This window comes from Clarias gariepinus, chromosome 24 (assembly GCF_024256425.1).
Source record: "Clarias gariepinus isolate MV-2021 ecotype Netherlands chromosome 24, CGAR_prim_01v2, whole genome shotgun sequence".
NCBI classification, from domain to species: domain Eukaryota; kingdom Metazoa; phylum Chordata; class Actinopteri; order Siluriformes; family Clariidae; genus Clarias; species Clarias gariepinus.
The window spans coordinates 5814219-5958397 of NC_071123.1; the positions used below are offsets into that span (position 1 = coordinate 5814219).

Consider the following 144179-nt stretch of genomic DNA (forward strand, 5'->3'; position numbering starts at 1 on the left):
TTGTACAGATAAAGGTCACTATGTACCCATAGAAATCTGGAGAGAAGTGTGAAGCACCTTGTTTAAAAGAGTTATGGGCAGTTAGTCACATGAAAAAACATGCACAGAGATACACTTACCAGGATCTTCCTTGTCAAGCCTGTAAAGATCAATCAGTCATATTAGACAAATATTGGCTTCTCTATTCTTTGAGAAAACCACTATCTCCACATGGCTCCGACAGCCTGTCATGCAACCAAACTATGAATGACTTCACTGATTCTTTTCATTTGGCCAAAATGGTGAGAAAAAAAAAAGGCATTTTCAGAAGGAGACAAATGTTTGACATATTGTTGCTGTTGAAGTGGCACAACGCAAATGCATCAAGGCATGTGGCAGCAGATTCGAAGCAGAATGCCAGCAGCAGTGTCTGAGGCCTCCACTAAAGACGTTTGCATTCTGAGATATGTCCAAACTGGCGACGTCCAAACAGATGAGCGCTAAACTGTAATCCGCTGAGTGCAACTAATGCCAAACAATTCATCTTAAGCTTTAAACAAGGTCTTTTTTCCTTGATAATTTAAATCCACTCTGAAAAAAAAAAAAAAAAAAAGACTTGGTGGTATTGATGAGGAATGTTGGAAAATACATAAAATTAAACAGTCACCATATGCTGGAAATAACAACAGATCAAGGGAACTCTATTGGGCATGGCAGGCTTCCTGCAGCATGCGAGGACCTTGGCAATGTTCCTGCATTCTTTAAAAAAAAAAAATACAGACATGCATATCATTAATTAGGAGCGCAGTTGTAAATGCGAAAGGATACAGAAACTCATCCTCTATAAAAGTTATGGAGCGCTTGTAAGGCTATCTCAGAATAATGGTGGAACAATATTAGCAAATTTCTCATAACTATAAAATTTATGACATCTTTGGTGGAGAAAGTTTAGATGGAGAGTGAATGGGGTGGCTTTGCTTTGTGTTTTATACCTCACGCAGCTACAGGTGTAGTTTGTTAAACATTCATTTTACCGTAGAGGTTTTATCTTTAAAATTCAACCCTATAAAGGGGCTGGAAGTAAAAATTTCTTTTGATGATTGTGATGAAAAAGAAGCTCCTTAAGAATATTTATATTTGTTTAAAAAAAGGCATATTTCCAGAACTTAAGCTTGTTTTGCTTGAAATAATGAATAGCTATTGATGGATTCAAAAAACATAACATTGTTCTTTGAAACATAAAAACTGTTAGCATCGCGAAAATGCTTTAGTATGAGAACAATAAAACACTTCAGTGTTGGGAGACTAATCAGCATAATTATGTTTTATTGCATATGCAGCTAGAGATGTAGGTTACAATTAATTATCATCAATTTTACTGTGACTTTATTGTTTGGCGGAAGGTTTGTAAAGATCTGAAAGTAGGAAATTATTTTAGTGATTGTGATAAAATAAGTTCTTTTAGAATTTTAAAGGCAGCAGAGTGGCATAGTGGTTTGGGCTGTGACATCTCACCTCCAGGGTCGAGGGTTTGATTTCTGCCTTGTGTCTGTGTGCATGGAGTTTGCATGTTCTCCCTGTGCTTGGTGGGTTTCCTCTGGGATGATGTTGTGTCAGTTGATGATCCAAATGTTATTGGTGTGTGTGTGTGTGTGTGTGCCCTGTGATGGATTGGCACCATGTCCAGGGTGTACCCTGCCTTGTGCCCAAAGTCTCCCGGGATAGGCTCCAGGCACCCCCATATGACCCTGTACACAAGATAAGTGATATAGAAGATGAATTAATGAAATAATAATTTAGAACTTTCAATGGATTGAAATATAACATTGGTCTATAAAGGACACCTATCATGCAAGTTCACTTTTCCAAATCAGTGTAAACACAAAAAAAATGGAAAGGAAAATACATTCCTTTTGTTTGGTATTCCTTTAGTTTGTCCTTTTTTCACTTCTGTATTGGCCAGGTTTTAAACAAGCAAATAAAAATTTCCCCTATTGTGACCTCATACAAGAGACAAGAGCCCACCCGCCAGCTCAATGCTCAAGCTCCGCCCAGCTATACACAACTTCGCCTAGCCCTGTTGCTCCTTTTGCGCGCTATAGTAAATAAGGCTAGGCTAGCAGGTAACATCTCTACGCCCTGCATCCTGATTGGCTATGAAAATGCACTTCCTCAAAGGGGTGTTTACTTATTTTGCAGTTAATATAAAGCTACAGTTAGTGTGTTTTGAAAAATGAGTGAAAGACAAGGAAATCAAGCATGCCAGAATGTATGATCTGCCTCTAATTTACCTCTAAGGCTTGAAGCAAATGTTTTTAAAAGGAGTATACCATGTGACCTTTAAAACATAAAATTTGTTAGCAGTCGCAAGTTGCTGTGTTTAAGAGAAATAAAATACTTAGGTGCTAGGCAACTAATCCGCTTCGATCCACGTCATCATCCTTTTTTTTCCTCATGTATCTATAATCGTAGCTTTCCCAGATCGGTGGGAAATGCCAGAACAGAAAACATTTGCAAAAAGCACTTGCAAAACAGGTTACTTAAAAAAAAAAAATTGGTTAAAATGCAAATTCTCAAAATTCTAATCATCTTGAGCCTTTAGAAAGTATTGTGGCTCCTAACATGCACAGAAACCTACTTAGCTCATCCTGAAATGATTCATGACTTTCATTTTTTTTTTTTGCCTCTATTTCATCATCCACATTTTTCAGTTCTCAATCAGCAGCTGGAAATGACAACACAGGACCTACCAAATGAGAATAGCCGTGATCTTACCACCCCCCACTCCCCACCCCTTTCATTCTCAGTGCGTTTATTTTGGCGAAGGCAACGAGAGTGGGTTTTTTAGCCAGCACCGTGCCATTACGAAGTGCCTGTGAGTGGCTCTCGTGCCGTCCGAAGTGCTATAATTTTCTCATGCTGGATGATGGATGAGCCAGTGTCAGGCTCGGTTCATTATAATGCATGCCATCTATTCTTCTCCCAGACAGCCTCTTCTCCAGGAAATGCCATAGAGAAAAAAGAAAGAGAGGGAAGAGGAGAGAGAGAGAAAGAGAGCAGAATGTGATTATTTTGTGATTGTTCTTATGGACTGTGCTTATGAAAAGTAGATGCATTTTTCTTTCGAGATAACAAGTTTGTGTTATTCACTCCCTGGAGCAGTTTCAGGCCCAGCTGGTCATTTCATACTGGAATTTGCGTGAATGATTTGCAATGGTCTGAAAAAGTCAGCATAGTACAAGAGTTAAAAAAAAAAAAAATGGGGGGGGGGGAATTTGTTGACATCAGAGTAATTATTTTAAGATGATATCGGAGCTGCTGTGTAATTCAAATTTGCGTAACAGCCAATTACATCATATCTCATGCCAGTGCATTTCTACTTTCATAATGAAATCTTGAACAGACCTGATCATTACACAGATGGGTCTTCCCTCTTTCTTGAGCTTCTTTGATAGATTGAGAGTTCAAGTCCCTGGGCTGCCAGAAAGGCTCACCTGAGCCCTTGATTAATCCATTTTAACACTCTATTGCTTACTTAAATGTTTGTATTCTGCTTGTTTTTGACATCCTTGCAATTTACTTTGGATACTTGTTAGAGGAATGTACCAGTTACTGTGATTATGCTGCCTGGTAGCTACTTTGGTTAATATCATGCTAGTAATGTAATGTTGCTGTATTCAGTCCCTAATCATGTTGGGCACTGTTGAATTCTTGATTTTGATTGGCCAGGAGATAATGATCACGTTTCTATTATAGGTGCTCTGACCATAGTTCTGGAAGGGAACATTTATTTAAAATTCAGAAACATTCAGCATTTAATGCTAAGTTTTCCATCAGGGACGAATCATTTTTCCATCAGGGACGAATCAAAACATTCGTTTGAGGGATTTACAGTGTATTTATAACATCATAAACTGTGTTGTATCTTATGAACTCACTCACTCGTCTATACCACTTAATCTTGTATTCAGGGTTGCGGGGGGGCCTGGAGCCTATCCCAGGAGAAATAGGGCACTAGTTGACTAGTTGGGGTACACCCTTGACAGGGTGCCAGTCCATTGCAGCGAACACACACTCATTCACACACTATGGGCCAATTAACCTAACCTACATGTCTTTGGGAGGAAACCCACCAAGCACAGGGAGAACATGCAAGCTTCATGGAGACAGGTATCAAATCTGGCTGGAAATCGAACCCAGACCCTGGAGGTGCAAAGGAACAGTGCTAACCACTACACCACCTTATGAACTTAGTGTCAGCAAGTTGCCATAATAATTCATTAATGGGATGTGGTACTATTGGAAAATGATCAACTACAGTGTTTGCTATATTAAAACGCTGCATCATTGATTATTTTTCTGTAACAGGACGGTTCGTTGTGTTTGTCTCAGTAAAGATGTGTTAAAAAAGGCTATGAGCAAAAAGCATGGCAGGTTCCTGTAACCTTCTTTGTATTTATGCCACACATGTCCACAAAGCTCTGTTTTTGTTTCATCAGATCATTGAAGCTTTTAATGAGCTTTTAATGAGCTTCAGGTGGTTATTTATGTAGTTAGATAAAAGAAAGGTCTTGTGGTCTACTGTGGCACTTTCGAATTGTTTGGCGTGAAGATCTAAACGTAGATGTTGTGTTTTGGCAGTTACAAAATATATTATCAAGCTTGAATGGCGTAAAGAACAATAACTAGCACACTAGACTATTATACTAGCTAGCGAGTGATGGTAATGACAAACCATTTTACATCTATAATCTTCGTCATTCAGTAAGTAATTAAATGAATTAATATTAGCTCCCAAGTATAATTATGTCCAAATATCCATGAATGCTAATGCTGGCTTTAGGATTTATCAGACTCTTGCTTGACTTTTTCTTTCATTTCAAAGATGATTAGGCGACATCAAAGGATTTACACAGCAAGACACCTCGAAAATCAAGCTGCAATGCTGTTAAAGTGAGACCTTTCCAGGCCTCGAGGACATATTGAACAAGGTGAAGAAACTACAGATGAATTCTGCTGTGTTGCTACAGAGACCTGATCGATAAATCCTGGGCTCAGCTCTTGCCAAGTCTGATGCATATCTCTTCCGTTTCCCTCTCTCCCTTCTACTCCTTTCTTTTTCTCCTTGCTATAAGAAACGGCTCAAAGCCAAAAGCCACTTCACTCCGAGAGGTTATCAGATACAGCGGGGGTTTACAATGCCCGCCAAAATAACCATAATTTGGCAAACTGAAAACCGCTTACTGCATCGATCTCTCGGCTGACGTTTAGCATTTTCTTTTCCGATCTGATGTAGCTCGCCTTGTTTTACTTGCACTGGATAATGCAGTAACAGAGCTCCCTATTGTCTATAGAATTATGGCATTGAAATATTCATTTATCGGATTATGATCGCAATTTTTAAAGATAAAGGGAAGTAATTGAAAACGGTTATATCTGTTCATTATTGTCCCACATGGTTGACAACCTACTTTCAAATTTGCTCAAGATAACTGTAATTACTAACACTATCAGTTACAAATTATTGGATCTTCTTAGTGCGCTTCATTACTTTTGAAGGCCAGATATTAGAGTGACTCTGGCATAATTTATTAGTCTTTTAAACTCGCTTTTTTTCTTGCATGTCATTTTTCTTTTTCAGAACGTGTACAACTTAATCCTATTGATATACTGTACTGTTATATAGAATGTACACCATACTGGCCATTATAATAGATTTAATGTTGTTTTTGCTCTTTGTTTGCATTTTAAGCACAATGCCATTAAATGTGATCAAGCCCCATATACAGTATTATTCCACCTGATAAGCTGTAATGTTTATTGGATGGATGGTTTTATCTATGTGCCACCCGGTACACCAGGCAACGGATATACATCCGCCATTACCATGGCAGTTATTTACAGGGTCTGATTGCCAGCTCAGCACCTGGTTATATCTAAGCCCTTTGTATCTAGGGTAGGGGTAGCTCAGTGGTTAAGGTCTATGGTTCAGAAGGCCCTATGTTTAAACCTCACCACTGCAAAAAAAAAAAAAAACACTGCCACTGTTGGGCCCTTGAGCAAGGCCTTAACCCTCAACTGCTCAGATGTATAATGAGATAAAAATGCAAGTCGTTCTAGATAAGGGCGTCTGCCAAATGCCATGAATGAATGAAATGAGCACTTAGGGTTAAAGGACCTTGCTCAAGGGTCCAACAATGGTAAACTGGCGACACCAGGGCTCAAACCTTGGACATCCTCATCTGCCGTCCAACAACTTAACCCTCGAGCCACCCTTGCCCTGTAATGGTAATTATTAGATAATTATTTGTCACAGAGGCAGCACAGTGGTCTAGTGGTTTGCACTGCCGCCTTGCACCTCCAGGGTCTGGGTTTGATTCCCAGCCAGACTCGATTCCTGTCTCTGTGTGCATGGAGTTTGCATGTTCTCCCCATGCTTGGTGGGTTTCCTCCGGGTACTCCGGTTTCCTCCCACATTCCAAAGACATGTAGGTTAGGTTAAATAACAATCCCAATTTGTCTGTAGTGTGTGAATGAGTATTTGTGTGTGCCCTTGGATAGATTGGCACCCTGTCCAGGGTGTACCCCACTTTGTGCCTTAAGTCTCCTGGAATAGGCTCCAGGACCCCTGTGACCCTGAATACAGGATAAAGTGGTATAGATGATAAGTGAGTATTTGTTCGAGATTTATTATTACCCTTCATTAAATACACAAACAGGTATGACCAAATGTGTCACTTTGCCAGTTTATCGTTTCAAGCTGATTCATATTACCAGGTATGCGCATGTGCTCTTTTTGCAGTCTATTAAAAATCCTGATAAATTTCACAGCCCCAAATTTTTTTTCAATTAAATTACGGACTCATCTGACCACAAAATTTCACTCCAGATCCAGTGACTCTTGGTGCTGCCCAGAACAGTTTGCTTTTACAGAAGTGGGATATAGCGACGATCCCAAGCATCAGTTTAACTGCGCAATTCTGAAACTATAATATTGCGGTTCTTCTTTGCCTTCCGCATCAACCTTCTTATTCATGCATCGAATTCCTGGCAAAATTTCAAGTGTTTAAAATATTTTGTAACAAAAAATTTTGTTCTTCATTATCAATAACAGTATTTTAACTCCTTATATATGTTATATGTCAGGTAACTAACTTGAATGTGCAGGTTAATGAGCATCTGCATCTGTTGTGGTCAAAGCTCTTGGGTTTTCCCCAGATGATGGATGATGCATGCAACCATCATGTATTTTTACCCAGGGGGAATCCAGAGAGAGTCAAAGGCAGCAGTAGAGTTACTGAGGACTGAGAGCAATTAGTGCTATTTTTATGTATATTCCCCAACCCATAAAACTCCCAGAACCTGCTTTTGTTTTATATATGTAAAGCTGTGAGGTGGGCCTTCCTGGATCAATTATAGATCTGGGGAATTTGGACTCTATGTCATGTTCCTCAAACTATTCCTGAAGAATTATTTTCAGTGCATGGCAGGAGGCATTATGAGGCTGACTGAAGCTACGGCCCTAAGATACCCTTGCCATGAAGGAGTCTAAAACAATGCTTTGGTAGGCGATATGTATCAAAGGAACTTTCACATGTATGCCAGGACCCAAGGTTTCCCAGCAGAACATTGCACAGAGCATCACACTGCCTCCTCTGATTTGGCTTCTTCCCATAGTGCATCCTGCTGTCAGCCCTTTCCCAGGTAAATGATACACCCGTGTTCCCAGGTATCCAAGTGATGTAAAAAATGTGAGTCATCAGACCAGGTCACCTTCTTCCATTGCTCCGTGCTCCTGGTCTACAGCCCCATACACAGAAATCTGTGACGCAATGTGTGTTCTGACACTTTTCTGTTACAGTCAACATTAACTTTTTCAGCAATTCCTGCTACAATAGCTTCTCTGTGGGATTGGACCAGATGGGCTAGCCCTCCTTCCCAATGTGCATCAATGAGTCTTGATGAAAAACCAGCCTGTCTTTGGCTCACTGCTGGACTACATTTGGTAGCAACAAAGAGCTGCATACCAGGAACTCTTTACAGAACCTGTTGTTTTGGAAATACTCTGTCCCAGTGGTCCAGCCATCATAACCTGGCCCTTGTCAACATTGCTAAGAGCTAAGTTTCTTTATATATAATTGCAGAAATTAACTTTGATAGCAGCTTTTAGCTTGTCTGAAATGTTAAGTGTTCCACATCTTTCTCTTGACAATCTTCCACAGATAATCAGGTCAGCTAAGCTGACTGGGCAATCAAGCACAGTAAAACTATGGTCAGCAAACCAGTTAGTGGTAGCTTTGGCACTGTGGGCAGGTGCTAAATTTTGCTGGGAAAGGAAATTGGCATCTCCATAATTCTTGTCAGCAGGCGGAAGCATAAAGTGCTCTAAAATCTCCTGGGTAGACAGACTTTAGACTTGACACAGTGGACCAACACCAGTAGATGACATGGCACCCCAAATCATCACTTACTCTCAAAACTTCCCGCTGGATTTCAAGCAACTTGGATTCTTCTCCTCTCCACTCTTTCTCCAGGATCTGGGACCTTGATTTACAAATTCCAAATTTCAGTTCTTTTCTCCTTAGCCACTCAAAAGTTGTAGCCCATTTCCTAAAGATGTCTGTGCATGGTGGCTCTTGATACACTGACTCCAGACTCACTAATTCAAGTTCTTCTGTTAGCTTTGCTTGACAATCTTCTTAAGCTTGCATTCATCATCAACACATTTTTTCTCTTGCAGTAAAGGGCCTAAGCAATGACCTTCTGTGGCTTACCCTCCTTGTGGAGGGTGTTGATGACTGTCTTCTGGACATCTGTCAAGTCAGCAGTCTTCCCTATGCATGTACTGATCTAAACTGAATGCTAGATGGTATTTATATTGTATTTAAAATATAGTCATTTACTCAAAATGGACATTTTGAGAAACTGGATTTTATTTTATTTTAATGAGCTGTAGTCTGTAATTATCAAAATTAATGCAAAGAAATGGCTTGAAATATTTTACTTTATGCGTAATGGTTGTATAATATATGAAAGTTTTAACTTTTTAAAAGAAATTTATGAAAAGAATTTTTTTTTCCAATATATATATTTTTTCAGATGCACTGTATATACATAAGGTTCACACCCTTGTGATCCACAGACACCTGCACACCTGTTCATTTATGCAGTTATCCAATCAGCTAATCATGTGGCACCAGAGACTGTTGTGTTAAATTCCCTGGAGATCACCAGCTTGTGAAACACTCAAACCAGGCCATCTGGCATCAACAAACATGCCATGTTTAAAGTCACTGAGATCACATTTTTCTTTTATTGTGAGGTTTGATGTGACCATTAACTCTTGAAGCTTTCAATTTTATGCATTGTGCTGCTGCTACAATATTGGCTTATTGGATAACTGCATAAATGTGCAGATATGCAGCTGTGCTTTTTAAAGTGGGCAGATATACATTGCATTTGCAAGGCAGCGCAGTTGCATACTGTGTAATCACTGCCAACTCACAAGGTGCCACAGCCTCACAAGGTACCCAGTTCATTTATAATACTGTCTGACGTGACTGTGTCTGTGTGACGTTTCGGATGTCCTTCCTTTTCTGATTTGCTTCTGCTGATTCAAAACATGCATATAGGTCCATTTGCTATTCTCAGTTGCTCCTGGGCGTTAATAAAGATGGGGCACCTGTGAGTGTGATCGACAATCATCCCATCCAGGATGTATTCCTGCATTGCACTTACTGGGGTGTTTTATGCATCTAGCATAACTCTGGCAAGGATATAGTGCCAATAAATGAATGAATGAATTAATCGAGTGCTCTAAAATTATTTGCTGAACAGTGACATGGTAGGTATTATTGCCACCTTACGATTTCATCATGAGCTTTGGGAACTATCTGTGTGGAGTTTTATGTATTCTTCCTGTATCTGTGTGGGGTTCCTCAGGGCTCTGTTCAAGAACACACATAGTGAATAATAATACTAATAATAATATTAATAATATCTATCCAGGAACCTCTGTAGTCGAACTAGGGGTCGTGACGACTGTATTTATTCCCATCTTGTACGACCGAGGTAGGACCTCCGGACAAATTGGAGGTCTACGGGCAAATTGGAAACGCCAATTAGCCTAATCTGCATGTCTCTGGACAGCGGAAGGAAAGTGGAGAAGCTGGAGGAAACCCACCAAGCACAGGGAGAACATCCATACACATCCCGATGTGGGAAACAAACCCAAGATCTGGAGGTCAATAGGTAACAATAATTAACCACTAAGCCACCGTGGTGCCATAATAGTAATACAAAAAAATCAAATTTAAGGCCCAGTAACCACTTAGAAACTGGTACAGATGATGACAGATGATCAGGCAGGTGATTCTATACTTGTGATGTTGAATGCTGAGTGGTTCAAACAGAACAAATGAGGTTGCTCTTAAGGTTGTTACATAAACTACCAATTTTTAAATAGTGTCTTTAGGAACTTTGCAACTTGAAACACAAACACTTATTCCCATTTTTTAATTTAATACACATCATTTAATTAGATTTAATATATATATATTTTTAAATGATGGCTGGCTCAAGACTTTTGCCCAGTGCTATATAACCTTAATATACTGCAATAAATCTTTAATAGCATTAAATATTTCAAAATGTTTACTAAAGGAAAAGCTGCCCTTAGGCTAGTAGAAAAAATGAATTGAAATCATCATAAGAACTGTTTTTTCAGCTGTCATGCATTGGTTCATTATCTTATTTAATTTAATTCAATTAATTTCTTTTGTATATGTGTGTATACTATATATATATATATATATATATATATATATATATATATAGAGAGAGAGAGAGAGAGAGAGATTGAGAGAGAGAAAACACATCCAACAGTTGTTATCTATGCCTTTTTTTAAATCTTGAATTTAATTATGGCTGCAATGTGTAGTATTATATTTCCTCTAAAGATGTCAGTAGTCTCACCATCCTTGATGCTATCATGTGACTGCCAGGCATATATTTTTCATTTTGAAGTATGTGTGTGTGTGTAAGTAGTACTACACATTGCAGCCATAATTTAAAGAGGTAAAAAGAAAATTAAAGGCATGGATACTGTCGATGTGTGTATGCATGATGTAAAGAGAGAGAGAAACTTATATTTTTGTATTGCTATACATTATATATTGATATGTACATATAATCATATTATGATAATATTATTAATATAATATACAGCATACTATTTAACTTTTCCACTCTCTCTCTCTCTTTCTCTCTACGTGTGTGTGTGTGTGTGTGGAGAAAAGTATTTTGCCGAACCTGCAATTACATACACTTCAATATGGAGTTGTTCCCTCTTTTGCAGCTATAACAGCTTCCACTCTTCTTGGAAAGCTGCCCACAAGAATTTTCGAGTGTTTCTGAGGGAATTTGTGCCCATTCATTCTGTAGAGCATTTATGAGGTCAGGCACAATGTTTGATGAGTAGGCCTGGCTCGCAATCTCCGTTCCAGTTCATCCCAAAGGTGCTCGATAGAGTTGAGGTCACAGGCTCTGTGTTAAGTCAAGTTCTTCCACACTGAGCTAATTAAACCATGTCTATATTGTCACAGTCATTGTGGAATAGAAAAGGGCCTTCGCTAAACTGTTGCCACAAAGTTGCAAGCATAGCATTGTCCATGATGTCATGGGAATGCTGAAGCATTAATATTGCCCTTCACTGGGGAAAAGGGGCCTGATAGGAATATCTGAATTTAATAATTAACACAAATACTTGTGTAGTTATCGTTCAGCCAATCTCTGTATAAGGTTTGTTCAAGCAGAAGGCTACAGTCCAGGAAAACGGTTAATGGTAAAGAAATAGCTACATTTCTCCTGCAGCAAATCCTATAATCAAATATTTAAGTAGACTGATGTAATCCCTTTAACTAAATCAGAGCACTAAACCTCGAGCCAGGCGCCTCTAGCCCGGCTTTCATCTCATCTCGAGCGCTGCGTCCTACTGTAATAAACAGTACGCAAGGTCAAAATGGGTGCTTGCTGGTGGTGTTTGTGCATTATTTTAATATACACTGTTTAATACGGTAGTTTGTGTGTGCGCGCGCGCTTTGATCACGTGAGCGCTCCACTTGGTTAAATGGGAAAGCGAGTCTCTTTGGCAGGCTGGCGGCCGCCATTACATAGCTATGCGTGAATAGTGCGAGAATATGCCAGCTACTGTATACACACACACACACACACACACACACACTCTCTCTCTCTCTAACACAAACACAGACCACACGCCTGCGCGGGTGCGTGCACGCAGGCACACACACGCATGCACACGCGCAAAGAACCATTTAGCGCATTTGCATACCTTTCATTCGTTACAATGTTACTGTTTTACTCATGCACGCGCAATCAAATGATTCCCTCCCTTCTGTTCTTTTCTTATGCACCAGCCTTGACATGTTATGTTATGTTTTGTCATGTTCCTATACACATATCTATGTTTATTAGCTCTCATTTCATGCTTGGAGCATAAACAGGCTCATCAGTGCTGCTGTAATCATACTGTTTCAAAAAAACAAAAACATGATGTGCAACAAAGCAACTTGAGACAAGAGCAGAAATCTGAGAGAGAGAGAGAGAGAGAGAGAGGACGTTTCGTAATGATCTAAGAGAAAAAGGAAGGAAGATTTTTTTCGTGCTGCTGTTCTGCTCTGTTCCTGTTGGCGCGGACAACTTTTGTTTTTATTTTTTTTGGCGTTTGAGGAAGAAGTGTATATGTTGTTGCTTGATCGTGCATCCTCAAGATGAACATCGTGACTGATCGCAGAGGCTTTTTATTTTTAGCCCTGCAGTGTGGTGCTACAAAGTGAAACAAGTCTAGGATTTGGATTTGGACATTCCTTTCCTTCTCTCTCTCTCTCTCTCTCTCTGTAATGTGTGTGTGGGTTTGTCAGGACCGGAACGGTGTCCATGCTGGAGGAGAAGAAGAAGAAAAAGGCAACGCAATTCTAGGCTATAAATAGCGCATGCAAAAAAAAAAAAAAAAAATCTAGGAAAGGAAAAAAAGCCTCACACAACTGCTGCTGCACGGTTTTTTTTCGTGTCCATGTCTCGCGCGGAATGCCGTGGATCTCGGTAGCTCTCTCTCTCTCTCTCTCGCTCTCTCTCTCTCTCACACACACACACACACACACACACTCGCTCTCTCTCTCGCGCTCTGTTTATTGTTCCTAACCGAGACAGCTCAATAAAACGTGTCACTGGGATTATGGGAAACTTCTGCGACTTGGAGATGGTCAGTCTTTAGACCTTTGGATGGATTTTGTGCTTGGAAAACGAGACACCGTGGTGGATTACACAGCAGCGTGAGATTTCTGGTGTTTTATATAAATATATAGATATATATATTTATTTATTTATATATAAACACACACACATACACACACACACATATATATATATATTATTAATATATATATATATTTTTTTATGATTAAAACAATCAAGCGGGAACAAGAACAAGAAGCAGAAGAGGCAGACGAGAAGGCGATCTAGCATGGACGCGGTTCTTCGCGCGTTCCGGTTCGGTTTGAAAACGCACGGCTACACGCCACACCGCGCGCAACAATGATCCGGTTTCCGAGTGTGAAACGGCCCGGTGTTATTTCCGCACACATCCGGATCGGCGAAACAAAGAATCGATTTGCATGAGCACAGGATTCTCCGTTACACTCTGTGTCTCTTTCACACACACACACACACACACACCTTCAACACGCCTTTTTTTTCTTTCTTTCTAGAAAACCACAGGCTTTATAAACAGCGATCCTGTTGTTGCATCTTCTTCTTCCTTTTTTCTATATTTTTTGGGTGAATACGGAACCGTTCTGGTACCGTGGGCTCGATCCTAATACAGATCGATCGAGGATTTCGACATGCCCTACACTGAGGAAGCCATCGGCGGACCACTATGACTACAGCGGCGAATTGGGTGGCGAACGGGGCAAGCCTCGAAGACTGCCATTCCAACCTTTTCTCTCTGGTACGGGTGACTATTGTCTCATCTTGTGTTACTGTTTTAGTGTTCAATAAACCTGAACAATCCGAGTATGATTAGTGCGCAAGGGTTCGAGGTGGAAGGGAGCACGCTTAGAATAGGGATGTAGCCTTCTTCTAATGTACAAAGGTGAAAGCAGGTTTTCTTTTTTAGCTCGCTGTTATTAGACAATCATTAACAAGGGCCACGCGAGCTCGTAGCCCTTAAACCGAAATTAATAATTTTATAGCTGTTTATGTATCTCTGTTTGTAATCTAGTGCGGTTTAAACCACATACCTACCTGGAGTCGTTTTTTTTTATTTTTTTTAATACTAAATCTTATTCAATATTTTGAAAATACCGTCCTCTGCTTGTCAACATACCAGACATTGTTTCAACACTGAAACATTGTATCAACACCGAAACATTGTATCAATGTTTACAAATAAAAAAGTAACACTTTTTTTTTTTTGCTTTTTGAATAAGAATTCCCAGGCAAATTCCCTCACAGTCTAGAGGTCATGACTTGCTGCACATCCTCCTGTAAGGTGTCAGATTTTTGCATACCCATTCTGTGATGAAAAAAAAATCTATATAATTATTATTCATGCAATAAGGGTGTGTAAAACTGCATCATCACCCTTCATGCATGTAAGTACCTACGATGCACCGATGCTCTCAATGTGTCATGTTGTTATTACAAGAGCTGGTCTGGATTAAAGGGATTTGAAAGAAATCCAAAAGCAGACACCCACCCCACTACCCAAACACACACACACACACACACACTTTGAGTCAGTGTCAAGAGATTTGTTTGATATGGGGTTGGGAATCCGTGAACGCCGAAGTGATCAGGAGCGATCAGGAGTAAAATACAGAAAGGTGGATCTGAGTCACTCGTGTGATCACAAGCTCTTAAGGTCATGGCCCTTTCGAAAGACTGAGATGGCTAAGATGTATGGGATGGCCCAGGTTTATTTTCTTAAGCTTCCTGTGAAGTGAAAATGCTCAGTGCCTGAGGAAACATGAGAGGTTTAGCCAGTGACTGACCTTTTTTTTTTAAAGAGTAGAAGAAAATTCCTTTTACATTTGTGCTGCGATTGAATCTGCCTTGTTTGTGTTACGTGTTAAATGCTAAAAGTAGCCAGATTTCAAATAATCAAGAATGCGTTTCGAAAGAAATTGCCTAACTGTGAGTTCATTTCACATTAACTAAAACACTCCCAGATCTGATACCAGATCAACTATAATATTCACTTGTTGAAAAATACAGTAAGTTTACTACAAGACTCTAAGGTTAAACATTCCTCCCCAAGGTATTAAATAATGTACTACAGAATACATAAAAGGAAAAACAACAACAAAACAAATAAAATCAGTTGTCGAAATGCACATACGAAACCATTCAAAGAAACCTCAGCTGTTAGTTAGAAACAGGACTTCTTAACATAAATCGGAGCACATGGAAAACTCTGACCGTCGATAGGAAAACACGATGGAAAACACAAGTCTTTAAAAAGAGCATTGGTTTTCAGTTTGAAGAATGTTGTCCAGCTCCCGAGCTATTTTTTTTCTGCTGTTAGGAAGAGAAGAAGAAGAAAAAAATCAGAGCGAGGAAAAGAGAGCGAGAGAGCGAGTGAGTGGGAGCTGGGGAATCTGTTTTCGCTTTAGGAAAGTATTATGTGTGATATGTATTTCCTGAGCTCAGGCCCGGGCCCAGTTTAAAAGGGACTGTCTCTCTTTTTCTGTAGCTCTGCCCTGACTCATGTTGTAGTCACCACCGAAAAATGAAGCAAAGGGGAAAAAATACAAGGCTCGAAAAATGTACACATGTGTTCACGGGCTTCTGAAGACGTGCTATACATTAGAGACTCGTTAAAGAAAAGCTTCGCCCCAAAATATATATAACCCCGATATATAACTATTTAAACTATTGTAATGTGTTCAGGGATTTTGCAGCTAAATTGCTGCTGCAATTTTATTATTTCTGTTTGAAATTATTTGTTGTGTTTTACACTTTTGTTAATTGTGTTTACTTGAAAAAAAACATCAACAATTTCAAAAATAAGAGATAAAACCTGTGTTTTTACCGTGTGAACAGAAAAACAAAACAGCAAGGGCTTTTTTTAATGCACTGTTTTTAATTATAATTAATGCAATGCCATATTAATAAGAAATACATCCCTGGAAAAAAAGGAGACATTGGTGCAAATGCTGGGCACAAAATCCCACAATACATTATTGTGCAAACGTCTTAAGCCACCCCTCATTTCTTCATATTTTGCTTCCAAAGAGCCAGAGTTTCTTAATGTAGTTTTCAAGAATAGTTCTCCAGGAGTAAATAACTTTTTTGGCTCCTTATTTTTTTTCATTTAAGTTTATTTATGTCTCATATTTTCAGTCCAGTCCTTGTACCTGACCAGTTTCAAAGGAATGTTTTTTGCAGCTTAAGCCACACCTATAAACTATTCAAGCATTAAAGAAAAAAACATCTAACTTCAGACATGAACCAGTGAAAAACAGGTACAAATGATGGCAGATGATCAGGCTGGTGATTAGTTAACTGGTGATGCTGAATGCTGAGTAGTTAACACAGACAAGAGGGAAAATGAGTTTGCTGCTGAGGTTGTTACATAAACAACAGATTTTTAAATTGTATCTTTAGGCACTTGTTTCAGTAAATCATTACTTCCCACTTTAATTTTATCTACATCATTTAATTAATATGAAAAAATAGGGGTGGCTCAATACTTTTGCACAGTACAGTATATGATGCGGGGTTAGGGTTACAGTAGAGAATTGGCACCTAGCTATGAGTTGACTAGTCTGATGGAATTGGAAGTAGTATTAGCATTTGAAAGCTAATCTGTTTGTTTGGATGTATTATGTACAGAAGATAAGGCGAGAGCTCTGGAAAGACTTAAGTGCTGCTGCACTACTAATTAGTGGTCCTGGCGAAGCGAAGCACTACTATTGTTATCTCACAGGCTTATTTATTAGTGGTGCTTGTGAAGCGAAGCACTACTATTACTATCTTACCGTCTTTTTTTTCGTCTTCTTCGTCTGTACAAAAGTTTGGCGCGTAACTAGTCCCGCACCGTTTGTCGTAGACCCATGAATGAGGTATTAAATCGTGCAGCCTATTCAGGAATGGGGTGCTATGACTTTTCTAAGGGGTGGGTGTCCCATAGACTTAAGGGGTGGGTGTCCCATAGACTTAACATTAAGACCAACAATAGCTATGACATCATAGCAATGACATCATAACTATGTCTATGATGCCAAGGCAAGCATTTCTTCAGAAAATTTACCTCTCTTGTTATTAGTGGTGCTTGCGAAGCGAAGCACTACTATTGTTATCTCACAGGCTTATTATTTTTTTCTTATTCCGTATGAAAGTTTGGCGCTTAACTAGTCCCACACTGTAAGTCGTGGACCCATGAATGAGGTGTCAAATCGTGTGCCTTAATCGGCAATGGGGTGCTGTGACTTTTCTAAGGAGTAGGCGGTTAATTGCCCCGGGGCAATTAATCGCCCCAAAAAGTCCCATAGTGTTAACATTGAGACCAACATCAACTCTGACATCATAGCTATGACCATGATGCCACGGCAAGCACCTCTCACATTTTCTTCATGAAATTTGCCTCTCTAGTTACTACTATTAATATATTAATTCCAAATGGTGCCAATATTAGCAATGTAGCAAACAGTTAGCTAGGGAAAACTCAGAATTTCATTGCAAAGTAAATTTAGAAAAAGACCACACAAGAGCATGTGTTAATTAATATGCCTAATGTACCAGTCATTCCTGGTGGATTTTTTCTTAAAGTTTTCTTTTTTTTAAATAGTTTTGAGAGTTTCCTTCAGTGGTTTGATCTAACAGGGCTGTTCTGAGTGAAATGTTGGTAATGAAGTGTTGTCAAGTGGCGGTATAATGTGATCAGCTAAAAGGCGCTTATTAACCAAACTGTATTCAGACACTGAGCTGTGAGTAGGCTGGAAACAATTCTTTGCCACAGCCAGCAAGACAAAAAAAAAAGGGGACATACAGCTGAAAAAATGTTTTGGAAGGAATTCCCTATTGAGAACTCAAAAAAAAAACTCAGATTTGTGGAGGTTTGGTATTAGCCAACAGTGGGACAGGAAACATGAAGGGTTCATCTGTGTCTCCAGACAGCTAGGGCTTCCCTGGTGTTGGGTTACAGAGGTACAGCAAATGCCACACCATGGATCTTTTCTAATAGCTGCTCAGACTGTTAAAGTTTTATGCTAGAAGGAGGAATATTCCCTGAACAGGTTATTCAAAAAAGAAAATGGAAGATCAAATAAAAAGGGGATAAATCATCAGGTTAGTTGCTTTTATAATGATTAGATAAGATTAGGTACTCTGATTACTATCTTGGATATAAACTTAAATACTGGGTGTCCAGAAATACAATCTGTCTGGATGTACTCTTGTCGTTTTGCGTAGACACGAAACCTCAGAGGTAAGCTGAAAGCCGTATTATTTATAATAATTCTCTGTGGAATAATATTCCTCACTAACTCATACCCCCCCGCAAGCACCCACGCCTCTAACAGATCACTACACTAGAAAGGAATTGATCCATTAACAAGGCTCGCCGCTTCTGCCGGGCAAAGCACGATGATTAAGAGGAAGCTTTTCGGGGGGAACAGAGGAATAAATCCTTCTTTGTAAAATGATGGATCTTGGGGGATCACGAAGAACCCGAGCCTGTCGAGGGGTTGAAGTATGTTTAAAAAGCATCAGTTCCTTCAGGTCCTCGGGTATAGGCGTGTGTATCCGTGTGTGGCTGATATTTAGGAGTCGATCTGAGTGTGAAATATGTAAGCCCTGCAGTGCCAGCTGTGCGTGCTATTCTTAGCCTGCTGGTGCTCCTGTGCGTGGTGCGACACCAGGGGGTAGTAGAAAAAGAATTGGCAGAGAGAATGGCACACACACACATGTACGCACAAACATGCACGCACGCAGCCCAGATAACGGATGGCGATTGTCCTCGGCATCGCCGACAGTCTGCTGCCCTTCAAAGTTGTATTGATGGCTCTGAATCTGAGCATCTCATTGGTTCGCGCTCTTCTCCGACTGCAGTGACTTCATCCACTGGAGTCGCCCTAGCTGGATTGCATCACTCCAAGGCCTCGTCTGCAATCTCCAGAGCCTAATCTGACACGAGGGATGATACCGTTGTGTCAAACTGTAATGAGAACTTTATGCATTGTGTGCTCAGCAGGATAGCAGAGAGTCAGTTGTTCCACAATAGGAAGGTGTTGGTTTGAGGTTATTCTAAATAGTATTAAAAGAATTCCCTAGTTCCTTTTTTTTCTTCATAAACCTGTCTCAACTGAGATATGAGAGTCTAAAGTCATTTTAAATGAATAGGAATATCCCAAATGATGTAATCCCTGAGCTCAGATTACTGTCTGTGTTGAATTTCACGTTTTCCGTGTCCAAATTGCATTCCTCTGGGTTCTCTGGTTTCCTCCTATCTTCCATAGCTATCTTGCTAGATAAACTGGATCACTATAAATTGCCCAAGGTGTAAATGGGTGTGTTAATGTCTGTGTGCATTGCACTGGCGCACCCATCTAAGGCGTGTTCCCACCTTGTGGCCAGAATTCCTGGGACACTCCACGGCTCCACCTGTCTCTTATAAAGTGGTTACTGAAGATGAATGAATTTAACTGTAAACCAGATAAGGTGCAACTACATTTCATACAGCATTCGCACCATGCATGTTTTTCTGTTGAAGTTATTTTAAATTAGAAACACAGATCTAAGGGGATCGCCTAGTTTCACACCCCTGGCTGACGGAAAGCCCCATGAAGACAAGTAACACTGCTATGTTGACATCTATGAATAAAGTTTGCTTTGCCTAATTACACAGTTTAAAGAGCTCCCCAAGGACCTTGACTCATAGACGCCGTGATAAGCGAACTTGATCAGCAATATACCACGATGAACATGGGTGTAATAACCGAGTCATTAGCTCCGTAGGCTTAGCTGCAGGAGGTGCTTTCAGTCACAGTTTTAGCAGATGAACCAAAGGCCACACCCACTTCATAGGCAAATGACAGACTGCAGGTTTGGGAAGAGCCTGGGGCAGGTCCAGACTCGCTCGTTGACTGGTTTGAAATTCCCTCACTGAGTTGCATTTCAGATAAATTTGCTCTCGTGTTACTGGTTTGGTATACTTCTTCAGAATTAATATTTCAGTAAAAAAGTATCAGTTGCTTTTATGTCTATATTCTCAGGGATTGTATGCTTTACATATTCTAAACTGATAAAAATTTAATCAACAAATCGGGGTGAAGTTCTCTATTAGAAGGTCTTTAGTTAAGATTTATGGAAGGAGTCTCAAGTCAAACCATTTCCTACTCAGTAAGAACATAACAATGCTGATATCTGTATCATCAAACCAAGAATGCAGGTCTTGTTAAAGGATCTATATGGCTACTATGGCCCAGTTAGGATGCCATTTATATTTGTGTTTAACTTACCCTTTAGGCATGCGCTCAGTTGTGGTTTATAAACTGTACTCCTGTAATCTTCTGCACCAGCATGATTTCTCTCTCTATCCTTTAAATCAAACCCAGCAAATCCCTGAAACATTCAGCACTTGCCCTGACCAGGGCTTTAGTTGAGTTACTGTTAACCAGCCTGAACTTACAGTCAGATTTAGATTTTAGAGTCATGGAGTCATAGAGTCATAAGATGCTTATGTTTTTCCAAACCGAGTGCACAAATGTGCGCCAGGTGTCAGAAACTATACTCTTGAGGCATGTGAGAAGAACGCTGAGGATCAGGAATTAAGTCTCTTTGTAACTTGCAGTCAATCGAAAAAGAAAAAAAAAGGATCCCTAAACAGGCTGCAATGTTATCTGTCTGCTGTAACCCTGGAGACTGAATCTTGAAAATTGAATAAGTTGCTGAAGTCTTACAGATGTTATATGTTGCCTAGCAACTGTTTTTACTTCCCTCTCTTTCCCCTCCACCCTTCCTCTCTTGTTCTTTCTTTCTCTCTTCTTCCTTTCCATGCCTGTCAGAGTTAATTAAGTTACACAGGAGAGAATCTGGTAAAGGAGGCCCTGCTTTATTTATTTGCCTGGTTAATAATTCAGGCTAAACAGGGATAGTGTTTTAGGGTAGCCAGTCCTTAGAGGAAGCTGCTTTATGGACCTTGACTTGTATCTTTGTGCAAATGTTAGGGATCCAGGCAGCTTTGTTTGTCACAATTTGGCTCATTTCCATGGACAGCCCCTCCCTCTGTGAAAGGTGAATCTCTTGACTGGCAGATCCATCCATTGCTCTGCCCAAGGGACGCCAAACTGCTCTAATTAGGTCGCTTACTCTTACCTTGTAGGGCCACTTTCCTGCTACACCTTGCAGCACTATATTCCCATTACAGAATGCCCTGTAGAGGTGAGAGGCTTAGTGGGTCTGGGCTGACCCACAGCCTTTCTTTGTGCCCCAAATATATGGGTGTGACCGTTATTAATGTGACAATATACACAGATAAGAAAATGTAAAATGGACACAACATTAGCATTCTTCTTCTTCTTCTTCCTATTATTATTATATTATAAATTACTGATGACTAACACAATTCTTATGTAGGAAACGGCATCCCCATATTAATATAACTAATCTATCTTTTATGTTGTTTAATGTGGAATTTTTGAGGAATAAATTGTGATAGAGCTGCATGCAGAAATGGTGTGGCACTAATGAAGCAGTGATGTATGTTAAGGAGCTGTCTGTGCTAACTAGCAAGCTGTGGTAATGTAGGTTCTGTGCTAAGTCATCCAGCTAAAACAATGTAGCTATGGCGCTAACCATAGCTGTGGTGCTGACTGAGCCAGCTAATGGAATGTAACTGTGGTGCTAACTCGAGCTGTGGCATTTAATAGATACTGCAATTTTAGTCAATCTTTTGTCGTTTTTTTAATTTATTTGAAGCGATGGGCTGGTTTTCGATTCAGAATCGATTTCACACTTTTTTCACAATATTCTTTTAGGTAAACTTTTAAATGTTAATGTCTAAAATGCGTGAATTCTTTAAAAAAAGACCACATCTTTCAGAAAAACAAACTGATTCCATCTTTTGCAAATACTTGCAATGTTTTGCAAAATTATCACTTCTGAGCTGTTGTTGCACCAACAACACCTACTGGACTGGGTTATCGCTTCGAATGAGACATGACACTTAAACAATCGACAACACCAGTTATTCTTGTACAAATAGTTCCAAACCAGTAAAAAACATAGGCGCCTGAGACAAATCAGACAGGCTATTAAACTGAATCTCACTGCCCAAAAATCACGTAGAATCAAATGAACAGTCTACCTGATTCACAGCTCTAGCAGTAACCAAGCAAGCTAAGGTTACAGTATGTAGCTGCTGTGCTAACTGACCACGCTGAGGTAATGTAGTTCTTGAGCTAACTCAGCCAGTTGAGGTGATGTAGCTGTGGTGCTAATCAAGCAAACTGAGCCAGTGTAGTTTTAGCACTGTTCGAGTGAGCTAAGGTAATGAGGCTAGTTAGTGAACGTAATGGCATAACTAATGAACTTGCAGTGGTTGTAGTTGTGGCTGTTGTTGTGGTATTTACTGATAGTTCATTGCAAACTATTTCTGTTAATTCCATATGGATACAGAAATAAATATAGGTTTATAGATGTACATCTATCAGATTCCCACTCATGTACGAAACCACGGAAACCAATCTCCAAAATGCCCTCATTTTCTTTTCTTTTTCTTTTTTTTTTTAAGGTAAAGTTGTTAACAGCACATATGTCAAGCCTAGTGAGACAAAAAAAACACTCAAGTCCATGCAAAAACCAGATGTAGTCGATTAGCTTAACCTGAATCCAATGACATAAATAGTTTCTCAGTCCTTTTAAACCAAAGAGAGGCGACTGAAACAGCAGGAAGTCAGTCTTCCTCCTTCTTAAGAAAAGACAGTTAGCTTTTTTCTTGGATCAAGGATGAAATGAGGTTAGTCAGTTCCTCTTCTGCTTTTAGTTTGTTTTGAACAGAAGAGAAAGAGTCAAAACAAGGTGATTCGTTTAAGCTCATAAAAATCCTGTTCTTTACTGTAAGCAATTGTATACACAGAAAACAAAATATGGTTTGGACTTGTGTAGTTTTTACATACTGCTATTATGTCTATTACATATTGCTAGAATTTTACTAAAATAAATTACGCTTATAATGTCTTAATTCCCTTGAATTAGTTTAACAAATTTTCGTTCAATTTACACATTTTACTGTAGTGGAATTTTTATGCTTGATTTAAATATTCTGATGCATTATTATTTTTTTCTGTGATGAAAAAGGATAGGGTTTTATATTTATTAAAAAAAAATGCATGTTTTAAGTTGAACTTATTGTCTATCCACCGTGGTCAGTGTGTATGTGTGTGATTATTCTGGACAAAGATGTTTCTTAAGACCTAGACCTAAAAAACACATTTCTTAAATTTTTAGCAGTGTTATGGGCATGTAAATAAAAGAAATAAAAAGAGGAAAATTTAGAAATAATAATATTTTAAAAAATAAATAAATTATCAATTAATGGTTCAATTGTGTTAATAACCGATTCTTAGGAGATTTTAAATTTACTTCTCATTTATAACATGGGTCTAATGGCAGTTCCTATTAATAACAATTTTAAAATGTTTAATCTTATTAAATATTTATTACAGTATAATAAGGTTAACCAGTTACAGTACTGTGCAAAAGTCTTGAACCAGCCATAATTTCTTTATATTTATTTAAATGATGTAGATTAAACTAAAGAAATTGAGACAAATGTTTTACTTTGACAGGTTTCAAAGTGCCCAAAAAAAAAAATTTTTTTGGTAATTTATAAAACAACCTCAGCAGCAACCTCATCTCCCCTCTCGTTTGTTCCAACCACTCAGCATTCAGCATCACCAGTATACTAATCATCGGCCTGATCATCTGTCATCATCTGCACCTGTTTCTTACTAGTTCATGCCTAAAATTAGATGTTTTTTCTTATGCTTGAATGCTTCATATGTCACTATGTGGCATTAACAAACCAAATACATTCCTTTGAAACTGGTCAGGCGCAGGGTCTGGGCTGAAAATTACAGCCAAAAACTTTTAAAAGTGAGAGCTGGAAAAGTTCTTGAGGAAGCCTGGAGAACTGTTCCTTAACACTATATTAAAAATACAAGATAGTCTGGCTGTTTGGAAGCAGAATATAAAGAAATGAAGGGTGGATCAAGACTTTTGCACAGTGCTGTATCATCTTAGAACATGATAAAATGTTTAAAGCATATTATTCTATTTCTGAATGGATTGGGGTATTTTTGCACCGTTAGACCTCGATCATTCCTCCTCAAAAAACCCAGTCCCACCTTTAAAAGGAGAAATTTCCTAGATTTAAAGCCTCGTTTATAAAATAGCTTGAAGGACTCACAAGCACGTGAGAACAAAAAGCACATTTCACATAAACCTTTATTGACGGTTCAACATCTGCCTTTAGGTTTCCATTACAAGGGACTTTCTGTAAACAGGTTTTCAATTGTTTTTGTTAAGTTTTAGAAAAGATTTAGTGTCAGAATTGTTGTGGTTCATAAGTACACAAAAGCTACAGCTGCTGTAAATAGAGATTGCATTTAAAACACTGGAGTATTACCTGTTTAAACAAAGATGAACATAAATGTCGATGCAGTATTTGCAAATGATTTTGCTATGGAATGTAAAAAAATCGATTGGATAGAAATATAAATTGATTAAATACTGTACATCGCCTACAGTATTTAAATGGAAAGAGTAAAGCTTTGTTTTTAAATTTTTACATGTGCTTTGTTGTATATAAAAGTATAATTCACTGATTTTCTTTGTGACTCTATGACTCACACACACACACAGAAAAAAAATCAGTGATCACTGATCAGCCTTTTAACTTCCACTAGTATTTGATCTTTTCTGACATACTGCCTGGGCGTCATGAATTTGCAAACAGTGACGTGTTTCTCTCCAGTTATCTCACTTGTTTTCACTTGTTTCATGGCAGTACCTCGGGAGCTGCAATCAGAGGGAGGTACTGAAACATAACTACACACTCGTCCTGTATTCCGGCTCCGTGCTGATCTCAAGAACCTGTTATTCCTGCTTTTATATCTTTTAATTTCTTTTCTTCTGTCTACTGTATAATTGGCTGACACCATTGTACGTGTATCACTTCGAAACCACTCCCTCGTACAAGTGTAATTAGCGGCGACACGCAACACCTTGCCGGAGTGCAACGTAATAGCGTGAAGCTGTATAGAAATTTCGCTGGGTGCAATTACAGTACGCATGCAGCGAGTGTAGGCGAATATACTGTAACAAGAGCGTCGTTATAATCTGACTGTAAAATTGCGTTCGGATGGTATTATTCAGTATATCCCCAGCGTGATAAACGGCTTCTCTCAGCGGCGTAGTAGACTTCGTATATCTAATCATAAACTCACTGCTGTGACAGTTTACAGGCTCCCTCTGAAGCCAGCTCTTCGGAGAGCGCTTGTTGGCTTTTTTTTTTTTTTTTTTTATGAATGGGGACTTTTGTGTTTGCTTACCTGGTACGATAACAAAAGGGCCGCTCGACTGTTCAGTCAATGGAGCAGCAAAGCACTAGGTTAGAGAGTGCCAAAGCGTGCAATAGACTCACTGAAATCCCTTAGGTCTGGCACATTGGTGAGGGCATAAAAAAAAAGAAAAAAGAAAAGTAAGTTCTGTAAAAACTGTATTCCATCAATCCATCAAAACATTGCAAGTGTGGTTCAGGAGAGTGCATCAACTTGCATGCATGTGATTGTGTCACATGTCTTGGAGAGTTGTGTAAGACATGCATACTCCTCCAACCTCGTGGGATCGTTTTTACCACTCGTGTTTGTCAAATGTATTGTAGGTCACAAAGAGGAGTAGACTCTGCAGAAACCTAACACTTCCTCCGTTTTCGTCTTTCAGTTTCGGTTTTGGGTGGAGAGATTTGCTGTATCAGTTGTTCTCGTGCACGATGTTTGCAAATCTTGATAAAGTCCCTATCTCTGGTGCATGTTTACTTTTCCCATCAAAATCAGAGTCGTTGTAGAGTAAATTTGCCTAAATGTGACACGCCTGCTCTGGCAAACATTCACTTGTCCTGGGCTTTGTGTACAATTGATCTCAAATCATTAGCCTGTTCAAGTGTTTACTTATATTATTCATAAAGAGCATGGCAGAATTATAATTTTTTTTAAATAGGAAACACTCTCTGTGCTTCGCATTTCTTTTTTCAGCTCGACAACTGACCGCTTGAACTCTTTGCTTATTTGACACATTACACCAGAAGACTACTGTGAATGTTGCCTAGCAGGATTAGCCTCTTTCATCGTGCCCAGTCTTTGGCTCTTGGCCAAGACATTTGCATTTCCACTACGTGATTTTATTTCATTCTGAGGCTGATATTCGTCTCTGTGCTTGGTTTAGGGTCCGCTTTGTACAATTTCCTCCCACCACATAGCGAGCCTTGCCGTCCGCTTTAATAGTACACCAGCATATTTCACGGTTATTCGATCAGCCGTTCATGTGTCAGCGGCAAAATGCATGAAATCATGCAGATACAGCTGGTTGATGTTCACATCAAACACCAGAATGAAGAAAAATGTGACCTCTGTGACTTTAACCGTTGTGTGGTTTTAGGGGTCAAGCTTAAGCTTTTCAGAAACTGTTGCTTTTTTGGGATTTTTACACACATCAGTCTTTAGAGTTTACATATAGTGGAGCGATTTTGTGGGTGGAAATACCTTGTTAATAAAAGGTTTTAGGATAATGCCAAATTGGTTCTGCCAAAAAAGATATAGAAACTCAAAGAATCATTCTTTACAATCATGCTGAGCAGAAAAGCATCTCAGCAACTCATTCACATCAAACATCAAACAATATGGTGAATGGCTTAGAACAGCATAAATTGGAATCATGTTCCTCTCCTGTTCTCAGCCACAAACAGGAATCTGAGATCATCACTATCATGAAGGCTTCACCTGTCTAATGTCCAGACACATGACTTGCTGCATAAATGACCAGGTCTACAGGTATTCCTATTAAAGTGGACAGTGTGTGTATGTTTAGATTTACAGTTCCTGTAATCTACGAACGTTTATTGGATCTGGGATTTTATTACAGTGGACCTGCCTCTCCCCATTGGCCAGAAGGGCTCATTCCTGTCCGATATAGAGGACACATTGACATATCAAAGCATTGCCTAGAGGGGTCTTTAGAATTGCGCTGCTGCTAAGGGAGGGGCCTTAAGCCCCACTGTAGTTTGCCCTTGGGGAAACTGTAGCTGTGGTAGATGTGCACTCCATTAAAAAGCGGTCTTTAGGTGTGTGTTCCTGTACAAAAGAGTGGCCTTTAGCACCGTGTGCTGCTTTGGATTGGGACCTTTAGGGCTGTATTGCGGATAAGAGTGGCCTTTAGGATTGTGCTGCTAGATTAGAAAGGCTGTGCAGTTCTATTCCCAAATGGGCTTTGTTACAGTGTAGTCTTTAGGGCAGCTGGCTGCTGCAAGGAGGGACCTTTGGGGCTGCTTGTGGCTGTAGATGGTGTCATGTTGGGTTTGCACTGCTAGTAAATTCGGAGCTTTTAGTGCTGTGTACCTTTAATAAACAGGTGCATTTAAGACTGTGTATTTCTGTTAAAGATGGACATTTATGGCTTTGTGCTTCATGTAAAGTGGGGCCTTTTGGGCTTTATGCTTTCACTAAAGATGTACCTTCAGGGCTGGACAGCTTCAATAAAATACAGAGTGCTTTTGAGGCTGACTATTAAGGAAAGTACAAATCAGTATAAGGGTTGCCCAACTCTGTTTAGGACGGGCCTTTAGGGCTGTACATCTCTAGTAAATAAGGGGACTTTATACTGTAGATGCACAGGGCTACTACAAAGTGGCCTTTAGGTTTCTTAGCTCAACTTACAAACTGTTGGTTAGGGGTGTTGGCTGCTATAGTAAAGGTCCTTTAGGGCTCCTTGCTGCTATACTGAGGGACCTTTAGAATTGTTTACATCCAGTGAAGAGAGACATTTAGAGCTGTGTAACTTTCGTTAACTACAGAGTGGCATTTCGGGCTCTCTGGCTCTATTACAAAGCCTCTATTGCTCTGACTGCGGTAGAGTGAGACCTTTAAGGTTGTACAGTACAGTTGTAGTAAAGAGGGGACTTTAGGGATGTGCACACATAGGAAGAAGGAGACTTAAAGGCTGTACAGCTTTAAAACAAAGTGGGCTTTAGGGCTCTTAAGCTCCATTATAAAATTGTCTATAGCTTTTGGACAGGGATCTTTACAGTTGCAAAGCTCTAGAAACAAAGGGCAATGAGGGAATTCTAGCAAAGATGGACCTTTAGGGCTGTATAACTTACTACTGTGTGGCCTTGGAGGACTGGCAGCTCTATTACAAATTCCTCTACTGCTCTAGGTGCAGTGAAAAGGAATCTTTAAGGCTGTGCACATTTAATAAAGAGGGGCCCTCAGGGATGTGCACACCTAGGCACTTAGGTTAAAGGGGCCTTAAGGGCTGTATGGCTGCAACTCTAACATAAAGGTCTTTATGCCTATTTGCTGCCTATTAAGGCTGTGCATTAAGGGTCTATTAACAAAGGATGTTTAGGGTTGTACACGTCTCACTAAGAGTGTCCTATAACTTTGTATAACTGTATAACTTTTTTGCTCAGTGGCCTTTAAGGCTCAGTTACAAAGGCTTCTAGGCCTACCGGCTGCTGTGCTAAATTTAAACAGCCTGCTGCCTCATTTTTATATTAACCTTGGAAATGTATGAAAGATAATGTTGAAGCAGCTTGTAGTATGTCATTATTAAGCCTGTTCACTTTATAGCAGTGTTGGCATAATACTGTATAAGGAAACCTTTCAAAGTATCTTCTAACACTGATATATAGAACCAGCCTTATTTTTTAAGAATCGCTGAATATAAGGATGTGGGGGGGAAAAAACGAAATGTTGATGGAAAGCACAAGTTGGGAGTGGGAGTGGGAGAGGCTTTTTTTTTCTCAGCAGAGATAAGCCAGAGACTTCTTTAAAAACAAGCTCTGACAGCCATGTAGAGAAAATAATTAACTTACACGTTACATCACTATTATGGCACAAAGCTAAATGTTCTGTTTTTAAGATTAAAAGTTGAACGAATCGGCGTTTGGATAGATCAAAATGTATTTCGACCAGCAACAGGACAGAAACTCTCACCGTATAGTGAATTATTGTATTTCTGGAACAGTTATTCAAATTTTATGGCAATTGATAAAAGATTTTGAAAACCCTTAAAAAGGCTAATGTGGCCTGAGCTGAATTTGAGTTTGACATCTGGGGAACAACTGGAGTGGAGTAAAAAGCAATTGGTGTCACGAATGGTGCTTTTGAGGGACAGCTATTTACCCAAAAACTATTGTTTTTTTTGTTTTTTTGTTGCCTTTGGACAAGTTATCTCATTCAGACTTGCATTCCTCACTTCTAGTTTTAGCGCATTTCCTGGAAAACAACAACAACAACAACAAAAAAATCTGAGCTCTAACTAGATAACATGCTGTAAGACATTTCTAGTTTGTCAGAGACATAAATAGAAGTAAAGAACTCCAACTGTGAAGATTTGATGGCCAAACTGTTGCACTGTCTACGCCGAAGTGTCACTGGTTGATATGTGATATTAACTATTGTTCGTTTTCAATTCTCATCTGTGTTATCAGTTCTGTATCTTTCCCCGTGGCATTATTCCCAAACTCGGAGCTGTTACTGGGTACTGACACAGCAGTGTTTATATCTTCGATTTACACTCTTGTGTGATTAAAGCTAGGATGTAGATTATGTGTGTGTGCATGTGTATATATAATTGACAGTCTCTCTTTTCTTTTCTCCCTCATTTTCTCTTCATCTTGCACACACACACACACACACACACACACACACACACACACACACACACACACACACACAAACTTACTGAAACTTAGCAGCTGCAAGATGTTACATCTCAGGCCTGGAGTTCTCGCTTACATGTTGGCAGATCCTGATAAGGAGGCTCTCACTTTCAAAAACAGGGCCCACATGTGCCTAGTATATACGCACACACAAATCATATGCGTAAACAAAGATTGTATGACATACACTGTGTGCAACACGTGTGGCCAGGGTGAGAAGATTCAGCAGAAGTGTTTTAAGTCCAAGTGCTGCATTTTCTTTAGTTTCAACAAATCAAGAAACGGGAGTTAAATTTTTTACAAATATTAAAGAAATGAAACGTTGGAACATTCTACACTTTTCATTTGATGTATTTGAAATTCACCTTGATTTAAATGCTTGTGGATTGAGAGTACAATACATTCTACCACTCACTTACACCGATCAGCCTGGCAAGTATATGCCAGGATCATGGGCACTCATTTATGCCTGTAAGGTCCAAATGCAAGCATGTGATGTCCGATCTCACAGAAAAGACAAAGCAGCACACATTGCTGAAAAGTGTCAAATCCTGGTCTCAATAGAAAGCTATCAGAACACCTAGTACATCACAGCTTGGTGCGTATATTTGAGGTCCTGCTGCCAAATTCCCCAGATCTCCCCACGTCCATGGGACGTACTAGACAAACAATTTACGCAAAAAAAAAAAAAAACCCACAAAGATCTGCCGCTAATGTCTCGGTGACGGACACCACATCACACTCCGAGAGGTCATGCCCCGAGGGGTCAGAGCTGCCCCGGTGGCACAAGAGGAATCTATACAATACTAGGTGTAATGGTTTGTATCGTAATAGAGTTACCGCTGATCAGTCCAACCATGTGGAATATACAGTATGAATAAATAAAATAAATAAAGTTCAATGAATTAAAACGAACCAGAAACAGTAACATTTAAATGTAAATTTCTATATTTTTATTGCATTCATTACGGTTTTCAAGGTCTGAATAAAAACATAATGTGATATCCTGAAGTATGCATCTACTAAATAAAAAGAAATCAAATGGCTGTATTTAATAGTGACATTTACAGCAAATTAAGTGTTTATACAGGTCTATTTGGATTTAAATGAACTCTGAACGTGTTAAATCAACACTAGGTTATTTCATTGTCTGTCACCATGTCACCTAGATAGCAAAGTGAGAATGCTAAACCCATTGCTAAAACTCTTTGTAGACAAATGATAAACCTTTATTACGCCTTATCTTTATTTATTTGCAGTGAGTGGATATAACAATTGCTACTGCTGGTTGGGAAATCCATAGCGCGTGCCTTAATCTGTTAGCTGATCGCTTTCTAGCAAATCGAACGGATTCAAAAATGAGTGCGTATCAGTATCGCAGCATTACTTTTATGAAAACATTAGGGTTGTGCTGCCAGCCTTTCCGTGTCTGCAATCACAAATCCACAAGTCCTGCCTCTAAAAAAAACATCTCAGCAAGGACGTTCCACTTCTGCCTTCGCTTCGGTTTTTTTCCGCGAAACACAGCGGTATCTGAGTTTGAACATCGTACGCGCTGCTCCTTTGACTGCTCATCAATAGGCCAAGTGTCAGCCCGTGTTTGACAGGGCCCGGCTGCGGCCTGGGAGTTCCGTACGGCTTTCCATCAAGCCGCGCGATGGAGACGTCAAATAACGAGTGATTCACAATGACAGGATTTCTCTCACTCTGTCCTACCTCGTTTTTCTGTCTCGCTCTTCTCCTCCTCTCACTTTTTTTTTTTTTTTTGGTGTCAGTCTTCTTACTCCTCGCTTTTTAAAATGGCCTGTTCCAGATTTCAAGTCGTTCTAGCTGAGAGTCTCTTTATCCTTCATGCTCCTTTCACTACTTTTGCATGTCAGTCTAAGAGAAACTGTTGTTTCCGCCACATATGCAAACTGTTATAGCGTTTATACGGCAGCAGAAATTTTTCAGGAAACCCAGGAAACGAGGGTCATCGACACACCATTAATAGATATTTGTGCATTATCTCGAGAATCTTTTCCAAGAAGCACTTCATTGTTTCTCTTATCTGCCACTGCAAATTCAGTCTTAAAGAATGTTTAAACAAGCAGAAGTGCGTAAAGGCGTGAAATGGCCAAAAAGCTCTAATTAAAGTGGAGGACTGGTATTAAAAACTCTCTAATAAAAGTAAAAATGTTGTACTGAATATCAGCACTAGGTTTCCAGATGTATACCGAAAGCAATACAACAGCACTCCCTCTTGTATAATATCATGATATAAGTTAATATTATTATGCAGGTTGAAAATATGGGCAAAGTAAATTTATTTTGTTATCAACTTTTGATAAGTTATCAACTGTTCTGTTTATTAATATACGCTTCAACCAACTCAAACAGCAAAAATGCCACGCTGGTCACTACAACTGTGCTTAGACTTGTAAAAACATAAATTGTCGTTGCAGTGTTTATTCTTATCAGGTCATTCTTATTTTAATCTTCTGTCTCTCGTTCTCATTTTCATGTAGGCGGAGTTGACGGGCATCAAATGGCGCTGCTACAACTTCCGCGGCGGCGGCGAATATGGACCCGTGATCTCGGCTCCGGCACAAGACGACCCGGTGCTGTGCAGCTTTACACGCTGCGTCCAAGCCAATCTGCTGTGTGTTTGGCGACGCAAACTCAAACCTGACGCTAAGGAGCTCTGGATCTTCTGGTGGGGTGACGAACCCAACCTCAGTGACATCATACACCATGAGCTCGAAGGTGAGGCTGCGTAATAGTGCACTAGCTTGTTTTTTTTTTCAGTGTTTGCGTTAAGGACAGAGGTTTTCAAGAACACACTAACTGCTGATGCACACTGGTTTTTACCTCATCTCATAAGAGTCCCTTAATGGATGTTGCAGAAGTGGCCTAATTTCTATTATTACACATGTTATGGCTGCGATGATGCTAATAATGCATGCGGCTTTTATGACGAGCCCTTATAACCTTCAAAACGGACTCTTGAGAAAAAAAGTGAAGCCGTATTATTTTCCAGATGCTCTTTCTCAGGATTTGCAGGACTACAGGGAGAAAGACAGATGCTTTTGGGGGGGTGGAGAGAGAGTGGGGGACGGAGAGAGAGAGAGAGAGAGAGAGAGAGGATGTTGGTATGCAGTCGTCTTTGATTTTGCATGGTGTGCGCCTCCTTGAGTGTTTCATTGAAAGTGGGATCAGCTGAATCTACACTATTTATAGAGCCATTTACATTATCTCATGGCTCACTGGGGATCTTGCAACTATTGACCAGGCTATGGACTTCAGAGCGAGGCATTGGTGGAAGAAAAACAAGTCTGAACTGAAATGTTAGATCGCGGAGCATGGAATGAAATTCGACAAGCACTCAATTTTTCTGTGTAAGTTTAAACATGAATCTTCAATCACTTGATGTAACGGTGTATAACCTTCCCGAATCCATGATATTCATAAAAGTTCTTGGTTAAAGGCCACACTCTGTGGATTGTTCTTTTAGTACTAAAGGTGTTTACTGGTGATTTATATCAAGAACTAGTATACAGTATGAAATATAAGGGATGACCGGTACCTTCTCGACAGTTAAAGATTTCAGGATGCGTCAAAGAATCTTTATTGGCTTGTTATACGGATGCGCCAAGTTCCTCGATCCTTGACGTACATGAAGGTCATGCTCGGCTTTGCGGGCTCTGGTGGAACATGGTGCTGATCTACAAACATGTCGCTTTTGCTTATTGCTTCTTCCAACTTCCTGTGTATGCCACGTACTAGAAGATGTACGGGTGAGCTCTTGAGTTTCCCATCGCTCCAGTGCTGGAAGACAAACCGACTGGCTTTCTAAAGGAGGTTTATAAAGGAGAAGATAGTTGGTGACTCATTATATTAGCGTAAGGCTTGCCTACTATGTGTTTTTTCTTAGCAGAGCCTCTCAGATTTGTGAGCATGTTGTACAGGTGGGTGGCTTCTCCAGAGTAGAAGCATACCAGACTCCCTCTGTGCTGTTGGCTTGATTGTGTCCAATATGCATGGGTTTCTGGCACTTTTCTTGGTGAAGCAGGATGGAAAAGCATGGTGGGTGCTTGTCTTCTCTTTTTCGAGAATCCAGCGTCCTTGACAGGATGTAGGCATTGACGGCTGGATCTTTCTACCTGCCTCATGCTGCAAGTGTTTGGAATTCTGGACCGTATTCATCGAGACCATTCGAGTCAAGCTGCGAGTCAATCGATAAGCAAATCAAGTGCAACTCAAGCCTGAGTCCTTATCTCTGGTTAAAAGGAGTCTATTCACAGACAGAAAACTGGTTGAGTAGCTTATTCGAATATTTATGTTTGTCAGAGTATACAGACCTATGCACAAACACACACTTTTTGCACAACGCACAACACCTGCTTGGAGTAAATGACAGAACAAGGTTAAGTCCAGTAATCTCTACAGTACACCCCTTTTTTCCTGTCTGTGTGCCAGTTCATCGATTGTTCATCGAGAGTGGCAGAATAAAAGGCAGATAACGTCGCTCTATAATAATCCCATTGGATCAAAACATGATGTGAAGCCTTAAGTCATGCCTTTCAGCCTTTGCGTGTGTGCCGTGGCGGATTAGCCTGGCATGCAGTTGTACCAGGGATATCCTGCTTGTCAAAATATTGGATTCATAATGTAACTTAAGAGTAGCAACCCTTGGGTAGATTTTGAACATGAAATTTACTCTTAATCGTTTTTTTTTTTTGTCCGACATTGATCTCATGAAAGAATCCTATGTATCTAAACTAGCGAGGGCAATGTTAAAGGCTTTTATTTAATTACGTGGAAATAAGATTTAAGTAAAAAATCCAAACTAAATAAACCTAACTCTGACTAAACTCGTATTCGGACCTTGACCCTAGTAAGTTGTTGCAAATTTGCGCTTTAAGCAAATTGGTAGTAGAATTTTATTTCAATGCAATTAGCTACAAAGTTATAATACAATATATCACAAGGCATAATTTTGGTATGATGTTTTTGTTTTAGTGATGGGAGTCAGAAACCATTCTATAATCAGTCATTGATTAATAATAGATTTTTATAAAAAAAAAAAAACTTTAAAAAAGAAACGGCAATTTTTAACCGCACAGTATACAGTAGTGCTTTAAAAAAGTGATTTCAATCAAAAACTAATCTAAATCGTAGCACGTATATTGTAAGTACACTACAGTAGGTCTTAATACTTTGAGATCTTCCTGGTCACCCGGACTTCAAGAACAATGTGAGAAATTAAGGCTGAATTCCACAACCCTCGTTCGGTGCAAAAATGTATTCCGAAATTCAACTGAGACTCATATAAAATTTCTGCAGCCCCGCTGGGCTAAATCGAATTGGTGTCTTTTAAAGATATGCTGCATTTCCTACAAATGTAGGTCTTTTCTTTCTCGTTTATCCATATGGCTATACGATTAGTTTCTGTTAAGCACCACGGCTAGTATCTGTTAGCCATACACAATCATGTTAACAGCATGTGCAGTTATCTGTATTATCCGCATGTGTGGTCCTGGACTTTATGCGAATGTCCGCTACACAGCATTTGCCCATGTGCAAATAAAAAACATAAAAAAGTTGCATTTTTTAGAAATGTTTAAATCGATTGCTATTTTTTCGTAACTACAAAGGCAATCGAATAATCATCGATGATTGTCCCATCAGGATTTTGTACTGTTTGTTGTTAGTTAGTTAGCAAGGTAGCACGTAGTTTGGACAGGTTAGTAATATAAGCCTGATTGGGCTAACAGTGGGAATAAAATTTCTGTATAGTATTAATAATTTGGTATGTACTAATAATTTCGTACATTTAGTAAGTTCGATAGAAAAGTATTGCATTTCATGAAGACAGAAAAGTGTATTTTTTTAATTAATTAATTTTTTAATTAATTACTATAATTAATATAGTAAATTAGTATTGCTAGGTACAGTTATAATGTAAGTCTCTAAACTGCTAACCGGCCAACAAGGAGGACGTTTTACTGCTAATCTTTTTTTTATATTTTTGTTACGGGGACTTCATTACAAGAAAAAAAAACAAATTTCAAGGTCGTACAGTGACTGTCGCTTCAGATACACTAGCTGTTCCTGCTAGACTGTTGCACGCGCACGGTTTGATTTAAAAGAGAAGTGCTACTTTATGATGTAAGCTGCCGTTCTGGTATGTCATATGCTGAACTTGAGGGCGCTGAGTAGGAATTGAAAGGGGTTTTTTATGTCAGAAATATCAATGTTACAAGATTTAGTCAAGTGCGGCATAAGTCTAGCCGCTACCAGAGGAAAAAAAATAAACAAAACACACAGCATGTCAGCCTTTACCCTTGTTTTCCCACACTCCTCTTTTAAGTGACCTTTGTTGAAGGGGTCAGGGGAAGGGCAGGACCATGAATGGAGCCTTGAGCATCACCTAATGGGGGGCTTGCACCCTGAGCTGACCCTCTACAGACTAGCGCTTATCCAGCTATTGAGAGGCTTAAGGAGGAGAGTCCAGGCCTGGTGGACAGAGCTGTCTGTGTGTGTGTGTGTGTGTGTGTGTATAAGAGAGAATGAGTGATAGTGTGCAGTCAAAGCTTAGAGATAAGACACTGCGTATTAGACAGGTTGGTGAGTTCAGGCCATGGAACGAATTAGCCACTTTGATAATTCGCATCGATTTGTCTCTGGAAAGAAAAATAAAAAAATCACAGTCTTGTGTTTGGATTTCTCACATAAAATGTACTCAATGCCGTTTTTAGTTTTCAGGTCAAAATGTTCTGATGTGAAAATAACAGGAAGTTCTTAGTTTGTTCAGTATAAGTACATCACTAATGAACAATATTTCATAATTTCAAAATATTTTAAATTGGACTCCAGAGGTGGGTTTAGACTCGTCACTCCTGTAACATTTGTTTTTGCTACAATTTTCATTGTAGTTGCTAAATAATTCAGAGTAATTACAGAATAATGGGCTTTATGATTGATAACTCTTTAAGTGCTCGAGTAGATTGCTGCATTGTACAGTAAGTCAGCTTTAAACATTAAACATTATTATATTACACTTGTTGTAAACTGTGGTTAAACGACGCTAAGGTCGTTTATAAGCAAATAATTTAGCAATTATAAATATAAGTAATTGACAATTCTTTCTTAACAACCATGATAAATGCCAGTTCAATTGAATGCATCAATGAATTACTCATCAATAAATAATAATAAAAAAAAAATATTAAATTTTTATTTTATTTATTGAGTTAATACAAAAAATAGATGTTTTTCATACATTAGTATTCTACGACGAAATTAAAAGTTAAAGAAAAATATTTGTATGCCAGAAAAGAAAGCAGCACATTCTAAAAAAAAAGGAAAGAAAGCTGCTACAATTTGCATGCAAAAAAAGTAAGCAGGTGCAAAAGTCAAACTGCTCAGAAGAACTGTGGGTGGTTCTGCAGGATGCTCAGTAAAAAAAAAAAACTTAGTAGCTAATTTCCTTATAAAACTGCACCAATCGTATCTAAAGGGTCGATTTCTTTGTCATACCAAACACTGATTTTCTTTTACTAATTACTGTTTGCTCTTCAAAGACGCTTGTATGCCGTATAAACAGATTAAAAACATCTGTGCGGTTTCCGTTTAAACCTGTTAATTTAAAAATTTTGATAGGAGTCTTCAGTTTCAGTGCTTGGTATTAACCTGTTAAAGTAAAGCCGCATCTTCATGTCAGTGGTTTTGTAGCTTTGTTTTCTTTTCCCTGTCTTTCTATAATGGCATTAGTATTATTCCTTTATTCTGTGACTTACAAAGCATGCTCGTTGTAATAAACAGGATACCAATTAACCTTCATCTTCTCTTCACTAATTCAGGTTATCGCTTTCAATTTTATAGCACGAGATAAGTCGATCTTATCCGCGTCTCTTTTATTAGCGAGATGGCCGTAAAAAATATGACCGTGCATAAGCATAACCTAAATTGTGGATCGTTTTTTTTTTGGTTGACAGAAACTGATAAATGGAGCTCATGTGAACATGACTTAAATCCCTATTTGATTTCTGTTTGGAGAAGATTAATTAAAACAAATAAGCTCTGCTATAACTGTTATTGCAGTAGACTTACTGGACATTGCCTGGTCTTTTTTTTTTTTTTCGACTCTCCGGTTTTGGAATCTGAAGTTGGAAACATGACTTGCATACTTGCACGTGTGAACAGGTGTCTAATTAATGTGTCTATTAAAGAAGGAAGCAAGTTTATATTCATTGAACTCAATCACCTCTCCATCCTTACCCGTAATATATTTTCATTATAATTTGATGGTATGATAATTGCGGCTGAGTAATGCACCGATGGAATGCAGGGCGAAAGTGTTTGGGTTACGGCACAAGTGTCATTTGCCTCATGCAATCGTATGACAAGTGTGCCACATGCTCCTGCAATCAGAAATGCTCAAGGTTGCCGGTGACGCACCAGGAAGCTGGGACGCACCCCCAAGAGTGTGTTAAACCTTTTGTGACTCACTCGCTGCACCGAATGAAAATTGTGAAGCAATATCGCAGCAGCGTGCTGGATTTTATAAGCCTCGTCTGAGCAGATGAGCGAGGCGTTTCCCGAGCCGAGACGCCCGTCAGCGCTCACGCATTCCTCGTGCCCTACTTGGACCAAACTTTTCCCTGAATAGCACAGTTCATAAAATCTCAGAGCAAAATAACCAAATTTAAAAAAAGCTCAAGCACAAGGGACCTGGGTTAAGTGTGCATTTAGAGACTACTGTATAGTCATAATCCTGCTCATAAAATCTTCCAGCACACAAATGACTTTTTCATAAACGACCTTGGTTGTGAGAGGAGGCAATATAGTAACCATGTAAAACTATATTACGTCTTCATGACAGCCAGTCAATTCTCTGCCCCTTCTGTAGATTTGTACCGGAGGTCAATGAGCCAGGTGGAGGATGAAATCGCGTCGTCGGAGAATTTATGGAAAGAATTTCGCGTCTTCTGGCGCTGTAGGCATATTTGATCCTCGAGTCTTTAGAGCAAAAATTCTCTTCGAGGAGCTCGCTGATGGTGTGCTATCTGTTACAGTGAAAAACCTGGGACATAAATGAGATACTTTCACCACAGGGTTCCTCTGAATTCTGAATATCTAAGCTGGAGGTTTTTAATGAAACTTAATATTAAAAGTATCTCATCTCAAATAATCTCATGCGTAACAGCACAAATTTTTGCATCAATAACAAATCATACATACACTGGAAAATATGGAATAAAAAGGAATTGCCATTTCTTTCTTAGTACGCATAATGAATGCAAGTTGTACATCAATGGATTATTGAACGTATTTACAACAATATGTGATGATAACACAAGATTATTTTAAAAGACATTGTTGAGGGAAAAAAAAAATTAAGTTTTAATACTAAGTAGAGACACATTGTAACCCTGAAATTGAAATCTGAAATCTGAAATCTTTCCAATAACAGCACATTTTATTCCTTTCATATTACAGCATTTATTTTTAATGATCCTTTATACTTTTTTCATTAAGGATTGTCACATTGTACATATTATCTAGCCACAATGTTGTGGAAAAACAAGTTAGTTCCTGTTATCACGTACATTATAACAGTTATAAACAGTTATACCCTCACGAGCCTCTTGTTTTTTTTTCTTCCTCAAAGAAAATAAGCCAAAAAAAAAAAAAAAAGTAGCCTGTATGCTTACCGAGAAACATCTGGCCTGAATACTTCCCCACAGTAGAAATGCCTGTTCCAAAGCGCTGGCACTGTGGGCTCCTTCCAGAAAGTTAAATAAACATCTCTTTACAGGACACTTCTGGATAGTCCCTGATAATAAGCGTTTACATTTTATAAATATAAACCTGCAGTTTGCCTTGCAGGTGTAAATAAACTGAGAGAGAAAATTAATGTACATTTGTCCGAAAGTGATAATGATCATGATTCCTTGTAAATATTACAAATTGTCAATTTCATTATCCATTTATCATCTGTAATGCTTTTTCTGTGTCATATAACCCGGAAGCCTATTTTACGAACCTTAGGCACCAAGTGGGGTAGACTATGGATGGGGTACACAAGCATACTACATGCATACACTCACACATACACTATAGGCAATTTGGAAACGCCAATCAGCCTACAACATGTTTTTGGACTGTGGGAGGAAACCCACCAAGCACAGCGAAAATATGCAAACTCCACACACACACACACACACACACACACACACACACACACCAGAAACAAGATTCGAACCCCCCAACCCTGGAGGTGCGAGGCGACAGTGCTAATCAAATTGCAAATTCAAATTTTATTTGTCACATACACAGTCATACATAGTACAACATGCAGTGAAATGCTTAGACAACTGCCCGTGACCTTAAAATAAAAGGATAGGAATAGTAAATGAATATGAAAAGAAAAGAAAATAGAAGGAAAATTTTACTAATAAAATAAAATTAAATATAAAATAAAATAAAATAAAATACAATAACTGTACAGTACAAAATATACAATGTAAGAAAAATATATGAAAAATATAGAAAAGTAAGAAAAACAGCTGTATGATATAGAATATAGAATTTATGGAATTTTTGTGTGGGAATGAAAGTGAATATTAATGGAAATGTCCAGGGGGTGTGCAAATGGGCCTGAAAGTGTAATGACAATTACACTAAGCTCACCCATGTAAATGATCACCATGCTGTTTCGATTACATAATCAATTCATTAATTAATTAAATTATGTTTTCCTATTTGGCAACCCTGTGTTACTGAAGCAACTTAAAATGAAGCAATGTTGTACAGAAAAAAGGACCAAAACGATGTGAGAGGCTGATAAAGTCATACAGGAAACGATTACTACAAGTTATTGCTGCCAAAGGTGGATCTACAAGCTATTGAATAATTTTTGTGAAATAAATAATTGCTTGGTAAAAAAAAGTTATATGTTCATCTGAGGTTGTGTTTGCCGAATACTGAGACCCGCTGCACTCAGATGATTTTTTTATGTTTTTACACACACACACACACACACACAAAAACCCTATAATTAAAAGAGGATGCACTAACTTTTATCTAGGCTAACAGCAAATAACGGCACAAATAATCTTATTACCAGGATGTTTGCCAATATTTATTTATCACCATAAAAGTATTTAAAATAACAAATACGTGTAACAAATTATTGACAAACTCTACATACATTTCAGACTATGCGTATATTAACTTTGAATAAATTGCATCCTTTAGTGATTAGATAACTGCATTTTTTATTTTTTTTATTATTTGTGTAGAATTCCTATCAGAGTAATTTTTAGTCAGTGGTTTAGTGTTTGACCTACACCTGTCTGTTCTCTTTAACTGTTTTCTTATGCTGTCATTTTAAACTGACAACCTTCCTAACACTTTTCTGCTTGTTTCCACTGTAATGGATTGGCACCCTGTGCCGGCTGTACCCCACCTCGTGCCCTACAGTAAGTCTTCTCGGATAGACTCTATCCCAGGAGATCTATATAAAGCGGTATAGCGTGAGTGAGAGTGCTTGTTTCCAATTTGTTTAAACCGTCTTGAAATGTATGTCCTAATTGTTTGATTTCTAACAATAATGATTAACTTCTTCATTACCTGTTTAATGTCGAGTTGAGAGAGAGAAAGAAGCTGTACATAGGCCTCTTTTCTTTCTCCTGAAGTTAATAATACTAAATAAATAAATAAATAATGCTATGAAGAAAACCTGTGAAAACATTCCTGTCTCAAAATTCATCATTACATTACATCATTATATTGCATGATGTTTTTAATAAAGAAATGGGCATTAATATAAAGGATTGATATTGAGCACTGGCATATTTGTGACAGGTTCATTCCCTCACACTGCAAACAACCAGACAAACGGCCTGAACTTGACCTCAGCGCTATGTCATTTGTCAGTTTACAGGAAACTAATGATCAAACCAGACTGATGGATTGGCACTAACAGGCCTCCACTGAAGCCGTGCTTGTATCCATTACTAACAAATCCTCCTTATGTTTTTTCCTTCTTTTTTGACTTTACCTTGCTAAAAACACTACACAATAGTTTTGTACAAAATGTAGTTATTGCATTAAGTAACATAAACATTTGGCTCGACAATGCTCCTAGAGTGCACAACTAAGAGAAATTAAGATTCAGGAGTTTCTAAGAAAAAAGCCCTGCAGTGTTTTTGCTTTTACATGTGCAATAATTTCTCTTTTGCTCGATAATCCGGGAGAACCCCAGACTAGTTGCTGTAGATTACGAGAAAGTTTACAGCTCAGCTCTAAAACAGAGACCCTACGCCAGATCCATCACCTGCTGCAGAGATTATGTCTCACCATTGGCTTGGGAATGTCTGAGGAACATCCAGAAGGAGTAGTTTAAAAGTAATATAGCAAACATTGTTGCTGATAGTAATATTAATATTAATGTTGCATTTTATGAGTATAAAATACAGAAAAAACAACAAAAAATTTATATGAACCACATTTTGCACACCACAGAACTGTAAACAGTTTGTACATTATTTGGCACGTTGTCTTCCACATAACTTGACATAGTTTCTACATTCCACGTCAACTCTATTTTATTATATTATAATAAAATATATTCTATATTTTCTATATCTTTTACATTTTTTAATATTATAATTTTACAATTGTAAAAGGGCAATGTAGATCTGAGATTTTTTTGCCTTTCTATATTTTTAATTTGTTTTTCATGTTTTATACTTTGAATTCTTATTGAAAACTCTACTTTTCTTATTTTATTACTCTATTTTAGCAGTCATATAAGCATTTCACTTCATATCATACTGTGTAGGACTGCGTATGTGACAAAATTTTAATTTCATTTGATGGATAAATAAATATTGAATGAATAGAAGGATGTATAAATGAATGAAATAAGCTGATGGATAAATGGATGAATAAACAAGCTGATGGATGGATTGATTGATTAAAGTATTCATGTAAAGTATAGATGAAGGAATGATTTAATTGATTGATGGATTGATGGATGGCTAAATAAATGGATTGATGAATGAATGAATTCTGGCATGCATGGGTAATCAATTAAAATATCTCAAGTAAAATAGTAACACTAATTTTACTGTGTGTGTGTGTGTGTGTGTGTGTGTTGTCACTCTTGTCAGTGGAGGTTTAGGACATACTGTGCTTCTAGTCTGCACCGTTTCTCTAACAGCAACTGTAATCTCTCCAGATCTGTGCAGTTGTTAAATTCTCTCTCTGTCTGTTCTCACATTTCTCACTGTGTGCTCATTTTCAAGTATGTCTCCGCTCCCTCCCCATCCCAATACCCCTCCTCCCTGAGCTGTTGGGGACATAACCATTGTTTCAGCGAGCTCTCTGTCATACATCATGGCCTAAATATAGATCTTGGGCAAATCGATGTGTGAGAGGGAGCGCTGGAGGAAAAACACAAGACTCTTCCTCTTGTTTATTACGTCACCTCCCTGTGCACCGGCTGCCACATTTGCTCTAATGAGCCACAAGTGGGTTGGCACTCAGAGTGACCTTTTCCGGCCAGGGGTGAAGAGTAAAGGGTGAAGTACATCGTAAAACACTTTGCATAGCTGGCCCTTGGTGTCCTTTCGACAACAGAAAATTACTTTGTGAATCAGATCAGCATTCATCTGGTTAATCTGATAATTGCTGATGATAGTTACATGACTTTGAGTCTGTATTTGGCCAGAAATGTTCTTATCCGGCTTCAATAACCTACATCTATTGGTTCTGATTTCTAATATTGCTCTGCACCAGCGCTTCCTGTTTATGTATGTTGTGTATTTCTTCATAACCCGGGTTAATGGCATATCAGTCTACTGTTTTTACACCTTTGTAGAATCTTTCCATTATCTATGCCCAAACCGGTAACTGATATGAGATCTTTTTGCTGCTAGGTTAAAAAAAAGTAAATTTTTCCCCTTACAGGAAATCAGGACACTGAATCCACTTCCTCAAAAAGTTTGGCAAAACTTTAGAAACTTCAAATTAATCTAAAAAAAAAATCCCCTCATTGTAAGAAAGAGGAAGTGATAAATCTTTGTCTAATGTTTAGTTTTTTTTTTTTTGAGGGATCCCTAAAATCAGAATAAGGTGTGGTTTATTTAAGTTAATCATGTTCTCGTATGATTCAACAAGACCTTCCCGGTATTTTATCCAACGCTATACTATTGCAAAGCTAGTAAATATAGGACAGAATTGAATTTGCGTTATTGTGTTACGAGAGCAAATTTTTTATCAGATGGAGTTCCTGCTGGTGCTTATTCCCGCTCTCGGGAGTAGTAGTATCGATCCCGTGGTAATTTCACCTGCACGGCGTCAGGAAGTGGAAATCTCTCCTCTGCAGTGTCATTGATTGTGTTTGGATTTTTTTCCCTTTTCTTTTCTTTGGAAAGGCTTTGGCTCTTTTAACGGCTGTTTGAAATGTTATCGTTACCTGCAAAGTTGGAAGGCAACCTAAAGCTCAGACTAATCGATACATGCACAAAGCGCCGATCAGGGTGGATTAGCCAAACATCATTCAAGAGACTATTTGACAATAGGATAACTATCAGCAATATAAATCGGCTGCTGATTACTTTGATGTTGCCACAAATCTTTAGTATAATCAAGAGGCTTGTTCATCTCCTGCATATTGGTGCTTTTGAGCGAGTGAAACCATTTCCTGCTGCCAATTAACGCATCTCTAAGAAGGGATCCCTCAAGGTTACTAGCATGCTAGCAAGCTTCGCAGAAAGAAGTGACCTTTCTTTAATGAAGAGCTCGTGTGTTGAAGTAGAGTTTTCGCTAGCTTAAAGAGTGTACTTGGCCTCATGGACTTAGGAGGCTAACTACTTTTTCATCTTTTTCATATTCAATTTCCTTTTTTTCCTCAACAGTACTCAGGTTTTCTGTGTTGCCGACTTTAGTCTTTCTGCGCAACATTAGCTTTACAGTGTACAGCTTACTAAGAATAGAAGAATAGAACAGAAAATGGAAATGATGTTTAATAAAATTTTGTAAAAGTAATTTGTTTTATTAAAACTAAAAACTATGCTACATATATTTATATTAAAGTGATTACAATGAATTTGATTTCTTCCCAATATTTATATATTCAGACTGTACATAACTCTACAGTAGAATGTTTAAGATTTTGTGTCCGTCTTTTAATTCTATTACTTTCTTTTTTTTATATTTCTACCAGAGAAACGCTTTTTGTACCCCATTTAGTTGCAACTGATTCCCTCTCTCCAGCCAAGTCTCATTTTAGGACAAATTGGCCATCACAGAAAAGCTAGTACTTGCTAGAAAACAAGTTTCCTACTTCGTAACACAATATAGTCTATGTATTAATGTTAGCATGAATTCCAGCAAACCTACTATTTATATAGTTATAAATATATATTAGCTCATAATTAGCCTAACATTAAGCTAGATGTTTTTAAAATAATCAAGAAGAGGAAGTGATAAATAGCTAGAATTTAAATAGTGACCACTGTTATTTTAGCCAAACTATGTTTCAGCTACTAGCTATTAACCACTACAATGTAAAGCAGTGTTACCGGAACTAGCTAAATATTAATTTTAATTAACCTAAATATTAGCTAGCTAGTACTGTGCTGGTACAATTAGCTAAAGTAACTACGCTTGCTAATAACTAGAACTGATTTAGCTATTACTGTGTGATGTAACATTAATCAGCTAGACGTCCAATAGCTACTAGTGTGGGAGGTAAAATAAGCTAAACTAACTAACGAATTAGGTGGAAGTCAAAAAGCTGCAGTACCACCATGTAAGGAAAAATTAGCTAAACTAACTGCTTTATTAGCTAGAGGTCAAAGTAACTATTGTTTGAGGTATAATTAGGTAAACTAGATGATTAATTAATTAGAGGTCAACAGAGTTACTACTTTATGAGGTAAAAATAGCTGAACTAGCTACTTTATAACGTGGAGATTAAATAGCTCCTATAGTTTGAGGTAAAATTTGCTAAATTAACTGCTTATTAGCTAGTGGTGAAAGTAACTCCTATTTGGAAAAAAGGTAAACTAAAAAATGAATTAGTTAGAGGATAAATAGGTTCTGCTGTTTGAGGTAAAATTAGCTAAACTATCTGCTTATTAGCTAGCAGATAGTAATATAATAATATTAACTTATTAGAGGTAAAAGTAACTGCTGTTTGGGGTAAAATTAGGTAAACTAGATAATTAATTATCTAGAGGTAATTTTTGAGATAGAATTAGCTAAACTATCTGCTTAATAAGCTAGAGGACAACATAGCTACTACTGTTTGAGGTAAAATTAGGTAAACTAAATCATTAATGAGCTAGAGGTAAAATGGCTACCAGTGTGTGTTTGAAAGTAAGCTAAACTAACTGCTTAATTAGCTTGGGGTCAACAGATTTACTGATGTTTGAGGTAAAATTAGCTGAACATGCTACTTTATTAGCTAGAAGCCAAATAACTCCTATTGTTTGAGGTACAAATAGCTAAACTAACCAGTTAAATACCTAGATGTTTATTTGGGACAAAATTTATTGAATTGTTTGGATAATTAATTAGCTAGACATCAAATAGCTGTGTGTGGAAAATTAGATAAACTTACTGCTTAGATAGCTAGAGGGCGAATAATTACTGTTGTGTAAAGTAAAATTAGCTGAACTAGCTGCTTTATTTCCCAGAGGTCAAATAGCTCCTATTGTTTGAGGTAGAGTTAGTTAAACTACTATTTACTGCTTAATTAGCTAGAGGTCAAAGTAACTACTATTTGGGGTACAAGTACATAAACTGGATAATCACACAATAGTCTAAGGTAAAATTTGCTAACCTATCTGCTAAATAAGCTAGAGGATAACATAGCAACTATTGTTTGAGGTACAATTAGGTAAACTAGATAATTAATTAGCTAGTGGTTAAAGAGATCCTACAGTTTGAGGTAGAATTAGCTAAACTATCTGCTGAGTAAGCTGGAGGATAACATAGCCACTACTGTTTGAGGTACAATTAGGTAAATTGGAAAAATTATTAAAAAAAAAAAAATATTCTTCTAAATCTCTAATGGCAGAAAGCCATCCCTCTAATGTGATACACAACCTGCATAGAAAACTCAGAGAGAGACAGAGAGAGAGAGAGAAGGAATGTTCTTGGAAAAGTGAACAGTTTGGGTTATGTGTGTAAAAATGACTCAGAGGGAGAAAATGGAGTCTGAGGACGAATGAACACACTGTGTACATGTTTGACTTCACTTTGATTTTTCTGTCTAACCTGTTGCAGGGCTTCTGTGTGGTATAAGCACCTGAGCTTGTTTCAAGGATCCAAAGATGATTTTTTTTTTTTTTTTTTTTTTTTTACTAAGACAGAGAGCTTAAGACTCGCAGTTCCCTGTGCACACTTTCACTTTATAAAGAAAAGCCACCAACTGAAAGAATGAACGCTTTGTGTGTTAATATCTCCATGCCAAAGAGGGAGGAGATTGGAGGAGGAGCACATATTGACTGGGGGGAGGCAGGAATACTTAAGAGAGAGAGAGAGAGAGACATATCTGCGGTTGCACAGTGTTTACAGTACTTGTTGTACTTTTGTTCTTGGATCTGTGTCATAGTCTCATGAGAGGAACGTAGCTCATAGTCTCTTTGTTCTCTGTTGCAAATTACTTTTTTTTTGTTGCAGCTTTATACTGCATCAAAATAGGAGAAATTAAAAAATAATCAGCAGATGTCAAAATGAAAACGTCATTGTTCTTGATAGCTAATTGCACAGACTTTTGGCTTCTCGAATCTGATTGGTCAGAAGGCGTTAGCTGGGCAGGCTGTAATTTAGGCACACTGTACTTTATGAGGGCATGCTGGCCTAGGTTCTGGGTTCGATTCCCGCCTTGGGTCTGCGTGCACACGCTTTGCATGTTCTTCCTGTGTTTGGTGCATTTCCTCCAGGTGCATGCAGTTTATGCTAATTGGTGTTCCCAAATTAGTGTGAATGAGTGTCTTGAGTGTGTGTATGTTTATGTGTGTGCCCTGCAATAGATTGGCACCCCGTCCAGGGTGTACCCTGCCTTGTGCTCCTGGGATAGGCTCCAAGCCCCATGTGACCCTGCGAATGCTGTATAAATGATGAGTGAATGAAAAATGTGCTGTTTAACAAAACAAATTAATAATGAGCTATTCATTAATGTTATTAATAATAATAATAATAATAATCGTTGGCAAATTGTTGTATATGTGGAATAAAATACCATTTATAAACATTTGCATGCTAACAGTAGCTCTGCTTTGTGCTGCATATCCCACCACGCTGTGGTTGATTATTTTCCTGTAACAGCACACTTTTATTCCTTACATGTCTGTTCGTGAAAACATGCTCGCAGTATTACTAGTCGTTGTGTTGTGTTCTTTCGGCTGCTCCTTTTAATCATCCACTCCACACACAACCTTATGCAGGTACAGGTTTTATGCTAGATGCCCTCTCCTGATTCAACGCTCCCATTTGGGTTTGGGCATTGGCCGGGAATCAAACCCGGGCCTTCCACATAGCAGACAAGACACCTACCGCTGAACTACCGATGCCTCTGCCAGCATCGCCAGCTGTCTTACAACAAAAAAAAAATCAAAATATATAAATAAATAAATAAATAAAACAACAGAGCTCTTAAGTAAAAAAATGTGCCTAAAAAGTAGGGTAAAAAAATTACACCACCATTGTTCTCGCTCCCACCGCTCGTCGTCTCGTCGGATACTCATCTTCTCCTTCACATAGTTTTCAAGGTGAAACTCACCCAAGAGTCAGTCGATTTTGGGGACTATTTAAAGAAATCTGATAATGCAAGATTTTGCATTAAAAAGATGTTCCTTTAGTTTAAGTGTTTAATTGTAGAGATTTAGCCTTGTTCTCTTTATGTGTGTGTGTGTGGGCTGTCAAGGTATGCTGGATTGTGTGTGTATCCTGTGTGGTTGGCCCTTGGCCTCAGAGGGTTATGTGTTACAGTAGTCTATGCCCAGAGTTTCTATGTGTCTGGCCACCGCTCCTTTCTATGGAAAAAAAGCTCTCTCTCTCTCTCTCTCTCTCTCTCTCTCTCTCTGGGGCAGCCAGTAAATCCCCAAACTGCTTATTACCCCTTTTCCTGAAGCCAGTCCCAGAGCCACACTTCTATTAACAAAAGGCTAGTTTTTTTTTTTTTTGTAATCTCTTTACAGTAACAAATTTGTTATCCCCACATTCCCTTTCTATAAACTACTAAATTCCTGATTTATTCTAAATCACCACTCGGGTTGGACAGACATTAAAAACATAGCTTACAAAGTCGAATGTATCATTAAAATGCCTTCGGGTAAATGTAGCTTCACACTACTTTACAATACTTTACAACAGAAGCAGCTTAACTACATTAAATCCTCGATTATGCTTATCTCTTTTGCTAATTACAAATAATAACCCAAAGACGCTGCCTGAAGAACTTTCTGTTCTTTAATTTGTAGACTAATAAAACCGCCTTAATGTCAGTCAATTAAGTCAACCTTTATTTTATCCTTTAATATTTTTATGTTTATATTGTACATATATGTAGAATTTTTCTTTTGCTGGAATTAAGTTTTAATATTGTTAAAATTTAAGTCTCACGAAGGAAAGGGTATATCCAGCAGCACATTCAGGTGTGTATTCAAATCCACATGCTAACTAGAAAACCTGTATTGGCAATTGCATTTCCCTTAGGAGACATAATTCAAATACATTTGCAAAACTTGTATTTGCATTAGCATTTATGAACACAGCGATGTACAAATGGATGCCAAAGATCAAATGCAAATGTTTGAAGTCCTTTTCATTGTGTCTAAACTCATCTGATGCTGCTGTACTGAAAAAAACTTAACAATGATTGTTTATTTTGTGCACTTTGTTGTCTGAAAATTAAACGGCTTTTTAATCATGATTGCATTTTCACTGTGAGTATGATAGACTTGTCAAATAAACCTTATGGGCGGAAGTTTGCATGTTTTGAAGGAAGGGACATCGGACAGTCCTGAATTTTTTCCCAGTGTTGTCTAGTCTCTGGTTTTCCCCATGGAAAATAAGTACTTTTGTCATACTCTATTTGTGTCGACCCTTAATAAAGAATTTAAGCGCAATCAACTAGTAAACTCAAAAAGTTTTTTCCTACATAATTGTTATTCTGGTTTATTGCAGAACATTTAGAAGCGTTGTGTTATCTTTACAATGTGGCTGCATGCTTGGAAGTGTGTTATTCTTCCTATACCACAGCAATATCTCAGCAATAACAGTGATTTATTTCTTAAAGAACAAAACATCGTCCGTTTTATTTGTCAGTAGTTATGTTGTGGAAAGGCCACAAAACAGTTTATCACTTATAACAAATTCTGACAACTACAAACACTTCTCAATCATCCTCAGTTCCTTGTAAGATAAAACCAGGAAATTTGTGTTTTATAGGGTAGTCTTGGTACTACACAGTGCTGGCACTGGAGACTCCTTCCAAAAATTCTCATTGTGATTATTTCGACACACCCTGCTATTGTGATTTAAACTCAATCACTCATCGTCTATACCGCTTTATCTTGTATACAGAGTCGCGGTGGCCTAGAGCCTATCCCAGGAGACTTGAGGTGGGGACACCCTTGTGCCAATCCATCACAGGGCACACACACTCACGACTGGCAATATAAGAACGCCAGTTAACCTAATCCACATGTCTTTGGACTATGGGAGGAAACCCACCAAGCACAGGGAGAACATGCCAACTCCATGCACACAGACCAGAGGCGGGAATCGAACGCAAACCCTTGCAAGAGGCCACAGTGCAAGGCCACTAAGCCACCTGCGATATGTAAATCATTTAATGAACCAATTTGTATTCAATGTTATTTATCTAGGCTAAGAGCGAATAATGGCTATATTAAGAGGATGTTTGCTAATAATTATTTATCACCTTAAAAATAAACAAAAACTTTTTTATTTGATTTAATTATTATTTAATTATTGACAAACTCTACATAAATCCAGACGATGCATATATGACCTGCAATAAATTGCAGCCTAATTAAATTATTTCATAGTTCCATATTCGGATTTAGTTTTTTATTATCGGAATTATATAGTATTAGTGACTGAAATCGCCTGTTTTTTAGCTTGAATTTATTGAATTCTTTGTTCAAAATATATACACACTCAATCACGCACTACAGGCAGTTTGGGAACGCCAATTAACCTAACCTACATGTGTTTGGACTGTGGGAGAAAGCCGGAGTACCCGGAGGAAACCCACCAAGCACGGGGAGAACATGCAAACTCCATGCACGTAGAGGTGGGACTTGAACCTGGACCTTGGAGGTGGAAGACAACAGTGCTAACCACTAAGCAACCGTGCCACCTACCTTGTTATAGTTGTACTTAATTACTGTGCACCACTAATAGTTTTTAAAAATGAATGATTTAAACGATAACCTATAAAGTGGGTCGAATGTTTTTCCCCTTTTGTCTCCGGCGGATTGACACAACTTTATTCATGTCTTTAATGTAACTGGAACTGCAAGCAGATACAAGCCGTTGTTACCCGCAGGCTTACCGCAGCTCTGTGGTACGGCTGTAGTAACTTTAGAATCAGGTTCGCACTTGTCTCAGCTTTGGAAATGGCTAGCAATAAACTTCTGTGGAATAGTGTGAATCTGAGAGGTTAAATAGCAGGTGTGTGTCTGTGTGTGTGTGAGTTTCCGATCTCTAAGAAATAAAGAAGTCTAGACTTCCATCCAGAGGCATGGCTGAGCTGTGTGGATGGTGGTATAGCGCACGAAAACAACATGAGTTAGAGTGTGCCACGGGCCTGGAGGGTAATTCCAGCGCCTGCTTTATAGTCATTCTTGGCTGCCGGTGAGGTTTAATTTGGCTAATTAATCTTGTGTTGGACTCACTTTGAAACGATGGCACTGGGGCTCTGGTTATTGGGATATTGGGCGCATAGTGAAAAAAAAATTCTCTTTTAAATATTTTAAGACTGTTTTGTGTGCTTGATTTTAAAAGCATTAAAAAAAAATAAAAGGTCCCAGCTTTTAAATATAAGAGCGTTTGGGATTTACAGCCGGAGCCCACGTTCATGTGTGTGGTTTTTATTGACTGATTTCTTTTGGCGTATAGAAAACGGATTAAAGATTGGAAATGTTATGCTTATGTCATCCCTGAGCACAAAGCAATCATAGAAATGGGTCATTGTGTGTGCATATATATATATATATATATATATATATATATATATATATATATATATATATATATATATATATGTGTGTATGTGTGTGTATATGTGTATACACTCATGCTGGCTGAGCTAGAGCAGACAAGATAAGTGACTGTCAAATGATGTAACCGTGGTGGATCACTCCGCTGGCCTTTCTCTCTTTTCTGTCCTCTCACGATTGTTGAAGCTGGCAGAGTTACAGGCTTTTTTTTTCCATCTCTGTCTTCCTCTCTGGAGCAACATTAAACAGATACAAGCTCATGGAAATAATTTGAAATCTTCAAATAAAACTAGCTAGCAAACAGCGGAGAAAATCCAACAAAATAAAGCTAAGCAGAAAAAAATCCTCAAGCACACCTACAGTAGCTATCTAGCACCAGAGATAATCCAGACAGCTTACAGTAGAGGAATATCACAAAGATCTTTAGCTTCCATTATAGAGTTATATCTATATCCATTATATACAGTAATATCCTTAAAGAAAAGTGACTAGATTACACTGGAGTGAATCTCCAAACAAAGCTAGCTGGATGTTATTAAGGAATATTTACACTTGTTTAAGGCTAGTTTTATATGAGTTCTGAAACCAAATGTAGATTTGATACATTTTTGATACATTTTCAAAATGTACACTCCCTGTTCAGTAAACAGAAAGTAAATCACAGATGAGAGATCGTCTTAAAACGACTTCAAATTCACTTATACCACTTATACCGCTGTTATTTCAGCGGTGAAAATATTAAGTAATCCCAGTAAAAAAAAAAATCCTTTTAGTTTTTCTAATTAATATCTATTGGTGCAGGTGTTTGTTTACATTAAACAAGTAGCTTATTAGTAGCTTATCTTAAAGTAGATTATTAAATTCGACACTCACATTGCTTTTATTAACATTTTTACTTATGATGCAGGTTAAACTTCAGGCAGATCTAGAAGTATTGTAAAAGTGTCAATACAATTTGTCCAGTGCTTGATTTAAAACTTTTTTGCAGTACGCTCTTAAAAAACCTCTGGTTTGTACACTGGCACATAACTTCACTTCTCCCTCAGGCAAATACCAAAGTACTGCCAAAGTTTCATTAAGTTCTGTCCAGCCAGTTTTGCGAAATGCTGTGACATAATCTGTCTGGACAGACATACAGACAGACAGACTGGTTTCGGGTTCTCCGATGTACTGTATGAAGCTTAAAGACATCATCAAAAGAGCAAGCTCTGACCAATGTACAGACAAAACCTTTCTTTTATTTAATTTATATAGACGCTCTAAGAACTCAAGTAGTGCCCTCCAAGTCTACTAGAGTCATGCACACTCTCCATGGTTTGGAACCCTGCCATTAGCCTAAAGAATTATTTCCAAGTTGCATCTGCTCTTTGCTTTGAGTTGTGTCAGGCAGACAGCATGTACTCGGTTGTAAACACAATGGCATTATCTCTCTGAACAAGAGGGTACACTTGGGGTTAGGCACTGAGTGCAGAAAGGAGCCCATGGGCAGATTTAGGACATGGGAGGTGAAATTGGAAGCTTTGCTTGCATTACGTAGAGCGAATATATTAGTGTTGCTATTATATAAATGCGTGACCGCATAATGTTTCATTCACCATGTTAATGCCAGGTGATTTCTCGTGATTATACAGTATACATAGGATGTATAGGGGTGTAGTGAAATTGGTAAGCCTTAGAGTAAGCTTTATAATGCCAAAAATAAATGTTTATGTAATTGCTTGCGACATACTGATACACCGACTTTACTAAGAGTAAACGTTTGCTTTGTGTCAGTGAATTTGTAAATGCATGGCAACCACGATATACTGGAGGTGAAATGTACGAGTGCCATTCCATTTATTCCGCTTTAGAATATCACCTAGGTTTTGGGATTGATCCCCAAATGGTGTAAAATGAACAGCTAGTGTGCTAGGGTGTACACAGACAGTCCAGGGGCAATTCATAACAGCTTAGAAGCACTTACTAGGGAGACAGAATGTTGTTTAAGATTTCATAATGTTATCAGATGTGTTTTCTTGCTGAAAGTGCTTCCGTGACTGGTTTTGAATGTGGGTTTTGGCAGGATCTTTCCACTAATGCGGAATGTACCGACCTACTTTCACCCAAGCTGTGACCAACAGATGTACAGTATAGTTAAACGACCTGTGATGTACTGTATATTTAAACATCCCAGTGCTGTTATGCTTTATTATCGCCACTCGTGTTATGGCTCTCATCCAATCAGGTTACTTGGTCGGAAGTATACAGACTATACATACTGTATGTCTATGACATTGGTACATTTTTATTTTGAATAAAAACATTATTTTGATTGATTTGCTTATTAATTTGCTTTGACGATTTGAATCGTCTACAACACAAGACATTGTGGATTAACTGTTACTATAGAAACGATGATATATTAGAATGTGCTGGGACCAATCAGACCAATCAGATTTTATTATAGTAATACGTGATGGGCTTAGAGCTGCTAGAGAATGTTTTGAAATGATTTGAATGATGAACTTGTAAATATTACAATATATTTCCCAATGATTAAACAGGCAAGAATTTCGCCGAGGGTTTTCAGACATGTTTTGACTGGTCATTGGGCTGTTTTTTTGCTGTTAGTCAGAATGACCTAAGTATAGTTTGTTAACATGAAAAACAAACAAACCCTAGTTTCATTTTTTATTTTATCTATACAAGTTTCAAATAGCAACTCGAAGAGAATTTTACAGTCGGACAGATCTAACCTCAGCGCTTAAGGATGCATTTAAAGCTCAAGCTGCGCTCGTGTCTGAAAGAACAGGCTCCTGTAACGTGACACCAAAGAGAGAGAGAGAGAGAGAGAGAGAATCTCAGGAGCTTTGTCTGAGTCACTCCAAAAAAACTATGTAACAGCCCTGACTCTCTGTAATTGACTCCAGATTTGTCTTTCTCTCCTCTTTCTACCCCTCCTTTCTCTCTTTCTCTCTCTCCTTACGTCCTTTTCTTTTCTCCAGTCCTTCTGTGAGCGAGGACACCGTATGTCCATGTCCCGGAGAGCAAAATTAGTTTTCATTTTATTTCACTCACCCGAAAAAAGAAGCTTTTTCGCGACTAAACTGCAGCCCGCGTGTCTCATAAATGCCTGCGTTCACAAAGCAAACGTTTCAAACGGCTATTTTCGTCGCTGTTATTTTGTTGTAATAGCGTACGCTGTCCGTCTATGGTTTTATAAAGTTTATTAAAAATAATGCACTGGAAAATATTTAAATATGCACCAGAAACGAACAAAAGGAAAGAACTTTTTATGCTGAATGTGATTAGGGATTGCAATGAATGTGCCTCTCATATTACATACTCTCTCTCTCTCTCGCGCGCGCACGCTCTGTGTTTTTCCCTCACAGACACACACATAACTATTTAAAGCTGACACGAATATTACAGAATTCTGTGTCTATATGCGACCATATAGTAAGTCAATTGCGAAAGTTTTCCCACCTTTGAACACATGAGAAAATTATTATGCATAATAATAAGACCTTTTGTGTGTAAGATAACCAAAATTGATGAAAGTCTTGGATCTTTTCTGCTGCAATATTCCCACACCACCTTTTTCAGATCATGAGTGCAAAAGGGTCATGGCCAGAATGTGTTTTGTTTTTGGCTTGATTATTCCCTTATGTTTCACATTGTTGCCTTGTTATAGCGTAAGATACAGCCTCATTTTCTTTGCAACACTTTGCAATTCTGTGTGAGTGTTTATAGATGAAGTGTAATTCAGTGGGTTGTTTTTCTCTTCAGTAAATAAAAAGTCAAGGGGGCACAAATTTTCAAACTCACCCATATGTACACTACCGCTCAAAATTGCAAATTTTTTTTCTTTTTTTTTTTTGCATTCAACAATAATACTGGAGATTTTAAAACTATGAAATAACACATATGGAATTAAGTAATTATGTTACAACAACAATAAAAGTCGGTTATACTGTAATTTTAAGACATAAAGGTCAGTCTTTGTGGAATAGTTCTTGCAAGAACAGTATTGTGTCATGTGCATTTGCAAAACCCATCAGGCACCATGATGAAACTGGCTCTAATGAAGACCATCCCGGGAAAGCAAGACCAAAACTTCATTTAGAGTCACCAGCCTCAGAAATCACCAATTAACAAACAGCACCTCAGATTAGAGCCGTTATGAAGGATTTGCAGAGCAGAAGTAGCAGATACAGTTCATCTTAACATTAGAACGACATTTATATTTGCACTACCTACTGTAAGAACGATTAGCCTCCATCTGGATAATGTAGGTTAGGGGTGTAACGGTTCACGGATCAGTAAGTGGCTCGGTTTTAAACTCATGGTTTGGAACGTTTTTGGTTTACTGAAGTAAAAAACAAAATTATAAAGAATGACCAAATTTCTATTTAAATTGTAAACATATAAACTAGCCATAATTTCCTGAACACATAAAAAGGAACAAAAAAGGCAACTTATTTAATTTGCTAATGGAACTGTTAGTATTTTTGTACAACACAGCGAACCGTTCTTTCATGTCAGAATGAATGGGGAGAATATCTGTCATGACATAAAATGCCACCACAACAGAAGTCAACTCTGGGTTTTTTCAAGTGACATCAAATCACAGCATCAGAAATAAACAAGGAAAAATTCTTCCCTTTAAACTTGTGATACTTTATATCAGCCCCGTCACATCAAATCAGGTATTGAGTCGTATTTTAGGTGATTTGGATTATGCATATTTTCAGATTCCTGGTTTATTATTATATCATGACCGATTGCTGTGATGTAACCAGTTTGGGTTTGTTTACAAGGAGATCCTTGGTAACCTCCATCAGAAGCCTATATTTAGGGTCACTATTAGGCATGGTGCAAAACTAACCTATAATACCTGAATTGATACGATGGGTCACATGTACAGTACAAGTATTAGTTTTAGATTAGTTTTAGATTAGTCAACATACATATGTATTCGTTTGTTAAAACTAAAACCCTGACTATACTGCACAGCTTACAGTTTGAGAAAGAAAATACACAGTTCTCATTCAAGTTGCTAAAAACCACAAACAAGGAGGTGTCTGGTTTCTTACTTCCTCTGTCAAACACGGCCGTAGTTGGAAATGACATGACAAATTAGAGCTTAGGAAGAATGCAGAATTATATTTTAAATCAACTAGTTGATCTTACTTTTTAAAACCTTTACCTGTAATTGCATGAAGATCGAAATCACAATATGGACCAGTCCATCGCAAGTTTATTACAGGTAATACACACATAGTCAGAAAAACCCATATGTAGGGTTTTTTAAAAATAATTTAGGTTTTTTTTTTTTTCTTAATTAACTGTTGCGGTGCTGTCCAGCCTTAGCTCGGTGGTTAACGCATTTTTCTACTGATCGCAAAGTCCCAAGTTCAAACCCCACCACCACTATTTCGCCACGGTTGGGTCTTTAAACAAGGCCCTTAACCCTTAACTGCGCAAATGTATAATGAGATAAAAATGTCAGTCTCTCTGGATGAGGGCGTCTGCCAAATGCTGTAAACGTAAATTAGCAAACATCATCTTAACGATATCATTTGTGCCATTGCTGTTAGCTTCGATAAATATAATTGAATCCTAAATGTTACAATTAATAGAGTTTAAATTAAAATTGCGACACGTGTCAAAATTAACGCAACATGATAGTTCTTCTTGAAGTACTAGTTCTTCTAGTTCTTCTGTGTGCTATAACGATTTATTATCTCAATATCCGTCACTCTTAAGACGTTGGTTTCCCATTTGGGTCTGGTTCCTCTCAAGGAAGAAGCACTGTTCAAAAAGCAGCAACAAAATATGTAGTGCAAAAAAAAAAAAAAAAACTGTCCACTACAGGTGAAAACTTAACCCACATGTGACCTCAGGCTTCCTCCAGAGTGCTTTCAGTAGGAGGTACCTAACGATCTCATCCTGGGTATTAGGATCTCTTGGCTTCAGGCACTCGGTATAACTCAAATGTAAACTCTCGCCCTCTCGGCTTTACTTGCACTGGGATCAGGTCATGAGCTCAATGGCTTGTCTGCCCTTGAGGGCACTTCACAGTATCCATGTCCAATCCACTTATTTTTTAAGGGGGTGGAGCTGTTCTTGTGCTGCCCTTTTGCAGCAATACTGAGTAATTATTCATTATTACAAATATGGACATTTTTTTTCTCTACCCACTGTGTCAGGATACCGGGGATGGCGCTTTATAGAGCTGGCTTGTTGCGAAACGGCTGAGTCAGAGATTTCAGGTGACTGAGTGGCGTGCAGAAGGTTGCGGAGGACGAACGGGGGCTAGAGTGAACAGATGCTCGTGGGAGTGGCAGCTTGCCGGGTTCTTTGCAGCGAGGAAGAGAAGAAGAGAAGGGAGGAGGGAAAGGGGACAAATAGATTGCACCGGGGAAGGGCTGTAGCGGGGAAAGCGAGCGAGGGGGGTGGGGGGACGGCACACGGAGCGGTTCGGCACTTGCTTATTTGAAGGGGGTAAGATGAGAGGTGGAACTCTAGAGTGACCTTTCACCTCGACAGCCCTACCCCCTTCTTGAAACATGTTTAGAGCATAGTCAGAACAGCCACACCATCTGGAAGCGAGTAATGCAGCATCGTTCATCGTCATGAACATAATGCAACGGTGCAGCATATCTACGGGCTATATTCAGAACCGGAGACTTAAATCCAAAAGTTACATAAGTGCTTATTTTGGGACGTCTCTGTGTGTGTGTGTGTGTGTGTGTGTGTGTGTGTTTAGACTTCATCTGTGCAGCTGCTTGAATCGATTTTTTTTTTCAGTGCTTCCCATTCAGATTATGCAAATTACCAGTGTGTAAGTCACAATTCTGAGGTTGCCAGATTGTTCTTAAGTGGAAAACCAGCTGTAAATGCAAAAACTAGTCTTCAAACCTGTAAAAAAAAAAAAACTTCAATCGTTAATGTAACAGCAAAACATCCAAGCAAAAGACATTTTTTTTATTTAAGAAGTAGAAATCAAACGGACTATTTGAAAGAGCACGACAAGCATTAAAATAATTTTTATATAACTCTTGGTTATTGCCATCTAACATCATTTGGCAGTGTATGAAATGTTATTTAACCTTTTATTTCTTTGTTAATTGTAATATACAGTATATGTATTTATATTAAAAAGTAGTTGACCCACAAGATGCTAAGTCAAGGTAATGAAATAAATTTGTATCCTGGGATATGATCATCATAATTTTATTTGTTGAATGAACAAAATAAATCATTTAAACATTTAAAATTATTTTTTTAAGAAAAGGTGCCTACATTTTAAAAGATGGAATGACAAAACTCTTATTTGCTATCTGAAATTTATATATGAACGTATCTCTTAAAATAACTTACAGTAAAGACACTTTAAATCGTCTCATTATCAAAGTGGATAAAATGTCTGACAGTGGTGGTACTATATCTCACTTGTATGTGTAATGGGTTGCTTGTACAAACACTTACACCTTATAACCAAAAATGGCACTTCTGCTTCTAGCTTGTTTATTATAATGCCAACGGTGCTATTTTATACTCTGTGACTGCAGGAGACCTCGGAAAATGAGCGTCATCAAAAATAACCATTCATCAAATATGTACAGTAACAGCGCTTGCACAGCTTCTTTTAGTAAGCAGGGAAAAAATATACAGGACTCTATACCCCATCATACGTAAGCAACTAAGATGATATGAAAATCCCTATTAAAGGTCACTCATCATCTATACCGCTTTTATCTTGTATACAGGGTCACAGGGGGGTCTGGAGCCAAATCGGTGCTAACCACTAAGCCACTGTACGGCCCCATTAAGGGTCCCATATTTTTATTTTGGTAACGAATTAACACAGGTCTCAGAGCTCCCCCAAAGTGTGTGTAAATACACACTGAAATCCCGCTGAGATAATACATTTTTTAATATCTCACTCCTCCTCCAAAAATGTCTATGTAAATGAGCTACCGCTGAGCCACACCCATCAAGAGAACAGCAGAGCTGAGTAACAAACCTGCAGAAGGAATCCTTCTTATATGAAGTCACAATAAAAGGAAAATCGAATCCAACAAACATTGTGTAGGTATTAGGATATTGACACAATTGGCTAAACAGAGTATATCATAGTACAGAGTTCTTCAGAATTGTGCCGATGGTTGAACGATTCATGTTTAAGAACGACCAACGATGCAGTACCAGCATCACATTCTTTTATGCTTGCGTCCTGATATCCTGGGATGCAAGCTGCACGGACCTGCTTCCACGTGTGACAATGTATACCAGACATGACCTAACTTCCGCGATCGAACATGCGCGAACATACTCACGTTCGTATCTTCGAACGTTTGCAACTCAAATTTTCGTATGTAGGGGACTTACTGTACTATATATAAAAAATGAATGAATGAAAAGGTGCCCTTTAATAGAAATGGACAACCAAGTGTGAACTGTAAAACTAAAAACATGAACAAATGTTGCTGCCTTACAATACTGAAAACAGCGCTACTAGAGACGCAAGATTCACACCTCTAAAAACAGAAATGCATATGAGTAGCTTACTTAGACACACTTTTTTTTAACGCAAACTCTTCACTGTGTTCACATTCTCTTGTAAACCTACTAAATAACTTTTAGTTTTAAGTTATGTCGAAGGTCCACCACTTGCATAGCACTAGATGAGCAGTATAATGGTATAATTAAAAGAGACAGTAGGAAGCACACGAGGAGCTGTGAGTCTTAGACATCCATTAATTTCTGTAAATATATATATATATAAAAAGTCAGAGTGCTTGATTTGCCAGTCCGGGTGAGCACTGGAACTGCTGGATGCTTGCCAACGCTAAACCTCCCAGGCTTGGTGTTTGCAGCATGATCGCTTTGCTGGTTTAGACCCTGTTGCAGTTTAAGCTCTTTATTCACTGGCTAATGAATCATACCCAGGCAACTGCATGACTGCAAGCTTTTCTCAGTCTTAGCCTCTTGAACAGGCGCCATTGTGGAAAGCGGGCCCAATTTTGTCAGCAAACATGATACTGATTACAGGAAGTGGCCTGGAGATGCGACTGCGATCTGTCATTGAAAAGGCTCGTCTTTTCCTAATTAGGTTCTAGGGCATCACAATTTATCATGTGTCAAACATTATCGCCGTATTGGCCTATGCAGTACTGATACCGCAGAAGCCTGCAATATGCAAATGCGAACGTGCAGTGATGGCAGACATTCCAGTGATGTCTGCTTAGATTGTGGCTTCACCATAATCTAAAAAAGACAACTTTTTTTTTAAATTAAAGCAAACAGATCTGATCACAGTTTCATGGAAATATTTATGATCGCAATTGGCTATTTTTGTCCATCTAGTCAAGGACCTCATGAGACATAAAATAACTCAAAAAATTACCAACAATTATACCAAGCATAACAATTCCAATGGTATCAATATAACCACAATATCATATGAAAGACGTTTTGTCATTTAAAAGTGTAACGTAAGTCTTTAAGATACGTCCTACCCAGCTGAGTGAGTTGATAGAAAATTGCATGCCATGTCAAATACATTTTCAGAGGGATTTCACACCTACATCTGCAACCAACTATCTGACCATAACAGGAAATGTGCTTCTCGTTTTTTTTTTTCCCCCTCATGTCAGTTTTCAACAGATCTTACTGTACCTGTTTCCTGTCGAGTAGACAGCTTCTTTAAAAAAAAAAAAAAAAAAAAGAAAAGAAAAGAAAAAAGTCCACAGCTTGCTTTTGGGATATTTTTGGATGCACTGGTTTGATAATACTGTTTTTCATGTGAGAACATTTTAGGCCAGGCGTGTCAAACTCATTTTAGGTAGCCAAGTCAAGTGTGGAGGACTAAGGAACAAAAATCTTAATGACCAGATGTCTTAATTTATTTGGCAATTCCTTTAAAAAATATTGTTGTATATTGTTCTATAGCATAAGTATTTACCCCACTGCATTTTTGTACACATTTTGTAGTGTTAAAACGTGAACATAAAATGCAGTTGGCTGGTACAGTATTATGTATTATTAATCTGTTCATATTACCAAATTAAAATACTGAAATGAAGGGAAAAACAGAAAAAAACCCACAAAAATTTAAAAGTAGCGACTGTATTAGTATTCACTAGCAGTTTTCTTTGGCTACTTAATTATTACTCTATTTTTATTTTTAAAAATTTGCTCGCAACACAATTTGAATTGAGAACATGGATTGTTAATTAATTACAACCTTAATTACAAGCAGGTGGAATGCAGCCCCTGAGCCATATGTCTACAACCTCCTCTCTTAGGTGTACCTCACAGCTTAGTCTTAAGTCCTGTATAACTTACATTATAATCATTTAACATTCATTGGAACTTGATAGGAAATGTTGAGTATGCTCAGTTTGTGAGCATTGAGCTTCCAGCTGTGTAGGTTATTATATTCAGTTTTCAAGTCCTTTAAAAATATTGTGCAAAAGTATTTATCCTGATTAGCGAAGTCATTATTCTGTCTTATGCACGATTTCTTGCAGATTGTGTTGAGTGATAAAAATTTGTTTAAAGTGAAATTGAGTAGAAATGTCAGTTAGCAGCACCAGTTCGAAGGCCCCTACATCCTCCCTTCTGTGAGAACTGCTCTATTATCCTCCTGTTAATCCCTCTAATAGCGGTCTTGCACCATTAGCATTTGAGGGGCCTCTTTCTTTCTTTCACTCTTTCTCTCTTTCCCTCTCTCTGTAAATCTAGACATTTATCAGCTTGCAAGCTCCATAATCATTAATAAATCTGCAGGCACGTCAAGCTCAGATGTGTAGCAAAGTGCTAACAAGGTCCGATCAGTTATTATTCAGTTTCAATCACTATTTAATATAAGACTGAACAGCCAAGTGGTGTCTAGATTGGTGATAGGTGATTTGTGGATTTATCATTTCTTCTGCACAAATCATATACAGTATGTGGAAAATTGATTTGCAAGCAGGAATGAGAACGATTCAACAGAACAAGTAGTATAAGACATGTATTTTATAATAAGTTTGTTGTTTTAGCTAAACTTTTGACATTAAATTTAAAACAACAACAGAAACATTGTTTGATATTAGCAATTGTTTCGCTTTTTGCCAAAAATGAAATGTAAATGTAGAATAATCAAATTGCTCCTCTTTTATTATTATTATTTATAATAATTATATTACTTACTTACCTATTTACTGGCCAAAGGTTCTTATTTGTTTAACCAGAATTTTATAAACTGAGTATTTAGCAGGAATTCCTGGTTGTCAAAATGTTGTGGTTTTATTAATTTGGCAACAATCCAGAAGTTACATTTACAGTAAGTATTTGGCAGATCCAGAATGACTTACGTACTAATGCTTTGAAATTTCTTTATATTTCCAACAATGTGATAAATATGTGCTTACACTGGTTCTCTGACTAGAAGTTCCAACCACTGTTTGCCAAAAACACCATATTACAGTAAAGCAATTTGAGAGCTACGTTGCACCTCATAGAAAAAAAACAGGGAGGTAACATCGCATTAGCACTAAGAGATGCGTGACATGAGATACACATGCTCTGTGCGGGAAGCTGTTGTGTCCGTTCCGATCTCCGATCGGAATTTTAAACCCTGTTAGAAATGTAATGGACTGTGGATGTAGTTGGACGTTGTGCAAAAGATTGTTAATCAGCATAACTGCTCCGAATAAAGTTTGAAGTTTTATTGTTTTGAGATTTGCATTTGGAACGTTGTATTCGGGTCATTCGTTCAAAATTCTTTTTTCCAGGTCGTTCTTACTGTCAATAGCAACATTGTCTTAAAATCCTCCCGGCGTTAAAGGTCATTGTGAGACAAGATATGATACAAGTTTTAAACGGTTTGAAAATGTTTCAATTAGACATCAAAGGAAAGCTAATTTAGACCCAAAATACAAGTATTGTAAAATGGGAAGGAAAAATATAAAAAAAAATTTAAATCAAGCTTCTGGTGTCTATTCACCAATACCCCGAGGTTAAACGAGAATGTGATTAGAATGTTTAGCATTCCAAGGAGGTTAGGTTGTAACAATAAAAAATAAAAAAAATCCTCCAAATAGAAACATGCATTGTATGTAAACTATATGTTTTACTTTGACAATGTTGTTTGAATATCCTCACTCAGCATTTACAGTTTAATGCTACAGCAAACTGTTTGCTCAGTGTTATATGGAAATTTTAGAAATGTTAACCAAAATAACCAAATTTTCTGAAACCAAAATGCCTTTTCAAAAAAGCAATTTCTGTGAAACTATGACTAAAAGCACTAGCTGGTTCCTAGTACAGTTTATCAGTAGAAACATCATCATTCTATGACTTGAGACGTATTTTTACCTCTTAGGGAAATATTAGAAAATATAAAACCAGGACTATTGTAAACACTTTGAATGGCTTTTTTTTTTTGACTGCTTTACTTCATAACATATCCATAAAAGCATAAGATAACATTAGTATTTAAAGACTCGTTTTAAAGAGAAGTTTTTCTGGGCGAACTGGGAAGTGTGTCAGACTGTTAAAAAGAATTCAGAAAGCAGCAACACATGCGCTTTGGCCCAAGCATGCCCCCACCTCCATCGCTTAAATAGGCTTCAGGAAGCGCGCTGGCGTCAGCTCTAGGGCTTCTCCGGTCAATAGCAGCTTTGTGTGTGGCGACACACCCCCCACCTTGAAGCTCCAGCTAGTGGCCGGGGCGAGGAAGTGCTCAAGGAGAGGATAGGAACAGCCCGTTACGACCCACTTCCATCGGCACATGTTTGTGTCAGGAGGCAGATGACACATGATATGTATTTTGAAAGGCAGAATAAAAAAGAACACAGCGTATGAACTGATATGAACTGAGCTATAACTAGTTTTTACTTTAAATGGGAATCAGTGGCATGGTTTGACCTGGTGAGAAGTAAGCGCAGTGGCTTGCCGTGTTGTAATGACAGGAAAGAACCAAACCCTACAGCTGAGGGTTGAGTGCAGACTTTATCATATAACCAAAAAAAATAGCAAGCAGTATCATTGTCTGTTGAAATATTCTTTTAAAGATTATAATAACATTTTATAGAGGTGAATGAAAGGGATAAATGCAAACCATGAATTATATAATTTAAGATAAGATAAGATAAGATAAGATAAAATATACCTTTTTTTGTACTACAGTGGGACAACTTCTACGTTACAGCAGCAAAAAACAGTGTGCAAACATAAAGTAGTGACAGTTCCATGTATAAATATGACAAAGAGAAAAATCGACATTATCACAAACAAATATTTATACACAGTACAGTGTGTATTTACAAAAGAAGGAAAAAAACAATACTGTTTAATAATATTTACACTTTCAATCAAATCAAATTGCACTAGATAATATAACATTGCACTTTAAAAAAACTATATAAATAAAAATATATAAATTATATTATAATTCATATAATTTTTATCCATCAATCTTAAATTTGTTTTCACATGCCCCGCTAACTGAGAATGTTAATAGAATGCTCGGTCAGTTGCAGTGTAACATTACGGGTTCATTAATATACACTTACTTAATCACTCACTCATCATCTATACCGCTTTATTCTGTATTCAGTGCTAACCACTAAGCCACTGCTTAATGTATAGATATGAATTCCAATATTTTAACTCTTTTAAAGTAATCAATTCTCATCTAAAACAGTTAGTTGTTTGAGAAGTATTAATGTGTGCAACTGGTAGAACAGTCATGACATGGATAATTATTCTGATATAATATTTATAAGCCGCTGTATACAGGTCAGGATTGCGTTTTTTTAATCTACTAAATTTGAACATTTATAAATAAAGCACATCTCTTAAGATCATCTCTTAACTATATAAATAGAAAAAAAAAAGAAAAAAAAATCCTCTACCACAGCTTATGAAAATATGCATAATTAAATCAACTGCCATATAATATTATTATAATTAATATCATAATATAAATATTATTATATTATATTATATTATATTATATTATATTATATTATATTATATTATATTATATTATATTATATTATATTATATTAACCTTCGACCCGATTTTGGATGGATGGATGGATGGATGGATATAATCATTTAAAAAAATATTATAATTGATTATAATTATTAATAATAATAATAATAATATCAGATAACCATTGTAATTTGGTCGGAACAACGTTTCGATAACTTCACCATCTGGACAACGTTGTTTTTTGAAAGTCATAATGACTGATAAACTCACATTGAGATAATGTTGAATGAATAACTCAAACACAACGCCCAATTGCAACCTCAAAACAATGCAATTTTAACCTGTACTTGGAGCATTTATGCCCTGACCACCAACCTAACACATCCATGGTCCCATGAGTTCCTAATAGGGTTTAGAATTCCGATCAGGGAGTGGGACCGACACAACAGCTTCGTATACATCTCTTACCTCTCTTTTTCATTTTCTTTTGAAAATATTACTGTGAGATACTGTACATCTTAGGTCCCAATTAACTCTACTGTAATATGAGGTTTGTACTGTAATACATTGTTATGCATGCACCTTAACAGTACATTTCCCAGTCCTCCTCTGCAGTGAGTTCGAGTCTCGCTAAGGCCATCGTTTTGGTGTTAAGATTGTTTTTGCAGTCGTTTTTGAAAAATTGTGTTAATGGGATTGATTATCTCAGGGTCATGTGTTCAAAGTTGTTCTGACGCCATTCCATCTAAATAACTTTGAAAAACTAACCTTGTCCCAATGTCTGTAATGTTACCAATTTACTGTCGCCATAACCATAAGGTCATGTGTAAATTTCTTTTTTAATGAAAGAGCTAAATTTATGCCAAATACAATTCAATCAAAATATTGTATAAACCGAACATCTTTCCTATATGTTTTTCTTTAAAATAGAATTATAGTGCAATATATTAGCATGTTAACTAGCTTGTTTTTACAAAGAGATCTGATCCAAGAACTTCCTGCTGATTCTCAGATCCTGATCCTGATACTGGATATCCAAGCCATCTCTAAACTCAAGAGTACACTCTCGCTTTTAACACCCCTGCACACTTTCAAAACGCATTCCTCCTTTTTTTTCTTCTTCTTCTTCTTCTTTGAAGCGCGGGACTCAAACAGAGAGCATGGAAGTGAAAATCAGTTAGAGGCTTGTCAAAACGGAAAGGTAAAGATAGTGCTTTTGCACAAACGCCAACTCAAGCTGCGTCTACCAATTTTGCAAGCGCAGAACTCTTACAGATAGTGATCTGTCACTCTTTTTTTTTTCTTTCCCCTCCCACACAAGAAATACACAAACCTCAAACAAGAAAAGGCGGAACCAGTCCGCGAAACAGAGCCATTCTTTTAACCGTATCTATTAGTCGAGGAAACAAGATATTGCCTATGACACTTCTACACGTCCGAGACGGTGGAGATGTAATTTGCACACAAATCACCTCTGCGCATTATAATATCTTGTCTGTGTTAGGTATGCTTTATGTGACTTCAGCTCATACGCAAACCCACACACAGACATGTGTGCACTTGCAAATAATATGTACGCAGCACACTCGCCAGTGCTAGCGCCACAGTTTAATAACACAGAAGTGAAACTGTGTTGCAACCTCATTCGGCAATGCTGCCTGTCGCGTGGGATTATCCATCCAGCTCGCTATGAGGGTGCTATCTCAAGATGCTCTCAGGGTGATAAACAGCCTGACCTCCACAAAGAGGGAACTAAAAATCAGTGGATGATTTGACGGTGTGGGTGAATCCATAACTGGGGTGCCATTTAGATTTAAGAAAACACACACACACACACAAATAATAAAAAACATAATATTGATTTTTTTTTATTGATTAATGATTAATTTATTCATTTAATCAATAATTGCATTCAGTCTATACTTTTGTTAAGGTTTTACTTTGAAGCGACCTCATAATTTAGGATCATGTTATTATTATAAAAGAAGGAAGACAATAATAAACAATTATTGGTAAATTCAGCTGATTCAGCTGCATAGTCGCTCACCCACGCATGGACTGTTCCGCTTCATCCTGTATACAGGGTTGCGGGGGGGCCTGGACCCTATCCCAGGAGATTTAGGGCACGAGGCGGAGCACACCCTGGAGAGGGTGCCAATCCATCTCAGGGCACACACATACACACACTCACATGCTCATTCTCACACTACAGGCAATTTGGGAACACCAGTTAGCCTAATCTGCATGTCTTTGGCCTGTGGAAGGAAACTGGAGTACCTGGAGGAAACTGTGGGGCCCTTGAGCAAGGCCCTTAACCCTCAACTGCTCAGATGTATAATGAGATAAAAATGTAAGTTGCTCTGGATAAAAGCGTCTGCTAAATGTAAAAAAACAACAAAAAACGTTTTTTTTTTTTTTTTTTTAATGAAGCAAAAATTGCTAACTGATAGAAAACTTTTCATGCATGCCTTATTCAGTCATAAGGCTGTTAAAAATATATTTTGTCAAAACTGTGTTTGGGTTATGTAAGTGTGAATTTTGTAGGATTTTCGGAGAGATCTAACTCCACCTCCCACAGTTTTGGCACGATGGATAATTTAGCCTGCAGTTGTGTTTGTGGTCATTTAAGAATGCAGTTTATTATCAATAATAATATGTTTGTTCATTTTGAATACAAATATGGCAAAATCGTGCTTTGATTAAAAGTTTGTAGTGAGCCAAAAAAAGGCAAATTAGGTTAAAGAAAAATTAGGAAAAACCTTTTTAAATGCAAAAGATTGTTAAAGATAACAAGAAAGATTCTAAAGGTTAAAAAAAAATACAGAAACTTATGTTTACAGCATCAAAAACCTCCTCGTCCACCACCAGTTTAAGTTAGGGTCCATAATTCTAACTCTCTATTATGGTATGCACCATCTGACCAACAGCTTCCCACACACAGCGTGTGCATCTCACGTCTCTTATACGCAAATCACTTGTGCATATTTTAAGCTTTGTAGGATTCTGCTTACACTGCAGCATCCTACATAGTTTTGCTAAATATATGGCATAAAGCATATAGAAGTATAAAGCATGAAACACTCAGGATGTGAGTGAAGTCAAGATGTTAAATCAAGGAGATTGACAAAATGATGATATCATATCCATTCAGGAATTGAGGAATTAAGGAATTACTTAATGGTAAAGGTCAGACTTTTGTCAAAGCCCTCGGATTCAAGCTAAAAATCTTGACTTGATAGTCTAATTTAAAATTTAAAATGCCCTTCCCCCCCAAAAAAAAAAAAAAACACCTGTGTTTCAAAATTCATGAACCTGACTGTATGTGCATCTGAATCTAGCAGAATAAAGGACTTTTTAGCAGAATAAAGGACTTTAGATTAATTAATTAATTTAGATTAATTAATTAATTAATATTGATTGTTGTATAACAATTTCTTAGCAAAAAAAATCACACCTTATTCTTGTTATCTTAATCGTTATTATAAAAAAAAGAAGAAGGAAAATGTCATTAAAGCATTGAAGTTTACTTATGTCTGAATCCTTTTGGCCCCCACTCTGTATAAATAACACTGAGGCATCACTACAGTGCTAGAGCGGAGCCAATCGCTTGGGGCCCCCAAGTTTTTGAAGAGTCCATGTAAAAAGTCAAACCTTAACGTGCACAACTCTGCCAAATCCTCTCATGGCTGACGTACAGTACAATGCCATACCAGAAACCCTGTCTAAAGAGCGCTGTGTTTTTCGTCTCACTAACAAGAACATACATGTCTAGAGGGGAGAAAAGAAACAGAAAACGAGAAATAGAAGAGCTTTCATAAGTGGTGGAGGTAATTAAAAAGAAAAGAAACAACTAAAAGAAACAAACAAAAGAAAATGTAGGTTAAGCCGTAAAAGTAACATCACGCTAGTTAGTTTGACGCTATTTTGGCAGGTGAGCAATAAAGAGAAAGAGAAAAAAAAGGTCCGGTTGCATTTTCCTGCCTGGGACTCTTCATAGCTTCTTCATACGTGAGCTCAAAGAGGAACATGATTGGCTAGTGAAGCTGTGATTGACAGGAGAGACAGAAAGCATGCCATCCTTGCATCCATCAGGTTGGCTCCGTTATCACCTGGCACATGATTCGAGAACGATTAAACTGTAGTTAGAGGCATGCTAAGCATCATGCATCAGTTTCTGGTTTTATTGTTTTCTCGACTGGAGAATCTGAATTATGTCCATTATGTTGTTTTGACCCATTTATTGAGTACAGAGCTTCAAGAGGGAAAAAAAAAAAAAAAACATGGCTTCTTAGGAATTCAGAACTGACTAAATATTTACATTTGCCACTACGGCGCGGTTGCTTTTTCTGCGAGCTAGTGGTGTATTTATATCATAAGTAGGAGCGTGAGGCGTTCTGTTGCTAAGCAGTTTTGCCCAGCGAAGTTTGATCCCATATGCTCGCTTAGCTCCATTAAGCTACTAGGTTTGTGATTGTAGCTTAATGCGTTGTGTTGAATGTTAATTCAGGGCCGGTTCGGGATGGAGCGAGATGACGACTTGGCATTAAGGGAAGGAGAAACAGGGAATAATAGACAGAGAGAGAGAGAGAGATCATGATGAAAATCTACTGTGGAGGGAAAAAGAGAAGTGTGTGTGTGTGTGTGTGAGGGAGGGATGAAGACAGAGGCAGCAGGAGTGCTGGAAGCAGCGGAGGAAGGAGGGAGGGGCAGCGTCGAAAAAACGAACGTTGAGGATCTGTGTGTTCTGGCTGGCCGTGTTTCCATGGTTACAGGGGAATTCTGGCGAGTAAGGAAATTTCATTCACTCTGGCGTGGAGAGGGAAAAAAAAATGGAGGGAAATATCAACAAAGCGCAAAGAACGTGACAACCCTTGAGCAACCTTCAGAGATATGCGCGTGCAGCAACCCTTTCCTGGCCCCTCCTGCCCACCCGCTGTGTGTGTGTGTGTGTGTCTGAGTGTGAGTGTTCATGCATATGCTTTTATGCATATTCACCTAGATGAGGTATTTGTCCAAATGTATGCTAATCTCTGTATATTTATGCAGACCTCTGCGTTTGGTGCTGCGTGTGTTTATAGTTTTGTGTGTATCTTTGTCAGGCTTTATGTGCCTGCCACCACCCTTTAAGCAAACACACACACACACACACACACATACACACATACTCAGCAAATGCCCTCCAGGTATAGGCTGGACAAAAAGGTCTAACCAACACACACACACGTTGCAATTGTCCATCAGCATCAGTTCCGTTCTAAAGATTTCAGCTTTACATTTTTTATTTCAAAGAATGAACAGTGGGCGGAGCCAGCATTAGAGGCGGTGCTAGCCGTTAATTCCTTAAACACGTATCACACTACGACATGCAAAACCAGACTGTTATTAGTGCTGTCAATCAAATAAAAATTTTAATCTAGTTAATCACAGTCATAGTCTGTGATTAATCATGATTAATCAATTTGAAAATACTTAGATTTACTTGTATTATAAACGTAAAAGTAAAGAAATGAATGACAGATCCTCAGATCTAATAAATTAACCTGACCTATTCCATCCATCTAGAAGCCTTTTATAATGAAACTTGCTGTTCAGCACATCTGGTGATGTTTCCTCAATCTTAATAACATTCTGTGTTAAACGTGCCATTATCACACCAAGCCAGGTGACCGCACTGTGATTATGGGAAGCCATTAGGGTCAAAATTGGTCATGTGATTAATTAGCGTTCAACAAATAGTCACGTGTTAAACATTCTAGATTATTAACATGCATTTACGCGTTAATATTAACAGCCCTAATTGTTGTTATTATTATTATTATTATTATTATTATTATCTGTTGAAGCAGCACAGAGTGACTTACTGGTCACTTTATTAGAAACACCTGTTTATTCATGCGCGTATATAATCAGACTGCGATTGCAGTGCAATACATAAAATCGTTCCCATTCAGTCGTTGGTACCAGGCGGGATGTGATCTTTTGGGATTGTCACATGCTGCAATCTTTAGATCATATGCACATATGGTGCAAGAAAATAAATAAATAAATAAATAAATAAATAAATAAATAAATATCCAGTAGGGTTGAGCTTAGTGATGGAATTACCTTGAGGTCAAAGGACAAAGGTGAATGGCAAGACTAGATTGAGCTGACATCAAGGTTAATGCAAATCTTCAACTGTGGTGAGCTGAAAAGTATCACAGAAAGCACACTCCATGGGTCCGTGGGAATGAAAGTTACTAATTGTGTGTGTCTGTGTTTGCAGTGGTGGAAGAAGGACTGTGGGAATGTGGGCTTTCCTACGAGTGCAGGACACTCCTCTTCAAGGCTGTTCACAACCTACTGGAACGGTAAAGTTGAAATGCACACACACACACACACACACACACACAACTAAGCACAACTAAGCACAACTATACGCTTTCCATCATTCCTCTGTAACCCAGAGGAGTTCATATTTATGACACGTTTCTTGTAAATTGCTCTGTAATTCAGCAGAGCAGAATTTCTGGCCCTTGTGGCTTTAAACTTCCCACACCCTGTGACTCACTAGTAACAACACCCTTTGAAGTAATTTATCGCTCTTCTGTGTTATTTCCAGGTGCCTCATGGACAAGGACTTCGTGCGCATCGGCAAGTGGTTTGTCAAGCCATACGAGCTTGAAGAGAAGCACCTGGGTGCCAGGTGAGTCCTCGCCTAAATTGGCAAGAAGACATCCAGTACCTTGGAACATGAGCTAAACAATAGAACAGTCAAAAACACTACAATAAGAAAGAGGTATCACATGACAGACCTTGTGGTTGTACAGAAACAATCCATGCGAGGGAGTTCACTCATTATAATCACATATTTATTTACTAAGGATATCGCAATTTGAAATTTCGTAAAATCTTGATATGTATAGTGATTCGTCTCCTTGCACCAGAAGCTTTCAATTATTTGCAGTTTAGATAACAGAATTTAGCTGCTGTCGGAAATATGTGCACAACACACAGGTGCGAAAAGCATAAACATAAGGCTAATATACATATAAGGTGTTATATTTCACTCTGTTATGAGTCACAAAAGGTCTGTTTTTTTGCATGTACAGTACACGACTTTCTCTCTCTCTCTCTCTCTCTCTCTTTCTCTTGTATACAGGCACGCTCTTAATATAGCTCTCTTAGCATGTCTCGCACAACCTAACATGTGACAAAACCAGCTAATCAGAAACTGGAGGAAGTTCATTCTGATTGGATGCTTCAGATAATACATCATGCAGGCAGACGCATGCGATCAGCTCTATACTACACTTAGGCAGTGTTTCGTCACTTTCAATTAAGTAACACATGCTATATAACCTTCTTTTAGAAGCTTAAACCTTCTAAGGATTGAGCAAAGCATTGCACGTAGCCAATTGCAGCACTTCTTTTTGTCGTGTGGTCAGTGAAGCGATGATACTTCACTGGTTCCTTGAGTGACTTAAATGTGTTCAAAGGGTTTTTGGGGAATGTTGAAGCCCAGAAAAGGACATTTACTCGTCTTTAAAGTCACTCCAGCCGTAATAAATGACAGATATGTGTCGACTGTGATACATCCTGTGAAATAAGACATTATGTGATTTGAATCTGTGTGATGCTCTAGTAAAGGGGTGGGGAAGCAGAGAAACAACTTTTACACAACTTGCATAATATGCATGAGCAATTTGTGCAGGTGAAACATGAAATGCATAAATGGTGCATACCTCTACTACGGTAACAAGCTGTCATCGTGTATGGAAGTGAAATTGAAACCGATAGAAGATGAGGATGATGATGCTGTACACTATAAACACAAAGATCTTTTTTTGTTGTAAATATTATCATTTTTTATCTTACTTTATGTCACTCTACTGTAACTAACAAGGTTGTGTGCAACAAAACTCAAAACCTTTTGTAGCTAATTTCCTACTTTCTGTTCGACTCACTAGAAAAATCACAATCTAAGCATGAGTTTGCTATATTTTTATTGAAACTGAATTATTATTTTTTTTTTAATTGAAAAATTATTATTGAAAAAAAAAACGCCTAAATAATCACAAACACAACTGCAAGCTGATTTTTCCATTGTGACAAAACTGTGGTAGGTGAAGTTATAGTTTTTTAAAAAAACAATCACAAAATTCCCACTGATATAACCATCAAAACCAAAAAAAATGCAGTTTTAATGTTATATTTTGTACAACGTGCACAGAATATTTGATATCAGTTTACAATACATTGCGCTTCGTTTGAAAAACTCAAAACTGTAAAAATTTATTTATCTCAGTTTGCTGTCAAACAGTTCATATATTTTATCTTATACTTTGCTCAAAAATGTTTAATAATAATAATAATAATAATAATAACAATGTGTTTTAAATCATATAGAGACAAAAAACATGTTGTCCCATTCATTTTATTTGAAGATAGTTATGTCACGAATAGATCTGTTACACAATAATGAATTTAAATATTTGTGTATACGAGGAATGTTGAAATCTATCTATCTATCTATCTATCTATCTATCTATCTATCTATCTATCTATCTATCTATCTATTTATCTAGTATTTTACTTTGATCATTTTTATAATATATTTATATTAAGCCTATAGAGTTTATTACCGCTACCACAGACTTGATATCCCCAGGTATATTTTTTAACTAATAGTAAACAAATACGAGCCTATCATATTCCATATGATGCATTTTGTAAAGATAAACATTATAAAATGACGTGACAATAAAGTCAGTGCTAGTGCTATTCTTAGCATTTTGTCTCAAATGCACAGAAATTTCACTCGAAATTGATTCAGTTTATAAAGAAAATGCAGTTTTTGTTACTTGGTATATAATTATGGTTACATTCCTCTGGTATGTTTCGCACCTTTTTCGCTCGAACATTGTCGAGATCAACGAGAGCTCATCCCTGGAGATGAAACACTCGAGGTGTCGTCTTTGGAGTGAGAGCGTTCCCACCTCTCGCCGCTCCTCAATGACAGTCCTCGGCAGCGTAGTGTCAGAGCAGTTCGCACCATGTGGCAGAGGAGTTTGCGAACGTTTAGTCGTTCCCCAGAGGCACTGGTGGCAACAAGTTCGCAGGTGGGGTGCCACTCGTGGCAGAGTGTGTGACGAGAATGACAGTGTGCGAAGGGGTGGGGGGTGCGGGGGTGCCAGACGGTCCAAGTGTGTGAGAGTGGAAGGTGTGTGTGCTGCAAAAGAGATAATAGAGTCAGATTAGTAGCCTGTCAGAGCAGCTCATTTGAGTGAATGTGACTTGTTTGAGTTGACCCCTTATTATTAAACCTCATTACTGGGTTTTTGTTCTTGTTTTTTTTTCCTTTTATTTCTTGTTTTGTAATGCTGAAATGTGTTGCAAACATTTTTGTGGACTTAGATTTCTTCTCTGGAACTGGCCTGGATTTTTTCCAGCGTAATACTGTACCTGGGGAAAAATAACACACATACACACAGAGAAATAGTTTTAATTTCACAATATCGAAAAAAATTTTTTTCATACCTGGATTCAAAAACTGAAACTTTCTTATATTTTATAATCCTTATCGGTAAAACTATAATTGTTTTCCCGCATATCCTAGTTAGGACGCTGGGGTGAGAGGTCAGGATACAGCGCCCTTAGAGCTGATAGGGTTAAAGGCCTTGTACAAGGGCTCAACAGTGGCAGTTTCTCAACCACAACCACACCACTATGCAGAACTACACAATATTTTCATAATTGGTCAAATCCATCAATCTTCTTACATCCATGAACACTATGGACAATTACACGCTCACCTTCCTTCATATATACACTACATGTCGTACGTTACATCCTGGACCATTGCACAAAGACACTTTAATAACTTTGCACACCTACCTTCACAACTACACTACATTTTACAGTTTTACGTTTACATCCTGGACCAGTGCACAAAGTCACTTTAATAACCTCTGCACTAAGACACTTTGTTCCATGCATATTTGCACACACCGTAAAGTATATTTCAATTTGCACAGTATATTTCTATTTTGTACATCCTATTTCTATTTTTATTTTTAGTTCTATTTTTTCATAGCACATTTTTATTTTTATTTTTAGTTCTATTTTTCCTAGTTTAATTAAATTTTGTAATTTAATTTCTATCGTATTTCTTTTATTCATATTTATTTCTTATTTGTAAACTTTAATTCTCTTCTAGGGTCAATGGCAGTCGTATAATACATTTCACTACATTTCGTACTGTGTATGTTTGTGTATGTGACAAATAAAATTTGAATTTGAATTTGAATTTGAAAGTGCTCAAACCCCCGACCTTCTGATCAATAATGTTTAAACCAAAGTGAAATAATACAAGTCTTTTTTTTAATTGTTATTACGGCTTACAGCTCACGACAGTAAAAAAAAAAATTCAGTATCTAAAAAATATCTGAATATTTCAATTTAAGTTTGAGTAAATTATGGTTCTATTCGTACAGAATAAATACCATGTATTTCTCAGTCCAGCTCAGTAAACGCAGTAAATGAGGAAGACTGCTGACTTGACAGATGTCTAGAAGACAATCTTCGACACGTGGAGAGTAAGCCACAGAAGGTCATTGCTCAAAGGGCTCGCTGTTCTCAGAGTGCTGTATCAGAGCATATTCATGGAAAGTTGACTGGAAGGGAAAAGTGTGATAGGAAACGATGCACAAGCAACTGGAATAACTTAACCTTAACAATATGTTGTTATATATAACAACGGAAAATACATGCTTGTTGTAGAGATGTTTATTTAACCTTTACAGATGTAAGGAGTCTCCAGTGTCAGTGGACGTTTCCTTTGACAATCCAAAGGTTGACTGGCGTATCCAGATTGTCAAGAGTATGTGTGTAGTATACTGTACGTGTGTGTGTGTGTGTGTGTGTGCACGCTTGTGTGGAGATTTGGCACCCATACAGGTTGTTCCCCACTTTATTGCCTGTGTTTTATTTCTATTAGTATTTGATTATTTATAGATAATAATACAAGACCATATTAGGGGCTCGATTAAAGGGCTATTTACAGAAATATTAAGTTTCGTCCTGATGCAAGTTTCTAAACTTGTTTTTCATGATGCTATTGCTATAAATGACACGAGCATTAGAAGTATGCCTTTTCCTCAGGAGATCCTAATGATATCCTGAGAGTTTTTGTTTGTCCTCGTGTAATAAATAGCACAAACACATGATTGCGGTTATCTTCCCACACTTGTTTACTGATAAGACTGAATCATTTATTGTATCGTTCTCTCTCTCTCTCTCTCTACACACACACACAGCAATAAAAACATCTGTCGCATGCTTTTACTGTATAAGCACTACTGCTTCTGTCCGATGTTGCCCTCTAACCTCTAACCTATTGATGACTGTTACGTTTGATAACAGTATAAAATAAATATCAGTTATCAGTTAAGCAAATTAAATATATCGTATCTAAAACTGCATTGAGATCATGTTGTTGTTTTTTTCTCAGAAATTTACAGTAACAAAACATTTTCTGAGAGAGGAAGGGCTAAGGAACATGAAAGCAATTTTTTTTGAAGCGAGCTGGACTGGCGTAATGGTTACCGGCTGAGCAGATGTTGTAGAGCACAGAGGAAATGGTATTGCAGTTTTTTTTTTCTTTTCTGGACTCATTCTGTCTTTAGAAAGACGAAAACATTTCCAAAGAAAGAAAGAACAGAGAACACAAAGGCATTTTAGTGATAGCCATTCACACAACTAATAACATTAAAGGTAGTGAAAAGAAATCCGTGAGTGATTCAAACCATCACTAAGCGCTGGCACTGAATTAGAGCTCCCTTCATGCCCATGTGTTGGGAACACCAAACATTGACTGGAATGCAAGAATCACATGTTTTTTCGGTTAGACCATAACACTAACCCTAGGCAGGGTTATCTCAGTGGTTAAGGTGTTGGACTGCTGACCAGAAGATCAAAGGTTCAAACCCCACAACCACCAGGTTACTACCAATGGGCCCTTAAACAAGGCCCTTAACCCAGAACTGCTCAGATGTATAATGAGATAAAAAAAATAAATAAAAATGTAGATCACTTTGGATAAGGGTGTCTGCCAATTGCTGTAAATCCTGTAAATCTTTACAGCAGCTTATATAACTGAATATGAAAAGGGACTGTATGAACACATATGGTGCAATTCCTGGCCAAAACTGAACCACTGGGATTGCAGGGTAGTGCTGGTTCCAGGATTTTAAAAAAATTGGGAGGCTTGCACCAAGAATGGAATCGAGTGTCCAACCTCGAAGGAAGAAAGAAACAAAAGCAGCAACAAAAACAACAATCTAAAGACATACATATTATAGAAGGTTCATAGGGCTTGTCAAGTTAAATAAGACAGTGTGGTTTGATACAGAAATCTGTGTCTGTTAGCACCAGAAATTTAAAACTGGAATGACATTAGCAATGACGTACAGTAGAGTCAGCATTCTCTCACGATATGGCCGCCTTCCACATCCTAAAGGTCCAGCTGCGGTCTTGTCTTGGTGTTGTCACTCTCGGTCTTCTAAATTTAGAGCGATCAGCAGTGGAACCAGACATGGTGTTCCTGGCAACTCCAAGTTGCGCCAAGTTGAAGCATTCCGATGGCCCTCTCTCTGGTAGCGTCGTCTAAACGGGACATGAGAGAGTGAAGACAAAATGCCCAATCAGATCGATTGAAATGCTTCCTCACTTTTGATACCGAGGCATGCCAGCTGGACATAATCACATGGGCAATTTCGTGCATGTGTACGATGCCCCATGAATATGTAACTTAGGTTATCAACGATAGGAGAAACTGTCTACTGAGCATGACGTGTGTTCATAATTTAACAAGGCACATATAATATATATTACATTCGTTTTGTCCATGAGTATGGATACACGAGCAGGCAGGCAGATTTTACTTTTGGAAATATAACCACGTAAAAATTCTGCAACCGATCTTTAGTTGCGAAAAGTTGATGTATCTTATGACAAACTGCCATTTCTGTCGGAAACACACAGGCATTGCAATACTACTTTCTTGTTGAAAGAAAAGGGCTAAAATTCTAAATACCTCTTCGAAAATTACGTGATAAATACTATTAGTCACATCGACATTCAGTTTAATTTGATGTTTTTATATCAAACCAATAAAATAAGAGCTTGTGTAAATGCACAGTCTGAGGAGGCGATTATTTAGAAATCAAGGTTGCCAGACTCAGTTGATTTTTTTTTCATCCGTTTAATCAGGTTTAAATCCTTCCAGTGAACCACAAATGATCTCCGACTGGATTTAACATATCAGGATAATTATTTGTTTCTGAGCCTGGGAGAAGCAATCTGGCAACCCTAATAGAAAACACATTACACTGTGATAGTATACAGTAAATAAATGATGGAGTGACTGGAGCGTGAAATGAAACGTGAATGAAATATAAGTGCGAGGATAAGAATGGAGGATAAGAGGACTATCCTTAGTTTTGTCTCAACAACACAGCAGGAGATCAGAACATGTCTCTTTTTCTCTCATTGTTTCTCTCACTCTTTCTCGTCTCTGTGCATTTGACTCGCTTTGAACAGTAAGGACTGGTGTTTATCCCTTACGCGAGAGGTGCGTATGCTGGCAAGTGAAATGAAGACGCGTTTTGGCGAGGGGGGTGATGGCACTGTCGGAATGTTTATGTGCGTGGAGAGTGTGTGTGAGCATATATGCAGGAGTTTTCTTTGTGTGCACGTTGTCTGATTGGGGAGGGATTGTGTGAATATCAGAACAGCAGTGGCGGGAAGCTGAGATTTGCTGCGCTTCCCCGCTGAGCCGCTCGAATGGGGAGAGCTCTGTCATTAGGGTATGTAGAGGAGGGGGATGTTAAACCCACCTGATTCTTCTCTGCTTTGACAGCTTTGTCTGTGCCACACTATCAGCTGCTGCGCCTCCTGCAGGGTCCAACACAGAGCCAAGCAGTGAATTATTGAGCAGCCTGAGAGAGAGAGAGAGAGAGACACACATGCCATTCCTTAACACTGAGAAATCTAAATGTGCCAAAAATATGCACACGCCACACTCACTATCTGTCTGTTTTCTCTTCTCTGTTTATGATCCTTTTTTATTTTTCACTAGAAAAACCCTTAGAATTCTTTCTTCATTACTTATAGATTTCTTTATTAATTAAACATAATCGTCTGCAATAATTCGATCATGTTATGTGTGCAACTTAATTTATAGAATGCTTTTGTTAGCCCTAAGTGATGTACAACATACGAGTAAACATTTAATTGACAATGAAAAACAACAATTAATTGCACAATAGGTTATGAAATAATTAAGGAAATAGATCAAATAATAATATTAATAATAATAATAATAAACATGAAAAATGAGAATCATTTCTAAATATAGAGATAAATAGACTAAAATGAAACAGACCTGAATGTGATTTTAAAATAATAAAATATCTAATGAAAAAATAATGAAATATATGAAAACTAAAATTCATGTTAAAAAATATCAATATAAATTTAATGAGACTCATTTTTATTTTATTTTAACCTGATTATTTCTGGTTAGAAAGTTTAATTGGTAAATTGGTTAGGTGAATTATTACATGCAATGTCCCATGCATGATTTAACTACCTGAGTTTATATCCTATTAGCGTATAATTAGCAGTACATAACACTGTACCTGTATGTGCTCTAATTACATCCTATATCCTACTATTTTAATGTAGCAGATCTTTAAAGTGAAAATTAAATAAAGTTTAGTTAATACTTTGTAGTGATATTTCTCATCAAAGACAAGACAGTTGAGCCAAAAGTATCATGACCATAGCCGTCACACCAACAAGAGGTTCTTCCTCAAATTGTTACTACAAAATTGATGCACATCACTTTATAGAATGTCTTTGAATGCCACAGTGTTGTTACGGGTTCTTCTTTCTGGAATTAAAGAGCCCAAACCTGTTCCAGCATGACAAGTGGAGGAACTCAAGTGTCCTACATAGAGCCCTGCATTCAATCCCACTGAACACCTTGGGGATGAAGTGGATCGCTGACTGCACCCCAGGCCTCGTCACCAACACCTGTGCCTGAACTCACTAATGCTCTTGTGGCGGAATGAGCGAACATCCCTACAGCCACACTACAAACTCTAATGGAAAACCTTTCCAGAAGAGTTATTTTTATTATAAAGGCAAAAAAGGGAATGACATGCTTAACACACACATAAATAATGGTGTAGCAGGTAACATCATGGCCGCGCAACTCCAGGGTTGAGGGTTAGATTACCACTTCGGGTCTGTGTGCATGTTCTCCCTGTACTTGGTGGGTTTTCTTCGAGTACTTTGGTTTCCTCCCACAGTCCAAAGACATGCAAGTTAGGTTAATTGGCTGTTCCAAATTCCCTGTACCTGTCCAGGGTGTACCCTACCTTGTGCCTAGAGTCTTCTGTACAGTATAAGCGGTATAGAATATACAGTATATCTATATATATATATATATATATATATATATATATATATATATATATATATATATATATCTATATATATATATATATATGATTGTCAGGTGTCCACAAACTTTTGGCCAAAGAGTGTTTTCTTTAATGTATGGAACCAATACTGACTTCTGGCATTCTTCAAGTTTCAGCATCTAATTCATAATATAAGGAAACATGCTTTCCTTTTTAATATTACGCATCTCTGATATGCCTTACATAACCCTGCTTCGTCCAGTAAATCCCACAAACACAGCCTACATTTGTAGCAATACCAGTAATGACTTACACAAATATTTCTCCATAATCCCACCCTGTGAGTCACATTACTAACCCACAAACTCAATTACCCAGCGTCCATTTCATCGCCAGGCTCGCGGCTCAGGAGCAGGAGGCGCTGTAACCTCTGTAACGCTTAGTTAACTTTCATTCTCCCCCCATCGCCCAGAGCGTGAGGACTACCAGCACATCTCCGAAGAGATGCCGCTTTCCCCACTCCTCCTCCTTTCTTACCTCGCTCCCTCCCTCTTCCCTCCAGACCTTCCTCTCCTCTGACTCTCTCCCTCCCTCTTTCCCCTCCTTTCTTTGTGTCTGGCAGTGCACACTGCACTGTACGTTGGTAACAGATTGCATCAGACTCCCAGAGAGAGAGGGAGAGAGAGAGAGAGAGAGAAGTAGAAAGAAGACAAGAAAATAGCCTTATAAATGGATTGTGCTGATCAGGATAAACATGTTTTTAAATATGAACACAGGACGTAGAGAAGCATATGCGCACAGAGTTAGCAGTACACTAATGTGTTAGTGGGGGTGTAAAAAAATAAAACGTGTAGAAAATATGGAAAAATTAAAAATACTGTACAATACTAGCTTTAACAATACCAATACTGCTTCGACTACTACTATTTTGCCTACTACTTCTAATAATAGTTAAAGTTAATTCTAAGCAACAACAAAAACTATAATAATAATAACAATAATAATAATAATAATACAATTTAATAGGAGTGCTGTTAATTCTAAGCAACAACAACAACAACTATAATAATAATAATAATAATAATAATAATAATATTTTTTAATTATTATGCTGCTGGTGCTGTTAATTAAGAAGAACAACAACATCAACAACAACTACTTCTACTACTAGTAATAATACTAACAATAATAGTTTTGTTTATTATTCTGGTAGTGCTGTTAATTGTAAGCAACAATAACAGTAATAATAATAATAATAATAATAATAATAATAATTATTATTATTATTATTATTATTATTATTATTATTATAATAGTTCTGTTTTTTATGCTGGTGGTGCTGGTAATTGTAAACATCATCATTAACAACAACAACAGCAATAATAATAATAATAATAATAATAATAATAATAATAATAAGGAGAAAAATAATAGTAATAGTTTAATTCATTATACTGGTAGTGCTGATAATTGTCAACAACATCAATCCAATTTGTTTATCTATCTATCTATCTATCTATCTATCTATCTATCTATCTATCTATCTATCTATCTATCTATTAAAATAACTTATCTGATTTAGCAATGTTATTAAAAAAGAAACAAAAACCTTATTTTTGTAATAATTTGCAGTGGCCAGCATGGTGATATTCATGAATTAATAAATAATATCCTAGAGATATCCTTATCATTTAGGCATTTTCTCTTCTAAACAGAATTTATTATTTTTTGTAAGTACTCTTTCATGTTTGAAACAGTGCTAACCCACAGAGCATGTCTTTACTACACACGCTTTTGATGTGTGTGTGTGTGTGTGTGTGTGTGTGTGTCTGGACAGTTTTCCTAGCCTGCTTTGGCTGGGGGGAAAGGAATGACATTGAGACATTAGCCATCTCCTTGGCAACAGACATCGGGTGTCAGGCTACATCACAGGGTCACTCGGACGCCGAGCTGCTTAGCTGGCTCAGGGAAAAAAATGCATTAGCCATGTGTTTACTCATCTGAGCACAGTTTATTTCACCTTTTATCTGCATGATTTTATACATCATAATGCATAAACACAGTACACCTAGACGCTCTTGTAGTTATTTGTTTAGGAAGCATTCTGCATTATTAACTGCCTCGTGGTTTAATCTAAACAGGCTGCTAATTGTCCTGAGAGACACCGTAAGGAGATTTATTTCTGCTTTATTGACTGGCAAACACACACAGGCATCATCTCTAATCACTCGTATATTATAAATATCATCATCATCTCATACTTATCTCTTATCTATTTTACTTGTGCTGGATTGATTGGGATGATAGGGGAGTTAATCACCTCAGAGAAACTGTTTTGTTATTATATTCATCGCTGCAATTCGGGAACTCGTTGTGGGTAAACTTTCAATCAGCATGCTTTTGAGGAAGGAATTACAATTATCTGTCAGCTATGTAAGGGTGCGCTACTTTATTTGTGGTATAAATAGATATAATTATGCACAACCTGTCTATCATGAGGGAAGTGGGCAGTATGAGAGAAATGGGATATTAATATTTGAAGACTTTCCTACGATCCCTGCACAGTAGGTATCATGGAAAGATCAAATAAATTATGTGAAGATATTATTATAACCATGATATCTCTAAAACAAATTATGATGACATAAGTTATCACAATATGTTATACACTGCCTGGCCAAAAAAAAAAAAAATCCAGAAGGGTTATATTATTGGGCTGAATCGAGCAAAGAAAACAATTAAGGAAATGAATGGAACTGAGTTAAAAAACCATTTGACACATTATCAAAACCTGAACTGTCAACTAATCATGAATGGAGATCACTCAAACAGTTGCATAGTATGAAGTTGCATAGTAAAAAAAAAAAAACAATAGAGCTATGTTTATTAGTGAGAGTAAAATCATTTCCATACGCACACAATGTGATGAGAACTCCAGCCGTGTGTCCATAAGAAAACCACTTATTAATGAGTCGAATCAGAGAAAAAGGCTTCAGTTTGCTAGGGAGCATGAAGATGGAAAGCAACTGTAGTAATGAAAAAAAGTCGTGTGGCCACATGAGACTGAACCTATTCTAGGGCGATAGATGCCGTGTTATGGTCTGAGGTTGCTTCAGGTGGTCAGGTCCAGGCTCAGCAACGTTACATGGCAATAAAATGAAGTCAGCTGACGACCTGAACGTCCTGAATGAATCAGATTATCACATCTGTTGAGTTTTTCTCCATAGTGGTTCTGGGAGCACATGAATTTACTACCACATTGTGTGCTGTAATCAAAGAGAAAGATGATTGAATGAAATCATAGAGTGTGTGACATTCTTTTGGCCAGGCAGTGTATTTACCAGCCATAAAAGTGAGTTTAAAATGGTTTGATACCACTGGCACTTTAATCTGAGGTTAAGATGTCAACAAAAAAAGATATGATTGGCTGGCAGAAAAAGCACAATAGTTGTTGTATGATTGATGAGAAGTGGATAGTGAGTGGGAATTGGGGAGAAAATGAGACAAACAAATAAACAAATAGCAAATTTACAGTATGCAAAGTACCTAATAATTAAGAATTGTGAGTACCTAAAGTACCTGAATTAGTTACTGTAATTATGCCCAGATTATTGGGTATTTATATATCTACAGTACTTTGACTGCAAAAGAAGGACCTTCTTTATTCTTTTATTTATATCTGGGACCAATCTGCCAGAAGTATATCCATCTTCATTTAGAAACCTGCTGAACACATCTCCAGCCTAGGAATGGTAGTTTCCCTCAAAACAACTGCACATACCTGAAGCTAAATTTTCAAATGCATAAAAAAATTACTTAATGATCAAAACTGAGACCAATCTGAGATCCTATCAAGACAATGTAGACTTTATTACAGATGATGAATTAGAGTTGCGTCAATTTTGTCTACAACGCTACACCCACGAGTTCAGGCAGGAGAGCTGAGACAGACTCATAAAGATTATTACAGCTTTGGACAGCTTGCTGCCTCGAACACTTTCTTTCTCTTTAATGCTATAACTATAAAAGCACACAGTAGATAAGATTATATTTCTGACACATTATATGGCGGGTAATAGACTACGTCTTGGATATGATCCCTACTGCTGTTTAATCCCAGTAGGCGACTTAGTCCGCTTCAAGTTGAAGTGTATTGATTAGTGTCAGAATTTGGAAACAAAAGCCTTACACAGCTTACGCAGGATAACCTCTGAGTTTAGATGATGTCTACATCAAATCCAACCCATTTAACTGATTGATCAGCTGACTTTAATGAATTATGAGTATCTATCCATCCAGTTAGCATACTTGTACGGTTAGGGGAGCTTATTTCAGGGATCTCAGGGCAAAAGGCGGGGGAGTACTGGGAGGAAACCCACCAAGCACAGAGGGAACGTTTAAACAAGATGCACACAAACCAGAACCAATTCAAACCTTTAACCCTGCCAGCGACATGATGGCCAGAGTTTTCCTCTTGCTTCCTAGTGTAAATTTATACTCATACTCAAACACAAGAATAAGCCTATTTATGCATGGTGATATTTGTGTACCAGGGTTATAAGAAAAAAAGTTCACAGTGCTTTTTACCTGGTTCTGTCTGTAAAAAGCACTGTGAAATGTGAACTGTAAATCTGGTTTTAACTGGTTTAAACTGGAGATTTGCTTTGGTTTAAAAACAATGTAGGTTCAGAAATGCAACTTTCAGTACTGGAATGGGAAAATTGTGTTACTGTATGTGCTGGGTTTCGTATGACATGTTTACTGCATTTAATAATAGTCTGTAAATGTTTTATTCTGGTCATGGTCACTGTGGTTCAAATTGTGGTTTGATATATTTTAGGAACAACAACCAATTTAGCACATTATAAAATATTGTGGGCTGATGTAAACAAAGTGTTCACTGTTCAAACCTGTGGAGTAGTGTGGGATTGGTCAAGTATCTGGAGGAGTGTGCAGGATAAGTCAAGAGGGTTTGCGTCACAGGCCAGATTGATCAAGAGTGTCTATGGCAATGGGCAGTTCTGGTTGAGAATGCCTGTAGGAACAGGTGGAGTTCTTTAGGATTTCCTGTAGGAGTTTGTGGGACTGGGTTAGATTACTCGCACAAGCAGATAGGATTGGTTAGGATTCTCTGTAGGAGGGTGTAGGATTGGATAAGACTAGATGCAGAAGCAGGTGGGGTTGGTTAAAACTTCCTGTGGGAGTATGTGGGATTGATTAGGCAAGGCTACCTGCAGGAGCACATGGGATTGGTTAAGATGGCCTGCATGTGATAGAGGGTGGGACTGATCGGGAGTGTATGCAGGAAACAGGTGGGCCTGATTGAGATTGCAAGGGGGAAGCTGGTGGAGTTGGTCAATAGGGTCTGTAGGAGTAGTTGAAATTGGTTAAGACTGCCTGTGGGAGCGGGTGGGGTTGGGTGAAAAGGCCTGTGGGAGTAGGCAGGATTAGTCGAGTAAGAGTAACAGCGGGAGAGAGTAGAATTCGTCAAGAGAGCCTGTCGGAGCAGAAAGGATTAGTCGGGAGTATCTGGGAGAGGGCAGAATTGGACAAAAGTGCCTGTGGGACTAGTAGGATTGGATAAAAGGGTCTGCAGGAACAGGTGGAATTGAGCAAGAGTGGCTGGTCAAGACTAGATTTGGTCAATACAGCTTGTGGGACTGGGTCAGATTGGATAACACTGTTTGCTGGAGCAAATGGGGTTGGTCAAGAGTGTAGGAGCAGGTGGGAGTGGGCAGGAGTGAGTGTGGGACTGGAGGGGATTGGATAAGAGTCTGTGCAGGAGCAGAACAGGTGCAAGAACAAGTGTGTGCAAGAACAGGTGGAACTGGTTGCAGATTACAAAATGGAAGTGGGTGAAGTTGGTCAATAGTCGAGATACTTGTTTGAACTGGTCAAGATTGCCTGTGATTGCAAGTTATGTCTAGAAAGCAGTCAGGTTTATTCAAGTGTAGAGAGTATAGAATTCAAGCATGTACACCTCGGGGTGGCAGAGTGGTGTGATGCTGTTATTAACTCTTCCAAAAGCTCTATTTTTTCAGTAACATCAAAGTGATTTGATTTTCCCACATCAATTTACTGTCATAGCTTTTAGCAGTTTATAGTTATATTATATGTAATGTTGGGAGATTTGTAAAACAAGCTCCTTTTTATCACTTTTATCGCACTATAAAAAGTTGCTTCCTCAACAGTTTTTTCTTTATTCTCTTGGAGCTAATAAGATGAAAAAATAAAAAGGTAGCTTGTGATGTTACTTGTCAAGAAATAAAAAAGTCCATATTGTCAAAGCTGTGCAGTAAAAGAATAAAACTAGCAATTAACTTCTGACCAGATCCAAAAATATAAGAGTGCTTTCACTAATATTCAAGTGAGAAATGTGCAAAATCTACATCTTACCATCACTTTAGTCTAACAGTTTTTATTGTGCATGTGATGCTACCTAAAGTGACGAGAGCGCTGCTAGTATCACTGAGAACTTGTCTTATATCCTTGATATATACCTGAGATTTGAGCAATGTTGTCTTTTAGGCCAGGTACAGAGTGTACAGTACATGTAGATAATTGATAGACCTACAAGAATTAGAGCTCTTTAACTTTTATTCTGGCAGGATGTGACAAACCTGATTTACTGTTTCTTTAACAAGTCTTTATCTACAGTATAGTACTTGCCATCATAATTTCCCTTTGAGGGGAATCTCCGTCTTGTCATGAAGGAAGGCATTTTGGTTTATCAAACATGAGAGATTGATAGAAGATAAAGAGTAGAGCGTAAGAGCAGAGCGTAGTCAGAAGAGTTGTAATCCTGTTCAAATATGGCAAAAATGTAAAAAAAAAAAAGGTGTTTAAGGGTATGTGATGAAGCCTTTGACATTCAGTAACAGACCACAGTGACCTCGGCACACATTCTTATAAAGAACAGGCTAAAATGTGATCATGATGGGGTATAGCTGAGCCTGGTGATAGGATAAAGAAGAAAGACATGCAATACATTAGGAAAGGACTGCTTGTTGTGTCCTGTATGCAATTACAAGTGCTTGTATTACACGTTTTTAAGTTCTCACAGCATTCCAAAGACATACAGTACATGGCATCGATGATTGGGATTCACCTGACATAATGTAAAAATATAATGATGATTATGATGATGTTGTTCTTTTTTTTTTTTACTTAGACCCTCTTGACGGTGTCTCGGTGGTGTAGGGGTTAGCACTGTCGCCTTGCACCTTCAGGGTCTGGGTTCGATTCCCATCTCTGTGCGCATGGAGTTTGCATGTTCTCCCCCGTGCTTGGTGGTTTTCCCCCCCACGGTCCAACCACATGTAGGTTAGGTTAATTGGTGTTCCCAAATTGCCCGTAGTGTGTGTGCCCTGCGATGGATTGGCACCCTGTCCCCGGTGTACCCCACCTCGTGGATAGGCTTCAGGCCCCTTGTGACCCTGAATATGGGATCAAGTGGTATAGACGATGAGTAAGTGAGTGAGTGAAACTATCTCGACACTTTGTTGCCATTTATTCATGAAGAATAAATGTAAAAAATATAAGAATAATATCCAAAATTTGCAGATTTCTGTAAAGCTACATTCTGACACTGTCCATTATTAACAGCACATTTATTTTTTAAATAACCTTACCAGTTGTACTACTACTTGTTTACCTACAAGTTCCTTAATTATTATTATTATTATTATTATTATTATTACAATTAATAATATTAAATGACTGGTTAAGGTTTTTAAGTTGCCTCGAGTGATGTTACTCATGTGTAACATTTTGTCATACAATTTGTCAGAGCAGTTTATTCTCAGTAATTAAAAAAAAAAAAGACAATTAATACAGTGCACACTATGATACTACATAATAGCTCATACAGTAACTATGGCACATTTATTTAATGGAAAACCCACTGATGTTTTGATCCTAGTTAGAATATGGACATAATGCGTTCTGCGTGTCAGCTTTGTTTAGTGCTCTAACAGGAGGTTTTCTCATTGGCTCTCGGCATATCCATAAATAGATCCTCATATGGTACTAGCACAGAGTTGGACTGTTATATAGGAAAAAAGGATGAGCGCAGTATCTCCTTTTATTGTTACATTATGGCTCAGTATTAATCTAAATGAAATTTAAATATAGGAGGAACACTTATACAAACAATAGGTGTGTGTGTTGTGTGTGTGTGAGAGAGAGATATTACGGGTGTGTGTTGAATCAGCCTGCTGTTATGCTATGTCTCCAATCTTCTGTTGTTCTTGGTAAGCTTGAAAAACGCTCAAGTGCCACACAGATTACACACAGTTGACTTTGTGCTTATCGCCCTCTTCTGGACATACGAGTACATCGGTACATGAAATGACATTGTACTGTGTTTTTCTCTCTCTCTCTCTGTCTCCCTCTCTCTCTCTCTCTCCCTCTGTGTCTCTCCAGCAGCAGCGAGCACCTCTCGTGCTCCTTCTCCTTCTTCCTGCATGGTGAGAGTAACGTGTGCACCAGCGTGGAGATCTCACAGCACCAGCCTGTCTACCACATCACTGAGGAGCATGTGCGCCTGGCCCAGACATCCAGCAGTCCCATACAGGGTGAGACGGCATCACGTTACGCTTTTTCTGCTTTCTCAAAACTATTCGAGTCAAAAACTATAGCATTCGAGTCAAACTGGGAATTTCAAACTGGTAAAGGCATAAACCGGTAAAAACATTTTAAAGAAGGCTGTATGTCCATGAATGATGATAGCGTAGGTACGCATGTGGGTTTAAGATCTGGTAGTGTCTCAAGTTACACATGATTCAAGTGATGAACCACAATCCACCACTTTGAAGTTTGTGTTTTGCTTATAAATATACTCAAAAAGAGCCACCCGTCTTTTCTTTATATTTTGCTTTTGCTTATATTTCAAAGAGCCAGACTTTGTTGTATTTTTAATGTAGTCTTGAGGAATTGTTCTCCAGGCTTCCTGACTTTTTTGGCTCTCGTTTTTGGCAGGTTTTTAGCTCTCGTTTTCAGTCCATTCCCAGGACTTGACCGGTTTCAGAGGAAAGTTTTTTGTTTGTAAAGAAACTCAGTGACCTTAAATCCTTCAAGCATACAAAAAACATCTAAGTTAAGGCCGAAACCAGTGAGAAACAGGTGCAAAAGATGATCACACCGGTGATTAGTATACTGGTGATCCTGAATGCTGAGTGGTTGGAATAGATGAGAGGGGAGATGAGGTTGCTGCTGTGGTTGCTGTTCCATAAACAAGCAATTTTTATATTTTATCTTTAGGCACTTTTTTTTAAAGCCTGTCACAGTAAACCATTTGTTTCTGTTTCTTTCATTTCATCTAGCTACATTATTTATTAAATTTCATATGAAGAAAATAGTTGTGGCTCAAGACTGCGTATCTTAAGGGCTTTTTTTTTTTTTCAATAAATCAAATTGAAAAGGAACACTTAGGAGCTGTAAGAATAGTAGACAAGTGTCAGCTTATCCTTTAAACTAAGAGTACAAAAGCGTACTTCATTTACCCAAAACGTTGCATTATTTTATTCCACCCATCCATCTACTGTAGGAATCTCTATAGTCCAATTAGGGACCATGGAGACCGATGGTGATAACCGTTGATTGCTCGAACGCCAGTTAGCCTGATTTGCATGTCTTTGGACTGTTGGAGGAAACCTGATTACCCGGAGGAAACCCACCAAGCATGACTCAGACACTAGGTGGAAATCAAACCCAGACTTCGGAGAAGCAAGACGACCACCAAGCCACCGTGTCGCCTCTTATTTTATTGGCTTGCAAAAAATCAAAAAAGCAGATTTACCACCTGATTAAATACCCTACATCCTGTGAACAAGTTATGATTTTATAAGCTAAATGTTGTGCTCCGTCTGTGATGCAAGTGCTGCCAAAAATGTCTCTGCCCTTCACATTACATTACATTAACAAACATGTTGTACAGTATTTATGAACAAAACCGCCCTAGAATTTTAACGTGTTATTTCATTTTGTTTCTTTTTCTCGGTCTCTGTCGCGCAGTGATCCTGAGTCCGTACGGATTGGGCGGCACTCTGACAGGCCAGGTGTTTAAGATGAGCGACCCGGCGGTACGGAAGCTGATAGAAGAGTGGAGCTACTTCTACCCAATGGTGCTAAAACACAGCAGCAGAAAGCAAGACAGCGACCTCAGCTACGACCCCCACAGCCATGTGGCTCTGGAGGTCATTGTTGGTGAGTGGCTCCACCTAGACAAATGAAACACTCGGTCCGAGCAGAGTCATGTAATCAGAAACCTCAGAAACCTGCTGGCTGATTGATTAGAAGGAAGAGATATTAGGCACAGAGAGACTAGCTGAGTTCTAGTTCTACTAGGTTCTTCTAGAGTTCTTCTAGAGTTCTAGCTGGATAATTAGTGGTACCTTTGGTATCAATGTGGGCGGGATTAGCAATGCTGTTCTTTTATGATTGGTTATGGATATCACTCAATATGCAACAGTAATTGCTTGAACTGAACTGTGATAACAGTCATCAAGTATTAACTTCACCAAGTATTTATGCCATCTGTGATCACATGCATTAATTTTTCCAATCACATTTCTTTCACAAAGTTGCCGATTCAGCATTATCTTGCCAGGTTTTTAATAATGCATCACACAGTTCTTTTTCCAATTCCAGTAATTTCAGCAATGATTAAAGCAAGAATTTGACCTTTCTGAAACACACTAACATATTTTTCATGACCACGGAATACACCTTCCCACAGACTTGTTTAAGAAATGAGGAGGTTCTCACTGCATCAGTTGAGATGAAAAGAATTGTTGACAGATGAAACCTATTAATCACTTCAGTAATTATCAAATTAAAGGCTCTTAAATATTGCTTATTTAAATCCAAGTGGGGACTATTTTTTGGCCAGGCAGTGTGTTTTGCTCATGTGGAAAAAGTGTAGATCCCGTTATTAAAGTGGCTTGCATTGTTATTTATGCAGGTTTTCAAGCTTTTATGGAAACCTGTAATAAAGCAGAACCTAAGGGTTTTTGAATCGCTTATTTTAAGCAAAAAGCTGTTGCTGTATTTATTAAAGGACATTTTGAAAGTCTAGTGTGGGCGCAGGTTTGTTTGACCTTTTCGGTGAGATAACAGATGTCTCCTCCCCCTCCTCTTGCCTTATACTAAAACTATTATTAAGAAGTTAAATGTTCAACATTGACACAGACTGCAATGTTTCTCTTCATCACATTTCTTTGATAAATTCGCCTCTCTCCTAAAGTCTCCCTCTCTTGTATATATATTTACCATATTGTGTTAATATATTAATGCGTTAATGCATGTGATTAATCTAGAAATATTTATGCATTATTATTTTTTAAAGAAAACAATTCAATAGCAAATATGACCATGTTTCACCCTGAAGCTTCCCGTAATTGCAACGCGGTTACTTAACGGTTATTTAACATTTGTTAAATGTTAATGTTTAAGACCCAAGTATTATGACACTGCTTAATCTGTTTCTTCTAACTGGTTTGTCATGCATTTCCTTATTCCTTATTAAACGTTTATAATACTGTGTAAATTAAAAAGTATTTTTTCATTCTGATTAATCGTGATTAATCACAGACTATGATTGTGATTGATTAGAATAAAATTTTTAATCGATTGACAGCACTAATATTTAATATATATTTTTTTGCTCTAGGTGGTGTAAGAATGATCTACCCAGCAGCTTTCGTGCTGATTGCCCAAGCTGATCTGCCTGTAGAACAGCCTCCTCCTGCCCAAGGAACCCATAGCGGCACTAGAGACTCATCAAACTGCGGCATTCCCCTCACCCCTCCCACCTCCCCAGAGCAGCCCTGCTCCGGTAACACCCACAATCAACTGGATATAAAAACTCCAGACTAATCGTACTTGTTTTTATGTGTTAAATAAGCGTGGGCAATATTACACAAACTACTTTATCACCATAAATTTAAAAGTCTTTTTATTACCAGACACTTCTGTAATAAACATAAGATTTTAATAGTATTTATAGGTTTTCTAAGAAATTACTAGCAAAAAGTGTTACATTTAAAAACGCTAAGAATGCCTGCAAACTTTAATGTAACCACAAACAATTAACTTTGCCCACTTAATTAATTTAACTGTAAAAATGTATGCATCCAGTATTTTGTGACATAATTTATCACACGAGTGATATGATAGATTGAAGTATTTATAGTGAGTTCCTGATTATGATTGTTTAAAATCTCTGACCGCAGTCTTGGCTGAAAATTTTATACTGATGTACTTGGTCTAATGTGTAATGATTTTATAGCGCCAAGTAAATTGAGTTTTAAAGTTGAGATTACTAAGTTTAATATGGTGAAGGAGGACAATAGCAATTAACGGTTGAGATAAAGATGCTGGCTGGCGAAGGAATTACTTATTCCTTCTTGTATATTGTTATAACATATACAGTACTGAACAGTTAACAATAATCATCAATTATATACAGTGAACTGGTGTCAGGATCATGCGGACCCAAGGATCATTTATGCTGCCAACGTAGCACAAAATGCTGGCTATGATAGAAAGGTGTCAGGACATTGTGTATAAGGGTTTAGCAGGAGATGAGTTCTTAATCAGATCGAAGATCTATGGGACATGCTGGACCTTGCAAGGGTCTTAAATGGTTTGTCATTTTTATAATAATATATAGAAATTCTAGGAGTAAAACACTTGAACATTGCCCATTCTGTTTCCACTTTACAGTTTGCCCAGCTCTACAGTTATGCTCTATTGGTTTTAACAAAGAATTCATAAACATGCTTGCGCTTCTTTCTAGTTTAGATGGACTAATCATTAGGTGGGCCGAAGACCCCGATCAGCTCTTTACATTCCCCCATAGATCTGCACTTTAACGAGTGCATTTCCTCTTGTTCCAGCCTCATTACCTTTCACCTCTGCAGTCTGAACGTAATCATGCTTAGTGTGCATTTCCTGTTAATGGCCGCAATAACGACCCACTGGCCCACATTATTACCTACTAGAAACCATTATTAACCCTACAGTTTTCAATGCATGCGAAAGCACATACCATACCATACAGTATACTGTATCCTGTACATGCTGATCTGCATAATATGTAATCCCTTGTAATACATACAGTAATTATTTGATAATCATCTCATTCTAGTCTTAAAAGGAATGAAGTGTGATCCAGCTTAAATTTACACGCCGAAACTTTGCAAGATAAAGAATCTTGATTATTGTTGTTAGTAGGATTAGTATATTTAGCGCTTAAGGGTCAACGAATGAAACAGATAAGCTTAAGATAACATTACAGACACTGTTGTGGAATTGATTTAATCTACCAGGAGGAGAAAGAGCAAACAGCCATCAAGCCTAAAAACAAATAAACCCTCGAATGTTGTATCTGATGTGACGTGACTGTGTTTGTGTGTACGTTGCCAGGCGACAGCGGCTTTCAGACCGCAGTCTCTAGCGTGAGTAGTCAAGAGAGCGGAGCCACCCACAGCCCGAAGCATTCAGAGAAAAAGCTGAGTAATCAGATGGTCCATCAAGCATGGAAGGAATGCTATATGAACCAATTACAGCGCAAGTATGTCTACTCGAGCATGTCGTTTATTTTTCCATGTGCATCTTTTTATTTTTACCTTGGCCACATCAAAGTAAGAATGAAAGTTGAGTATGCTTTTTTGGAAGTAAAAATACACAGAAAAAATGTGTCTATCTTATCAAAGTGAAAGCATCACAAATTTAGTCATGTGTCTAGTTATTTCTGTTAGAATCAGCTAAAAGTTTATAAAACCTATTTTTAAAATCTTTTTTTTTTTTTTTACCAATTTCAAGCTGATAAAATTTTGAAAATTTTAAGCATTTTTTTTTCTTTGATCTGCCAATAGAAATAATAGAAATATATTAAAAATAAAAACAATTTTTAGAAATAGGTTTAATAATGTTATATCATAACATTATGTTTACCATAACTCAGATTATTTTGGCTTTTTGCAGTGTATGTAAGATGAAAGCTTTTGTAAGATGTCATTTTAATACTCGCTTTAATCCATGCATTGTTTTTGACATGATCCATTTTTAAATTTTAAAACATTAGCACAAACTTGTATATGATAATGGAAAACACACTTTAACATCAAAAAAGCTTTATTTTAAGTGGCTATGGTGGTTAAGGCTCCAGGCTGCTGATTGAAGGGTTACCACTCTAGGTTGCCACTGTTGGGTCCTTGGGCAAGACTTTTGAACCCTACACCTCATACTACCCGGTCACTACTGTACATGCAGTGCCGCTCCCAAGCCTGAGTAGGAAATGGGAGGGTGGTGACAGGAAGGGCATCCGGTGTAAAACATGTGCTAGATTTTGCCAGATCAAATGAATCGATGTGGCATGAAAGTGATAAAGCCCAAGAGAAAAAACTAGCTTTCTTTTGTGTCAAACAAAAAATAGCTTGGACACTTATAATAGCAGTATTTCACTATTTATGTCAATCACTGCTTAGGCCACAATCACAAAAGGACTTTCCAACTATACAGGAAATGGATACAAATATGCAGCATCTTACTGTATATATCATATATATCATCGTATACTATATCATATTGTTTTGCATCAGAAAAATGTGTTATAAATGTAAAAAGATGAGGTATAAAACATAACAGGGTTATAGAATCTTGGCATATCGGTTAGCAAACATTCCAAGTGCACTGTGATAAATCACAGTCATCATGTCCAAAGAACTGGAAAGCTGTTTTATTTCATCTTTGTACATAATCATCTTTCATGCCAGTTTTGCTTTAATGATATATTTATATAATATGCCATAAATATAAACGACAGTGCTTCTTCGTTCTTGCCTTGACACAGATGCAATCTGTCAAACGGCATGGTGCCAAAGAAGGAAGTAACGAGCGAAGTGGCAGTATGGGATTTCACTGACCCTGCTGAGAGAGCCCCATGCAGCTGTAACAGGTGGAGTTTCTGCCTCACCTGCTCCTCGTAACACTGTTAAATAAGACTTGGCATCTCATTCATATATGTAACACTTTATACGTAGTGATGCGTTTCGTCTCGGACTGCCTACTTTAATTTACAGTGTAGAAGATGTTCAGTTAACATTGAAATCATCCACAAAAAAAATCAACACCTGCACTATTGATAGGCGATAAATAACAGCAAGGTGTCGATTTCTTTGATGTCTACCAAGTCTCTAGAGGTAGAACATTTCTAACAGTTATAGTACGAGTACTGTTTCACACATAGATGATTATATAAGTAAGGCATTATGTGTACTGTGGAAGACTGTTTTAGTGTTTAGGGGTAAAGAAAGCTCTTTTCACCACCTAGGCTGTGAGTGATCATCAGAACTGAAAGAACTGTGTAAAGTGCTCCCAATGAGATTTACTACAGTATTTCAGCAAGATGCAAGGTACACTGATCAGCCACAAGATTAACACCACTGCCAGGTGAATTGAATAACATTGATTATCAATTATACACCAGTAAACTGGTGACAGGGTCATGAGAACCCAAGGCTCAGCTGCCCTTGTTGGGACCAAAGGGCACCCAGTCTGGGCAGATCCCACAGAAAAGCCAAAGTAGTACAGATTGCTGGGAAACCTTTATACCGGCTACGGTAGAAAGGTATCAGAACGTCCAGTGCATCACAGTCTGGTGCATATGCGTTTAGCAGGCAAAGAGTTCAAGGTTGTTGATCTGCCCTTCAAATTCTCCAGAGCTCAATCTGACCTAGCATCCATGGCACGAAAGACTGAACCATAGAGTCCCCACCCTGCAACCCACAAAGCATCTGCTGCTAACGTCCCAGGGGTCAGATATCACAGCACACTGCCAGTTCTTGTGGAGTCATGATCCCAAGGGCCCAGAGCTACTCCGGCAGCACAAGGGAGACGACCACAATATCGGGCTTAATGATTTGCATTGTAGTTTGTTTGCAAGTTTTGGCAGTGTTTACAGAGGTGTTTACAGATGTTCAAAGGTTTTTGAACAGTGACACTTTTGCCCCTGTACACCACCACAATGAATTTGAAATAATGCCGAAATGTGGAGACTTTAAACTTTAATTAATGGTTTTAACAAAAAAATTGCATTAATGATTTAGGAAATACAGCAATTTCACCAGCTCAAAAGTATTGGAACAATTGCATGGTAAGACGTTTGATGGGCAGTTCTGAATATACAGCCCCATAGAGGTGCTAATGCAAGTGATGGAGGCCATTTTTAAGCTGAACAATAAAAGACCTATTAGAGAGAAAGAGCAGAAACAGTAGAAACCGAGAACAGGAGTAGTCAACAATTTGCCACGTTCTTAAAAGGAATAGATAGCTTATGCCAGAATGATTGGAGAGAAGATAATGGAAAAGGAAAAGAAGAGCTCATGTTCCAAAGCATACCATATCATCTGTCATGTATAAAGGAGGCATAGGACGTGTTATAGCATGGGCATGTGTGGCTGCTAGTGGAACTGGGTCACTGGTGTTTATTGATGACCTGACTGCTGGTAGAAGTAGCAGGATAAATTCTAAAGTGCAAAGAGCTGGAAATTGAATATTCTTAAAGGATTGAGTCAGTCACCTGCTCATGCTTTTCACTTTTCATGTAACAACTAAAATCAGCAGCAGTAAAGCCCTGGTAAAGCAACGAGTGACATCTTGACAGCCTCATTTCAAAACTATTGTGGTGGTGCACATACATTTTTCTGTCGACTAGTGTCATTATCTTGCGCAAAATCTATAGCAAAGTTTTAATCTATCCATGTCTTGAGCTATAATTGTTGTCATTAGTCATTAATCTTCACAAGAATCCAGGACATCAGGCTACAAAACGGTCCCAATGGATTAGTCATTCATTACATTTTGCACTGATTTTTGGCACAAATTTTTACCAGCTATACAGAAAGTTCAACATATGGGCCTGGGGTTGAGTGGCCTAATGGATTTAATACAATATGCCACTGTTTGCTCAACCTTTTTTCTTTTTCTTCTTGAAGGTTGAGGCAGCAGTCGAAGCAGCAGCAGCAAGCAAATGGCTTCTCTGCCAATTCCCAGCCAAATACAAACACCTCTTCCTCTTCCAGCTCTTCCTCTTTATCCTCCTCTTTACCCCCACCTTCAACAGCGAAAAACAAGACTACCGACAAAGCAGACAAGTCTGATAAAGTTCCCAAACGGGCAGCCATAACTCCCTTCCACCACCGCCTCTCTGTAGACCAGCAGCCATGCCCGGAGCAGGATGCACCTCCCGGACCCCAACTGGTACTCACAGCCTTGGACACTTCTCTGGATACATTACCTGGCTGCAAATACTCTAAGCCATTGTTTAGTGGCAGGAAAGGGCCTGAGTCTCTCCTCCATTCACCAGTATCTCCACTACCACCTACACTAAGCCCACATCCTAGGGTGCAGGACCCCGAGGTTCTGGAGGCACCCATGGATGTTTCCCAATGCCTAGAGGGCACTTCTTTGCCTACAGTCTCGGAAATTAGTGACACTGCTCTGTATACAGCCTCTCTCGTGCCCAGAGAAGCCAGTGGGGGCTGGTGGAGGAGTTATCGGATTCCCAAGATAGACAAATTTGACTTTAAGCCATCAGATTTGCCCTATGATATGGTGGAGATCAGAGCTGAGGGTGAAGGAACTGCCTTGAAGAGGTATATATTGCACACACACAGACATGATTTAGTGCTTAATGCTTAGATCTACTGCAGGTATAAATTACCTTGTTTTTGTGGGCAGTTTTTTTGCACAGACGCACAAGAGGTTTAAGATTTCAGAAGAGCGGCTCCAGGAGCACATAAGCACTCTGGGATTCTTGCAGCAGACGGGGGTTGAAGTACTTGGGGAAGCTGGCGAGGATCCCTATGACTTCAAGGAAGGGGACATTGAGTACAGCTTTCCCACTTCCAAAAGACTGAAGAGTCGAGATCCCAGTCGGAAATCGAAGGTCAGGAGGGTGTCTGTTTTGCACAATAAATATTTCCAATGCCTTTTCTTCAGTGCCACTGTCTCTAAGCTGTAGAGCATCGCTGCTCTTGTACACCTTTCCGACCACATTTCTTTTGCGAGGATAATCATTTAATCATTGCCAGATGAACCATATTAATCACTACAGTAATTATCCTATGGACAGCTCTTACCTATTTGCTTTATTACATCCAGGTGGTGACTCTCTTTTTTTGGGGGGGCTCCGGGCAGTGTGTTTTGTACATCTAGCAAATATGAGGGTGTATCATTTTCTTTTTTCTGGAATAGGGACGCAGCAATAAAAACAAAACACTGACACATGAGGGACTGTTAAGAGTTGTTATCTCATAACAATTTAACACAGACTTTATTGTAAGATGTTATGTGGGATGTGAGGATATAATAGCACAGTACATAATTTTACTTCAATAAGAGATATTAAGATGAAAAATACTAAAGAAAAAATGAAGGTCATAATAAAAGTCCACATTATACCACATATATATTTCATACAATTTGTTCCAAAAGACATTTATAATACATTTACACAGGTCTGCATTTTGTTATTTAGTTTGTCAAAGTTTGGATGAATTGAATATGTGTATGTTTTTAAGGGAGAGGAGGTCAATGGCAACAGCGCGGTCCCTGAAGGTAAAGACGCCATGTCCATTTTCAGCTCTGCTCCTAAATTCGGTGAGTCTGCAGTCTGCGAATCATCCATGCATAATTCAGGAGCTGCAGACACTCACATTGAATGCTGTCTTGTTCCAGGAGAGGAATTGGCTCAGGACGAGACTGGGGGAAAAGCCAACCCGCCTCTGACGAGAGAAAAAGATCTGATAGTGCTCATATCTGACTTGGAAAACATCTTTGGGGAGGAGGAAGATGATCTGGGAGTGAGTGACTGTTTAGGACATCAATATTATACCCCCCTAAAATAGATAGTCACAAAAAAATTCTGCGATCGATTTTATACTGTGATAGTTTAACTATGCCAAGTGTTTAGAAAATGTAGTGGCGGATTAGGGGCTTAATTACTTTCATGACAGAGTGCAAGGTTTAGGAGCTTGGCTGTGAAGTCATGTGATCATGAGTGGAGTATCTTAAGCAGAGATGCAGGGCATGACAATTACTTATGTAGTTCTTTGTGTTGTCACGGTTACTAGTTGCATTCTTTTAAGATTTTAATGCAGTATGATTTATGATATTATTTCTTTTAACAAATTCCTGTTTAGCAGTTTCGGACGAGATTCTTACGATTATTTAGAATAGCTAGAAGATTGTTCAATTTGTTCTTTTCAGACTACTTTTCCTAATCATCAGCAGCCATCAAAGACTATGGTGCCAGGAGCTGAAGAGCGCCCCCTGGGGATTGATGGGAGAGTAGCAGTGCCATATCCCTCAAGTATGCCATGTTTAGAGATTTTGTTGTTGTTATATTCCATATGCACTTATACTAAAATCACAACATGAGAATGTATTGACATGAGAAAGTATTGGCATTACATTTTAAATCGTAATACATTTATTTGGTAAAGACAACAAATCCAGGTGGTTCAACATCAATACAACCGGTGACAAACTCAAACACCAATAAGCCATCGGCTCTGAAATTAGATTAGGATGCAGGATTTATTATTTTTTTATAAATACATTCCATAGTTTAATCACCGTATTATTGAATTTGAGCCACTCTGGTATATCTTTCTTTCCAACCCTAATTTGGAAACTACACAACATAATTTTTAACACACATTTTATAAATCTGCTCTAAATTTCCTGAATAAGCCTGATAACACTTTTCTAACCTTGCTTTTTTGTTGTTGTTGCCTGGATTATACCCTCTTACGCTCGCTCTGTCTTACTCATCTCAGCAGTAGCAGAGCTTCAGCGGATGTTTCCCACTCCTCCGTCTCTGGAGCAGCACCCAGCATTCTCGCCAATCACAACCTACCGAGACACACCCAGTCAAGAAACCCCTGCACCCTTAGCAGGACACGAGCATACCCTCAACACACACACCAACAGCCAGCTTAGTGACTTCAGGTCTGAGATGGATGAGAGTGTGACAAGCCCTAAAGCAGAGGACATACGGGTGTGTATAAGACCTTGAGGGTTTTTTTTAATAACACGCACACACACACACACACACACACACACACACACACACACACACACACACATCTAAAACACCTTTATGGTCTCTTAATCAAGAATGATCATGAGAATTGCATGTAAGGAATAAAAGTGATGGGACTTAATGAGTCGATTATTTTTCATAATGGTCTATTCCATTAATATCACAGCACTTTGCCTCTATTTATAGACAGAGGTGGGAGCTACCCGAGTACATTTATTTCGTTATCGTACTTAAGTACATATTTCATGTATTTGTACTTGAGTATTTTTTATTAGAGGTTACTTTTGTACCTAGAGTTTTTAATACAAGTAAATTTGAAAGTTGGATGACTTCTCTACTTTTACTCTAGTGTAGGATTTGTGTGCTTTCCTCACTACTGCATATAGAAAACTTAAAAATATCAAAGATTATATTTAACAAACATTTGTTACACTGTTACTGTAAAATCAAGTTTTATTATTAGCCTTTGATTGCTGTACCAGTCCCTCTGAATAAGTTTGAGAAATGCCAACTTTAACTCTACTTTAGAAATATCAACATATTACAAAAAGCACATTTACATGAACTTGTGATTCCCCTTGCAGCTTAATAACCTTTAGAGCTGATATTATTAAAAATTAAGGAACAACTTTTGACCGATCATAATTGGAAATCCATCATCCAAGTGATTTAGTTGTAAAATTTCTGTACCATGTTCTCAATCTGTCCAGCCACAGATGGGTTGTTCAATGTTTGCCCCCCTTCGGACATTACCCAGCCAATGTCTTGCCCCTCTGAAGATCCCTGAGCAGTGCTACTATAGACCGTCATGGTCCATGCTTCCGAAGATGGAGCCCTACTGCCTTCCCAACCAAACTTCTTTCGTACGAGATGGATATGTGTAAGCTTGATGACTGCATACATTTTTGCAAAACATAGATGGTTCTTTGTATCAGATCTGTAATAGCATCTCTCTTTCCTCTCTCTACAGTAATGTTCCCAGCATTGGTGCTCTGCAGGACCAAGACTACGCCCAGATGAGCACCGGTACCGCTTCTGTTGGCACAGCGGGTGGAGTCTTGCCTTCACCAGCGACACCACGTTTCTCTGTCCCCACTCCACGCACCCCGCGCACCCCACGTGGTGTAGGCACTGCCAGTGGGCAGGGCTCGATAAAGCAGGATGGTACAGAGTTGAGCTCGCCCATCTCCACACCATCCACTGGTCTACCCCTGAGTTCGGTGGAGCCTCTGGCATCGGGGCCGGTTTTGCCAGAGGCGCACAGCCTCTACGTCATCCTCCTCCTCTCTGATTCTGTCCTGGATGTGTTTAAGGATCGAAGCTTTGACAGCTGCTGCATCTGTGCTTGCAATATGAACGTGAAGGGTGCTGATGTGGGTATTTATATCCCTGACTCCACCCGTGAGGATCAGTATCGCTGTATGTGTGGCTTCAGCGCCATCGCTAACCGACGTCTGGCGCATGGTGCTGGACTTTTTCTGGAGGATGAGTTGGACATCTTTGGACGTGGCTCGGAGGCCGGACGGGCAGCTGAAAGAAGGCTGGCACTGGGCAGAAGGGACACGCCTACTGGTGGGAAGCGGGCTCAGGAGCAGACACCAATGGAGGTGTTAGAATTGATTCAGGAGCAGTGTTCTCAGCCTATTTTGTCCGTGGCATCACTGCATAGTCCTGCTGCTTGTTCTTGCCGTAGCAGGCAGAGGGCACTGTTGCAGAGCTGGGTGGCTGATCGGCTGTGGGCAGACAGTAGCGATGCATGTGTGGAGTGTTACAACGCTCTTGTGCAGGGGTTGCAGTATGTCGACAATGCAGCTGGTGGGAAAGTGGAGCAGGCGTTAGTGAGGAGCAGCGCCCTTCATTCCTGGCCTCACACTAATGGTAAATATTCAGTCACACCAATCAGCTTGACAATATATAGAGAAAAATAACAGTTTCATTCCAACAAAATGGAACAATGTACCGTCGCACACCACAGGGGTGTTCCCAGGATTGCTTCTTCGCCAGATCGAAATTAAAACTAGTTACTGGTCTGTTCATAGCATTATCAGTTCTGCACTATGCATGTGTATTGCATGAAGTAAAGAAGGTTTGGCTTTATTTATTTATTAGCTTCATTTTAATTTTATTAATATGCAGATCTTCAGGCACTAATAATTCAACGTGTTTGGCGGAATACCAAATAACTTCTTGATCATTATGTATAAAATGAGGATGAGTCAAAAATTATGCCCACTCTGGCTGTAGAATTCATTTTTATAAAACACAAATACATATTTTTTTCATGCTTTCGAATAGGCTTTGTCCATCAAGCTTTCATATTTCCTCATTAAAAAAATGTTTAAGGCTGAGCTGTGAGCCACGAATGCACTGCTGTCTTCACTTAATCTTCAGAAGTAAATCTTTGTCCTTGTAGGACTGCTTTCAGGGGACCAAACAGGTGAAGGTCTGATGGAGCAAGACCAGAACTATAGCAAACTATAGATGCTTTAACACCTCAAAACAAAGTTTTTGTCCGGGTGTAGGCAGATATGCAAGCGTGCAGATATGCATTGTCATGCAAGTTCATGACACCCTTGGATTTCAAGCATCTGCATTTAATCCGAAGTTTAGGCCTTAGCTCATTAATAAGCATCTTACTGTAACAAGACCTGTTGATTGTTTAACCTTTTTCTCAATGATGTTACAATACTGACCTTGGAGAATCCCAGGAAACTATAAGCATAAATTTTCCAGCTGATGACTGATTTTTTTTACTTTTTCTTGGTCTGAGAATGTTTCCATTTTATACGCTGCCGTTTACTCTAAGGCTCGTAGTGATGAATCTAGTAATTATTCTCTTCAGAAAACTTTCAGTGTCCTTAGAGTATCGGTCCAAGTTCGTTTAATTGCAGATATCCAAACACTTCTGGTTATGCTTTTCTGTTTTTTCAGCACCAGGTACACCCTCAGACCATGAAATGATCTTCTTTTGTACAAATCACAGTGCGGAAAAAATAAAGTTTTAATATACTCAGAGTGCGGATAATTTTTGACTCACCTCCGCACATTGTCATTGCAATGCTGTGATGCAGTTTTTTGCACTTGGCTGAATTATCATATAATGTGTGTGCTTCCACAGTGTTGGATATCAGCATGCTGTCCTCTCAGGATGTAGTACGCATGCTGCTGTCCCTGCAGCCCTTTTTACAAGATGCCATTCAGAAGAAGCGAACTGGCCGGACCTGGGAGAACATTCAGCACGTTCAGGGCCCACTCACGTGGCAGCAGTTCCACAAAATGGCTGGACGAGGTTCTTACGGTGAGTCTGAAATGGTTATCTCTATATGCAAAAGGTATATCCCTTGTTTTAAAGTGACTTTTATCTTTCCTTCTGTGATTTTGGATAAAATCCATAAATGTTTTGTAAACATGTGCTTGGACCCCTAGGTTCTGAGGAATCACCAGAGCCGCTCCCCATTCCCACACTGCTGTTGGGGTATGACCGAGATTTCCTGGCCCTGTCCCCTCTGGCTCTGCCCTTTTGGGAGAAATTACTTCTGGAGCCCTATGGGGGTCAGAGAGATGTTGCTTTCCTAGTTCTCTGCCCTGATAATGACATCCTGCTTGCTGGAGCCAGAACCTTTTTTCAGGAGCTTAGTGCTGTGTATGAGGTATTAGAGTCATCTTTACGTATTTCTCAGACAAATCATATTAGATGGTGTCTTATGGTAACACACTTTGCCAACTTTTCCAATTTTTTCTTCTGGTTGTATTTTAGTCGTGTCGTTTGGGGAAGCACCATCCACTGGCCCGGGTGTCCAGAGATGGTGTAGTACCAGTGGGACAGATGGAATCTGAGAAGCTGGAGGAGAATGGAGGAGAAGTGGATGAATGGATGACTGGCCCATGGGCAGGTCAATATCGAGAGGATCAACTAAACAAACTCAAGCTCTATGCCCAAACGTGCAAGCAGAAATTAGGTAAATCTACCTCAGCACCTTTTTTTTTTTTTTATTTGCTACATCAAAAATAAAGCCATGGGCTAAAAAAGTATAAGAGAAGTGATGCCTTTTTTTTGTCATATATAAAAATAATTTTTTTTTGGATTCTGGTTTATTTGAAAGTTTAAGCCAAAGCATACTGAGATATAGTACCCCTGGGTTAAGGTGTTTGTTCAAGAGTGGCATCTTGCCAGAAGCCCCCCACCTACTGATCAGTAACTCACAGTCTTAACCATCAGTCCACCGCTACCCTGCATTTTTGATTTTCAGTTTTAATGCCTAGTAATATCGAGTGGCCTGGGGCCTTGCTACTACAAGATATCTAAAAAATTACGGATACCATGAAAAAGGAAAGCATTCACCCTATCATTGTGAAATTGGCTGTTTTAAAAGAAGTACCTCTTAACCTTTACCCTTTCCATTTGGCAGATGTTAAATGATAGCGGAGAGTGGGTGGGAGTTGGAAAGTGACCAAGTTATAATATCCTTAAAAAGCTGATGATCTTTAGCTTATTTAAAAAGCCAGGTGTGGTGGTTAATCCAAAAAATCTTTTCATTCTCCAGCCCCACAGCTCGCTACTCTGTCATTAGACAGCAGTCTCCTTCAGCCCCCAAAGCCTCAGCCTAGCCTCGCTCCTGCTCCTTCCGCCCAGACAAACCCTGGCTCTGGGGCCCCTGAAGGAGAAACATCAACATCAGCAGCAGCAGCAACAACAGCAGCAGCAGGAGTCCCTGGATCAGGAAACACTCCCACGCCAACGAGTACCAGCACGGGCCAGGCCAACACTGAAGGTGCAGATACACAAAGCGTCCCTAACACAACGCCAAACCAGCAGAGCCATCCGACAGAGAGTGCTGAGAGGTGAGGGTTTATACTGTATATCTCCATTGTAATTAATTATTCAAACAAATGAAAGTAACCTATCATATTTACAAGGTGACCTCTGCTCTTCCTTATTATGTATATCCAAGGTGTATATTATAAGATTAATTTTGCATGAACTTATGTATAAATAATCTATCTATGTATAAACAGAGGCATTCGAATGTTTCCCTAACAGCTTGGCAGAGCGAGAGCGAATCGGAATTCCGACGGCAGCACAGTCTGCGGATAGCCACGCCTACCCCCCATCCGTAGTGCTGTACCTGGTTGACCCCTTTTTGTGCTCAGGCTCAGGGGTGGGGTCAGGGGAGGAAGAGGAGGCCGAAGAGGTGGAGTCACGGAGCATGTGGTTGCTGGCACTTTTGCGTTGCTACACAGATATGCTAAGCACACTGCCAGAGAACATACAGCCAGCGCTGGTGCTACAGGTCAGAACACTGGAAAGCATCCATATACAGTATTCAGTTTAGAAATATGCCAATTATTGGTTATGTGATATGTCTGGATATTCTGCACATTTCTTTGTTATCATAGGCTGTCACAGTATTAAGCTACAGTATACTGTATGTTCGGCTATCTGCAGTAGACCCTTTTATAATGCTGAGTCTTTAATGCTCTGAAACCTAAGGTTAAGGTTTTTTTTTTTAAATCATCAACTTTTCTGCATTTTAGGTGGTGCCATGTCAGTATCTATTACAGCCAGCCAGTGGCGAAAGTCCTCTGTACCTGCAGCACCTGCGGTCTTTGGCTTTCTCTGCCCACTCGCAGTGCAGACGCCGACTTCCTACGCAGACGCACATCAAATCCCTTACAGGCTTTGGTCCAGCTGCGACCATCGGCTCTTTATTTAAGAGTGTGACGGTATGGCGAAGACTAATGAAAATAAAAATACTTTAATTAATCCTTTTTTGTTCATTGAAGCCTTTAGAATCCTGCTTTAAGCGTATTCCTACTAAAAATGTTACTCTTTCTTTTAAACAAAATTGTGGTGGCCCTTGGTTTGGCCGAGCACTACCTATCTTTTCATCTCCTTCTGCTGAAGTAACTTAACTTAATTATCTGTCTCCTTTGCAGAACCCCAGCTCTATGCAACTGTACTCTCCTCCATTTGTCCTGGCCCCCCTGCGCACTAAGCAACCAGAAGTAGGTGAGGAAGCTACCGCCCGCTACAATGTGCTCTTTGTCGGATATTGCCTGTCCCATGACCAGCGCTGGATCCTTGTTTCTTGCACCGATCAGCAAGGGGAGCTCCTAGAGACCTGCATTATCAACATTGATGTCCCTAACAGGTCAGACCTTCTGCAAAGCACATTAGTTTATGATGATTATTACTAGCTTATGAAGATCATGAGAAGTAACACAAAGTTTTTGGCATGTAGGTCTCGTCGCCCCAAGTTTTCCCCACGCAAAATAGGCCTGCAGAAACTGTGGGAGTGGTGCATTGGTATCATCCAAATGACAGCAATTCCTTGGAGGATTGTGATCGGACGCTTGGGGCGGTTAGGTCATGGCGAGCTGAAAGGTTTGTTCTTAGATTCAGCCAGTGTTTGTGTCTTCTACATTACACTATATAACCTACTTTTGGTTAAAATTATGGTATTCCTCAAGTACTGGCTATTGGTCCCAATATTTTAATTCTGACTCAGTTACATTAGTCCCGTTGTTGTTCAAGTTTCAGTAATATCATGATTTTGTCTATCACTAGTAATGGTTCTTTAAAATAGACTCACTGTTAGCATTTCGGTCTCCATGTTCTGAAAGTCCATTTCATAGTAGTTCTAAGTATTATCGAAGTCAAATGACAATATTAACATCTAGCTAATACTTTACAGTAGACTGTTAGTAATTAACCTTGTGCTCTGTCTCTCATGCAAGACTGGAGTGTGTTGCTGGGTGAACACTCTCTGCACTCGATTAGCAGACAGCTGCGTGATGCATGCCGCATGTGTGGCATTTCAGCTGCCGATTCGCCATCTATCCTCAGTGCCTGCCTGGTTTCCATGGAGCCCCAAGGGTCCTTTGTGGTCATGCCAGGTAAAAACTGTTACATTTGAAGACCGTATGATGAACAGCCCGAGTATTAAATGCACATTTTCTTCAATACATATCTGGCAATAAAGAAAGTTTATTCTTGTGTGTTTACAGATGCTGTGACCATGGGTTCGGTGTTTGGCCGCAGCACAGCTCTCAACTTGCAGACGTCTCAGCTCAACACCCCACAGGATGCTTCCTGTACCCACATCTTGGTCTTTCCAACTTCCTCCACCACGCAAGTGGCCCCAAGTTCCTATCCTACTGAGGACAACCCAGGTACACAAAACCTGTATTTGAAATCATTACAAACAGTAACTAGCCACAATGCTATTTTCCGTAAAACCTTCACTCTGTAATGCTAGCAGCCGAAGAAGCTTTGCACCTACAGACTGACTCACAATTTATTTATTTTTTTGTCCTAACCTTTCTAGATGATATATTCGGCCTGCCGTTCACAGACGACCTGGAGAAAGATATTGAGCATGATATGATGCTGATCACCGGAAACCTTCACGCTTCCCCTAACACCTCGCCTGTGCCTTCCCCTGGTTCCCCCTCTGGTCTGGGGGTGGGCTCCCACTTCCCTCACACTCGGGTTAGCATCTGTTTCTACGCGACACGTTAACACTTCACACCTGAGTTAAACCATAGTGCTGTCGAAACCTTGTGGGAGGTGTGGATTAGTTTTCTAATTTAACTCATAGGTTTGCATTAACACACTTATTTCAATACATTATTATTACCAGGGAGACATATTATTTAACAGTCATAGAAAAGGTCTCCAGTGTATCCGGGTAACAGTCCGACTTGTGGGAATCTTCAAGCACTAGTGATGGCACATGATGAGGCACAGGAATCAATCCAACAAGCCAATGTAATTACACTTAATACACTTAAAATATGCTATTCCCTTACATATCTCGCAACAGCCATGATCGGCAAGGCAATAGGTTATTTTAATTCCTATTCTCCAGCTATCAGGATTCAACTTAGCGATTTTCAGATGGTGGAGCAAATGCTTTTCTGTTATTCTGTAGACACAATTACTATATTTTTTGAAGCTCCAGATTCTCCCTTAGTGGACAAAAAGTGACATGCCTTTAAACCATAGCAGGATCCTCATGATTTTGCCCAACCATTTATATGTACCTACTGTTTGTGTGTTTAGTTAAGCAAATAGTGTGACCGTGTAATGTTTTGTGTACAGAGTCAGGGTGAGCGGTTGCTGTCCCGCGAGGCTCCTGAAGAGCTGAAGCAGCAGCCTTTGGCTTTAGGCTATTATGTCTCCACCGCTCAGGCAGAAGGACTGCCTCACTGGTTCTGGGCTTCATGTCCTCAAGCGCAGAATCAGTGTCCGCTCTTTCTCAAGGTAGGAGTCAAGTTAACATTATCAAAATGTCCTTAATAATCTGTATAGGGAAGAAGTTCAGTATGATGGAACACAGATATAAAAAATATAAGAGCCTACACAAACAAGTCAAATTTGGGTGTTTATTATGTGAATTAAAATGTGAATTATCAGAATGTCATTATTTTGTGTTTATTTCAAAGGCCTCACTACATCACCACATCTCCATAGCTCAGACAGACGAGCTTGTCTCCAGCAAGACGTCCCAGAGGAACCCACATCCATTGGACTCCAAAACCACTTCAGATGTGCTCAGGTCAGCATGAAATTGGACCACAGTCTCTGATGTGCCTGATTAACTTTCGTCCTGTTCATTAGTTAATAATGGCTGTCCCATTAACCTGTCAACTCATTAATCAGAGCAACTAATGATCCAGCAGATGTATGTGCAAGTTTAAGACAGGGAAAAAATGTCAATGCTGGCCACGACAGAAAGGCACCAGAACACAAAAAAAGATCCCAAGCCAGCAGATCCTTGAACAAACAAGTCCAATACACCGATGCCCCACAAGGCAAGACATAGCACCCAAAGGATCCTGAGCCCTGCCAGAGGAGCCAGATCCACCCTGGTGGGACAGGGGAATCCGATACAATACTGTGCATATTGTTTTTTCTGTTTTATTGCTATGGCTGATCGGTATATTAAATGGTGACCATAACTGAAACTTTGAATATACAGTATATCACAATGTCGTAACCCAATTTCTTTAAACAGATCATTGTAATTATATAATTATTTTTCATATTCATCCAAAACTGGTTCTTCAACATGATTAAAAGTAATTTTCAAGTTGTAAAAGCACCTGTATTAATGTATACCTGTTTTACAGGTTTGTGCTGGAGCAGTACAACGCCCTCTCCTGGTTAACCTGCAGCCCGGCCACCCAAGACCGCCGCTCCTGCCTCCCTGTGCACTTAGTCATCCTCACACAGATGTATAACGCCATCCTCAACATCTTATAGGACTAAATGAGTGAGGCGGGCATTTTGGAAGCAGCCGCACACCTCAGAAACGGGTGATTGGGACCATTTGTTCTGAAATGTAGCCACCATTTGGGGTTGAGGTTGAACGGGAAACTCTTTGCTCTAGCACTGCCTTTCTTTACGGGCCGGATTTCTGGATTTCTGGGCTTTTGACTTTGAACCAACGAAGGCAGCTTGTGCTCTATCCATAGAGGCCAGTCATCTTTTTTTTGGGGGGTGAAAGCATGCAACCATCTAAGAAATAAGCATAGTACAATCACTACCCTTTAACTCTCAGCCGCGGATGGGACAATATGGTCCCGTCTGGAGGAAAGGGTTTTGAATCTTGCACTTTTTGAATAGAAAATTGAGCTTCAAATGGCAGCCATACTTTTTAAATGTCTTTTTTTTCCACTGCAGCTTTCTTCCATGTAAGACCCAAGCAAAGTTGGCTGGATTAATTATTGAGTAATAACACTAGGATGGAAGCTAAGAACATCAGAGAACTTCTGGTTGCCATCATCTGTCTTATAACTTGCCCACATTGCTATGAAATGTGTGGATTGACTGGTAGACCTGATTTAAACGCTATGTTCACATTGCACAGTTTTTTGCTTATTGGATGAGCTTTCTTGCTGAAAGGTTCATATTTGTAATTGCAATTTGCCCATATCTTTATTGGGGGGAAAAAATCCTCAATCTGACCACTTTCAATTATGTCAAATGGCCAATTATAAGATACTGTCTAATCTACAGTAGAAACACATATGAAAATATGACTTATTGCTGATTTGAAAAAGATTGGCCCACTGTATTCACACAAATTCAGCCCCATTAAGGAAAACAAAAAAAAAATTATGTCAGTTTTTGTCAATGTGAACGTAGCCTAAATTTCAGCTACAGCTATATTACCACAAGCCCTGAAGATTCATGGAACATCAAACACTCATTTCCTCTACGGCCGAAACCAATATGCAAGATACTCTCCAACGCACTCCAAACAGCCCAGTGTAATCAGCCCGGAGGCTAATGGACCAGCAAGAGAAGCCCAGCTAAACCTTTTTTTTTTTTTAAAGAAAAAACATCTTTGTAATCTATTGTATAAAGCTCTTCTTAATCTCTCTCTCTCAATTTCTACTTAAAACTGAACCCGTGAGTGAGAGAGAGAGAGAGAGAGAGAGAACGCAACAAACTTCGTTAATTAATAACGGCACTTTCTTCCTCGCAACCCTCTTGTAGATAAACTCGCCAGCTAATATTTGACAATGAAATCTAAACTCTTGTTTATAGTGTAGACTTTGCAGAGAATTATTTTTATTATTGCAAGCAAAAAAAAAGATAATTTCTTTTTTTTTTCCAAATTCAAATCGAGAGCATTGAGATGGTAATTTTAAAGACGATTGTACAACAAAATGTTAAAATGCCATATTTATATATTATATATCCCATTGTATACATTACATTTATATCAAATCTCTTTCTAGCTACCACAAAAGGGTAATATTGTGTAGGGATATACATTTTAAAGAAAAAAAGGTCTTTCATGAGACAAAACAGTATAAAGCGTTTATGAAATGAATGCATTAAGTTGCCTATTTTTTAATTTACACTCGTCTTTTTTGCTTTTTAATTTAACGCGTTAAGTTAATAGCTAAACAATGCAGAAATGATATATTTATGAAGTGTTTTCTATCACTGCAAAATGAACTTGAACTAGGCAATAGATTGAATTCAGTGTATATGAACATGAAACATATTGTACATTTGAACTAATATGCATTATTTGTAAGGCAGTCTTTAAAGATGTCAAATTCAGCTGTCAGAAAAAGGCCTGTTTCTTATTCATGGTCAAAAATGTTGCCCTGTAATTTGTATACTTCCTTGCATGTTTGTATATACACTTTTCAGCAGTGTTTTTTTTTCATATTTTTTGAAGCTGTACATTTCATGGCATTATTGAATTATTTTATTCATGACTCCTATGAAGTTTTTTTTTGTTTTGTTTTGATTTTTTTTTTAAGATATAATTAAACAGTATACCCACCTCATTCAAATACAGCCAAGGGTGCATTGCCAAGACTTATGTATACTAAGGACAAATACTTTGGGGGCAGGTTTGTTACACCTACCATCATTTTGAATATTCAGCAGATCTGTCTCTGGGATAAAAAAAAGGATCTGTAACTTTTACACTTTTTTTAAAGTAAATTATTCAAATCCTAAAGGCTTATGTTTTTTTTTCTGTTGTCATGAAAGTTAACACACACCTTATTTTTGCATGTAAATGAAACATGTTCAAGTTTGAGTCTGAACACATCCAAATCCTGGTTAAATTATGCAACTGAAGATAAATATTGCATGATAGACATGCAGTCTGATTTCAGCTTCCTGTATATCACAATGTGTGCCTACAACTTTATATTGTCAAATGGGCTAGGAGCATGACATAATACTCACAATACAATATTCTGATACAACATAGGAAGCAGCGTGGGCTCACACCTAAAGGGTCCGGGTTATTTGCATGATCAAAGAGTTTTCATGTTCTCCCTGTGCTTGGTGAGTTTCCTCTGGGTACTTCCACAGTCCAAAGACATGCAGATGTCTTTGGACTGTGATGTCAATTTGCCTGTAACGTGAATAAGTGCGTGTCAGTGTAAATTTTTGTGCCCCCTGGGATGGGTTGCTACACTGTGCTGGACCTACGCTACCTTGTGTCCTAAGTCTTCTGGGATAGGGTCCAGGCAACCCATGACCCTGTATACAGAATATAAAGTGATATAGATGAGGAGTGAGTGAGTGATCCAACATTAATGTTAAGATAGATTTTTTTTTAAAGAACACATAAGTAGTTGAGCTGTTAGTTAAATATAAAATGTGGATTTTAGTTATATGACTTAAACGAAAATTCATAAAAAAAAAATTGTCTGGTAACTTATTAATAACCTACCAGTAAACCTTACCATCACTCCCAGTCTAGACATTATTTGATTATTTTAAATGAACAGAAAAGGTCAGGTCCTACACCAATCCTAGCTAGCTCTTTACCTGAAAATATTCCCAGGTAAAGGTGAATAGCATTCTAGGTAATGTTAGACAAGTGTTTCTCAATTGATGTTATATCCTATGAAATGTAATACCATGATATAGGTACCATTGTATGCAATACCCTAGTATTTTTGACAGTAACATAAGACTTATTTGCTGATATCGGCGTCAAGCTGGCAACCAGTCCCCTCAAGTAACTGCCATGGAAATGAGCGATATATCTCCAGGGTGGGAAATATCTGGACCCAATGTAACAGATGGCACATGAATGGACCAAAAAAATTTCAGGTATAGTACATGAACCACACTGTGGTATGTTCTACCATTTACATTGTTTGTTAAAACGGTACATGCTTCTACGATATGGGTAATGTACCACGATGATAATATTTATATACTGTAATATGGTACGATTGTAATGTTTCTGTTATGGAATGACAGACTCAACGGACAGTGATCGTGAGAAAACCCGAACAGGCTTTTTATTAACAGTGGGAGAGAAATGGAAAACACTGAATGAAGATTGAAGGATTGTCTTAACTGTGAGGATGATGGAGCTGGCGGACGAGTGGAGACAAACAGTTGAAACGTAAAACTCCAAACAGGAGATGAGACTCGAAGAAACAAGAAACGATGTTTGGCCAGGTACGTGGCGGAGTCTGTTTCCATGGATAAGGTCAGACGCTGAGTAAGGGGAAGTGAGGTGTATATGAGATGTGGTGATTCAGGTGCGTGGTCAGAATTTGGGTGATTGGGAACGGAGGCTGAGGGTGGAGCGTGGTGTTTCCGTGACAGACCTGGTTAAAGAGTGCTTCGGCTGTCTCTTTGTAAGTGAACTAGGTGGCAGGATTTGGAGAATCTGTCAACGATTACCAGAATGCAGGTATGGCCATCAGAGCGAGGGAGATCGCTGACGAACTCGATTCCTGAGTGTGACCATGGACGCCGGAGAACGGGAAGTGGTAATAGTTTCCCCACTGGCAGATGTCTGGAGGGCTTGGTCGTGGCGCAGTCCTGGCATCCCCTCACGTACCTTCTGACCTGTTCGGCCATATTTGGCCACCAAAAGCATTCTTTCAGTAGTGAGAGGGTTTGATTGGTCCCAGGGTGTCCAGTGCCCAGTGAAGTATGCACTTGAAGGAGTGTGTCCCGCTGTGTTGTGGGAACATAGATAAGGTCAGTGGGACAGTCTGGTGAAGAGGGCTCGGTTGTCGTGGCTTGACGATTTTCTTCTTCCAACCCCCACTGAATCAGAGAGACAAACAGGGTCGAGGAAAGAATGTTTTTAGAAAGTTTTTGAAGTGAGACCAGGAGACGAGACTAGACAAAACGAGGAACGACGCTTGGCCAGATACATGGCGGAGTCTGCTTCAATGGATGAGGTCAGCCGCTGAGTGAGGGGGAAGTGATGTGTATATGAGGTGTGGTGATAATGTGATTGAGGTGCTGCTCAGAATTCGGGTGATTGGGAACGGAGGCTGAGGGTGGAGCTGGTGTTTCTGTGACAGTTTGTGTGTAAGATTTAATATTATTTAATACCATAGTGTATGGTAAAACTTTAAATATTACATATAATAACATGGTACTGCATGTACTATACCACACCAGTAGTATGTACTAACATATCTTTCATGGTACAGTATGTGCAACTATATGGCGGCACGGTGGCTTAGTGGTTAGCACGTTGTCATCCAGGTCCAGGGTTCGATTCCCGCCTCTGGTATGTGTGCGTGGAGTTTTCATGTTCTCTCATGCATGGTGGGTTTCCTCCAGGTACTCTGGTTTTCTCCCACAGTCCAAAGACATGCAGATTAGGCTAATTGGCATAACCACGGATGTACAAAATGGGAATAATTACAACTAGCCTCCACAGTCCCTGATTGGACTTCAGAGGTTCCTAGATAGATGGATACCATATTAGATACATGTTAAACTTTGGTATCTAGATATGTACCTAAATATTATGTTACACACCGTAATACTACAACTGTGCCCGTGAAAGTGCTGTAGAAACTAACCATGGAAACCTACTGTATGTCCCATTGTGCTTAGTAAATTTAAAGTTACAAAATTAACACTATAGCATTATTATTATTATTATTATATAATGTATGTATTATGGTATGTACTGTATTTTACCATAGTAAACTATAATACATACCTTAGTAATATTTTCTTTGGGTAAGCCACACTAAATTTAATTTAACAAAAAGGTTTGTTTTGGGGAGCTCATATGTATAAGCTACATCAATAATAATTACAAAAATGTACTGTATTCCCTGTACGATGGTTCTAGTGTCTGATAACTACAGACCATGTGTTTCCTGAACTCAGCAGATTTTCTGTCTAAACTTGTCTTCGCCAGGCTCATGCCACATTAAAACAACAGCCTTTTTTTGCAGATGGACTAGCCAGAAGTGCTGTTTTTTATTAAACGCACTCAGAGGCGCACAGGAACCTCACTGGATGACTCATATTGAGGAGCAAAAAAGCAGAGAAGGTCCATTTTGAAGATCAGGGTCAAGTGAAAAGGGGACCCACTTAAGTACAACCCTGGCAATTCAATAACGCTGGGCCTTGGTGCTAGCACTCGAGGACAAATTAATCAACAGATTGAACATAACAATAAGAACGGCTTGCCGAGCGCCCGGTGCAGTGGTCATTGAAGAGAGGGCCCTAAAGAGTCACTCTTGGGTTCAGGCTCCGGTCTAATGGCAGTCTATGGAGTGGTAGTAAGGGCTAATTGTGTCGTACATTACTCACAGATGGCCTATTAAGCCTTACTGGCCCACTTTATCTACCAAATGGCCTCAAAATGGACAAAGGAATTCAAAGTGCACCTTGTCAATGAATCTATATAACCTTTTAAATGCCATTCCAAATGCATATCAGCTTATATGAAAAGTCCAGGCTTGACCAAAGTATAGTATCATTACCATAGTGCTATTCGGTGTGTCGGAAATAGTCATTTAATTTTGAATGCTGGTTCTTTTCACTAACCGTGTGTCATCTATTAAATATTCTAAGGAGTGACTATTGTAGTAAATAAAAACATTGCATCGATAATGCGGACGCATAAGGCAATGACGAAACTGCTGCTGCTACTAGATACAAAATACTGACATTTTAATAATCAGTATACAGGATGGGCAATTTGATGATACAGAAATATTGCACAAAAAGTCACTTTTTGTCATCATAAATATCGGGACGTTTTATATATTTTTTTAAATAACTGAAATCCAAAAAAAAAAAAAAGCAGCTGATTTCATTCAAATTAATGATGTTTACATTTATTTGTAAAACAAAGATTCTTCAAAGCTTTTTTCCTTTCAATGTAATGTATTTTATTTGTAAATAAAAATATTGTTACATTTTTAAAAGTATGAATACATTTGCAGGGATTTGAAATTTCTGATGGTGGGACACAAATAATGATGGAAACATACCAAATATTAATAGGCTCCTTAAAATGGCTCCTTGTAATAAAACTCCTTTTATGGAGACACCTAAATCTAATGAATTCTTACAGTGAATAAGTGTTAAAGTTCCTTAAGTTGCTTAAAAAGTACCTTTTATATCAGAACCACAGGACGGAAGCAGCATTTTCGTATTGTGGCAGTCATGGCTGTCCTGCATGGTGGGTGGTAAGTGTGCTCAAGTGTGTGTGGGGGTGTGTGTGAGTGTAGCTATAGCTTCGTAGGGGTCAAGCAGTGCGGTAGGTCAGCTTTATTTCTAGCTGAACCGTTCTGGGTTTATTAGGTGATAAGTGCAAACACAGGCCTACAGGCTTTACACACTCGCATGCAAACACCATAGGAAGTGATCGGCTCGAACCGTCTCCAGTGCTGGGTTACTTAATTACGTTCTGGATGAAGTGAACAGGTACAATTTTAGAACAAAAGGTCAGTTTTGTACAGGCGATTTCTTTTTGCTGAATTCCCAACAGGTGTCAGAAAACCCATTTAGAACAATTAACCAATTTAAGGAATTCTTGAGGGACCGTTTTTCATGCAAATACAGAGAAATACCGAAAAGTTTTTTTATTTATTTATTAAAATTAAAAAAGGCATCTGAGAGAAAAACACTTCTGTCTGTGGGAACTGTACACACAATCATTTACCAATACCACTTGCATGCTACAGGAACTCAGCTGGAAGTTATTGCCACACCCCCTGTACAGTCCTGACCTCGCTCCAAGCCAATTCCAGATGCATGTTCGGGCCATTGAAGGAGTTCCTGGGAGGCCAACGTTTCAGACATAAAGCAGGCAGTCCAATCATGACTCCGTTACACTAAAAAACACTGGGGTAAGTGCATTAGTGTAGCAGGGGATTGTATAGAGAAATAAAGGGAGTTTTTATGACACATAACTGTGTTATTTTATTCTGCACAATCGAATCACTTTGTCTTGAACGCCCCTCGCAAATCTGTATTTCTAAAACCCAAAATATGATAACAACTACTTAACAATCAATTTGGTTAGCATAACAACATTTGAATATTTTTTTATTTAAATGATTTAAAGAACTTAGTCTTTAGCTTTTCAAACTTTACACTCTTAAATGTTTAACAAACCCCTGACAGCAGAACGTTTAGCTAGTTGTATCAAGTTACCTATCAAGTTCATGGAACCTACTTTGTCTAAAAAAATTTGAAGATGTACGTCCATCCATCTGGGAATCTCTCTAGTCCAACGGTGGCCAGTGTATATAATCCCATTAGTATGACTATGGCAAGATCAATAAGGGTCAACAATCACACACTACGCGCAACTTGGAAAATCCAATTAGCCTAATCTGCATGTCTTTGCATTGTAGGTAGAAACCCACCAAGCATGGGAAAAACATGCAAACTGACCCAGCATGGGAATCGAACCTGGGACCTGGAGGTGCAAGGGTGACAGTGCTAACCACTAAGACATAATGCTGCCAGAAAACGGAAACAAAAGAGACAAATGTCCCAACTGAGTCCACTCTTCCCTACCACCAAAACAATTTAGAAAACTCAAGCTTGGTTCATTTTTTATGTTTATTTATTTATTGGTTTGTTGACGTGTTGAAAATGGTCCCCTAAAGGAACTTGCTGTTCTATGGTTCTACATAGACCTTATAAGAACTTAAAAAAAAATCTTATTATTATTATAATATATATTTTTTTAATTATAGTGTGTATGCTCAATTATAGTGTGTATGCTTTAAATTATAGTGTGTATTATAGTGTGTGTTTTTTATTATAGTGTGTATGCTTTAAATTATAGTGTGTATGACCATTTAAAGGCATTTAAAACTGGTTCCTTGAAGGTTCTACGGTTCTAATATATATATATCGGATGTATATAAGGATGTTTTTGTGGGACTGTACAGTAGGCTGTGTGTCGAGGTCATGGAGTAAGCCATGGTATTGCATTTCCATGGATATGCATTGATCATATTGGAAATGTACTGTATGTGTGAAGGGTGGAGTGATACGGGTCATGTTTTTGCACCTGGATTAGGATTTTCGTGCTCTGTGTTGACGTCTTAAGCGTGTTCTCTCTTTGTGGGTTTTGTCTGGATTCTCTGGTTTCTTCCCATCTCCCCAAAACATTCAGAGCGTATACTGTATGCGCCGGGTTCAATGAGTCTCCTGACTGGAATAGCGAAACTATGAATTCAGGTATAAAATAAAAAAACAGGTAAAAAAAACAAAAAAAAAACAGGTGCATATTTGAGGATCGTTCAAATCTACACAGATTAAAGTCCATGATGTTTTTCCTGCTGCACATCTGTACATATAAAACTGTGAGCTAGGACAAACAAGACACACGGCGGTTTTATACAGTATCACACTCTTAAATATCCTCATCTTCTTCTTCACTCTTAGAAATAAAGCAGTTTTCGATTAAGGATGAAGAATCCTCAGGTACAACTTGTAATTCCCCAAGTATTCCTGGATCTCTCCACAAGGGTGAGGTGTTGCTCCATATATCGAGCCGTCAACATCATTCAGTCCAAAACCGAAGAAAATGTGCAAAAAACAACCATTTCTTCAGTGTATAGAGAACTCTTTAATCACTCTTCATCTCCAGCATGCTGTTGCACTGTGAGGTGTAAAGTGCCTTTGATCAGAACATGACTTCACGTTCTGTGTTTGTTTTTGTCTTGTGTTTTTCACACAGCCACACCCACAAACATTTTAGATTGCCTTCTTCTTTCAGTATCAACAGCTTGTACCTTCCACACTCACAATTATGTATGTCTGCTGCATGTTCTGTACTCCTTGTTCTGTAAAACACACACACACACACACACACACACACACACACACACACACACACATGCACACACACACACACATGCACATGCACACACAGCAGTCACATTCTCTGCCAGAACAGAGCGTTCATACGTAATGAAAGCCAGTTTATCCACTTACAAGGGAGAAAAAAAAGGTTAGTGGAGTAAACTGAATGTGCAACTGAGTTAAAAATAAACACATTACAGCTAAATTACATTCCTTTACCCTTTTACATTGTTTTTTGGAAAAATGTTCAAACTTTATTTTCTCACCTGCTAATAATAATAATAATAATAATAATAATAATAATAATAATACCACTACTACTACTACTAATAATAATAAGTGAGATATTCCAAGACATTTGCCTTTGATTTCCCCCCCTTGTCAAGGTCGCCACATCTAATCATTTGATCCAAAAGTCACTGGCACAGGGTTTTTACGCAGGAAGCCATTCCTGCAACAATCCGCCCTTATCTCCGGACTAGGCACTGGCACTAAGTTGCCCTGCGCCTCCACTGGCTGGGTATTTCATATGGGCATAGGGTCAAGGGCCTCGCCCAATAGCTCACCAGGAGTGACTCAGAGACAACGGGCTTTAACTCCCAACATTCTGATCAGCAACCCTGAATCTACAAAAAAAATATATATATATCTATATATATATTTGTATTCAAATTGCTTGATAAATGGGAAGGGCAAAAGGTGTACTTAAGAACATTCCGTACACCTATTAGACTGACTCCGCACAGACAGGGGTTATAATCTTCATACATGGTTTTTGAGGTCTGTAAATCTATCTACTGTATCTATCTTTACACATTCAATATGAGTTTAATGTTTGGACCCGCCTCCTTATTATAAGGTTGTTCCTGATTTTTATTTTCTTCTACATTGTAAAACAATAGACATACAGTATTTTGTTTTTGTTTTTGTTGTTGTTGTTACATAATTATTTATTGCCATATGATTTTTTAATTTGGAAAAAATACAATGTTGTTCCAGAATGTAGAGAAAAACAGTAGAGGATTTTAGTTTATACTGTACTGTATAAACGCCACCTCCCCCCCCCCCCAAAACACACACATACACATACATATATTAAACTAAACAAGCGGCGATGCTACAGTATCTGTAATTATATTAAAAAGTATGCTAAGAGGCCAGCGACAATAACAAAACCATTTAAACCCTTTAAATGGTTTACAATTTGCTTTAGTAGAGAAGTGTTTATATGTTTGATAATAAATGCCTGTATGATTCATCTATTACCCACTCTAGCTATCTGTAGTATCAATTAACCTTGGAATTCAGCCCAACATTACTTCATTTACTTATTAACCTCAAGTTCACATTTATTATCCATGTACTCATTTCTTTTTACTACACTTAGAGTACCGTAAGATACTTAGTTTACATTCCACATGCTGGATTCTGATTTGCACAAAAGACACGATTTGTCCGAATCTCCACTAGATTAATAATTACACCTGATTTGTAGCTAAGACTTACTGCTGTAGCCATAAACACTACATTGTGCTCGTCTCAGGTCTCTTATTCACAATCTACTTACTTATTCAGTACACTCTAAATGTGCTCTAAACCTACAGCCAGACTTCTGTACAGCTGCTTTGTTTTATTGTTTAAACCCATACAATAATATATTTACTGTGTCTTTAAAAAAAAAAAAAAAAAAAAAAAGTATTTTATGGGTGGATGCATTGCATCCGTAAGTAAACTCTCAGGCTTTACTTAAATATAGGGCCTTAACAAACAGTACAGTTTACGAAGGTATTACTATGCTATTAAGCATCTTTATAAGCATGTCATTAAAACATACATGTTATTTGTAATGATGCAGTTGTAGTAATGTGATTTGTAGTTATGCATTTTTTTAAATGTTTTTTTTTCCCATGCATAAACATCCTTATAAAATATTTCGCATGCTTTATCCACCGTATGCATTTATGTAAAAGTTATTTCGTTTTTTTTTTTCGTTTCAGATTCTAACCACAATTTCGCTTGATGATTCAATGGCATGTTGCGAATGTTTTGAATATTTGTTGTAAAAACCTGACCTTAACAGCATATTCGCATGACCTTGCAGACTCGAGAATAATTACACGCAATTACGCGAATGCGCTGATGATTCTACTGTTTCGTTACAAACAACGCATTTCTTTCAGTGAAATGTTCAGGTAAATTCAAAACAGGATTTTTTTTAAAGCAACCTAAATAACATCATAGTGCTTTCATACGATTTAAATAAATATAAAAATATTCTCACATGATACAGTATTTAACTTGTTTGGTCATGAAAAAAAATAGTTGGCTGTCACTAGCTAACCTTGCTTATGCTGAACATGTGAAAGTAAGAAAGAATGTTTCTCTGTTGTAGAGCCTTCGCACACAGCTAGCTCCTCGACCTTTCCAAGTAGCCTGAGTGTAGACACCGAATGTTTTACTCACATATTATTGTGGTCTTCAAAGCCCAGCAAACGTCTTCAACGTGCCTATAATTTCAGTCATCAGTCACTTTTTCCAACCAACAGATGTTACCCAGTGTCAGTAAGTAGCCTGGCTGAAAAAAAAAGAAGAAGAAGAATGGAGAACTCCTCACCCTTAAACAGTTGCATATGGAAGTCTCTGCTCCTTAGTGCGCTTATTACAGTGGAAATATACGGCATGCCGAGACAAACAGCTTGCTGAGAGGACACAAGAGGCACTCAGAAGCAAAGTTAGTCAGGAGAAATGAATGGAATCGCAGGTAAAAGTCGAGTCAATGGATTCAACCAGGCTGCTGATCGTGACTTGAATTAATTCTTTTTGTTTTCTTACTTTTCTACCTACATTTCTTCCTTATATTTAACACACAGTGTCAGGGTATGTTTTTTTGTCTTAGAGGGAATTCTTGGGGACATTTGGCTGGTCCTCATTAGGAAAACTGCTTTGTGCTTTTTTATAAAAAAAAAAAAAAAAATCAGCTATATTTATTTATTAATTCATTTATAAAATGTTACTCATGTTGAAGAATTTAATGAATAGTAGGAATTTTGTAAGTTTAAGAATTAGAAGATTTTTAGTGTGATGTCCTCACAAGGATATAAACATGACAAGTGTGTGAATGTATGTATGTTTGTATTCTGAAGTAAAAAAAAAAATGATTTGTTTATTTTACTTTTTACTTTTTACATTTTTAATACCTTTCATTCAATTGTGTTGGTGTGTTCTGTTCTAAAATGGTTCCAGTGGTTCTCTTTTTTGTCACATATTTATATAGAAATTAAAAGGCATTATGCGGTTGTTGTTGTTACTACTAGTGTTATTTTGTTTCATTTTGTTACCTTTTATGTGATCTAATTTTTCACATTATTATGAGAAGGTGGAAAAACATGTCACATTTCGCAATACCATATAATACCACCAAATGCTGTACCCCAAAAATTGCACATGTGAACTTAAGTAAATGAAGATCCCATAAACTATAGGTGATTTGGAAAAATCTACAAGAAAATAAATGAATTGTGTGACAAAATCATATGCGAAACATAAAAACACATGACATACAAATAAAAGTTATATTATGTGGTTTTTTTTTAGAAATATGAAGTGTCTGCACACCACATGTACAAAATTCATGCAGAAAGTTTGTGTGACTTTTCCTTTTTTTATTTAAAAATATTTGGTGGGGTACAATAAAAGTGGCATAAAAGAGAGAGAGAGAGAGAGAGAGAGAGAGAGATCGAGATCATCTGTGTCTCTTGGATAATTGGAAATGGCATGTTTTCTAACCAGTTTGACAAGCGAAGCATTATGAAGTGTTTAAGAATGAAATCATCTTCCCAAATCTCTCTTATTTTTTTGTTTAAAATTTCCTCCTCATCCCAGATAATGACACATGAAGCGGCTCAGGGTGACAGATAATTGCCAGGGTCAGATTCTAGATGATTAGCATTCGCTTTAGTGGTTGGTGTGGCAGAGAAAGTTTAGTGGAACAATTTTCTAAAACCGATTACAGATTTTGTGTGTGTGTGTGTGTGTGTGTGTGTGTGTGTGTGTGTGTGTGTGTGTGTGTGTGTGTGTGTGTGTGTGCAAAAAGAAATAGAGCTTTGATTTCCACATCAAAGTGGGATATTTGTATAAATCACATCCATGCTGTGAAGTATAGCCTATTTGACACTAGAGTATTGGATACTTTCAATATTTACTGCAGGTTTTAGCAGTAAACATGACCAAATGTTGTTTTAGAAGGGAAAAAGATGGTGTTTGATGCCACATTAACACAACAAAGGGACACGTTTGCATAAATTAGGTGGCAATTTGGAAAAAGAAATTTCGACAACCAGAAGACAAATGTTTTTTTTTTTTTTTATTTAAAATCGTATTAAAGAAATAAGTGATGTTTCTGTTTAATCTACCATTTAGTCGGCACTAAGCATATAATAACTGTAGGAAATCTTAGTTTAGGTTTATAAGATTTTATGAGAAGTTTAGTAAAAATGATTTTTATGGCCGTTGTGCAAAGCAAAATATTGATATGATTTGCATGCAAAACCATAGACCTTTACATAAAAATACTATTCTTATTTCTAGGGGTCCAAGCACCTTATAATCGTAGCATAATTTTTCAAAAGTATTTTTTAGCATTTATTTTTTTTTTTCAAATTGTGTTTTTCTCCCTTTAAATTACATTGAACTGAAGTTTAAATTACTACAGTGAAAGGATATACAATTTGGCATGAAGGTGGATATCATTTCAACTACTTAAAATTGTGTTGACACCCTGATTGGTCTGATGGTGGCAATGTAGTGCAGCACTTTGCATCTTGGACCATGTTAAATTATACATGCTCAAATTTTTCCCCAGATTAAATAGGGCTATTCTTTAAAAAAAAAGCCCTAAAAACTGTTTAATCCTATCTGGCAAATTTACATAACATGCAAAATCTAAATTTGTCAAATGTTCACATTTCTTGGCTCTTTGTCTCGTCCTGATAAACTTGTTTTCATAGTGCTGCTACAACAAATGTATCCTTAATCACTTCAACAGATGAAATGAATTATTTTTTTGTTTAAAATATCACAAACTTTTAAAGATCTTCAATATGCCTTGCTACTCTTGAAAAAAAAAACTCATGTTTTTATCATTGTTTTAGTGTCGAATTGGAATTTTACCAATGTTCAGTTAAAAAAAGGACAGTTTAGCACTATATTAGAGAATGTCGCAATACATTTTGTCAACCCTTTTTCATCTGTGTATTTGTAATGCTTCTTAGGGTCATAGTATGTAGTATGTAGTATGTACTGTAGTATGTAAAAGTATGACTTTTAAATAAATGACTAAATACACTTGCTACTTCTCTTAACCCATTGTACACCCTTTTTAGTCCAAATGATAATCAGACAATCCTGGGGGGAAAAAAATCGAATGTGTATACAGTACATATAAACTCATACAGTATATATTGACTGAATATACGTTATACATCAAAAATAATCATACTGCATTCAAGATGAGATTACAACTTTCCAATGAGTAAAAGTCAAGGAAAACCCCGTCAACTTGAAATTACTACTCTACAACTTGCGGTGATCTTCTCAACTACGCTACCTGTTTCTTACAGAATCCACATGGCCATGCTCACTGTATGCAGTGTAAAGCTCATTTTGTACTTTTGAAATGAGTTCATAACATATTGTCTTTTCAGTTAACATATTGACACCTGGTTAAATCTATAATCATACTGATAATGAAATGGTTATCAACATCAAAGATATAACTCATATAACTAATGTTAGCTGGATAACTTGTTACTAATTCTACTTGCTAGTGTCTGCTCTTATTGCCATGCTGCAATTTCTGTTCAAAATGTGGCATAAATATTTGCAGTTGACTATAGCAGGACAGTTCCAATACGCCACTCAGGTTGTGTAAAAAAAACAAAACTACAGCTAAATTTTTAAAGCTTTTTATGAGTTTTATGTGCTCAGACAGAGCAAACGAATGACGCTTTTTTTTGCACCTTAAAAGTGGTGAAATGGGAAATTATGTTATCCCTTTATAGGGCACTAATTGAAATGAAGATTACTAATTGACTAATTCATCCAATGATTTGTTTACTTTTATGATCTTTTCCCCAAAATCTTTTCATTGCTGTTATTTTTATGTTGCAAATCAATGTCAGTGAAGTTACTGTATATGGTTATATACAGTACTGTACCATATGGTTTCTCACCCATTCCATAAGACATATTTAAAAACAAAAATAAAGATAAAGACACATAACTTTAAACATACAAATGTGTAAAAATTTGCTATAAATGTGTTTTTGTACTGGCACTGGTAAGTTGCCACCATGTGGTTCTTTGCCCAACAACGTGCAAACTACCATTTAGTGTAGCATAAGTGTGCCATAATATAAAAACATCTACACTGTAACAAATGTTATATTATACATTTTTAGTATTTGTGTTTTCCCATAACCCACTAATGCACAAGTCCCCAACCAATGTTTTCCGAAGAACCGCTGTCCTACAGATGTTAGTATTTTTCCTGTTACACACCTGCTCCAATTAAGGAGCTAATTAACAGCCTGTTAGTGGATGTGTGTGTTAGAGCGCTAAAAGGTGCAGGACAGGGGGTTCATCTAAATAACATGTGTTCTAATGGACTAGATGGGAAAGAAGTGAACCAGTGTCCCTTTGGCCACTAGGTGGCATTACAACAAAGAATTGCATACAAATTCTGATAAGTAATAAACCATCCTTTTTCTTTGAGTTCTTGGGTCATGCAGAGTTCAATGTTTCTTACCAAGTAAGTTTCCAAGCTGCCATATTAAATTATCCACCATTCTGTTACTGTAGCTACAATTTTCATCTTGAGGAAAATTAATAATTCAATTATTTCCAGTCAGTATTCAATTAGTGCTTCAACGTTACTCGAGATGCTACCAAATCACCAAAAAAAAAGAAAGAAGACAGAGAAATTCTGTGAAATCATTTATCACAACACAAGATCATCTACAGTTATAATTCATGAATGAATGATCTGAAGGTTTATTAAGAAACCTGACAGGCTAATATGATATTAAATTTTAAGGTAATGCACCAAGTTCGGCTTGCTTAAAAGATGCAGTGCTTGGACCATGGGAATATTTGCATATATATGTTCATAATTCATGTCACCAGTCATATTAAGACATTTTTTTCATTTGACATAATTTTAGATCTAAATTTTTGATTTTTATTTTTATTGCAACTTCTATTATACAGCAGTATTACAACCATAGGGTAAAGCTTCAAAAGGGTTAAGTCACTTAAAAGCAAAATATATAACTGAGATTCAAATACTGAATGACAAAAAACAACACAAAGTTGATGTAAATGTTTGTAGCATTCTGAAGTGTAATTGGAAAATGCTCTTTTGCCCTTTTTCCATTTGCTGATGCAGGAGGAATGAATGGCAGCAATACTGCAGTTCCTGACTGTGCGGAATAAATCTTTAAGGCCCACAAATATTGACGGAGAGTCCATCTTCAAGCTTTATGAACTAAAGAACGGAGGGAAAAACGTCTTTACTGTTATTGATACCGTAGATCGGGACCAATGGTAAAATAGAATAGAATATATATATATATATATATATCTATATATATATATATATATATATATATATATATATATATATATATATATATATATATCTATGTACCTAATATAACTTACTATGTAATAAATATAATGTAACTAATATATATATATTTATGTTCCACCCTGCTGAATGCAACACACACAGAGCTGAAATGACAAATACTGCTTAATTAAAAATGACAAGCAAATTTGTGGAATTTTGCTGTGCATAGTTATTAAGCAATCTGGAATGTTGTCTTTGACATACTTATTGGGTGTGGCCATGTGTGTGTATTTTTACCTGAACACATCCGAAGGGAAAATGTCTAAATCTCATCACATTGTGCACTTTCTGCTTAAAGTAATTGAGAATGATTATAGAGTAACAGAGCAGAGAAAGGATGGCATTTAATTTTATTAAAACTTCAGTCATGTTCCCTGACAACCATTCATTCAGTCAATCATTTATTCTTTAAGAACTATTATATTATGTTCAAATTTTATTTTAATTATTTAATCAGCTTCTGGATCATACTTGTTGATTGTGATAAAAAAGGTTAGTGAGATAAAGAGAGAGAGAGAGAGAGAGAGACAGAGAGAGAGAAAGAGAGAGAGAGAGAGAGATTCTCAAAGCATCCTTACAAAAAATCCCATACATTTCACCTGGTCATTTTTTTTAACCATTAACTGATTTAAACTAACTAGACATAAGTTTTACCTGAAAATTGACTGTAAATTCAAATTAACATGTGAATAATATTGCAAAAGGAAAAAAAAAACTAATAAAAACTGCAACCTAATGCTTGACAACCTAACTATCTGAACTATATTTGTGAAAAATGACATAAATCATGGGAGGAAAAAAAAAACAAAAAATGTGAAATTTCCGAAAGCCAGTGTGCAAGATGTACACATAAATCATGTGTGGAAATTTTTATTTTGTGATTTTAATATAAGGACGGTCTGGGCGCACTCTCACAACAGTCCTTGGTTCATTCAAACACACAAAATGCATTTCTGTCTTTCCTAATTTAATTCCCTCCACTGACCTACCTTTATCATTCTATTGTCTTGAGCTGCCTGTCAAGGTATTGTCATTGTAGATGGGCTTTACTTGATGACCCGATATGTTTGGTAATGAAACAGAGGTCTAGACCTTGCTACAAAACTATAACATACAAAAGCTTATCCACTTTGCATATTAACTAACTGCAACCTTCACCATTATGCATAATATGAATGTCTTATTAAAAAAGGCATTAGTGTTTTTTTTTTTTTTTTTTTTTTTAAATAGCATCCAGTCCATGAATCTCTATTGGATTCCAGTAAGCCGCCAGAGTAGATGTCTTCCAAGAAAAACAGAATTGGAATTAAGAAACTGCAAGCGGCTCAGGAACTCTTGAATACACTTAGGAGATGTGGCACAAATGATCCTCACCGGATCACAATGTGGCAGCATAGACCATTCAGTACTGTTCATAGTCTAGGTCACTCGATTTCATTGTGTTTTCCTTTTTTTGCCAGCCTTTTTGTTTAGGATTGTAGAACGCGGTGAATTTGTGCTGAGGGCTAGCGAAGTGTTGTATTGAAGCGGAGCATCACAGGGCCAACGCAGTGAAAGGGTGAGAGGTAGGGAGAGTAATCATAGAACTGCCACTCACGGCTCTCTTTCCATCATCCCGTGAAGCTCTTCTTCTTCCGATACACGACACACACAACCCAAACAGCACCTTCTTGATCGTGAATGCTTCAATACCCTCTTCTATTCACAACCTGGAATAACCTTTTATGTGCCATAATCTATATCATCCCTCACCTGTACAAAATCAATCTTCCCCCCGACTTTCACTCTCTCTCCGTCTCTCTCGCTCTCGCTCTCTCTCACTCTCACACACAGCTTTTTCAGAGATCAAAGTTAAAGGAAAATTTATAACAAACACACAACTAAAGGCCAAAGTGTATCTGCTGCCGACAGCTTTTATTCCAGCTGGATAATGGAAGCTACGCCGCATGGAAAGCTCGGTAAGACTAGCCCACAAAGACCTGCGCCCGAATGCCTGGAGTAGATGATTGGAATCAATTAGTGGACAATGGGTCAGTGAAAGCAGCTCTGTCGTAGCATAAATGCATCAACGCTGCGCCACTTATACCTGAACCATTGAGTAAAGCAGGAACGGATGCAAGCAAAACACGAACACGCAATGTGACCTATAAAGAATACTATATAAATGCACGGATATGAGACATACTGTACACTTGCACCAATCTAGATTATCTAGATAATCGACAGTACTGTAGATAATCCGCACCTTGTTGACTTTAAGTGATTCCTTTAATTCAACCATTACCCGTTTCTCACTAAATTGACGCAGCTTGATATCTGTTCGCTGCTAACTTGACGTGTAAGGCACATGTTCCCCACCAGATTTCATGATAATGTGGTTTCTTGGACAATAAAACTGCCACTTAGTGTTGCCCAGCTCACTTTTGATAATGAAAAATGGCTTCCCTGCACACAAACCAGCTCAAAAAAAAAAAAGAAGAGAAAAACCCACCCCAGCATGCCAGCCATGCAACACAGGTTCCATTAGAAACCTGATATAATGAAGGAAACGAAGAGCAATTCACAAGCCACATGCTTGCGAGGCCTAAATGGACGTCTGCTTGCTGCCTCCTAATACGTTATAGAGCGCTATTGTGTTTTCACAAAGCATGCATGCAATTAGATTTCCGCCTTCCATACTAACATTTGTACACCAGTTTGGCTGCCATCGGCCTTTTCCATCTGTTAAATCCAAGCCAGGTTTCCCATGTTTGTAATTCAGGTCGCTGCTCTGAAACTGAACTGCTTCAGCTTTTTTTTTTAAAGGGTCAATGAACGGTATCTAAACCTACCGTAAAAGTGTTTAAGGTTTGCGCTACTGTTTTAGTGCACATACTGTACCAGTACCAATATATTGCAAATTCAGTTGGATAAATGAATTCTTTTGTAAATAATTAGACTTCATGTCCATATATAGAGGTTTATTTAAAAATAACCAAGAGGAGTAATTGGGCAAAGTGAATAATCATAAATAAAAAAAAAGATTGATGCAACTCAGAGATGTTGGCAAGGCTTCGCAACGAGTAAGCAGAATCTATGTACTCTGCTGATCCATAAACAGAAAGTGAGGTTGACCTCTGTTGGCAAGGAGGGATATTATCCTGGGCTATTTTTACATTGTTGAGACTCTTCACCAGATTGGTTTCACGCCAATGATCAGGAAAACGTCTCTTAAGTGAGAAAGTTGGCCAAGAAATTTTCTTACAGTTAAAACAATGAAATCTAAAAAAATCTTTAAAAAAAAAAAAAAAGTGCTGCCCATATTTCAAAGCATACAAGAGCATACAGGAATAAAGAATTCTCATCATATGCATTTTTTAAAATATTTTATGCTCCTACTTTTAATAGATGGAATAATTTGGGTTTGCCATCATAAGGAAAGAGATGCTTGCAAAGAGCACCATACATGCACACTTTCACAAACATTCACACCTTGGAGCACTATGTTGTAGTTTCCATTGTTTTGATAAGATTTCAGAGGTTGGAGTGAATGCGAGAACCTGGAGGAACTCCATGTCACATCGCAGATGGAGCATAAACAACTCCGCTCAGACAATAACCTGAGTTTAGGATCCAACTTGGTTCCCTGGAAATGTGAGATTCATGTAGCAACTATCAGTGTGATTCGACTAAAAGGTTTATTCATGTTTCAGTAATAATAATAATAATAACAATAATAATAATAATAACATTAAAGACTCCTTTTTTAAAATCATGTCCATTAGATCAACACTGACCCACACAGACATCTAAAGGAGACTTTTTACCATTTGAATATCTTTTAACAAAAACGAATCTTTAAAGCTGTAGTGTAGACATGACAATAAAAAAAAAAAAGAGGAAGCAAGGGCAGAGGGACGACGAGTGGCTGCCCGACCGCGTCCCTTTGCTTCAACCTTCCTGAGATAATGAGCGCCTGTGTCTCTGTGAGCAAGATAAACATTATTTCTGGCATATTGTGGCCGCCAGCAGCTTATTTATGGCCTGGCTTTTGTGCTGGGGGAGCTAAAAATGCTTGAAAAAATAAAACAGCAGAGTGGGAGCCCTCGTCGGCTCGAGTTCGCTCCCCTACCCTTCCCTCACAGCGCTACAGGCACTCCAAATGCTACATCAAACGCTCAGCATCCTGGCCTCGCTCCCTGTTAATTGTATACCTATTGTTCCCACGGAGCGCCTGAGCAGGAGAAAATGGAGGTGGGGAGAGGGGGAAATAAGCCTCTGTAATGAGGCCACTGCAGCTGAGTAAATATACTCTAAAACAATATGAACTGTTTTGATGCCTGTCCTCGACCCATGCATGCTGCCAGGCTTATTACGATCTCACCTTGATGATAAATAAACCCAGGCAAGGTTGTTATGGGGTAAACATGGAAGTTTGAGATGAGAATTGCCAATTTGGAGGGCCAGGCACGTGAAGGAAGTAGTAGATGTAGCTTCGGGGAGCACGATCTGGATGACGAATGCTTGGCTCGACAACGAATTGAGTGTAAATTGAGAATCCACGTTGAAAGGCATTTCCATAATTCCCAATGATGATGCACAATATAATCAGCATATCCTGAAATTAATGGTTTAAAGTTGAATTGTTGTTCGAAGCTCTTCTCTTGTAGTCGCCAGTCAATGTGTAAATCAGCACTCCAAAACATGTATCGTGTTAAAATGGTGCCACTCCCTTTCATGCCACTGTTGGGTTGAGTTCAAATCCCACAGTCTAGGTTTTTAAAAAAAGTTACGAGGTGTGATTTTTATGGAGATGTGACTTGAGGGTTGATTTTTCTTTGGGAATATCCAACCTGTTTTTTTTTTTTTTTTTTAAAGAAGATAATGTTTCTTTTGCCAAAATATGCCTTTTCGATTGTATGTATATTAGGTAGAAATGTTTGTCTGAAGGTTTGTTTGTTACCCGGCATCCTTAGTAACTGCCTGGCCAGGGTTGTGGTGGTTGTGGCGCACCTTAAACAAACACTCAAAACAAATACATCTTCCATAAAAGATGAATAAAGAATTCAATTATTCAAATAGATCATAATCAAGCTATGTTAACTGTCATTGTTAGAGTTGCCTTTCAGGTTGGGAGCAAGTTATTCGCCTGCATCAAGCAAAGAAAACAACTAAGGAGATTTGAAATTTGCTTGAACTGGGTTAAGAAGCGTTCAACACATTATCAAAAGCTGGATGGATAATGCTAAACTTTCAACTTTGTGGAAGAGTGTGGTCAGAAAAAAATAATCGCTCACAGGACTGGGACTAAACTGCTGTGTGGTTATAAGAAAACCACTTGTTAGTGAGACTAATCAGAAAAAAAGCTTTAAAATTGTTAGAAGGCCTAAAGATTGGATTTGTGAGCAATGGTAAAAGGTCATGTGGTCTAATAAATTCAGATCGGCCCTATTCTAGAGTGATGGTGCGTCAGGGTAAGAAGGGAAGCACATGAAGCGATGAACCCATCATGCATAGTGTCCACTGTACAAGCCTCTGTTATGATGCTTCAGCTAGTCAGGTCAAGACTCAGCAACATTCTGTTACAATAAAATGAAGTCAGCTGACGACCTGAATGTAGTGATTGAACAGTACAGTATGGCAGAAGCATTTCTCTTTACTATTACAGTTAATGTTCCAGCATGACAATAATGCTATGTAGTCCTTGAAGAGTCCTGATCTTTGGGATGAATTGGAATTACAAACACGGGCTGGGTCTGTTATCTATGGAATTTGTCTTTTACGCTCGCTTTACGCTTAATAAAAAGGTACAGGTACTGTAGTGTTAGCTAACACTGACATTTAAGGATTTCTAACTGCTGGCTTAGGGGTTAGCACTGTGTCCTTAAACCTCCAGGGTCCGGATTCGATTCCCGCCTCATGTATGTGTGCATGGAGTTTGTATGATCACCCCATGCTTGGTGGTCCAAAGAACCACCACCCTATACTACCATCATATATCCAGAGACCTCCCTAATGCTGACTCAGAGCAGTTTTCCAACATATCTGGCATCCAAATCCTCAAACGTTTGTGAACCTTAACATCCATATGTTTTTTACTCAAGTTCTTCACCCCAACTTTATTAAACCATGTTTTCAAAAACTACACAGCATTATTGTCATGCTGGAACATTAACTGTAATAGTAAGAGTTCCACAACCTCCTCATCATGAGTTACTATACTGAGATGTTTGAAAGCCCTATATGAGCAGGTATCAGTGAGGAATGGCCAGCCTCAAATCACCAAGTATGGATTTAAACCCTCACTGCTTTTGAGAACAAAATAGTTTTTTTACGTTTACGTTCTCAAGTTTAATTATTCAAGTTCTTAAGAGATCTTTCTGAATTAGTATCATGCAGATTATAGAAATGTAAATGCAAATACTGATCAATTTGTTGCTCCCAAACCTAAGATTTGTTAGGGCAATTTGCATTCCTACCTAGCTATTAGCATTTATGTAATTTGTACAAACAGAACTTTTTCTAGGGGTATTAAAAACAGTTTTGACATTAGTGTACAGTCGCTATAGTTGTATGTCCTCCATTGACGGTCTAGCCCCTGGGAATAAATTCTCGATTCTTTTTCACTGTGAAGACTGTTGCTTTGTCTTAGGGTCGTACCCACACACCCAAGTTTGGTCACCGGTAATGATCTTTGACATGAAGGACGGGTCATCTTGATGGCAGGCTGATGGAGTTCGCGGCAAACTTCAATGCAATGTTTCTTCTGCTCCTGGATCAGCAAATGCACATGTTAAATTCACATGTGAGGATTGCCTGGACTGTTCCACATGACACACCAACAATGGCAGCAATGTTGTGGATTGTTTTTCAACGAGCATCATGCACAAGTTGCAGACATTTTCGGGAGGTTGAGCTTGTTGAAGGTCTTCCTGATCTCTCGTCGTCTTCCAGTGAGGTTCTTCCTCTCTTGAAGCACACCTGCTATTTAAAACACCTCAAACCAATCGTTGCAGCATCGCCAAATCATGTCAAATATTTAACTTGCTGTCTATGATGGAATACCAGCTAATGGTAATGCATGTGTTTTGAATAGAGCCGGGTGCACAGCTCCTGATACATAGGATGATGTCTTTTGGCACATTGACTTATTAAGATGCTGCCAACTGTTGGCGTGTTACAAAACTAATCTAGAAACTTTTTGATTTCACCTCATAGGTTTTTACCTTCACATCTAGTGTTTTTATATACGGAATATCACTTTGTTGCATGTCTACTATGAGTAAGACAATCCTAGTTATCATTAATCCTGGAGAAATTAACGGCTGCAGGAAAGATTACACATTTACATGTAGTTTCCACCTAGAGGCAGATGACACACTTGCAATAACACAATTACTCAAACTTCCCTCATGCAACCTCCAACTGTTAAATATGTCCAGCCTTTAATGAGAGTGCTGCGGAGTCCCTTTCAACTTCAGTTTTCTCTAATTACTAAATCACTGCCTGCAGATACGTTATTTCCCATGAGAAAAGGCTTGATTTTCCCCTCTCTCTCTCTCTCTCATGCAAATGTACAGTGCATGCATACACACATACTGTAGCCCGGCAATGTGACATACAATTCCACTTTCTTTTAAAGTCCTACAGTCTGTCTTTCTTCATTTGTTTAATTTATAGACTTTTATAAGTCTGAAAGCCTGCTTTTGTAAGGACCTGGTAAAAATTGCTTGGAGCATGAGCCTTTTGTGACATCCCTCATTAGACAGGTTTATATTCTCATGTTTATGTTCTGTCATTGCACAACAAAAGCCTAAATGAGGGTGAGGCGACCACTTGAAAGGGCTGCCCTAAACAGATCATGATGTTTGTACCGCCAGTAAGCTTCTTTGCTCGTTAGACCAATACATTTGAGGCATAACGGTCTAATTTAACCTTATTAAATTTGCAGGCCGGCTCAGGTTCAAGGACAAGATATGAGCCTACTGTAGTCTTATGGGGAAAAAAAACAAGCATTCTGGTTTAAAATAAATTCCCTTGAACATACAGCAGAGTTACACGTGCATATCAAACGGACAGGACTGAAAAACTAATCATGTCCTGCTTAGGTCTAGAGACTCTGAGACTGATGTCATTGACTATGCGCTTAGACATGTAGTGTTTCATTATAGCTACACAGTGAAACCGCCATTCAGGATTGCTAGTTGTGGTAAGACGTTCTAAGCTAAGCCAAAAACTGCCTGGCTAGCGTTTCGTGCCCGACACCACAGGAAATGATACCGACGAGTGACAGTTATATGACTGAAAGGAATAAAAAATGGGTATTATAAAAGTTTTAAGAGATTGGGATCTGTTATAATACGGAAGCAGTCAAATATTTAATGGGCCTGTTTTATAAAAGCGAACACAAAATTAACAATATATTAAAACAATATGTAAGGAATGAAACAAGAACGGGGCATTCTGTTGTAGGAAAACGTTCAATGACAGGAAACGGGAGTTACTCTTGATTACTTTCCAACAGCATCATGTCCTGAAGTGTTTAATTCCTTTTATATGGTAGTGGTTTGCCAATGAATTATTGAATTAACTAAGTCATCGTTTTTTTTTATCAGAATAAACGTGTGTATTTTGTAATGTTATACAGAAAACACAAAGCCTGTGTTTTGCCCGCATTAACTCTAATCTTACAAAATGCTAACACTGGAGATTCCTTCCAAATGCCAAACATCTCCTTATATCTGTTTATGTGGAGCCTGTATAAAACGTTAGTACAGAAACAGCAATGTGATACAATGAGTGCATGAATATAAACTGTGCAACTGACAAAAGTCATGTTATAGAATATTAATCACTATTTTTTTTTAGATGAATCAGAATTGAGCATTCAGCACTAATGCATGAGGAATAGATAAGGAAATTTCATTGTTTTTACCTAAAATTTAATGTAAAATTAGTTTCGTTTTAAATAAAAGATTTAAGACTTGTCTGGACCTGCACCTTGTCAGGCCCTATCACTAGGATAAGACTGCACGAGCATACAGTCAGTGATAAGCTTTCAGCATGCACGGAAATCCACCATCACTCATGTCATCCCATGATAGCGTTAGATATCCTTTGCCAAAAAACACAAAAGGAAACACACAAAGCATTGACCCAAAAAAAAAAAAAAAAGAAGCAAATTAACAGAAATAACCAGATGCATTACAGTACCTAATAATATCTGTTTTCGAAACAGGTTATGCTAGTTTTGCGGTTTGAAAATAAACCGTATTTATCAAATAAATAACGCTGTGACTCAACATGTGATTCTATAATCATATACTCGATGCGACCATGGACAGAAATACACTTCACTGTCATTCAATATGATCGTAACTGCATATCATACCTGTTTCCTCTTCAGCCAGTTAAAGGTCATCTTCTCACGCCTGCCTGTCACCCTGTCCAGGCAGAGGAGCGTCGGCAGTTTTGGGAGGGTGGGGGGTCTGTCTTCGGGGCGAGAAAAAACAACAAACCCCAGGAGCTAAAAAAGGAAAAAGAGGAAGCGCCTTACAATAGTGGGGACCTTTGATCCATTGCAAAGGGAACTTCCTCTCAGGGCGCAAAGTATTAATGTGAAAGTGACTACCTTGGCGCACATTTGTTACGGCTGAATAATGGGGCCTAAAATTAGCACACAATAGTGGGCAGACGGGTGACTCTCACGTCCAGCCTTGTGCAGGAAGGGGAGCGGGAGGTAATTGTATGAAAATGAGTGATTTGCCGGCGCGGGGACTTGTCAGAAGCGGCGGCTGGCCTTCCACGCCGTGCTGGATGGAGACGGCGAGCCAGGACTTAGGTTTGTCCCAAAGGGCACATTCTGGACACAGCCATTGTGTGGAGACGGTTTAAAAAATCTGAAGTGTGTACTGCACCCGTGCGTAATGGTGGGTGGGGTTGAGACGTTCTGGCTTTTTTCACAGACGATGTTTGGCTGATGCAGACATTGGAGCCTTGCCACTGGTTGGGAGGCAGAATAATGAACTCGGTCTTTTTGGACATGTCTGGAAAAAAGGGAGCGAATTGTTAAATTGTCAAAGTGCAACTATTAGTCATTTATGGAACAAAAGCTGACCTCATAAAACCTTTTAAAATCATTTCGAAAAGTTGATTTGTTGCATTTTCACTTTTTTTCAACAGATAGACAATAGATCTACTACATCTATTATCCTTGCTGCAAGCATTCATTTCCTTTCATCCGGTTAATTCCTTTTGGGCTTTTATACCTTCACCAAGCACTAAAATTAGTACTGTTTTTTTTTTAACTTGTACTGCTTTTTTCATCATACTATCTAGTAATTTATCATTACTTTCCAGGGTTTAGCTTGATTATTGTATTATTTTTAACCCTTGACCCATTTGCAGTAGTGGAGAGACGCCAATTAAAACACAATTACTTGAATAACAATACTGCTACAGTAGTCTAATTCCCTTAGGAATAGTAAAGGTAAATTAAAAAAAAAAAATTAAAACAAGCAATCTTTGTCTGTTTATACAGTATGACATGGGTAATTAAAAATAAAGGTTGATCTTCAAAAAAGTAACTTCAGTTAACTTAGCTAAACACCCTTAGAATTTGAACAATTTGCTTGTTTCCAGCTAGATCATGTTAATTCATACTGTATATTGCAGGCAGGTTCAAAAGTTAGTACCCCCTCTTTGAATTCTTTTTTTTTTTGTGCAATAACATAATAAAAATCATCTATAACTTTTTTTTTTATCATGCCATTTTTTATGTAACAAAAGTGAATCCAATCAGAAATAAACCTGGGGGCAATACTACAGTTAGTACCCTCCCTGATTCGATAGCTTGTAGATCCATCTTTAGCAGCAATAACTTGAAGTAATCATTCCCTGTATGATTTGATCAGTTTCTCACATCGTTGTGGAGGAATTTCGGCCCATTCTTCTTTACAACATTGCTTTAGTTCATTGAGGTTTTAGGGAATGTGTATTTGCACAATTCTCTTAAGGTCCCACCACAGCATTTCAGGTAGGTTGAGGACTTTTTTTTTAACCCATTCCACCTAGATGCTCTAATTCTTCAGCCATTCCGATGTAGATTTACTGGTGTGCTTCAGATCAATGTATTGTTGTTTGACACAGTTTCATCCAACTGTTGGCAAATGTTAACATTTGTATAAAATATTCTTGTATACACAGGGGTTCATGGTCAACTCACTGAGTGCAAGGTGCCCAGATCCTGTGGCTGCAAAATCAGCCCAAATCAACACCCTTCCATCATCATGCTTGAGAGTGGGTGTGAGATGTTTCTGTCAGCGGCTTCCTCCTGGCACCCTTTCAAACCAACTGTACTTGTTCAGTCTTCTTCTAATTGTTCTTCATGGACTGTTTACATGCAATTAACATGCTACAGTAAGTGAGGCCTGTATGGTCTGAGATGTAGAAGCTTTTTGTATTTCTCTGAGAATTTCACAGTTTGATTTTGTATCCAATGTGCTGGGACACCCACTCCTGGAAAGACTGGCAGAGTTAGGCAATGCTTACCTTAAATTCGAATTGCTTAAACTTTGCCCATGCTTTTTTAAAATTGATTTATAGACTTTGCGGTCAATTATTATTATTATTTTTTTTTCATAAGACTGGTTAAAAATAAATGTAGCAAAGATAAAGTTTTTCTCAATTAAAAGTAATAATACAATACTTTATTATACTCAGAGAAGCATTACTGAACCATAAAATTCCAGTACTTTAACAAGAACACATTTAGCTTTGTAACACATTTACTTTCCATCCCTGCCTATTTGTACTAATGCTAATATGGTTAGAACGTCTGTCGTTTTTTTCTGAATGAAGGCGCCAACTCTATATGCTGTAAATCTAAATGTAAAATGAATATATGAATATATGAATTACTACAGGCATCATAAAAAAAATTAAGTTTTAAAAACTGTACAAAAAGCTGATTATTTAGCTAAGAAACAAAGAGCCCCAAGTGAGATTTCCAGAAGTGAAAGATCATTGGCCAGCAGTTCTGGCTAGTTGCAAAACAAGTTCTGGAAGTCTGCTGCTTTTTGTTGCTTTAAAGCAAACTGACAATTACACAGCACTGATGGAAGGAGAAATCGGTGTGGGAAGGTTTTACAAGGCCAAGCTTAAAAAAAAAAAAAAGGATGTGAGTTCTGGTGTACGTTTACATCTTTCATTCATTTTTTTCCTGTGTTCCAGCGAATCTTTCCCAGGTGTCGGGTGGGAGTTAAGTTCAGGACTGGAGATTCTTCAAATTGTTTGTTTTTATTTATTTATTTTTGATTCTGCAGGTATGGCTTGATGGTGAGTGTAGTGTGGCTAAGGTGCATGCGCTACTAAAACCCCCCTGTCGCCACAGCAGTAAAAGAAATGACCTCCACTTGTCCCTCCTCACACTTTAGAGTGCACGAATAGCCAGGATTACAATATCTAATTTCCACCCAGTGCTTCCCTTCTAAAAGCTTTTTTTACCAAAAAAAAAAAAAAAAAAAAGGGCTAAGAAAGGGAGGTCTTGCAAGTAGTTTGTTTATGTTGGTCGACTGAGAACTGTTAAATGTTTAAGCCGGGTAACTAAAGCCAAAGGGTCTGGCTGTAAGTACAGTATCATGTGAGATCCAGGCAACAGTGTCAGAAAAATAGGCCTGGAGGCAGACAAGCTCCTACTGAGGAAACTTTGCATGACCTCTTGTAATGAGAACAGCGAAAAGATTTCATTCAGGAAGTAGAAAACAGACAAGCGATAGATTTTAAATGTGTGCATGCTACAGCTGAAAAAGCGTGTTCATAGTTTTCCATAAAATTATCGCCTCAATTTTCAATTTTTTTGTTTCATGTTTCAGGATTAGAAGGTACCAGCTTCTTCCATCATTAATGTTACAAATTAATCTTACCATAACCATGGTAGACAGCACAGGGCTTATTAAAAGTAGAATACACAAACAAAGCTGATTAAAACTTCCTCTACCTGTTCATAAAACCATTGGCCGTTTATATGATGGTGAGGTAATGATTAAAATCCTTAAACACAAACATTCCCTGTAGGAGAGTTTGGGTAGGATAGCGTGATAATTAGCAAGGGTACAGAACCTCGTGGCAATTACACGAGACCTGATAGTACTTTTCTCATATGAGTGAAAAAAAAAAAATCTCTGGGCTGTCCATTATTAAATATTGGGGCAAACATCCAAAGCAGCACCAGTCGCACGGCAATAAACGAAACGAACCAAAAATTAAAGCGGATATTGGTGTTCACAAAGAAATTCTTCTGAGGTCTGGGTGAACTTTGACAGATAGACCTGATGACAAATGCCTGCGCCAGTTGCAGCTGGTTCTGGGTATTTAATAAACATGTAAACAATCCAGTTCACCTCATTAGGTGATTGCAGAGGGCCACTGTGTCCATAAATCACAAGCCAGGTTATCAAGGCCTCTGATCTAAACTATAGCGGGGCGCCCAGCTGTCTACGCCATACAAACTGTGAACAGCAGGCTGTAAAGAATTAAATTCCTCCTGACTAGTTTAGCTTTGCCTTCACCAGGAACCAGGCACCATGCACTCCACCGTGCAAATGTACAAACAGACAAGGGGGGCGGCTTATGTAGTACAGTATCGATTACATTTTACTGAGCTCTGCATTTATTTATTTTTTTGCATGTACATTCAGCTGAGTAAAATTACATTCAATGCACAGAAAAGATATGCAAGTATGCACTTATTTTATTTATGTAACTTTTTAACGTAGTTTTAATTGTTTAATGGACCATGATATACAAATATAAGCTAAAACTTAAACTTATCTATTTAATAAATGCTTCAGATATGTAATTTAACAGATATTATTATTATTATTATTATTAATAATAATAATAATAATAATAATAATAATAATAATAATAATAACAATAATAATAATAATAATAATAATAATAATAATAACAATAATAAAATTTCTGGCTTCCTGACCTTTTTTCTTTGACTCCACAATAATTCCACATAATTATAACATTTATAAGGCAGAAAATTATTTCTCTTTTGTTCTGTTAAGAAAAATAGAACCATTAATCAACAAAGCTCCATCAATCAAAAGATCTTTTTTTTTAATTATTATTATTCATGGCTTTGCTTTCAAGATAATAAAAAAATGATAGTACAGTTAGATAAAATTTGAGAATAAAAAAAAATAGAACTGAAAAAAAAAATCTCTAGAACAATACTTTGATAAAGGACTATTTTTGTCTACGTTTTGTCCATAAGTTTTCGTGACAAAGATCATTCCCCATAATAATGATAACACTATATTTACAAATATGTTTCTGCCTCCACCATTAAATGGTTACATTTGACAAAAAAAAAAAAAGGAGTGAACACAGATGAACGTACTGAAGTTAAACCACCATGCACAAATCCCATTGTGTGCTTGGAGAGCTGCAACTCTGTCTACCTGTAGGGACGGCAATAAGGACCCTGTAAAAAGATTTTATACAGTGATATAAAATCCTGGGAAAAAGTGTTTGATGGGAAAAACATGTAGACTTTTGTTTTATGGATGCTCTCAACTTAGCCATCCATCAGCTTGCAGCTCTCCTACATGTGCTTCTCTTTCTCCAATTCCATTACATTATTACAAATGGGTTCCTCAAAGGTTCTTAAGGGGGTTCTACACTAAACAGTTTTTAATGGGGAAAGCATCTGCTGTAAGGTTCGAGGAAGGGTTCTTGATTTCAGTTATAATATTTCACTTACTTAGAACTATATGTTATAGCCACGGGTTTGATTAGTTCCTGTTATCATTTATATTATAACAGAATTAACTGTTGATTTCTCACTAGCCTCTTTTAACTTAGAACTTTACCTCTGAGTCAAATGAACATATCCTTAGAGGAAATCTAACAATCAGAAGTAAAGTATTTGACTTAAGTTTGTAATCCTAAACTAGTCTGGCAATTATCACGAAAATGTCATCCTCAATCTTAACTATCATCAGTCCTTAGGTCAGCCGTAGGGTTATATTACATACACTCACTTTCCACTTTATTTGGAACACATCCATGCCACGATCAAAGTCACAGAGATCATACTTTTTCTTCATTGGGATGTTTGATGTGAACAATACCTGAAACTACTGACCTGCATGATTATCTGTATGATTTGTTGCACTGTGCTGCTGCAACATGATTGGCTGATAAAATAAATAAATGAAACTAAATGTCTGTGAGTGTATATACAAAACACATTCCGATCCCTGTTGTCTACAGCATTAAGCTAGTGTTCTAAAGGTTTCAGAACAAGACTATGTGATTGCTGAGCCTCGCGTTATAGTGGTGTTTTTTTTTTTTTTTTTTAAGGATTAAGGGTTAGGGAGCAGCAGCAAGCCTGAGATGACGAGAACCTAACTGCTATTGACAGGAGCCTGGGCCCAAGTCAAAACTTCAGCTCTAATCAGAACAAGCCTTTAATCATGTCAGTAAGAAGAGAGGCTTTCGAGCCAACTCGCTTGCCACTATTGAATTTCCTCTGCATCCAGGTCAGAACATATGGGCACTTGGAAAGAGCACACCACTAAATGTGTTGACACTTTCCTACATAAGACAGAATATGGGACCGAAGACACATGCTTGAGGAATAAATATGTAAGACAGACATAAGAAGGACGTGCATAGGCATTCGTTTCAATGAGTGCATTGTCGTCATCGTTATTATGATCTAGGCAGACCGCGGCCGAGCCGGAGCTTGGAGTATTGTGTCTAATTTGGGAGGCCTGGCCAGGCGAGGAAGGGGTAATATCCTGGCTTACATCTTTAACCTATTCAGGCAGGATGATGTCATGATTAGAGGAGGAAACTGGGATCCCTCCAAAAGCCAAACACCCTGAAGCTGCAGAGGCAGAGAGAGAGAGAGAGATGTAGGAAGCCATATTTCTCCGTGGTTCCATGCCTGCTCTGTGGTAGGAGATCAAAGCAAAACAACACTCACCCTCTGACACGAGTGAGCACATGCTTTAACAGAGAGGGGGTGGGGTGTGTGTGGGTTGGCTGGCCTGGCAATACTCCGGCTGCCCCTACCT

The 144179-nt window shown here is 38.2% G+C and overlaps 1 protein-coding gene across 6 annotated transcripts; it reads left to right on the plus strand.

Annotated features, from left to right (window-relative positions):
* Window positions 1-12655: 12655 nt before the first annotated feature.
* Window positions 12656-113299, plus strand: LOC128511884 (mediator of RNA polymerase II transcription subunit 13-like). Of its 6 annotated transcripts, none has more exons than XM_053484901.1 (31): window positions 12656-14005; window positions 32509-32746; window positions 72498-72582; window positions 72834-72917; window positions 90127-90278; window positions 91717-91908; window positions 93374-93538; window positions 95131-95278; window positions 96560-96664; window positions 98703-99362; window positions 99448-99655; window positions 100290-100368; window positions 100447-100571; window positions 100978-101080; window positions 101550-101770; window positions 102526-102695; window positions 102786-103693; window positions 104934-105113; window positions 105242-105465; window positions 105573-105774; window positions 106360-106657; window positions 106857-107106; window positions 107351-107539; window positions 107753-107967; window positions 108058-108200; window positions 108554-108712; window positions 108824-108988; window positions 109144-109307; window positions 109920-110081; window positions 110264-110376; window positions 110951-113299. In XM_053484901.1, the coding sequence occupies exons 1-31, from the start codon at window positions 13934-13936 to the stop codon at window positions 111081-111083; spliced, it is 6312 nt and encodes a 2103-aa protein (XP_053340876.1). In that variant the 5' UTR covers window positions 12656-13933; the 3' UTR covers window positions 111084-113299. The 6 variants fall into 6 exon arrangements, with proteins under 6 accessions (XP_053340876.1, XP_053340878.1, XP_053340879.1 ...); XM_053484903.1 differs by having other exon boundaries at window positions 101553-101770; XM_053484904.1 differs by having other exon boundaries at window positions 100999-101080.
* The last annotated feature ends 30880 nt before the right edge of the window (window positions 113300-144179 follow it).

What these genes read in the sequence shown, in the direction of transcription:
- LOC128511884 (XM_053484901.1), top strand. Translation starts at nt 13,934, where the DNA reads ATGACTACAGCGGCGAATTGGGTGGCGAACGGGGCAAGCCTCGAAGAC. An exon ending in GGCTCTGGAGGTCATTGTTG is followed by an intron (nt 91,909 to 93,373) that starts GTGAGTGGCTCC and finishes TTTTTGCTCTAG; the next exon opens with GTGGTGTAAGAATGATCTAC. An exon ending in AGGTCATGGCGAGCTGAAAG is followed by an intron (nt 108,201 to 108,553) that starts GTTTGTTCTTAG and finishes CTCTCATGCAAG; the next exon opens with ACTGGAGTGTGTTGCTGGGT.